We start from the raw sequence: 113976 nt of genomic DNA, 5'->3' as shown, positions 1-113976 counted from the left end.
TCATTGTGATTATGCAGCATACCAAATATCGTCACACATTTCATGATGGAATAACTTTAAATCTAACGCAGTTCTATACCAACTTCGCGTAAATCTGTTTTTCGGTAGCGCGTACCTATACATAGTCAGCTGTAATAACGGAATTATCATGCCAATATGTGACTCCTCAACGTGAAACCTGGTACGTAGTTGCAGGACTTGGTGATTATGTAGCATGTCAAATTCGTCACACATTTGATGATGGAACAACTTTAAAACTAACGCGGCTCTACATCGATTTTTTTGCGTACATCTGTTTTGCGGAGCGTATAGCACGTACACATACATAGTCAACAATAATAATGGAATTGCCATGCTCAGCATAGAATACCAACTCGAAACTTGATACGTAGTTGTAGGACATTATGGCAATGCACTATGCTAAATTTCATCACACATCTAATGATGAAACACCTTTAAAACTAACGCAGTCGAATACCGACTTTTATGCATATCGGTTTTGCATGAACATAGCATATACCTATACATAGTCAATTTTAATAACAGAATTAGCATGCTAAACATTAAATTCTCACTTGAAGGACATAATGACAATACACCATACCAAAATTTGATCACACATTTCATGATGTAACTCCTTTAAAACTAACGCAGTTCTCTACACACTTTTGCGTGAATCTGTTTGTCGCAGCGTAGCACATACCTATACATAGTACGCTTTTAACGGAATTACCATGCTAATATTCAAATCCCGACCCTTAAACTTGGTACGCAGTTTTAGGACATTATGAAAATACACCATACCAAATTTCGTCGGACATTTCATGATGTAACACCTTTAAAACCAACTCAGTTCTATACCGACTTTGACTAAATCTGTTTTTCCGTTGCGCAGCACGTACCTACACATAGTATACACACTCAACTATAATAACGGAATCACCATGTTAATAATCGACCCCCACCTTGAAACTAGGTACGCAGTTGTAAGACATTATGACAATGCACCATGTCAAATTTTGTTACGCATTTCATGATTGAACAACTTTAAAACTAACACAGTTCTATACCGAGATTTGCGTAAATCTGTTTGGCGGGAGCGTAGCACGTACCTGTGCATAGTCAACTTTAATAACGGAATTACAATGCTAAACATTGAATGCGTAACTTGAAAACTGGTTCACGGGTGTAGGACATTATGACAATGGAACATATTAAATTTCATCACACATTTCATGATGGAACATCTTTAATTGAAGCCTACGGAACTCTGCAAATTGTTTCGATTTATTCTGCCCGTTTTAATTTAAGATAAGGAAGCCCATTTTACTCAATGTATCGATGCGTACGTTACTCTACAAATTTTTCTGATTAATTCTCCCTATGTTAATTTATCATAAGAAAGATGATTTGACTCCTAAAGTACGAAATACTTGCTCGCTTGAGCTAAGCCGCAGCGCTTGGAGTGGAATTTTACGAAGTATGTGGACGCATTTCAAAGGAGCATACTTTACGCTCTAATTCGATTCCCACACATTCCATATAATTACTAACTGAACCATTGAGTACCAGCCTTGAAATTTTGCGTAGTACTAGCTGGCATGTATACAATTTCATGGCACCCGACAGTACGACGGAGACTATCAAAATATCGAAAGAAGTTCTCTATTCTTTTCTGAAATAATCAAGGTTTCATCAGGACTTCCCTTCATATAAACTCCAGCAGAATCATTAATAACCCCTCAAGTTTACTCAATTTACTCCAATTTGATACTCGAGTACTAAATCCCTATTTTCCGCAAGTATGATAGTGGCTATCGCACGATACTCAACGATTCGTAATTTTGCTGGAATACAAGTACAATTAGGGATTTAAAAGTAACTAATATAGGTGGTTATGTTTGTAGGTTATTTACACGTATAGTGATCGGTTTTTCAGGACAAACTACCTACTTTTAGGACTTCATATTTTAAAGTAGTTTGAGGTTACGTTTGTATCACCTTGACAAGTGCTATGATTATGCTGCATACCAAATTTCATCACACATTTCATGATGGAACAACTTTAAAACTAACGCAGTTCTATAGCAACTTTTGCCTAAATCTGTTTTCGGTAGCGTGTACATATACATAGTCAGATTTAATAACAGAATTATCATGCTAATATGTGACTCCTCACCTTGAAACTTGGTACGTAGTTGTAGGACATTGTGATTATGCAGCATACCAAATTTCCTCACGCATTTCATAATGGAACAACTTTAAAACTAATGCGGTTCTACATCGACTTTTTGCGTACATCTGTTTTGCGTGGGGGCGTATAGCACGTACCTATACATAGTCAACTTTAACAACGGAATTACCATGCTTAACATTGAATCCCAACTCGAAACTTGATACGTAGTTGTAGGACATTATGGCAATGCACCATGCTAAATTTCATCACACATCTAATGATGGAACACCTTTAAAACTAACGCAGTCGAATACCGACTTTTACGCATATCTGTTTTGCGTGAACATAGCATATACCTATACATAGTCAATTTTAATAGCAGAATTACCGTGTTAAACATAGAATTCCCACCTTGAAAGTTGGTACGCGGTTATAGGAGATTATAACAATGCACCATACCAAATCCCATCACACATTTCATGATGGAACAACTTTAAAACTAACGCGACTCTATACATCGACTTTTTGCGTACATCTGTTTTGTGGGAGCGTATAGCACGTAGCCTACCCATACATAACCAACTTTAATAACGGAATTACCATGCTTAACATTGAATCCCAACTCGAAACTTGATACGTAGTTATAGGACATTATGGCAATTCACCATGCTAAATTTCATCACACATCTAATGATGGAACACCTTTGAAACTATCGCAGTCGAATACCAACTTTTACGCATATCTGTTTTTCGTGAACATAGCATATACCCATACATAGTCAATTTTAATAACAGAATTAGCATGCTAAACATTAAATTCTCACCTTGAACGTTGATACGCGGTTGTAGGACATAATAACAATGCACCATACCAAATTTCGTCAGACATTTCATGATGTAACACCTTTAAAACCAACGCAGTTCTATACAGACTTTTGGCTAAATCTGTTTTTCCGTAGCGTAGCACGTACCTATACATAGTCAACTTTAATAACGGATTTAGCATTTTAATAATCGACTCCCCACCTTGAAACTCGGTACGCAGTTGTAAGACATTATGACAATGCACCATGTCAAATTTTGTTACGCATTTCATGATTGAACAACAACTTTAAAACTAACGCAGTTCCATACCGACTTTTGCGAGTGCGTAGCACGTACCTATATGCATACTCAACTTTCATAACGGAATTACCGAGCTAAACATTGAATGCGCAACTTGAAGATTGGTTCACAGGTGTAGGGCAGTATGACAATGGAACACATCAAATTTCATCACACATTTCATGATGGAACACCTTTAAAACTAACGCAGTTCTATACCAACTTCGCGTGAATCTGTTTGCGGGAGCGTAGCACGTACCTATGCGTGATCAACTTTAGTGATGGAATTACATATGTAATTAAGTTTCAACACTTTTACAATGATTCGTCTTGCTTCCTATAACATCCCACTCGAGAAAATGCGTCGTAGAATATAGATGAAACTAGCACCACTCATCAAGACCGCTGAAAACAGTACATTTCAACATTTAGTAGCAGTAAATTTCTAGTAAAGTACAAGACGTGATGATTTCCGAGTGAGTTAAAAAGTAAGTATTGCAGGTATAGTTTACCTGAAAACCGAATACTCTGAAATAGAAGTAGATGCAGTGTAAATAGTTAATCACTTGATTAAGTTTAGTGCAAGCAGATAAAACCTATACTTGAGTAGTACAAAATGCACGAGTACTTCGCTATCGCCTCCCTCCACGTAATAAGTGTCTACGGTTTAAGACTGCTTTTACCGATACTCGTCGGTTTCAGTTTTAGATAGAATTCGGAAACCAAATAATTTCATAAACATAAGCTGATTTAATGAATTTACTCGAATGTACTATGCCGCGCTGATAAGATTAATTACAATATACTTATCATGTTACAGCGATTTTTCTAGCGTAGAAAATCTTTAAAATGTAGTAAGCAGGCCAAATGAAGATATTCGTTGAGCTGAATAAACATAAAAAATACTCTAGACTACTTTATCGGTACTTTACAGTTACAGTTTTAGATAAAATTTGTCCCTTTCACCTATAATTACAACTCCTCGCTATCTAAACATGTTTAGAATATATTATTTGCGAAGATACGAACCCGTGAAGTACTCAAGTTGCTTTTCGTAGGATATAGATGAAACTGACAACACTCACCAAGACCAGTGATCCACTGAAAAAAGTACATTGTAGCAGTAAAGTCCTACTAAAGTACAAGAAGTAATGATTTCCCAGTTAGTTAAAAAGTAAGTATTGAGGTATAGTTTGGTCGAAAAAGCGAAAAACTCTGAAATAGAAGTAGATGCAGTGTAAATAGGTAATCACTTCATTAAGTATAGCGCAAGCAGGCCAAACCTATACTTAAGTACTGCAAATGTACAAGTACTTCGCTATGTTCTCCCTCCACGTAAAAAGTGACTAGGTTTTAGAGTACTTTATCGGTACTCGACAGTTTCAGTGTTAGATAAAATTTGGTAAGACTTTAAATTTTAAAGTAGTTTGAGCTTACGTTTGTATCACCTTGACAAGTAACATTATCAGACATGAAAATGATACTATCACCGAATATAGAAGTTAACACGCGTCAATGTGCTTCGGAATTCACGAGAAATTGCTTACTAAGAGAAGAATATTGTTGTATACACAATAGTGGAGAGAATATTTAAAATGTAGTAAGCAGGCCGATGGGTATTCGTTTAGTTGTATAGGCATAAAAAACATTCCCGCGCGCTCTTAAACAAAACACTTCCTAACCCTACCACCTAATACTAAGACGCGCGCGGGAATGTTTTTTATGCCTATACAACTAAACGAATACCCATCGGCCTGCTTACTACATTTTAAATATTCTCTCCACTATTGTGTATACAACAATATACTTCTCTTAGTAAGCAATTTCTCGTGAATTCCGAAGCACATTGACGCGTGTTAACTTCTATATTCGGTGATAGTATCATTTTCATGTCTGATAATGTTACTTGTCAAGGTGATACAAACGTAAGCTCAAACTACTTTAAAATTTAAAGTCTTACCAAATTTTATCTAACACTGAAACTGTCGAGTACCGATAAAGTACTCTAAAACCTAGTCACTTTTTACGTGGAGGGAGAACATAGCGAAGTACTTGTACATTTGCAGTACTTAAGTATAGGTTTGGCCTGCTTGCGCTATACTTAATGAAGTGATTACCTATTTACACTGCATCTACTTCTATTTCAGAGTTTTTCGCTTTTTCGACCAAACTATACCTCAATACTTACTTTTTAACTAACTGGGAAATCATTACTTCTTGTACTTTAGTAGGACTTTACTGCTACAATGTACTTTTTTCAGTGGATCACTGGTCTTGGTGAGTGTTGTCAGTTTCATCTATATCCTACGAAAAGCAACTTGAGTACTTCACGGGTTCGTATCTTCGCAAATAATATATTCTAAACATGTTTAGATAGCGAGGAGTTGTAATTATAGGTGAAAGGGACAAATTTTATCTAAAACTGTAACTGTAAAGTACCGATAAAGTAGTCTAGAGTATTTTTTATGTTTATTCAGCTCAACGAATATCTTCATTTGGCCTGCTTACTACATTTTAAAGATTTTCTACGCTAGAAAAATCGCTGTAACATGATAAGTATATTGTAATTAATCTTATCAGCGCGGCATAGTACATTCGAGTAAATTCATTAAATTAGCTTATGTTTATGAAATTATTTGGTTTCCGAATTCTATCTAAAACTGAAACCGACGAGTATCGGTAAAAGCAGTCTTAAACCGTAGACACTTATTACGTGGAGGGAGGCGATAGCGAAGTACTCGTGCATTTTGTACTACTCAAGTATAGGTTTTATCTGCTTGCACTAAACTTAATCAAGTGATTAACTATTTACACTGCATCTACTTCTATTTCAGAGTATTCGGTTTTCAGGTAAACTATACCTGCAATACTTACTTTTTAACTCACTCGGAAATCATCACGTCTTGTACTTTACTAGAAATTTACTGCTACTAAATGTTGAAATGTACTGTTTTCAGCGGTCTTGATGAGTGGTGCTAGTTTCATCTATATTCTACGACGCATTTTCTCGAGTGGGATGTTATAGGAAGCAAGACGAATCATTGTAAAAGTGTTGAAACTTAATTACATATGTAATTCCATCACTAAAGTTGATCACGCATAGGTACGTGCTACGCTCCCGCAAACAGATTCACGCGAAGTTGGTATAGAACTGCGTTAGTTTTAAAGGTGTTCCATCATGAAATGTGTGATGAAATTTGATGTGTTCCATTGTCATACTGCCCTACACCTGTGAACCAATCTTCAAGTTGCGCATTCAATGTTTAGCTCGGTAATTCCGTTATGAAAGTTGAGTATGCATATAGGTACGTGCTACGCACTCGCAAAAGTCGGTATGGAACTGCGTTAGTTTTAAAGTTGTTGTTCAATCATGAAATGCGTAACAAAATTTGACATGGTGCATTGTCATAATGTCTTACAACTGCGTACCGAGTTTCAAGGTGGGGAGTCGATTATTAAAATGCTAAATCCGTTATTAAAGTTGACTATGTATAGGTACGTGCTACGCTACGGAAAAACAGATTTAGCCAAAAGTCTGTATAGAACTGCGTTGGTTTTAAAGGTGTTACATCATGAAATGTCTGACGAAATTTGGTATGGTGCATTGTTATTATGTCCTACAACCGCGTATCAACGTTCAAGGTGAGAATTTAATGTTTAGCATGCTAATTCTGTTATTAAAATTGACTATGTATGGGTATATGCTATGTTCACGAAAAACAGATATGCGTAAAAGTTGGTATTCGACTGCGATAGTTTCAAAGGTGTTCCATCATTAGATGTGTGATGAAATTTAGCATGGTGAATTGCCATAATGTCCTATAACTACGTATCAAGTTTCGAGTTGGGATTCAATGTTAAGCATGGTAATTCCGTTATTAAAGTTGGTTATGTATGGGTAGGCTACGTGCTATACGCTCCCACAAAACAGATGTACGCAAAAAGTCGATGTATAGAGTCGCGTTAGTTTTAAAGTTGTTCCATCATGAAATGTGTGATGGGATTTGGTATGGTGCATTGTTATAATCTCCTATAACCGCGTACCAACTTTCAAGGTGGGAATTCTATGTTTAACACGGTAATTCTGCTATTAAAATTGACTATGTATAGGTATATGCTATGTTCACGCAAAACAGATATGCGTAAAAGTCGGTATTCGACTGCGTTAGTTTTAAAGGTGTTCCATCATTAGATGTGTGATGAAATTTAGCATGGTGCATTGCCATAATGTCCTACAACTACGTATCAAGTTTCGAGTTGGGATTCAATGTTAAGCATGGTAATTCCGTTGTTAAAGTTGACTATGTATAGGTACGTGCTATACGCCCCCACGCAAAACAGATGTACGCAAAAAGTCGATGTAGAACCGCATTAGTTTTAAAGTTGTTCCATTATGAAATGCGTGAGGAAATTTGGTATGCTGCATAATCACAATGTCCTACAACTACGTACCAAGTTTCAAGGTGAGGAGTCACATATTAGCATGATAATTCTGTTATTAAATCTGACTATGTATATGTACACGCTACCGAAAACAGATTTAGGTAAAAGTTGCTATAGAACTGCGTTAGTTTTAAAGTTGTTCCATCATGAAATGTGTGATGAAATTTGGTATGCAGCATAATCATAGCACTTGTCAAGGTGATACAAACGTAACCTCAAACTACTTTAAAATATGAAGTCCTAAAAGTAGGTAGTTTGTCCTGAAAAACCGATCACTATACGTGTAAATAACCTACAAACATAACCACCTATATTAGTTACTTTTAAATCCCTAATTGTACTTGTATTCCAGCAAAATTACGAATCGTTGAGTATCGTGCGATAGCCACTATCATACTTGCGGAAAATAGGGATTTAGTACTCGAGTATCAAATTGGAGTAAATTGAGTAAACTTGAGGGGTTATTAATGATTCTGCTGGAGTTTATATGAAGGGAAGTCCTGATGAAACCTTTGATTATTTCAGAAAAGAATAGAGAACTTCTTTCGATATTTTGATAGTCTCCGTCGTACTGTCGGGTGCCATGAAATTGTATACATGCCAGCTAGTACTACGCAAAATTTCAAGGCTGGTACTCAATGGTTCAGTTAGTAATTATATGGAATGTGTGGGAATCGAATTAGAGCGTAAAGTATGCTCCTTTGAAATGCGTCCACATACTTCGTAAAATTCCACTCCAAGCGCTGCGGCTTAGCTCAAGCGAGCAAGTATTTCGTACTTTAGGAGTCAAATCATCTTTCTTATGATAAATTAACATAGGGAGAATTAATCAGAAAAATTTGTAGAGTAACGTACGCATCGATACATTGAGTAAAATGGGCTTCCTTATCTTAAATTAAAACGGGCAGAATAAATCGAAACAATTTGCAGAGTTCCGTAGGCTTCAATTAAAGATGTTCCATCATGAAATGTGTGATGAAATTTAATATGTTCCATTGTCATAATGTCCTACACCCGTGAACCAGTTTTCAAGTTACGCATTCAATGTTTAGCATTGTAATTCCGTTATTAAAGTTGACTATGCACAGGTACGTGCTACGCTCCCGCCAAACAGATTTACGCAAATCTCGGTATAGAACTGTGTTAGTTTTAAAGTTGTTCAATCATGAAATGCGTAACAAAATTTGACATGGTGCATTGTCATAATGTCTTACAACTGCGTACCTAGTTTCAAGGTGGGGGGTCGATTATTAACATGGTGATTCCGTTATTATAGTTGAGTGTGTATACTATGTGTAGGTACGTGCTGCGCAACGGAAAAACAGATTTAGTCAAAAGTCGGTATAGAACTGAGTTGGTTTTAAAGGTGTTACATCATGAAATGTCCGACGAAATTTGGTATGGTGTATTTTCATAATGTCCTAAAACTGCGTACCAAGTTTAAGGGTCGGGATTTGAATATTAGCATGGTAATTCCGTTAAAAGCGTACTATGTATAGGTATGTGCTACGCTGCCGACAAACAGATTCACGCAAAAGTGTGTAGAGAACTGCGTTAGTTTTAAAGGAGTTACATCATGAAATGTGTGATCAAATTTGGTATGGTGTATTGTCATTATGTCCTTCAAGGTGAGAATTTAATGTTTAGCATGCTAATTCTGTTATTAAAATTGACTATGTATAGGTATATGCTATGTTCATGCAAAACCGATATGCATAAAAGTCGGTATTCGACTGCGTTAGTTTTAAAGGTGTTTCATCATTAGATGTGTGATGAAATTTAGCATAGTGCATTGCCATAATGTCCTACAACTACGTATCAAGTTTCGAGTTGGTATTCTATGCTGAGCATGGCAATTCCATTATTATTGTTGACTATGTATGTGTACGTGCTATACGCTCCCGCAAAACAGATGTACGCAAAAAATCGATGTAGAGCCGCGTTAGTTTTAAAGTTGTTCCATCATCAAATGTGTGACGAAATTTGACATGCTACATAATCACCAAGTCCTGCAACTACGTACCAGGTTTCACGTTGAGGAGTCACATATTGGCATGATAATTCCGTTATTACAGCTGACTATGTATAGGTACGCGCTACCGAAAAACAGATTTACGCGAAGTTGGTATAGAACTGCGTTAGATTTAAAGTTATTCCATCATGAAATGTGTGACGATATTTGGTATGCTGCATAATCACAATGTCCTACAACTATCATAAAATGTGTGACGAAATTTAGTATGGTGCATTTTCATATTATCCTACAACTGCGTACCAAGATTCAGGGTGGGAATTTGATTATTAGCATGATAATTCCGTTATTAAAGCTTACTATGTATAGGTACCTGCTACGTTACCGAAAAACAGATTCATGCTAAAGTCTGTAGAAAGCTGCGTTAGTTCCAAAGGTGTTACATCATGAAATGTGTGACGAAATTTGGTATGGTGCATTGTTAATATGGCCTACAACTGCGTACCAACTTTCAAGGTGAGTATTTAATGTTTAGCATGCTAATTCTATTATGAAAATTGACTATGTATATATCGATTCTCTAAACTTGTTTCTTGTGCGATTTATCAGCGGTGTGCAAAGGGTTAGGAACGTTTTTAATATAGTTCCACATTCTAGTTGTTTTGATGTAAGGAGAAATCTTTCGATATCTCACCACTTTTCGTTACTAAAGTAAATTGTGTGCGTGTTAGCTTTGTGAAACGTAAGTCAAATACGTATCTACTATTTTGTGGAAGTAACTAAATTATTGGGATGACATTAATAGGTCTCTCAAGCAGTGACCGTGGTTTTGTTTTTGAAAGATGTCGCGATGTTGGTATAATATTTTCTACAACTCAAACTCGGACGAAATCATGAACGTGCAGGACTTACGATAAACATATATTGCGCACATACAACTTTGTTAAAAGAGTTAAACTTATCAACTCTGAAAGCTAGCGCAATTTGTGGTATTTGTATGTTATCTAATTTTGCGTACTTCGCGCTTACATTATGTTGAAAACATGAGTTACTTAACATCTCGAATCATGAGTATGAATAACTTTTTTGACTCAAATATAACGTATAGGGTTTGGGATTCGAACTCACGTGAACACTTGTTCATTGGAACTTAAGTCCAACACCAAAAGGCTCTACTACACAAAATTTTCGGAGTACCGACTTTTTTGGGTAAATTCTGTTATGCGCTTAGGTACTAACTTTGAAAGCAAGCAAAGTTTTTGGTATTTGATCAACATGGAAATTCGTGCACTTTACGTTTAGGTTATGTTGAAAACATGAGTTACTTAACAACATTTCGACTCATAGGTGTGATAATTTAAAATACAGAGTATTAAAGTCATTAATGCATCGGTCGCACGGCAATAAGTTTTGTCAGCTTATTATATGCTCAGTATATTATATGTCAAGAATTGTAGAGCATTTTTGTGGGTGCTCCAGGGTGCTCTTCATTGAGTGTCCGTGGTGAGCGATAAGTTTAATTCGCAAAATTTGTGTGTTCAAATCAGCCCTGTCGTCAACATAGTGATGTCGCATTAGCCCTAAATACACATGATAGATGCAATTCCGCTCGAATACAAGTACAAGTAGAGATTTCAAAGTAAGTAAGTGGTTATGTTCGTAGACTAACCCCACTTCTACGTAACGATTTTTCGGTAAGTAGTTATGTTTCTAGGCTACTTTTACTTCTATTTAACAGGTTTTCATAGAAATCTGCTTACTTTTACAACTTTATATTTTGTGAAGTAGATAGTAGTTTAAGGTTATGTTTGTCTAACCTTGACGAGTGCTATTGTCACACTCGATCACCATATTTAAATCATGGCTATCTCAATGATGTTGACTAAATTTACGGCTTCAGAACGTGCTAATTAGACCTAATCGTTATAACGCTGGGGTTCGCGTACAGGCATCGAAAGTGTTTGTATAAATAAAGCCCTGCGAATCGCACGCCTACGGCTATAGTTCGTTCGATTATTTTCACCTTGGGATTCGCGTATATGCTACTATAAGCTGTTACGACTTTAGAAAATTCTACAAGACTATTCGGAACGCGCACATGCGAGTGATTTGTTTCCGTACCTCCGAACTGGAGAATCGCTTGCCTGCGTCTAATGAAAATAAGTCGTAAAATGTGGAGGCTGCAGAGACCGTAACTTGTATACATAAAATCAAGTTTAAAAATATTGACGGATGAGTTATCTCTGACCAATAGAGTAATATAACCGCCTATAGTTTAGTGGGGTATTGCTATAATGTATATCCAAACAATCGTTGTAGACTCTCAATGTTACCTAGGTCCTTATCACAAAAAATCATGCATCAGAAGCGTAAGGATTCATATTATCAAGTCGCAGCGCTCAAAATCGCATTTTATATTAAGTAATTAGTGATGATGTGTAGAATTTTGATATTAATAATATTATCCGGAGAATATAGCCTTGCATAGACATCATATTTCTCGCATCTACGTATAATCTGAATAGGAATTTAAATACATAGTCTTAAATACACATAAAGAAAATCTGTCGATTCTAGCTAAGGTATGTTTTGACGCAGCAATCATAAGTCGTAAAATGTGGAAACTGCAGAAACCGTAACTTGTACACATAAAATCAAGTTTAAAACATATGGACGGATGATATTTGTCCTAAATACACATAATACAATATCTGAGAAAAGTATCAAGATGCGGCAATCAATGCAGCGATGATATTGCAATGGATGGATGATGTGGCACTATAGGCGTGGCTGATGATGCGGCAAGGGGGTGTGTTATAGGTGTGACAGGTGAGGTGGCAATGGGCGTCCTGTAGGCGTGCCAATTAAGGCGACGTGGCGTAATTTAATTGGTGTGGCTATATCGATTCAAACCCTACTACTTACATCGCCTAGGTGGGTGTCTGATTCCTAAGACCGCTTCAAGTCGTTTCGAGACTTCCTCTTTTCATCGTATCTGTATGGAACCGATAAATTGCTAATAAACCGAACTAAACTGAATCTATCTAATCTATAGTATTGATATGGAAATGCGATACTAGTCCTCTGTTACTCGAACAGCCGGTTTTAGAAAATATCATGGTATGGCGACCCCCCTCCCCCCTATGGCCCGTAGTTCAGTCTAAGAGCAATACCGAGAAGTTGTATCGGATACGGGGTAAACATTTTGCGCGATTAGTAAACGTCAGAGGTGGTCAGTAACGAAGTACTTCTACTTTTTTGAAGTACTCAAGTAGTTTTCTCTACTTCCGGTACTTACTCAAGTAGATCTGATTTTCTCTACTTCTACTTGGTTATATTTTGTGATCTACTTACTTACTTTTCGCTATATTCAGTTTGTCAAGTAGAAGTAGTTTAATCCCCAATACGAAAGATAGCCTGAGGAATTTCTGGGCTGCTTTCACGCAGTACCAACATTTAATATTCATGAAAGTCAAGTAAAGCCAAGAAATTTTGTTGCGCTTCGCGCACAGTGAAGTAACAAATATGTTTTCACGAAAGTATCAATAAATATGATTTAGGTACCGGATTGCGTGGTTCCGCTAGCACCGCATTGTCGCCCCTATCAAATATTTCATCACAGTAGCCTATATATGACCCAGTATAACGTTTGAAACTACCGTCTAGCAGCCCATGACGTGTCCTGCTAATCTGGAAAATGTGGCTTTTATTTAGCGTTACAGCTGTTTTAGCAGATCACCTTTAAAGCTTTATGGTCAAAAGACATGAAATATATTTTCCGCATTTTAGAAGTGCTATTTGTATTTCACATTTAATTCCGAGTATCATACTTTGAGTTCTAGTTACTTTCAGTTCATTTTTCTGCAGAACATAGGCCTGCATGCTGAAACATAAAAGCAAGAGTAGTAATGCTTCTATCTTCCGAAAATAAAGCTACACTAAATATAGATTTTACGATCCACATTATTTGTTATTAACGCATACTAATTGCGCAAAGTGTTGAAACCGTATCCGATACAACTTCTCCGTATTGCTCTTCGTCTAAACTTGGGGCCTTATAATATGGGGTAGGGCGCCATGACATGATATTCTCTGAAACGGGGTCTTCTCGTAAACAAAGGGTTAGTATCGCATTTTCATATCAATACTATAATTTGCATCCCATCTCCTCGGATGAATCAATACGAATCAAGCTCTCTGTACCTTCCGCATAGCTCAATTTGCAGCTTTTGACAGTCCATGCGAACGAATTATTAAGACTGTTTTCAAAACTACTTACTTACTTGAGTAGATTCAAAGTTAGTCAATTCTACTTCTACTTCAAGTAGTTTTGGATGGCTTATTGAAGAAGTACTTCTACTTGTACTTGATTAGATTTTGTCGTCTCTACTTCTACTTTAGTAGCTTTCTTGACTACTTTGACCACCTCTGGTAAACGTTAATAAAAAATATGGTGGATCGTAAAAATGCCATATTGTGTACCTTTATTTCAGAAAATTAAAGGCATTATTACACTTGCTTTTATACTTCAACAATTGAAAGAGAAATATAAATACTACTTCTAAAAGAGGAAAACGTATTTCATGTCTTTAGTCCAGAAAGTTTCAAATGTGGTATGTTGAAACCGGTGTAAAACTAAAAGTCTAAAGCTAAAAAAAGAGTTCACTCTTCCAGATTAGCAGGCTACACGCCATGGACTGTTCGATTGCGATATGATTAGGGCTGGGCAAAGTCGAGTACCTGAGTGATTCGATTCTGAATCACGGAATATGCTTCGACTCGAGTATTCGATAATCACTCATTACGACGTCACAACAGAATGTAATATGTCAAAGTTTAAATATGTACCTTTTATTTATGCAACCTCAAAGAACATGACGCCTGTTATCCGTCACATTAAAGATACTTTGGTATTTTTGGACCATACCGATTTCATTGCACTTCTTGACAAGTTGTGGGATGATCATGACTTGGGAAATGTGTTATTTCCAGTAGCGTTCGTAGGTTTGTACTATGTCTCGTATTCCGTCGCACGCGGCCAATCAAGGTTTCACAGCTTATTCATCACTGGTAAATAGTATCAAAACCACAATTCCCGTTAGTAATTGACTTTCAGTTGCGAGGAGCGTATACTTTCAGTACTCGAAAAAATCGTCTTTTACTACTCGACTCGAATCAATAAAATTAATTCTCGATTCAGATTCGAGTACTCGAATCATTGAGCGCAGCCTTAGATATGATAAGTAAATGCTAGATTGCGAAACATCAGTTGCAAACGTTATGGTGGGCCAACTGTAATGAAATATTTCATATGGGCGACAATGCGGCGTGAACGGAACCACGCAACCTGCTACCCAAATTATATTCACCAATACTTTCGTGAAATCATATTGGTCACTCCATATCCACTGTGCGCGACAAAAATTCTGGGTTTTACTCAACTTTTGTGAAAACTAAATGTTGATATATTATGTCAAGCAGCCCCGAAACTCCTCAGGTTATCTTCCTGATTGGAGGATTAAACTGCTTCTGTTTGACAAACTGAAAATAGCGAAAAATAAGTAAGCAGATCACAAAATAGTATGAAGTATAAGTAAATTAGATCTACTTGTGTAAGTACTCAAGTAGCGGAAAACTACTTGAGTACTTCAAAAAGTAGAAGTACTTCGTTACTGACCACCTCTGGATTTTATCGACACCGTTTACTTGATGACTTGAAATTGACTCGAATATTTTGCTCCGAGTCACGAGTAAATCCCATTTCTGAAGTGCCGAGTCAAGTCAAGTCATACGAAAAAGTTGACTCAAGTCATCCCAACACTGCAGTTCATACAGACGATTTTCGGAAGATTTCAGAATTCATGGTCCTGATCGAATATTGGGCGGTTTCTTTGCATTTGTAATCAAGTATGCCTACCACACATAAAGAATTGCTGCGATAACATATTATTGTCAATGTCACATACGACCCCTTGAACTGAAACATGTAAAATCTGACACCTTCGACAAAACGTAAAAAAGACTCAGCTTACTGTCTAATATGTATTTGACCATGTCATTCAACTTGCTCAAACGTTAAATGAAATGCATGCATGATTTCATCTGATATCAATGACGAAATAGTGCATAACATGCACGAAAAATCAAAATACCCAAAGTATAAAAAAATTCATTGCACACCTAACAAAATGAGTGAAAAATTAGTCTTCGGTTGCGATACACCCAAGTAATATGCTCATAGCCCAGATTTCTGGTGCTCCCTAATGTTGGATTGGAATGCAGACACTGTGATTGGCCGATCGGTAGATACTTGGCGAGGCGAGTCAAGGAAAATAAACAAGTGCATGGCCAAGACAGTAATACAAAGTAATCCATCATTTAAGGGCTGCAGCACCATACAAAGAGATGACGACTTTGCACCTTATGCAATGATAATGTATATCTAATAAAACAGTCATTTGGCATGATTACACAGGAATACAAAGTGAATTAATACATCAAATGAGTGCCTACTAATATAGTCTACTGTCTAATGATCATAATGATCTTGATAATGAGCATCGAGAAACAAAATCACCAAGCAGTTCAACGTGCTTCATATGAATTTATAAGGGATTTCACACCCAAGTTACCAGATGTTGAAGATATGGTCAAATAAATGAATTGATATTAAAAAAGAAACATACTTGATATGAAAAATAACCAATATTTATATACAAATGACAATGTTGTCCAAGTTAAAATACCCCTCTCAAATAGAGCATAATTGGTGGCCCTAAAATTGTATCTCATCAGAGACGCCACCAAATCTAAGTACATAATAGTAATAAACATAAGCTAACACGGCCATTGGCTGTCCAATTATGAGAGATGTCCAAACCAACATATTCCCATAATGAGGAGAGAACCGCTTCGACATCCAGTCAGTAAGTGCTGCCAATGGGAGTTGACCAACCATCCCCATAAACGCCCACAATTTAAACACATGCAAAGGCACTGACACCAAGTATTCGTGGAAGAATGCAGACAGTAGGAATACGATCAATTGCGCTGTGAATTTCGAATATCCTCTGGTAAGAAGAGGTTTGTACACATGTCTAGTGCAGAATTTGTGAACGGGAATGTTCCAAGCCTTCCAAAAGTAGACGATCGTTTCAGAATTCCACCAATCTCTGTAAAATTCACGATCTGCAAACCGCAGAACCTCAGCTAGAACATTCAGCACCGAATGGAAAAACCAATAAAAGAATATCAACCACATGAAGTGATTCGGTATTGACAACCGAAGTAATCTCTCTAGCATGCGTGTAGCATCCAACTGGTGAATTGGCACTATTGCTTTTTGCAGAGTGGGCACAATCCACTGTTGACAGAGTGCTAGTTCCAGCTGTAGCAGAAACAGCACCTCAATCAATCTTCGGAACAGAAATGACTTCCTTATTCTCTCTGTTCTTGGGTAGTTCAACTCGTAGCACAAAGTAGGTGCAAACATGAAGTAGTATAAATTCTTGACGGTGAGATTGTACGGGTACTTGACCTCTATTTGTTTATTTTTCAGTTTCTCCAAATCGCGACTTGGCAGAGACGAGGTCCTCCTCAATTTTTTATTTTGATTCGAAGTTTTAATGTACTCTTCTCTGTACCAGCTGTTGGTGTGTGCATATGACCAAAGTTTCATGAAAACAATTGCATATGTACCGCATGAGAATAACGATCCAATCGGATCCGGCTCGAGCATTAATACTTGAACAGGTGGAATGAGAACTACTAAAATGATATTGAGTACATGTAGGATTGATCCGTGAGAACTTGAAACTCGTCCACGCGCAATCGCGATTTCAATATAGAAGGCAGCCAAGATGAAGACATTCGAACATAGCATAAGTATGACATTTGGCCACTGGTACGGATTATCCATCACGGTTGATAACCACTGAAACGGGTCGACTAATATCCCATATTTGAGCACATTCTCCAAAAACATTCTCGCGTTGCTGACTGCGAGTAAAATCACGCAGAGATTCAAGAATCCGCGATACGCCACAAATCCGCTTTTTGAGCTGAATAATGAATTTCTAGATTCATGGCATTTCTTTGTCCCATATGAAGGAATTTTTTGCGGTTGACGTGGTGAATCAGGTACATCCTTGGTGGCAAGTTCACCAAATTCACTTTTCGGTTCCGATATACTTTGTGATCTTTTTCCTCTTCTTCTCAAGCTCTTCGACATCTTTCAAGGGTCAGTCATAAACACAAATATAACTGTGAATAAAAAGATAGTAAGCTCAAGCCACGTTACATTATATTCCATCCATTTAGTGGTTGTTGTGATTACTGATTGGCAATAGAGGAGAATATTGTAAACTATATAGTATTACCATCACTACCAACATAGCAATGAAGTCAATAATTAACTTTTTCGTCTAGTTAGAGCATTCACTAGCTAATGGCATACAAGCATTGATTCTATCTCTTATAAAAATGGATTTCACATAAAGCACAATTACCTAACGCTGTCACTACGCGTTGCGATTGCCGAGATGGTCATGTTTGCGCAACGAAGTCATAGGCTACCTTCTATATTCTTCAATGGTTATATGATAAGTCACTTTTAACCACGCACGATGCTGGTTGTAATCGTGCATTCACCTATCATCTGGATAGCACGCATTCCAAACGTGAACTTCTGTCCACAAAATCCACCAATCTAGAGATAGCATATTACGTGAAGCGGCATTTAACTATATAGATAACTAACCTACGTAGGTTAGTTATCTATAATCTAACTGTATCTGTTCGGCGGTTAGCTGCGAACTTTTAGCACTACACACTATTACACAGTGCAGTGACTATTTACACATACAAAACCTTCACATTTGCAACAACTTTGCAGAACAACCTGGCTATGATTACTACGCTAGTTATAGCAACACATAGATACAGTCTTTATTTTACTCTTTTCATTCACTGCAACAGATTATACAGATTACCAACCTACCGCGGTTAGTAATCCATCAGATACAGATTCAGCGCCGTCATCGCGCATCACATAAACTATCAGCAGCCAGCTCGTCTGGAGCCATTTTTAGATTTTACAAGTCCGTTCGACTATTCATTAACTTGCATATGCGGTCCAAAGTCCACATAATCGAAAGCCGCATGACGTGCCGCCCGAAAATGACCATGGGAATTTCGTATAGGAGACCCTGTATCAATTCCGAAACATTTCAATCGCTGGCAACAGTGATGCAGTGGCAGTCCAGGTTTCTGATTGCGTATAGGCCTGTAATTGAAGTAAGATCTATAGGATTATCATACGTCCTCCTTTAGGAGGATTAGTCGTCCTTTTTCAGGTTTTTGAAAATGTACTCCGCGGACGCCTAAATGTCCTCCTTTACAGCTTCTAAAACTAGGATAATGGACAGATTCGACTGGAAATAGGCATAAATGACGCCACATGGCTTAAACGGACGTTCGAGTCGATAGAAAGTGACGGCCTTATTTTTCTTAGTCAGCAGAAATAGCAAAATCAGCTGTTTTCAATCTTGATCAACTAACTTGACTGATTTGATAAAAGTGTCCTTCTTCCCCGATTAAGCGTGCTTGTCGATATTGCCAGTGTCGCGAATTATGTTGTCAATTGGCACATTTGGGTGTCAAACTTTCGCAATGAGAACTTGTTTTCAGCACATTTCAGATGAGTAGCAAATGCTTCTAGGGGTAGCCTACCGTATTTCGGTTCTTCAGAAATAGTATATCTCGCTTCCCATGACATCCCGCCCTATTTCTTGTCGCTTCCTTTTTCTAGACTATCTTCCAGGGTTGTAACCAAGTCACAAGGCTCCGAGTCACAGGTCAATCTCACTTTTATAGTTTTGACTCGAGTCAAGTCGAGTCATTTTCAATTCACTACCGAGTCAAGTCCGAGTCCAAGTCATCGAGCAGAGGTTCGAGTCCGAGTCATGGTATTATGACTCGAGTCCGAGTCCAAGTCATTGTGTTGACGGATCAGTTTCCAGTTGAAATCGTGTTAAACCCACTTTTGTAACCCTGTTTGATGATATCGAATTGCTCGTATTTATATTATACTGATTATCTTCACTTTCAACAGTTTCTGGTCGCATTTTCAAGTAGGCCTACCAGTACCAATAGACGAAATCACAATAGGGTGGTTACTTTACCATTATTCGAAATTACAACGAAATGTCGGTCTTGGCCGTCAGAGTCTCGAGTAATATGGCTTGGTTCGAGTCATGCCCAATGACTCGAGTCCAAGTCGAGTCAATACACAAATTGACTCGAGTCGAGTCGAGTCATTTCCGTAATTTGAGAAAATGACTCGAGTCAAGTCGAGTCATCAGAAAATCGTGACTCTAGTCATGACTCGAGTCATCACAACCCTGCTATCTTCTTTACTTTCATTCAGTGTGCATGCCTCCTCTTTACATCGCCTATAGGCCAAGGTGGGTGTCCGATTCCATGGACAACTCCTAGTCGCTTCGACATCTTCCTTTCTATTAGGGATGGTGTGAACGTGAGGTTCACGCTCGCGTTCTGTGTGTGAACCTCGGAAATTTAGAGGTTCGTGTTCACAACAGAACCTTGGTAGGTTCTGCACTGTGAACCTTTTGGTAAATTGTAATTTTCACTCCATTATAAGATCTTTGGCTCAAATTTATTGCATTTCAACTGCGGGCCACTCCATGCATGGTGCTGGCAGCATAAAAAATCAACGCTTAACGAGCATGCACCATGCACCTCGACAACTTTAAAAGTTTTAGTTTCTTTGTTGCAAAAATTTTCTCGGAATAACCAGCTTTCCGTTTGTGAATATTTAGTGACTATCTGCCGTGAGCTTGACCCGCAATCACACAACATCACGAGCGATATACGTAGTCAGCGAATGATGCTTATTCAACCAATCAATGACATTGATATCGTCTTCTGACGTAAAAAATCGAACGGGCGTACGGGGTCAATCTTGACTTGATAATTATCTTTACTGTATCATTAAAACCAAATCCGTGCGATTAAGGTGCTTGCTACTGCTGCATAACTTGTTGTTGTTTGTGGTATCGGTAGCGAGTATTGAAACCCGTTGCACACTCTGCTCAATATCAATGTAGCAATACTCAGACTCCGAACACATTGTCCGGTCTAGCTAAGACCGTTAAGGCATAAGCATATATTCCTTGGTAAGTCCTCATCGAAATTGTTGGCGAAGCGACGGAATGTATAGATTTTATTATATACTTCATGATTACCGCTGTTGATACATTTAGCGACGTTTAAAACGCCGATATGTACTTCAGCATTAGGGCATTATATGGACCGAGTCTTCACTTGGTATCGTGTACATTAATATAGGCTATCACTTCACTGGAAGATAGGGTTGGAATTAGCATTATGACGTCACGTGACGTCACGAGGTTCACGTTCGTGTTCACACAGAACCTTTCAAAAAGGTTCGCGTTCACACGAACCTGAACCTTTCAGAGGTTCACACCATCCCTACTTTCTATATTCCATTGTATCGCATTTTTTGTGGTGTATTGAACTGATAAAATTGCTAATAAACCAATGATGATGAAAAAGTAGGTAGTTGCCTCTAAGTTCATCCGCGTGCCGCTCCGAAGAAATGTGGACTCGGGCAGCTTGTACTCATCCACCCTACACAGGAAAAATTTGTTTGAATTCCCTCCAGCAGACGCGGGGTAATCTAGGGCCGACTAGTATTTATTCTGTCATTAGCTGGCACCCCTGTGTGGAGTATTTTTCTTAATGTCGAGGGTCAAGCTGGGCTCATCCTCTCCTCCGTCAATGTCCTCACGGCGTCTTTTGCAGAAGTAGGGTAGAGTGGGGTAAAACGCCCAGGCGAGGTAAGTCGCCCACCATCAATATCACAGAACAATGCGAGCATTGAATGCGTCACAGTATCGCAAATATCGCCTAATGGTCAGACGAAACTGTCACTTTGATTTCCACACCAGGATGAAGATTTGTAATGTTTAATGAGATTTTATGACTTTTACACATATTCTTACCAAAAGATAGCCTTGTGCAATCAAGTGAAATGTCATATTTACCGGATGCTACATAGACTTTTCCGGTTCTATTTATGCTTTCACTGCGCGTAGTCCTATTTAAGCCCCAGTCCGAAGGTGAATTTACAGAATAACTACCTGGTAGCTGATTCACAAACAATGGCGACCTTGAGGCTGATAAACGCCTACCCCACCCGTGGGGTAAAACGCCCCACCCCTTAAGTCCAGTAAATAAGGACTGAGTAGTCGTTTATTGGTTCATCAAGGATGCTTTCTCGGAGAACGCCATTCCTATCAAAATTGCTATCCAGCTGTGGAATATAGGCTATCCCTCCGACTAAACAAGATATATATCTCAACAACTTCTGACTTGCTTTTTGACTTTCATAATCAGTTAGCATTTCTGGATGAAATTTGTTTTCAAAAGATCCGGTACGCCATGATGAGGCGGAGGAGCATGAATAGGGATTAAATATTTATCGGTTACTGAGTGGCATGCTATATTTTGTAGGGTATAACGGGGTAAAAGCCATTGGACTTGGACTTTCCATACGATCGTGGTAGAGTGGGGACGATATCTCGCGCGCAAATTCCGAAATTCAACCCATTTCGACCAGTTTGGTGGATATTATGATGTTTCCCGCTTAGGGTAGGCGCGCTGCCCCGCTCTACCCTACCAGCATCCCAAAATGGGTTAATATTTCACTGATAGACGTTGAACAGATATTCATATTGAAATGAACCCGAATATTTTCGGCTGACACTCGTCAAGGGTAATCGTCAGCAACTAGTAGAGAATTGGAAAGAACATTGTACATCAACAATCGTATCACAAAATATGACGTCACCAGCATGAAATTTCGTGAATGAGAGAGCATTCAATGTACTATTTTTTGGTGGTACCCGAACTCCTTTTGTTGACAGAGTTTTGGTCGGTGTATTTTGATAAAAGTCGACTCCAAGGCACACAAATGGAATTGTGAACGGCCTCGCCCAACGATTGGAAATCGGTCGTCTCGATAATTATTCGCACACATCGGATTATCTAACATATGTTTGCCGATGGCAGAATTAATGGTTCTACACTATTACCGAGAAAACCATTACCGAGAATGGACATTACCGAGAATGGACATTACCGAGAATGGTCATTACCGAGAATGGACATTACCGAGAATGGTCATTACCGAGAATGGACATCATCGAGAATGGACATTACCGAGAATGTCCAATGTCAAGAATATGGTTCTACACTATTACCGAGAATGGACATTACCGAGAATGGACATTACCGAGAATGGTCATTACCGAGAATGGACAGCATCGAGAATGGACATTACCGAGAATGGCCAATGTCAAGAATCTAGCTTACTGGGACTGACGCTGCCAATAAATTTATACCCGAGCATCGATAGGCTATCGAATGTGGCAACGCCGTGATGCACACATACGACCTGTTCATATGCATAACATGCCTGCGTTGCAATGCATATGTTGCATTCTCGGTGGTGCCCATTCTCGGTGGTGTCCATTCTCGGTGGTGTTCATTCTCGGTAATGACATTCTCGGTAATGGTTTTCTAGGTGTTGACCGGACACCCAAGAATATAGCTTACTGGGACTGACGCTGCCAAGAAATATATACCTGAGCAATGAGCATCGATATCGAATGTGGCAACGCCGTGATGCACACATACGACCTGTTCATATGCATAACATGCCTGCATTGCATTCTCGGTGATGTCCATTCTCGGTGGTGTCCATTCTCGGTAATGGCATTCTCGGTAATGGTTTTCTCGGTATTGACCGGACACCAGAATTAATGGCCTTTGATCGATCAGCATCAATCTTAAGCGGATGAGTTGAGGGTGAGCTTTTCACTGAGCGTGATGCACGTGTTCTGATGAATCTGGGGACATGATAGACGTGCTAAGGTGTTTCGTTTCATATTTATTGTATGTCATTGTGCATAATAAACTGAGTTTCGCTGTGTGCTGCGTAATTTGTTTCCAAGTGTCATCAGGCGTTGGTGCCCGCAAATTTGAATTGTCCTGCAAAAATGACGGCATCAACGCTTCGCTAAATGGTAGCGAGAAAATATGAGACACCGGAGAATGGCTATCAAAATATATGACTTGAATCGAGTTGTATTGGATGTCGAGGTAAACTGAAAACTGCCATACACCATCCCCTTATCAAATGTGTTATGCCATACTCCTTTACGCTGGAACAATCCCTCCCTCGGGAATCGTAAGGCGTCTGAAGAGACCGTTTCTCAATGAATCAAGTCGATCCAACCAGCCTGCAACACTTCTGGTCATTACACAATCACATAGACTGACCTCCCTATCCCACCCACTTTACAGGAAGCGAATTGCAGTAGCATTCAAGATATTCTTATTAGTCAAGCAGATGACAACCACGTTTAAGAGACAAAGATACTGTGCGAAGAGTAATAGACTAAGTTGTACAAAGGAACAGACTCCAAAACAATATATAGTTAATGAATATTGTGGGGAAGTAGTTTTTGCTGTTAAAGATACCAACACTAATAGGAGTTGGGAAGTATAGTACGACTGTTTGTGGCACATCCTTTTTCAAAGATTTATTACCTCCAAACCAATACCAATTACAACAAATATCCAGTACAGTTAAGTTTTGAGTACTGGGAGGTAATTGAGAGATTGAGTATGAAGCTAGCCACTAATAACATGCCTTAAGGCTTTAATATGACATCACAATTTCTATTTTGTCCCTGGCCAAGGGCCGAACAGAAGGCTAACAGACGGTGTAAATGGACAACATATACTGAACGATAGTGCCTTACAACTATACCAAGTCTTCATTAATCCAACAGTAGATTCCCAGTATAGGTAATGGTGCAAAACACCGCCCCGATCGTCTTGACAAAACTTCCGTAACCGGACTATATACTCAGTCAGCCATCTCAGAACATATATGCATTGTATTAAGTAAACGAAATATGAAACAGACACCCTGATGTCAGGACATGGTAATTTTGTTACAGCTCTTCAAAAACATACAACCGGCGTCACTTGGTAGGCATTCTCGCAAGCTATCGATTTCATTTGTATAATAATTTATCAATATGAAAAGTCATATTTGCTAAAATTCACACTTGGTAAAGAACGCACTTGCCGAAAGCAAAGTTGAAAGCGTCGCGCACATTACAGAACATGGTGATCGTAAATGATGCCAGAAATCCTCCAGCAAAGTCCAATACGAAAATACTGACACTGTTAATATAATCTCCAAAATTCTGAAATGATATACGGTAGGTTGCAACATACCGAAATTCCCATACGACCCAGACAGCAAGTGAGTACGACGACAAAAAACTGGACACACGCATCAGCAATATCAAGACAACTTAAAAACAAGAAGCTCCGAATGAAGTAGCTATTTTTGAACAAGTACCTTAGATCATTGCTGCCAGCAGCACACAGAGAGTGTTACATTCCACTAAAGAAAAAAGACCCTCCGATAGCGACAAGAGAATGCAGCCACGGGCTGTCACGAGTTGGTTTATCAGGGAAGGGCTCACAGCTGAAGGCACTAGTCAGTCGGATATAACGTTTGTATCTTCAGTCTACAGCTCGTTGTTACAGTAATGTCCCTACATTTCTTTGTTTTTTCTCTACCACGGCTCAGTTGATTTGGCAAATGAAAAGCTATACGAGTGTTAGTGCAAAATCAGGTAGTAGTAAGAAACTGGCTAATATAAGGAATTAAGGTTGAGTCGTTCAATTCAACGGGATATTTACCAATATACACACGCAAAATAAACAAACAAAAAAAGTAAAAATAATTTAGAAACGCTATATGATGTTACATAATTTGCAGGCCTTAAAATTCACCACACAGTAGCGAACGTTACATTCTCACCATGCCGTTGATATCGGTTACACGAAAGCTACAGTGACCCCGCTCGTTTCGATGCAAAGTCGCGGATAAGAATACATTTCATTGTTTGCATCGAAGGGAGGGGCCGCCCCAAGCGCTATGCATCGGATATACACTTTGTCAGCAATGTCATGCGTTGAAAGATCCCAATTCAGAATCGTCGTAATAAGGAGGGGGCGGTGTGCTGGCATCAGAACTTTTGTTGGAACCTGAGTAAAGGTAATTTTTCTTGTAGAGACTTTTAGGAGGTACAGAATTTCAATTACAATTGAAAAATATATTCATATCGAAATGAACTCAAAGGACAGCAGGAAATATTCATTTTTTTTCAATAGGAATATGATATTCACGTCAAAAACTGCTCAGCACACTCACCTGTGGATAGCCTAGAATCAGTATACATGGAATCGTACGGCGGTATTGACATAGACACGGATGAGCTAGAGATATACTGATTCGCGGATGCAGATTTTGACGACGATGTGTTCCAGTGACCGTGTCTGTCCGGAGATGTGGTCGTCGACTGCGAGTATACATAAAGCAGTTTACCGACTGTTTTTGTAGTTACATACGCAGAACACGAACACAAGCACTGCCCAAAATTAAAGTCTACCTACGTTACGCAAGGCAAACTTGAAATAATTTGTCACATATGTTGAGCAGTGAGCACCAGCGTGAACCGCTGTCAAAATGGAGTTCACATCACGCAAACTGAGCGTGGCTGGAAATAATTTGCGCAAAGCTTTCGAAAACGCAAATCGGATAGGTACATCACGTGTCAAAAGTCAAAAACTACATGAAGTAGATTTACGGAATGAGATTTACAAGAAATCAAAAAATACAATGTTGTCATTGAAAATCCACCACAGCCGATGACAATTTAGAGAGGAGTAGGGCAAGTTTTTGCAACTTTTTTTACAGCTTCCGGCAGCTTCTTAAATACTCGTAAGATATGTAGAATTCTGTTTCAAGCCCGTTGAAGGAATCTTATAGTGCAACTTTTTTCGATTTTTCATGAAAGTATATTCGATTTTGGTGAAATACACGACCAAATTAGACTGAAACACCGTAAATCAGCACCGAAATAACGCTTTTACGGGTATTTCAGGAGCTGAGCCGGAAAATTGCCCTTTTTTTTAGTCAACCGAGCCAAATGTGGTCAAAATGCAACTTCTGCAACTTTTGTTAAAATTAAAAAAATAAATGTACCTTTCTCAGGTTTTTAGTGCAACAAAAACTTGCCCTAGTGAGAAGTATATCGAAGGTTAGAATATCGAGACAGAGACTCTTGGGAGGTACAGAGCTTTAATATACAATTCAATAATATATTCATGAAAGCGAGCAAAACTACATATCTACAAACAGCTCACCGAGGAAGATGAGGAAGCCGCAGACTGCTGATACGAGTCCGAAATGACCGGGTCGATTTGACGGTGGTTAAACGACGCGGACCTCGCCTGGCCGGACGCACCAGCGGGATAATGGTGAGGCGATCTGCCGAAAAAAGTAACGCAAACGTGAAAATATAACGTGACCGGACCATAAAAACACACGACGAACCCTTCCGCCTGCGGGGCTTGTTGATTGTGGGCGGGCGATTTGTAGAGCGGGCCGGTCCTGGGCTCGCTGACGCCCCTCGTCAACGACGATCCCGGCATAGATTGTCGCGGCTGCTTGTTCTTGGATGAAAAAGAAAAACGGTCATGAATATTGGGCCGTCGCGGCCAGGAAAAGCAGTTGTTTTCAACCCGGGGGTCGTTTGCCTTTTTTCTAGAGGCGCCAAGGTGCCTATCTTCTTTTCTAGTAGACAGAATCCCAAATAGGCTGCAAACGCCTGCAAGTAAGTCTGGGCGAAGGTGCCGAACTTTTCATTCATTAATCAGCTTACCGAAATTAGAGACTTGACTATTTTATACGGCCATTACATGTTTACCAAAGCATGGACTCCACGCCATAATGAATACGGCCTACTTCTAAGCTGAGAATGATAGTTTGTTAAGATATTCTATAGTCTTGCGGCAAGAGTATAAAATAGAAATGGTAAGATACAAAATCGTTCAGGGAAGACACTACAATAATCGACAATCGAGCAGTCAATCCGACCTCATAGATATCACTCTACCTACGTACTCCCTGAGATCATAAAATTAGTTCACAGCTACATGATTGCATTCAAGCGGTAAAACAGAGAAATCGTGAATTGTGGTGTTACGTCGATTGCAAGCCAGGTGCAGGTGAAAAATGGTGCTCAAAATGCGCTGTTACGGTCCAATGTGCGTCTACTACCACGTTATCATGCGTAGTCATGCGCGTGAAGGTCTAGTGATACGAGACAGAATTTATGTGAGGAACATAAAAGAGAAGATGTGCCCGCCTAAACGACAGATGACCAGATGCAAGCTAAATAAGAACACTAAAATTCCACCGGTCCTGATATCGGCGTGGAATCTCTTTCAAAAACACAGAGAGTGTGTCTCAACCGCCGATAGTTGCACTGTGCCAATTCAGCCTCGACACGCCGTCTCCGAATCAATAAAGACTAAAGCTGACTACTTTTCAACCCCGTGTACGGCACTACGCTACACCAAATAAGGATAAGGAATCTGGAAAGGTATCGTGAGTGACATGGCTGTCGAGTGGAGTTTCTGTAAATTTTCGCAGTCGCAAAAATTTCAGGAAAATACATGCTGAATGCAGTAGGAGATTGTTTGACCACTTTGACTGCTTTAACGTCGAACCAAAGTTCTCGAATGTTACGAAAAACATATGAAGAATATCATGTAGTTTCCGCAAGCACAACTTTTTCAAAACTTAGGATAATTAACTCGGTAAGAATAACTAAAAAATGTACTTAACATCTAATTTTATATGTAATTCTGTGAAGAAAATAGTAAAAGTCAATGTGTTTACAGGTTTCGGAGTCAAAGTCAGAGTCAACATATTGAAAATTGTGTAGTTTTAGTAAGAGTCAGTGGTAAAGTGAGCCATCTTCACAGATCTTGTGAGCAATTCGCAATACGTACAAGAGCACACAAAAGAAACCGAGTAACGAGTCTAAAGCTGCCAGATGACATGACACCGAAAACAACAAAAAAAACACGAAAAAGCATTCCGTTTTTCCCCCGATTCAGTGACAGAAACCACCCATCGTGCCAGCGACGTTATCGCAAGTTAACAGGCGACGCAGCAAGTGTCCGAGCAATACCCATACCCATAATTCGACAGGCGTCGCTTCCGTAGAGTCGGGGCCCAGATGGTAAACATGGTTAAAGTTGGACGGGGGCGAGATTAAGTCCTGGGTTCGCGCTGGCGGACTTGAAGGCTATAAACGGATCGCAAGCTTGTGAGCTGACGAGTGACAATTCGAATGCACACTGAGAAAATGTCATCAGACACAGACGGAAACGGAGAGAAAAAATGATACAGATGATGAATGTTCGTAATTAAAATCAGTCGTGGCACGCATACATTCTCGCTGTATGTAACACTGGTCAACATGATTTTTACGGCAATTTGTGTTTGGGTGTGCTATACCTAATCTAGCTTTCAATACAACATCCATTGTAGTAAAATATTTATTCAACTCGAAGAACTTCATGGTATGTAATTCTGATTGTTACGTCATACTTTGCCTTTTTGGTTTTGCTTTTCATTCTGTTTAAATCCCTTTAGTGCGCCGCTAACTCTTGAAAAGAGGCACCCGAAAAGTTTTCGAGTTGATAAATATTTTACTACAACGGATGTTGTATTGAAAGCTATCTTCAAGTTCAGTACCACGAACCAGCTATATACTTAATCTGGGAGTGCTATTTCGTTTCAATGGCATCACGTTTTTGAGATAATAGACATGTTCATTACAGATTTTGTCGGCAACAAAGGGCTTTTACTCGGAGTACTTGCACTACTTACTTTTCAGACTATTCCCACTTAAACTTGAAACAATTTTTCCAGTAAAACTGTCACTTTTTACAATTTTGCCAGGGTGCTACATCAAAAATATCCGCGAATCGAGATGCAGGGTCCACGTCCTGTGACTTACAGTTGGTAGATCTTTAAGTATCTCTAATCCTTCGCCGGGTCCCATGTGGACGACGTGGTTGAAGTTGTGCGGAAGCGATATGAGCTGACTGCGGCGTTCGGGATTTTTTATCAACTCCCTGCAAAGCGAAAAACATGGGGCCGTGGGAGATAGCAGTTGCCGGGCACTAGAAAAGTTACAATAACTATCATTATTATGAAGGCAATGCATGAATATTATATTTACAGATCAAAAAATGAATGTTTCACTGTGAATTGTGATATACGGCGCATTTGACTTTAGAAATGTACTATCGAAAGATCTTGATATCAGTGAGACGGGAGTGAATGGGATGTATAAAGCACAGCATCCTTTCACGTCGGTTTCCTATGTCATTTGCGCCACGAGAATCAATGGGACACGACAAATTAATGTCTCAACCGCCGTAAAACCCAAAGCAACATTGACTTACGATCTCAAAGCGGCTCGATCTTCCGGCGCTATTTTGAAGGCAAAACGCTTTTTCGTCTTGCTCCTCAGGAACTGTCGCTTGCCGATCGCGGCCAACTCGCCCAAATGAAGCTCGTCCTTATCTGAAAAAGCAAAGGCAAATAGTGACACCTGTTGAACATATAGCAAAACATACACAATCACCTTCTTGGATATTTTTCATGTACGCCAGCCGGAATGGCTCGAAAGAGCTGACGAGGTTCAACGCGCCGTCTCTGGACAGCGGGCGCACCTTCTTCAGCGGGATGGTTTGTATCCACTCGCATCTGTGTATGTCGTAGACGTGCACGGCCGTTTCCGCGTACACGATCAAATAAGGGGCGTTGTACGCTGTAAAGAAACGGTGTAAACTTCGGTCGTCGCCTTGATTACAAAAATGATAGGTGGTGTAGGGTTGTTCAAAACTAACTTAAAACACTGCACACAAAATTTGGCTCAACTCCAACTGGTAGGTACGTGAACGCTCAGGAGTTTGAAAATTTTGGAATTTATTATAAAAAAATCCAAATTTTACTGTAAACCCCGTGAAATTTTCGAGTTGTCTACAAATTGACGCAAAACAAATTTGTCGCAATTCCAACCTGAAGTCTAAAAATTCTGGGGCTATCCAGGCTATTTTTGCGAATCCAAAATTTGAGATTGCAATAACTTAGCTTCTACGGGTTGGGAGTGAGCAAAAGTTCTTAAGCATCGTTCTTTTAGACAATTTTTCTTCAAATTAAACTCGAAATTTCCACGAAATAGAGTCAAATTTGGCGTGCAGCATTTTTGTTCAGGCAAACTAACTATTCAATCAGTGAATCTCCACAATCAGGAATCCCAATTAATGCACAGCCAAATATTTCTCGAATAAGAATTCTAGTCTGATTCAACCCATGACCCGACAAGTGACAACGTAGCCTTTAGCTGGACGAGAATTTGCGATATGAGATTTGAGATTCCAAAATCATTGATTTTGGGTTGACGAGTCGCAAGGAACGAATAACACGAAAAAAAGACCCCACGCGTTAGCAACAATAGAACACAGATGACATCCCAAATTCCGCAGCGAAATACAACCAAGGCAAGCTGAATGAATCGAGCAAAAACATCCGATACTAACTGATAGCGTTGGGCGCCGCAGGCCACATCAGTTCCTCCTGCCGCGACCTCTGACCTTGCCAATCCGTGTACACACCGCAGGCTAAAAGCAACGGCACTCAGCAACGCAGGCAAAATAAACGAAAGCGTCAAAGACGTCCTACTTGCGAAGCACAGCAGGTACTCCTTGCTGCTGATGTCGACGGCGCAGAGCGTGTCGACGGGCGGGTTGTGCAGGAACATGAGAGACTTGTCGTCGACGTTCATCAGAGCTGCAAATTTGTGTTTGGAGTTGGCAATTTCAATTCAACTTGACATTATTTATTTTTTCGAGTTGAAAATTCAAATTTTTTGGATCATTTTTTGAGAGCTAGAAATTTAAATTTTTTCCGATGGCTGTAAATTCAAATATTCTTACGAGCTAGAAATTTCAAATTTTTTTTGAGAGCTAGAAATTTAAATTTTTATTTTGTCAGATAGAAAATTCCATTTTTCAATCTTAATTTCAGAAACTCAACTGAAGCAGTTGAAAATTCATTTTGTAAGGAAATTTTGTAAGGAAATTTCAATTTTTGTTTTCGAGAGCAAGAAATTGCAGATTTTTGTTTAGAAGAGATAAAAAATTTCAATCATTTTTTGATAGTCCCAAGTTTCAAATTATTTATGGCAGCTAGAAACTTCTAAATTTTATTCAGAGACCTGGAAATTTCATTTTTTTTTCATCTTGAATTTTGAAACCGAAAATGATTTCACACGTTGGAAAGAGATAGGATATCGTATCAAAGTAGTAATCTACACAGCTATATGATCCCATTTTGAGGCATATTCGCAAGTACCGTCCAAACACACGCCTACTTACGAACGGGACTGTTTTCGCCTTGAATGCTGAACAACGCAAACCCCGACACGTATCCGGCGCACAGACGCTCGTTAAACACGGCCATCCACTGCGCAGGATTAGGCAGCATGATGTCCTTGATCTTTTTGTGTCTCGTTTTTGTAGAATTGAGCTCGTAAACGTGAACATGCCTGAGAAAGCGAACATCAAGTCGAGCTGATTTGGTGATGACCAAAAATAAATGAAAACAGGAAAATTTGAAGATTAAAAAACCGTTGATCAACATGTACCATGTCACATTACAAAATCGTAGGGTGGTTACACCTCCCCCTCATCATTAGTCTCTAGATACCATGCGCAACCAGGATTAGATAACAGCATGAAATAATGCCATCGGACAACACCCCGAGTGCGCCAAACATTTATATTAGCAATAGTTTTTCACAGTTGCTCTTGGTCGGCTGGTTGCTCTCTTTTTTTCATTTGAAGGTTCTCGAATCTGCCATTATAAAGCTGCAACGGGCGATCCTCCGCCGCCAGAAAGGACATCGCTATACCCTCGGAATATTTCATAAGTGTTGTATTGTTATTCGGCTATTTTATAACCGAATTTTTATATGTGATACTGTAATTGTGCGTTGTTCGCAAGTCTATTCATTATTATGTTAAATCTATATTTGGAATTTGGTTACCGCATTCACTGACGTTGGTTGAGATTCAGTCGAAAATCTTCCAGTGGAATAAATCGCGCAATATGGACACACTTTTTGTTGCGATATTCAAGTTCATTACTCCTAAAATACCATATAAAAACAAAGAAGAATCTTCATACTTTTTCATCGCGACACACAGACACGTAGTAGTACCCTGTCTGAGGGTGCCCGAACACAGCGCCGTACACGTCCTGGTGTCGTCGATTTTAATGCCGTTGTCGTCCGGTATGGAGCCGTCCAGGGACCCCCACGTTTGTAGGCGCACCTGCTTGTTTCTGCCGCAGATGATCGCCACGAGGCTGGCCTGAGGCAAGACCTCGACGGCCGTGACCTTCTTGCTGTCCCCGACGCGGACCATTTCTGTGAGACATAGGTGGTCGGCAACTAAGAACTTATACTCATAGTACTTTGGGAGTGCAGTTATCGAGATTTAAGTCAAATATTTGTACAGATCTTATATAAGTAATGTAGTTGTATAGTTCCAGCATCGACCATTCATTAACTCTAGTTTCAAAGCCTCTCGTCTGAATATTTTATGATACTGTTCTTCATTAATTAATCAATCAATCAATCAATCTCGGGTGCGGACTGTCTTGTCCATGAAATAAATTAAAACCAATCAACAAACAAATTAGTGTTTGGAATAATGTGACGCTTCATTCACTACAGCATCAGTATGTTATGTGAGAGAAAGGTGTCAATCTGAAGCTATAAACAAACGGAAGGTTATTTCTATTCGTACGGCAAGACGAAAATTGAACAGAACATCAAAAATTTTGAAAATTAAAATCTCTTGATGACAAAGAAGAAGAAGAAAAGTTGTCATTTGCAGAAACTGAAATTGAAAAGCTTGAAAAATCTTGAAATATGAATTTTCCGGATGATGTATAAAAGCACAGGTCCAAAAATCCAAGTTTACTATTATTGCTCGAGACCAAAATCGAAAGGAAATAATAAATTAAATTACAATTGAAAAAAAGAACTAAAATTTATAAAGCAAACACTCAGAATCTTATCGTCAGTATAAAATCGCAGGCCCGACAAAATTCCAGACTAGAACAGGAAGGAACATGAAAAATATTGAAAAATTACAATTTCCGACTCAAGCATTCAAAATCTCACCATCAGTATGAAGACAAGGGACTAATATCAAAGGGAAGGAACATGGAAAATGTTAAAAAATTAACATCGAAATTTCAAGGTTTCCCATGCAAACACTCTAAGGGTCCAAAACATTTGAGACATGAATTGGAAGGAATTGAAAAATGATCAAATATTATTACTTCCGACGCAAACACTCACACTGTCAGTATAAAAACAAGGGGCCAAAATAATCCGAGACAATACTAGGAAGGATATGAAAGTTATTAAAAAATTGGAATTAAAAAATGTCTCACCGTCAGTACGTAACTCCAAAACATACAGCCCGTCTTCGTTTCCGAGCGCAATCCTGTCCTTATCGACAATGGCCGCGCTCATCGCCGTCTTGATGAGGGGCAGGTTGGAGTCGTAGGCTTCGACGGCGCGGAACACCGACCTGTCCTTGAGATGGTGCTTGCGTAGAATGCGGTGCACCTCGGACAAGGCACCGATCCATTTGGACTTGTCTGTCTCGCTGTCGGCCAGCATCAGGATCTGGCTACGCAAGTTGGGTCGGGCCATGCAAGACGCCACCACCTGCGACGAATGGCCACCGTCAGCCGATTGACATCGAAATAATATTTTAAATTGGGATAGAAGCAGGGTTGTAACAAAGTCACACTGTTCCGAGTCACAAGTCAATCTCACTTTTGTAGTTTTGACTCGAGTCATTTTCAATATAGCACCGAGTCAAGTCCGAGTCCAACTCAGCTAGTAGAGGGTCGAGTCCGAGTCATAGTGTTTTGACTCGAGTCCGAGTCCAAGTCCACATGTTCATATTCAGTTTTCAAACTTTTTTCAACTCTGCTCGAGTGATATAGAATGGCTCGCATTCATAATACCGTAATTTTCCTCAGACCTAATAGTTTCTGGCCCTATTTTCCAAGTATCAGGACTGATAGACGAAATACCAATATGGTGGTGACTTTACTATTCTTCGAAGTTACAATGAAATGTCTGTCTTGTCCGCCCTGGTCTCGAGTCATATGACTTAGTTCGAACCATGCACAATGACTCAAGTACAAATCGAGTCAATACGAAAATTGACTCGAGTCATTTTAAACATTTGAAACAATGACTCGACTAAAACGATAATGCCGAATTTAGATTGGATTTGGACCAAAGGTTCATCAAGAAATCCAGTTTGACCAGTTCGCAAAATTTGTTTTGAAACTATACCGGTCCACGAGCTCAAAAACATCGAGAACCACTGTTCTACACGGTTCACAAAAATGCCGCACTCACGCTAAAAATGCACGGGATGTCCTTCTTGTTGGCGTGAATCACGTCGGCCTCTTGCACGGACTTAACTTCGAACATCTCGTCCCGCATGTCCACCACGTGGCTCACCATAACGCTGGACTGGACGCCGCCCTGCCCAGCTCTTGATTCGCGATTCTCGGCCATTTCGTACAGGAAGAGCTGCCAAAAACGAGAGGCCGAATAAGATTGCCGGGCGCGCGAGTAAAACATCGACCTACCTTGAAATCGCAGACGACGGCGTACTGCCTGATCCAGCCTTTACGAACTCCGTTCGGCTTAGGAATCTGGAGAAGACGATAAAAGTAATGAAAATTCAAAGCAATTAATTAGATATACTTCCAAACAAAGGTGGTCAAAATAGTAAGCGTGGCTAATAAAGTAGAAGTAACACAGTAGATCTCTACTCAATTTCAAGTACAAATAGCCTCCGCTTAAATGCAAGCTGCTGGTCATTTATAGAGATCCGTGGAGGTACAGAACAGCTACAACTGAATAATATACTCATAAGGAAACAGACCCAAACATTATCGACTAACATGGTTTTGTTCAGGGGGTTAATCGTCAGCCAGTAGTAGAGAATTCAAGAGAACTTGTGAACTATTTCGAGGTACTAGTTTTTTGACGATTACGCTTGATCAAAACATAAAGGTTTATTTCAATATATATATATGTTAATCAACTAGTCATTTTAACACGGCAACGCCAGACATACCTTGACGTAGCCTTCGTACGCGGTACCGATACCTCTTTGTGGATCGATTCCTGTCGGCCGTTTGGCTGCAAATAAACAAAAACCACTGAAAAGGCGGAGGCTTCCAAATTGAAAGCAAAAGAACACGTACACTGGTCTTTCGGAATCGGACACACGTCGGGGGCCTTCAAGGCGCACGCCACGTGGCAAGAGAACTCGCAAATCTCGCAAGTCGTACCCTGCCTGGTGAGTCCCACCATCAGTGAGGAGCAGTGGTTGCATTTTGTCGGCTGTGTGAGCAAATGAAACACGGTAACTGTACGAGTCTTTGAGACTTCGACGGTTGGATTACAAACCGTTGTGAAAGACTTGACGATGAACTGGTGAGCCTTGGGCCTGGGCGCGTGTGTGGGGGCCGGTTTGAGGCTCGGAACTCTCTTGCACGACGATGCTCGCGACGACGCTGACGATTTGACTTCCTCGTTACCCTGTAACGAAAAGGGGTCGTTTGCATTTTTTGGGGAGGGGGGAGGGGTCAAGAAGGTGCTGGCCATCTTTTCTTAGTAGGCATAACTAGCTCAGCAAATTTAGAGCTGGGCCGCGGAACATTTACAAATCGGAATTTGAGCCCACCGTAAATACTATTTTATTCGAATCCAAAGTTTTCGACGGCAATAACACCGCTTCCATTGGTTGGAATTGAGTCAAATTTGGTGAACATCGTTGCTATAGACAACCTAACACTTTGACGGGCTGAACAGAGAATTTTGAAATTTTTTTAAATCAATTTTTGTATAATAAATAGAAATTTTCTTCTCCTGTAGCAATACGGCTACTGGTTGGAATTGAAACAAATTTGGTGTGTAGGCTTAAATTAGGTAACCTAACAGTTTTATCAAGTAGCCAGTACAATTTGAGAAAAATGTCATTTTTTAACACCCCCTAATGTATAATTTGACAATATGAATATTGTTTTGTGTGAATAACATATCAATTATAACTAAACTTTCACAAAATCTACAACTTTCGGAATAGCTCCGTGGCCCACTGGTGGAAACCTCTTGGTTAGGGTAGGATAACGGGCCTCAACTGCCCAATTCACTGGTAACCATCTCTAATATCAAACTGACCCACCTTGACACTGGATTCCCGGCTTTGGTTGAAATGATTGTTCTGCGCCGACTCGTCACTAGCCAACGACGAATCAGAAATCATTGAATGGTACCGAGACTGGGCCGCACTCGAGCTACGATTCGACCTTTGATCCCGTTCGAACACGCTCAGGTCGATCTCCAGATTCATTTCGGAGTTTTGCAGGAAGCCGTCGTCGTCTGTGTTCGGGATGGTGGCCGCTGCCCCGTCTTTATTGAGCCACGTCAGGAAGGACAGCTGGGACAGTCTGCGCTCGTCACCTGGGACACAATAAAGCGATGTCACCTGGGCATGATCAGATTTGCAGAAGGCAAGAAACCAAAAACGATATAAACAGCAAAGCGAATTAAAAATTTCATCAGATTTTGTTATGCAGTGTAATTTGATGTGCAAATGAGATTACACCTTCGCTATTTCTTCGAGTTCTTATCGTAGCGTCCGAAAACAAGTAATCTGATCCTTGTATTATCGACATTCACGCATAAGGATGCTGCCTTGGTAATTAGAATTTTTCACTCGGACATGGAATTCTGAATAATTCAGGGCAGGGATATGATACAAAATGAATTCTCGATTTGGATTTTGACTTTCAATTTCATGAACATGGATATGAACTGATAATATTGTGTTGAATCCGTTATCTCTGCCAACAATATTGGTCTGAAATTAACCACTGTTGAGCAGGTATCACACAAACATCCAGTAACCGGAGCTTTTAAATCACTGGGAAATAGGCCAATACGCTTTTGCCATTACAAAACATGATGGCAGCGCGGCAACACATAAATTCAACACCAAGTCGAATAATGCGCAACACATAAATTCAACAGCAAGTCGAATAATGCGCAACACAAAAATTCAACACCAAGTCGAATAATGCGCAACACATAAATTCAATAGCAAGTCGAATAATGCGCAACACATAAATTCAACACCAAGTCGAATAATGCGCATTCCTATCATTTCCTAGATTCAAAGTCTACCGTGAAGCGTGCGAAACGCCGAGATTATACCTTTTTTAGAGGATGAATCCTTCAACTGCGAGCGAAGCCGTTCTTTCTCTTGCTTCAACTCCTGGATTTGTTGATTAGCCTCCTGCAACCGGCTGCAAAAGGAGAAAAACAAGCATTGACAAACGCTGTGCGCCATTCGAAAAATCATCGCTGGCACCCATTCATTCGGATTCAGACACATTTTTACACCAGCAGAGGTCACAAACTTTTTCAGAGTACTACAGTAAGTTCTTTCTAATTGTACTACTTGATCGGATTTTAGACCACTTCCGCATCAGCATCGTTCTTCGAAAAAAGTACTAATTTTTTAAGCGAGGAGTAGTTTGCCATCGTTTTTACGAGTCGACTTATTGCAAAGACCGGGCAAATTAGCCCCAAATCACGGTAATCGCTACTTCCCCTAGTGATCGAGCAGAAATATGGTCTGATGGCGTTACTTATGCTTCTATTATACCGACCACATTGACCTTATCTGTCAGTATGTACATGATGTATATTGGCTTGGCGCACTACATTAAATGGAAAGAAACGGCAATATATTTCTGGCTTTGACGATTCCGAATATCACTCGAGGTCGCTACACTCGGCCAGACAAATATAAAACGCGACTCACTTCTCCGTGACCAGGCTCTGCTCCTTCACGCCCTTCAGCTCCTCGGATATCTTCTGCTTGGCCTGGATCTCGGAATTCAGATTCGACTGCAGTTCCAGAATGGCCTGACGGTCCACTTTCTGCCGCCGCTGCGCCTGCCACTTGTCCATCGTCGTGGTCCGCGCGCTCGTGCTTTTCAGAGTGTCCAGTTCCTCGGTCATTTTGCCCGCGAGCGCTTGCAGATAGCCCCTAGCGTCTTTTTCGTCAGACACCCTGAAACGTGCGGAGTTGAACGTTACTACATTGATGGAAAGTGGGAAATAGTCATTGCCTTGTTTACTCAATTTTTCATGTCGATGACATCATATTTGGTGATACGATTGTTGATATACAAAGTTCTTTTCAATTCTATGCTAATTGCTGAGGATTACCCATTAAGAGCGTCAGCAGAAAATAGATTCATCTCAATATGAATATATAATCAACCTTCAGACTATAAAAATTGATCAAATTTTACGCATGGTTGATTTTTTCTGCGCACCAATCCTTCCTGGAAGGATTATTACCATTCATTCACCATGAACGCGTGACATAGGCATCGGTTTGATAGGATTGAGAAATGAATCGTCAGAATCTGAATGTTTGGATTTGTTCAGTGTCAAGACTATGAAAGTAATATTGACTATGACAAGCTTCTGCGAATGTGGTGCCGAATTACCACGGTGAGTCTACACAGTAAAAACTAACGTCCCAATTCCAATCTGAAGTCGCAGGTCGCAGGGCCCACAGGTCTCTGGCTGGTGACTGCACATTAGCAGCATCCATGTATATACCGTATGGCGAAAATCAGACTCCAATGTCACACAATTGCAAATACTTCTCCAAAATTTAATACAGAAAAGGCCTGGCACATATGCCTGTCATCGATCATTGTAAACCGTGTTTCGAATTTATAACGAGGCTGTAGCAAAACAAAGAAGTTGCAAAGCAAACAAATCAGCAACCACCACCGGTAATAAATCAGCGGGTAGCAATTTTACGAGGTCAAAACAAACGTGGCGCTACTAAATCCGACAAATCGCTCCAAACGGGGAATGGGAAAATCCAATCACAGCAGACAAATCGATACCGAAAATTTGAGTCATATCGAATCGCCTCTTTTCAACATTATTTCGTGGATGGAAATATACAGCGGGATATTAGCCAAGTACTACCACCCGAAGCGGTTATGATTTCACACTACTTCTACTTCAGTTTCCTGCTTTTAAGGCAGAACCAGGCCCAGAATGCTTACTTCTACACTTACTTGCGTATAAATATAAGTCAATACTTATACTCGAGCACCAACCGACACGACTCTGAACTCCTCGTGTTATATGAAAAATAATTCGATTTTGAATATAAAATTTCCCCAACTCACCACTGAATGATTTCAGCAATCTGCGCTTCCCACTGCTGCACTTCCTCCTTGCGTTCCTTCCCGTCGCGTAGCTCCTCTTCCAAGTTCTTCACCGTCTGCTGCGACCGTTCGAGGTCGGAGGTCAGTCTCTCGATGTCGGACTGCATGGTCGCGATGTTCTCGCCGTCCATCTTGATCTGCCGCTCGTACTTCAGTTTGAGGTCCTTCAGGGCGTCTTGCTGTTCCAAGTTGCTGAAACGAGAAGTACATGCATAAACAGATATAACTATTCGTTTGACACAGTAGCGCAAACCCGGTTAACGGTCAACGGTTAGTTGACGGTCAACTAACTAACGGTTTTTTCGAGTAGAGCTAGTTCTAGTTGCAGATTTTGAAAAGCGAGTAGTTCTAGTTCCAGTTCCAGTTGCGGATATTGAAAACTGAGTAGTTCTAGTTCTAGTTCTAGTTGCACATTTAAAAATAAATTAGTTGGCCAACAACTAGAAAACAAATGTCGTGGTTTGGCGTCAATCGTGATACCGGTTTCTGTTGTGTAATGTTTTTGCAACTATTGAGCAGCCAACTCAGAGTCATCGTTACCAACAGTGGCAAAGCCCTCCCATTTCAAACTCGAAATCCCGTCTTTTTGAAATGTTAAAGCTATGTCTGATATTTCCGATAAAATAGAAATTAATGTGTTGCTTCAGAGAATTAACTATAGTTCAGTACGATTCGTAGGCTCTAACGACCTGGTAACGCCAACACACATCTGCAGGCTTTCGGGGAACCCCAATTTACACCGAGTCACGAAAACCAAAATCTACCGAATTACACATCTAACTACACATTTGATACATTACTATGTATTACTTGTGCGTATGGGAACGCCGGTAAAAAAACATTAATATAGTTAGCGGTGTTTTTTTATTGGTTGCAGATTTTTAAAGGTTGTTAGTTCCAGTTTTAGCTGCCTATTTTGAAAAGTGAGGAGTTTTAGCTGCGAGCTTTAAAAAGTGAGTAGTTCGATATAGCCGAAAGAAAATGAAAACTTTAATAAAACTTGATTTTCCCAACCTGTGAACAATGGACAAGCTATTAAGCTAGCCTGATTCCACAGCGATGTCATTTTGACCCACTTCATAGACCCAGGCGAAATCATCAAAAAACGTTGATTACGAAATGGATCAATAAAACAATCCACCGCCTCACCTCTCGCGACGCGCCTTCTCGACCTTATCTTTCGAGATCATAATCTCCCGATTGAGAGCCACGCGCTGACTCTCGCCCTCTCGGACCTGGTCCTTGAGCTGCTTCAGCTCGGACGCAAAGTTCGATTCCTTACGGCTGACTTCCTCGCGGTGCGCTACATCGGACCGCTCGATCTCCTGCTTCAGCCTTGAAATGGTCTCCTCCAGCTGTCGAACTTGCTCGCCTTGGCTGGATGACGGCGTATCGGCTGGCAAAAGAATTGCGAAAAGATTTAGAAAACTCAGGGTCAACAGGACTGATGCACTTATCCGTATTCTCATGGCTGCCAGCGAATTTGGCACGCTGAATTTGGCACTCGGCGGCCCCTAATCCTAACCTAACCCCACGCTAACCCTAGCCAAACCAACTCCTAAACCTAGGCTGACCCTAACCCGAACACATTACTACATACACGATTCAGGCTCATATTCAGTGGAGCATTAATTTTATAATTCATTTATACAATATCGATGCAATATCTTCAAGTTATTATTTCAACAATAACCATCCAGACACCCTGATAACACTGGATCTTGTACGATTATACAGTGAGGTTGATAGAAATACAAATGGAAAACATACAGATGGAAAATGATTATTATTCCAGTTTTCGAGTCGATCTCTTTCATTCTGTATCCACTCTAATAAAATATCAACCTGAGTTGGCCGATATTTTTCATTTTATTTGTTGATATTTTACATTTTTTACGTTATTTTTATTTCATTTCTACGGAGGCGGATATCAACCGGGCCCCAGTCGGGAACCCCGCACTCACCGCTAGAAATCTTCTGCTTGTGTCTGATCTCGTCGATTTCATCTTCCAACTGCCTCGCGTTCAATTCGCTCAATTCCTTCAACTTAGTCTGCTTGGTCACTTCGGCGATTTTGTCTTCCAGTGACTCTTCCGCCTGACAGAACAATGTTAACAATAACCGACATGCCTGTGACGTCACATTTCGTGATACGATTGCTGTTGCTGATATACAATATTCTTTCCAATCCTACAATAGTTTATTTCAATTTATGTTATTCAACTGTAAGAGGTTCCGTAGCACTACAAATAACAGACGAGCATTCCAAATGCACCCTCCCACACACAGGCACCAATGCAAAAAATGGTGGCGTGCATTCATCATGACCAGAGTCAATCAGTAACAAAGTACTGCTACCTATTACCACTTGAGCTACTAATGTTTATAGAACACTTTCCCTTACACTTGAACGTTTTTTCAACCACCTCTGATCACAACACGCACACCCCTAAAACTATTTCTCCGCTACGCCGCACAACAGCCGACAGAAAAACAAGGCCCGGCTCACTCACCGCTTTCCTGCCCTTGTCCGCCTTCCTGGCGTCCTGCCGCAGCTGGTCCACCTTGGCGTTGACCACGTCCAGTTCCTCGTCGCGTTCGCGGACCTGCCTCGAAAGTTTCTTCTTCTGCGACCGAATCTCCGCCAACCTGCCAAGGCGCAGAGGCAGTCAGTAAGTGCTTCTACTTTTCCCGAGTACCCCGATATGCTCTGTCTACTTGAGCTAGTTCATGGTTACAACTTTGGATTCCTTACTCTTCTACTGAACAGCTTCCATTTTTTAGGCAAAACCGGCCCAATATTAGTACTCAAGTAGAAAATTGTGACGGTACTCTTCCTTCTACAGCACAATTTTAATTAAATAGTATATTCATATTGAAATGAACCCGAATATTTTCGGCTGACACTCGTCAGGGGTAATCGTCAGCAACTAGTAGAGAATTGGAAAGAACATTGTATATCAACAATCGTATCACAAAATATGACGTCACCAGCATGAAATTTCGAATGAGAGAGCGTTCAATGTACTATTTTTAGGTGATACACGAACTCCTTTTGTTGACAGAGTTTTGGTTGGTGTATTTTGATAAAAGTTGATTCCAAGGCACACAAATGGAATTGTGAACGGCCTCGACCTACGATTCGAAATCGGTCGTCTCGATAATTATTCGCACAAATCGGATTATCCAACAGATGTTTGCCGATGGCAGAATTAATTGCCTTTGATCGATCAGCATCAATCTTAAGTGGATGAGTTAAGGGTGAGCTTTTCACATCGCGTGACGCACGTGTTCTGATAAATCTGGGGACATGTTGGTTTATGCGGTCCTGCAGACGTCTTGACGTTCTTCCCACAATTTTAGATTTTAGGCAGAACTAAGCATAGGGTACTGAATTTTCACTCACTTGGAAGTCGCTACTTGTACTTGTAATCGGGCTAAGATTTTGAAAATATTTCTACATTTACTTTGGTTTTCAGTTTTTTAGGCACAAAAACGCGATCACCACTTGTAGTCGAGTAGAATTTATGTTATTTTTCGGCAAAATCAGGCTTAGATTACTCCCGTTACAACTACTCTGAACTTGTACAAATTCATAACTCTACAAATTTAAGACATTACTTCTACCGTTATTCGACTAATAACAATGACCACTTCAACCACCTTCCCACCTACTCATGTCATCAACGACAGAGAGGGTGCTACCCAGGGTTGTAACCAAGTCACAAGGTTCTGAGTCACAAGTCAATCTCTTTTTCAGAGTTTTGACTCGAGTCAGGTCGAGTTATTTTCAATTCACAACCGAGTCAAGTCATGATTCGAGTCATTACAAGCCTGGTGCCCCCGCACTCACCTTTCGTTGACGTCCGACAATTCCCGTATGGCCAGTTTCCGCTGTTCGTGTGTGTCTTTCAACTGCTTGGCCTGCTCTTTGGCGCGTTCCTTCACCTCGACTGCCTCGCGGTGCACGTCGTCTCGTTCTTGCTTCAGATGTTTCTGCTGCCGTTCCAGGCCCTTGATCTTTTGCCGGGCGTCTGCATTTGAAAACGTGACGGCGTTATTGACGTGAACTTACGAGGTTACAGAATCAATGAGGCTGTGTTATAGTTAGCTGCCCAAGACTTGCACTGGAGATCCAAATTATGTATGTCGAAACAGCAACTTAAACTACTGTGCAACTAGGGCTAGGCTAAACCGAGTACAACAAGTGATTCGATTGCAAACGGAGTATCAAGGCTTCAAGCTGAGTAATCTACTCTCACTCAAGTACAAGTTGAAGTAGCATCCTAAATCTCTTTGCAAGCGCAAGTATATCCGAGCATTGTAGGTGAAATAGCAAGAATTATATACATGAAAATTACATTTTCAGTGAAATGTAAGTGGCTCGTGGTGGAAACAAATATTGTCAAAACTACAATTCCAAACCATACGCCATGTTCCTTAATTGACAGTAACACAGATACAAATTTAACATAATATGTAATTGTCAGGACGCAATACAGCAACATCCAGTTATTGATGTATCTCATATCCTCGACACATTACAAAGACCGCAAAAGGCCAAGGAAAATAAAATGTCATTTCCTCATCGACAGGATTGTATATTGCCACTGAAACAATAAGCTACTGTTGCAACCATCCCAATGCGGAAAAACGATATCAAATCGCAACAGAAACCAGCCGTACATGTAATGACACGCCGCGATGATCGTAGATGTCAAAATGTCCTAGTTACAATTCAAAAGCACAGACGGAATCAATGCCAGTTCAAGTCACATTGAATAGCAAGTCGCGCTAATATTGTGATAATGTCACAGTTTTTCCATACATACATATATTTTCAATAGATGCTAACAGCGGACCGATATTTCATACTTAAACATCACTTGGCTTGTAGGCTACAATGTAGGCGTGTATGCGCTAGCGTACTGAGTACATAAGTCTTTGTGAAGGGCACACACCTGCTGTGAAGTATCTTTGATTTCTACAGTGATACAAAAATGAAATATACACAGAAAGTAGAGGAACACGTTTATACTTCACTAATGATTTGACAATCCATTGGTTGGCCATATGGCACATAGAGTAGTTTTTGTTGCTACTCAAGTGGAAGTAGAAGTAACGCAATACATTTCTCTTCAATCTCAAATGCAGTAATACTTCAAGTGGAAGACTAAAATCACGTTTTGAAAAGAACTTAAGTACGCAGTTTCAAAATATAGATTTAGTCCGAACGAGGCAAACTTTTAGTAGCCGTGGGTAAGCAGTTACTTTTAAAATCGCAGGATGCGTCTTCGCGACTATCACAAAATGACTAATGCCATACAAATTCATGCGGTTCACACCCAGATTTTTGATTTTGATCAAAACATGCCAACCAAGCCTGGTGCCTATTGAAGGAGTTTGTGCACCATCTAAAAAACAGTGCATTGAACTTAAGCGATCTCTCCGTCCCGATTATTCGAAATTTCATGCCAGTGACATCATATTTTGCGATACGATTGTTGATATGCAATGAACTTTCCAATTATCTACTAGTTGCTGAAGATTACCCCTGACGAGTGTCAGCCGAAAATATTCGGGTTCATTTCAATATGAATATACCATGTGATTGTATATTGAAGTTCTGTACCTCCAAGAAGCTACCCTGACAATTATGAAGGAAACATATCCCCAAAAAATTTTCTACTTTGCAAAATCCAAGTCAAATTAAACATGTACTTCGTCACCAACCCCCTCTGATATTGCATTGCCAGATTTTCTCAGATATCAGTGAAATTTCAAATACCTTCAAGGTCGCGTCTCAAAACGTCGGCCGCTTGAAGCTCCTGATCGGCGACGTTCAATTTTTTGTGCAACAAACCGATGTCGTCTTTCAACTTTTTAACTTCGTCTTCTTTACTGCTTTGTGTCAGTTGTTCCGTTTCTGTTTTAGACCCCGGGCCGACGCCATTTTTTACCGAATCTGTAAAAACGGGCGGAAAATTTACCGACATAATTCGCCTAGAGCAAGGGTTCGTAAACTTTTTTAGTGTGGACCCCTATACTCGCATAAAATTTAACTACCCGAAGAGCTACTTAATGACTAGAGAAGAAAAAGGTCAACACCTCGTCACGATCGATCAAGTGGGATTTAACGAGGACAAATCGTTCAGGAATAGAACATCAGATATTTTGTCTGATGTTAAATATATAAAAGACAACATAGTTTCAAGTCAGGGTTGCCAGTCTTGGATGAAAATATAAGACCAGCCAAACATACTGCGAAAATAGCAAATTGATGGGAAAAAAGGTCAACAAGCTTCAACCCAGCAGTCACAACCGATGGATATCAGATCATAAGTCAGTAAAAAGTTGCATTTTATTTTTCACAAAAATTGCGCTAAAAATTTGCATTTATGGACAGTTCCTTGAGATTATGAGATACTCTAATCATTCCATATCCAAGGCACCGTAGCAAAACTAAGTGCTGGCGACTTCATCGAAATCAATAGCCAGAAAAAATTGACCCAGTGAAAATATAATTTTCGGCGGTCCAAGCCTGATTGCACGTCAATTCAGAAAGGACCTGAAATTCAGACGACAGAGAAATAATGAAACGATCTATTCACATACCGTACCAAATGTTTCCAGGAAAAAGTTGCTTGCATTAAAAATCGAAAAAAACTTGAAAAAAGTTTCATGAAAAATGGAAAAAAGTTGCGATATAAGATTCCTCGTAACGCTTAAAACACCATACTACCTAAAACTTGAGTACTTAGGAAGCTGTCGGAAGCTGTAAAAAAAGTTGCAAAAACTTGCCATAGACATCACCCTTCAAAATAACCACAAAACTTAGAACTAAGGACGGTGCGACAGCAACCCCGTTAATCGTTGCGGAATATAGAGCAAAAAAGGGGGGTGGGGGACATACTTAATTGTCGTTCAAGCTGCGATTTCTCCTGTTCCAGCATGTGCACTTTTCGTTCCAGAGATCGCAAGGACTGGACGTTTCGCTTGGGCGAGTCCAGAGCGTCGCCGGCCGCCCCCGCGTCAATTTCGACTCGCGACGTATTCAAATTGCATCCGACATCGGAAAGAATGCTGACAAAAAACGATTGCGTCACTTGCTAATTCACAGCTCAATGTGAGCATATTGACAGAGGATGTAAAAGACATCATTGCTTTGCTTCAAGTCTTGTGCATCAGTACCGATACTTGAAAAATAGGTGCGGAAACCCTATTTTATGTGTTTGAACAAACATGTCAAGAGTGAAAAAATGAGTGTATTATGTGAGGCATTTGACATCACCCAAGAGAAGAGAGTTGAACCATGACGTCTTTAACTCAATAATGAACAGGGAACTCTGACTTGAACTATAGATTACTATCCTACGGATAGATACGCAACTCCACGTGGTTACGCTTGGGCCAACAGTATCTCTTCTTGCCGAGTAATTTAAAAGTAGCGTAATTGGAAGCACTATAGCTGGCGACCGTCTGGTCTTGTTCAAAAAATAGTGCGGCACTGATTTCGAGATACAAATTAAAATCTTGTCAGGACAATGAAACCACCCCGAAAAATTACCTCAAAGTCTGAAAATCCGCATTGTTCAAACAATGGCACCGCGGCACTACCATGAGCATACCAATGACTAATTTCGTCGAGTGATTGCTCGTAACAATGCTGATTTTCAGACTTTGAGAGCCGTTTTGAGGTGGTTTCATTGTCGCGATACGAATTCAATTCGTATTGCCGGAATCAATTTGACGCTAGCTTTCGATTGAGACCAGTTTCAGTAAATTCCAGCCCCCGGGTGGCAAGCTGCAGCACTACCAATTATGCTGCCTTCAGATTGCCCAGCAATACGGGAGACTGCTCGCCCGAGCGTAACGACTAAAACAACCCAGGTTGAGAACCATTACTGTAGTTCAAGGTCTTATTAAATACACAAATCAATTTTAGAGTGTTTTGAAACGTTTGCAAAATCACAATCTAGAACATTGGTTTAGCTTTGCTCTACAAATGTCAAAATGAAAATCCACGCTCACCAATCCGACGTGTAAGTAAACCCGATGAAAGGCAGGTGGTGCCCGGAAAACGCAGACAGCGCCGAGTTGGGCGGGCCGGGCTCGCTTGCGCCAGACGCGGGCTTCTCGTCCATGTCGTCCACATCGAAATTGGACGTGTCGGTAGGCGAAGAGTAGGCCGGGATGTAGGGCGGCTTCATCGATCTGATATTGTCCCAGTCTATGTCGGCGAAGAACGGGTGCCCCCTGAAGTCGTCGACCCCGTTACGTCCGTATCGGCCCCCAGCGTGAATGACAAGCCTGCAAAGAATCGGCGGATTATTCCTAGGCCTACACAACAATTCAAGTGACGAAAATATATGCCTTGACGTCAGCAAAAGGATTTAGTTTCCATATTGCTAAGACCGGGAGGAAAGCTGATGGTCGGACAACCCAAGTTCAGTAGAAATTTTCAAGTTCAAACAAACCGTCGCTGTGGCTTGTAGCTTGTGTCTATTTTTCACATCTCTAATATCAAGTTTATCTAAAATTTTCACTTTCTTTCGGTCACATCATGGCCGTGATTGTGTTTGAAACAATGTGAAAAACATAACCATGGCCAAGAATATCGCCAAAAGAGTGAAAATTTAACAAAAACTTGACTTTATTAAAATACGATTCCACAGCTACGATATACGCCGTCACGTCAACCAAAATTACACTTTCAATATTTGAAGAGCTTCTTGGAAGCACTGAACTTCAATATACAATTGAATATTCATATTGAAATGAACCCGAATATTTTCCGCTGACACTCGTCAGGGGTAATCGTCAGCAACTAGCAGACGATCGGAAAGGATGCCTGACATCAACAAAAATTATAAATTCAATACTCCAAAGGCCCGGCGCAATTCTGAATGCGACAATGGTCGGGCACAGGGATTTCTGTCTTGAAAGTAGCGAGCGACCTTCGCAATGGTCACAAAGTGCTACGAGATACGCATGGTCCGTAACTTACGAAATTATTTTGTATGACGTGTAACTTGTATCACTGTAATACATATTTGAACATTAAAAGTCATTATAACCGCCTTGACATCATAATAGGTGGCACTCGAATACTCGACTCGAAGGTTATTAGACTCGGAATCGAATAACCCACATACTAAATTTTTCGGAGCCTTAATTATGATTGAGCGTCCGAAAATCCATCACAATTTTCGAGCGACGAAATCATCGCCAACACAGAAAAATTCTGGGAATTTTAAAAGCCGGGGATTAATGACGCCTTGCTCTCAGATGTGGTCAAGATTCAACATGTCAAATCGCACTCGAAAGAAATTCAACATAGCAAACCGATACGGACCCTTTCATTAAGTTTTTCGCGTGTTCAGACACTTCGTTGTATGGTGCAGACGGAAATCGAAATTTTTCCTGAAAAAACGTACAGAACCGTCATTAAACCCAAAAAGAATGCAGACACGATAATGCATTAACATAAACATCAATCAATTGCGTAATCAATAGTCTACGCAATCGATCCGGATTAAACGATAAGTACTATTCATCCCTCAGGCAATTGCAGATAAATTGTACACGGATGTGACGAAACATACACAAAAAATGGCGTCGCAAAAGGAAATGCTTACCCGATGCGTCATGATTTTTCCATACGTTTCGACGAGTGACTCGGCATAAAATGGCGTCTCGCCGTACAGCATTTCGTACATGCAAATTCCGAGCGACCACCAATCGCACTCCGGACCGTAGCGGCCCTTCCCGTCCTCCATGGCTTGCAGGATTTCGGGAGAGATGTAGTCTGGCGTGCCCACCGCGACGTTCGAGAGAACCTGGGACGGCGCAGATCGTTTTGACACGGCGTTGGTAGGGTTAGGTTAAAAGTAAGTGATTTATATACTAACAAAGCTTGATGGATTCCTGTTTTGTGTCTATTCGTATTCATATTGATCACTATTCAATAGACTCGCTGACCTAGTAGAGCAGAGATACTCAATAGGCGGACCGTAAACCGAAAGCGGACCTTCCAAATGTTGGAGCCAGACCTAATCTGTTTTAGTATCCATAAGGAAAATATCCGATAATTTTGGATCAAAGCAGGGTTGTAACCAAGTCACAAGGTTGCGAGTCATAAGTCAATCTCACTTTCATAGTTTTGACTCGAGTCATTTTCAATTCACCAACCGAGTTAAGTCCTATCCAGTGAGTACAGAGGGTCGAGTCCAAGTCATTGTGCTCACTGCTTGCTGTTCAGTCCTGAGTTCAATTCGGTTCAAACCACTTTTTTCAACTCTGCTCGAGTGATATAGAATGGCTCGCATTCATAATATCGTAATCTTCCTCAATCCTAACAGTTTCTGGCCCTATTTCCAAGTATCAGGACTGATAGACGAATTACCAATCGTGTGGTGACTTTACTATTCTTCGAAGTTACAATGAAATGGTTGTCTTGGCCGTCCTAGTCTCGAGTCATATGACTTGGTTAGAGTCATGCAAAATGACTCGAGTACAAGCCTAGTAAATACAGAAACTGACTCGAGTCGAGTCATTTTACGCATTTGAAAATATGACTCGAGTTATCAAAAAATCGCGACTCGACTCGGACTCGAGTCGTTACAACTCTGGATCTAAGAAACTTCTGAATATGGACCTTTGCTAAATTTAGTTAAGTGAAAGTGAGTATCCCAGTAGTAAAGTGACGGTTACTGAACTAATGTGTGTTGAAGTATAACCATGCCAACGTCATGACCTAAAACAATGGTTCTTAACCTGGGTTCGCTGAGCCAGTCTCAGGGGTTCGGCAGAGATCAAGACACATAACCGTCTCATACAGAAGACACACTGATTAGCAGCAAATATTCATTATAATCTTTTTGTTTTGTGAGAAAATCATGCTTTGATAGTTTTGTTCTTTTAACACTGTTGTTGTTAGCAATGTAGTACATTTTTGTGTTTGCGACAGGCGAAAATTTAGGGTTTGCCAAAGACTTGCAGGCTGGCGTAAGGGTTCAGAACCACTAATCTATAGGCCTAAGCTATCGTACTTTCCAGCTGGATTTAGGATATGTCTCGATGTGCACGCCGTCCTTACCACGTACTACATTGTTAAGAATTCAGTTGAAAAACTGGGTGTGGCCGTATGTAGGTTGGTAAATAAGGTAGTAAATGGAGTCCTCTTTATACATACGGGAACGCGAGTGCATACTCGATACTGGTAAAGGTTGTCATCTTAAGATTTATCTGGCGTTATGTTTGTACTGTCATTCAAATATAGACTACATCCAAAATCACATTCGCAACGTAGGCATGCAATACCTTTGTCCTTAACTCGGCTAAATTGTCAACGCGTCAAATTAGTTCTGGAGTCTAAGAGGTCACTTTGAATACGAATGCGAGCCGTTGCATCGTGAAAGAGACATTCATCAGAACTAGAACCTAACCGTCATAATCTTGATTGTAATATTTGCAAACATGAAATGTCAGTTACTTATAGATTTCCAGGCAGTAGGCCTAGAAAAATGCATCATTAGTGTAATTGTAAATACATTTGGCCATGACATACACAAGACATGACGACACTTGAGAAATAACTTCACAGTCAACTTTGTGATTAAAAAACTACATATTTGCATCCCAGCAGTTTTCAGTAGGTAGACCTAATTAAAAGATTGCATTGTTCGCCGATAATTACATTCGCGATTCACCCTTTTGGATCATTCCGTAGCCAATCTAACGATTTCTCTTGGGAATATGTGTAGAGAAAACGCAACTTCATGCTAGACGCGAAACATTCTCGCTGTTCTCAGGGGGGACGGCCAACAGGTACGTAGCCAAACTAGCAGTACAGTGCGTGGTATGACTAACAGTAGATTGAATATGCCGACACCTGTCAATACACACTACTCGATTAACAAACTGATGGGAAAATCTGCCCAGCCCGTTAGCTGATGACATTCTTAGCGCCGTTAAAACGTCCCGTTATGTACCGCAACACATTACACTGTGGTTTCAACTACTTGACGGTTTCAACAAGGACCAATACAATACGGAATAAACCTTCTCCCGCATCAACATTCCATCGAGAAAATTGCAATCTGCAAAGCCTCCGACAAGTTCGAACCGTTTGAGAAAATTATATATTCTCGCCTAGATAATGAAAGCTTGTGCAGCGGGATAATTGGAATCGCTAACCATCACGAAATTCTTCATTAAAAGCTCTCGGACGAGGAATGTAGTTTTATTATGAACATTGCGGGGAGAATAGTGAATACACAATTCGCTAAACATTTTACACTGCCTTCATAATAAATTCAATAGTATATTCATATTCATACACCCGAAAGGATGACACTCATCAGGGCTAACCGTCAACAACTAGCAGAGAATTGGAAAGAACATTGTATATCAACAATCGTATCACAAAATATGACGTCACCCGGCATGAAATTAGACATCATTTGACGTTATTTCCAATTCTCTACTAGTTGCTGACGAGTACCTCTGACGAGTGTCAGCCGAAAATATTCAGGTTCATTTCAATAAGAATATGAATATTTTATTCGATTGTATATTGAAGTCCTGCACCTCCAAGAAGCTCTTGATAATAAATTATGCGGATACGAAATTCTGTTCAAGCAATATCTTCATAAGTTTAACATTCAATCAAAATTACATAAGATTATTTAATTCAAGGATGTCTATGACTATGAGTCAATGGATATTAAGCAAAGAAATCTAAACATGAACGAATCACCTTTGCATAAAACATTAATGTCGCATAAGCCTAGACCCACGCACAAATACAAAAGTGAAACTACACCCAAATATTGATATGACAACGCGCCGAGCCATAGTTTGTGGTGTTGAATCAACTTGAAAGCCATTTATTATACTTATACACACAAACTGCCAGGTTCGCTAAGCCTGTCGTATTCCACAATCACATAATTTGTGGTTCAATTTAAGTTCTATAATGAACCAGAATGCTTCACTTGCCAATGTTACTAGTGTCACAAATGCTTATGACTTTACTATTCCAAACCAGCGTGAAAATTTGCATACAGTCAAACGGATAGGATATTGTATTCTGAGTAATATACACAGCGTGTCTTCTTACCATTCCGTCAGGCAGCACCCTCAGGCACGATCCGAAGTCCGCCAGGCGAATATGACCAGTGACGTCGAGCAGTACGTTATCGGGCTTAATATCTCTGCAGACGCAAAATAACAGACGGATTAAGATCCCACTACTTTACGAGCGATTGTCACAATGCGCCATATTGTTCCGCTGAACTTTGGCACTAAACGCGGGACAATTGTCGAAACAGAAATAAGGCTAGGCAAACAAATCTAATGGGCAAATCACAATCGAATGTATCACAAGAAATTTTACTTTACGAGATCATAAAACCGTTTCAGGTTTCACACAGATAAAATAGACTTGAATGATTCAATATAACTGTTCTAGACCTGCTGATTCCACTACGGTATGTTTACAGTGCTGCTTTTACTAGGGATGGTGTGAACGTGAGGTTCACGTTCGCGTTATGTGTGTGAACCTCAGAAATTTAGAGGTGCACGCTCACAAACGAACGTTGGTAGGTTCTGGAGTGTCAACCTTTTACATATATTAAAATTTTCACTTTATTATAACATCTTCGGACGAAATATATTGCATTTCTACTGCGGGCCACTCCACGCATGGCGCGGGCAGCATGAACAAAATAAACACTAAACGAGCATGCACTTTGACAATCTCAAATATTTTACTTGCTTTGTTACAAGAGTTTGCTCGAAATATGCAGCTTTCCGTTTGTGAATATTAAGTGACTCTCTGCTGTGAGCTTGACCCGCAATCACACATTATCATGAGCGAAATACACTACATGTAGACAGCGAATGATGCTTATTCAACCAATCAATGGAATTGACATCGTTGTCTGATTTTGAAAATCTAGCAGGCATACGGGGCCAGGGTCAATATTGACGTCATATGCTTATTGTATCATAAAAAACAAAACCGTGCAATTGGGGAGTTGCCTACTGCTGTATACCTTGTTAATGAGGTAATATCGGTAGCAAACCGTTTTACACTCTGCTCAATATCAATGTTGCAATACTCAGCAGACGCCAAATGCATTGTCCGGTCTGGCCTAGACCGTTGAGGCGCAAGCTTATATCCTCTAGCAAGTCCTTGTCGAAATTGTTGGCAAAGCGACGGACGATATTGATTTTATGGGATTATTATATCATTGACAGTTGATACATTTGGCGACGTTTAAAATGTCAATGTTGTGGCATTATGTGGCCCGAATCATCGCTAGGCATCGTGCACATTAATATAGGCTATCATTAACTGAAACGGAGGGTTGGAATTCGCAATATGACATCCCGTGACGTCATGAGGTTCACGTTCGCGTTCACACAGAACCTTTCAAAAAGGTTTGCGTTCACACGAACCTGAACCTTTCAGAGGTTCACACCGTCCCAAGCTTTTACATTTGGGAGCCTGCAACATCATTTCCTCATCTAGGTTTATGTTATTTACCTTGGATATTTCACTTGAACGTGCTACTAGTCACTTTAGAATACAGAATAGGTGACTTTTATTGCATCTCAATTAGCACATGAAATTGATAATGCAATGATTGTAGGTAAGCCCAATTTTCAGATTTGAAAACGAAAGTGGGATTGGTAAAACCCACCGAAAATGGGCTGATATCAAACATTCACTTAACATTCACAATGGTATTTTTGCTTCAGTGCATATGATCACTAGCCGACTAGCTCCGATTACGTGCGTCATTTAATATCTAATACGGCTTCAAAACATGACAAAACAAAGGCCTCTTCTATTGTATGGTAATTGGTGGCAACCTTGCACAAGTATCAGCAGTGCTGGCGGGCGAGTGCTGGCTTTAGTTAACAAAATCCAATAGTATATTACAGTGCTTTGCAACCGGTGCGTAACGCAAGTCTGAAAGTTTCGAAACGTTCCACAAGTACTGCAACCAATCTAATCAATCCAACACATTGCCATCGGTAAATAACACATCCTTCAAAGGTCACACACAACTACACCGACGAGCGGCATGGCACACAGCATTTTGACAGGACGGAGCACGCAGAGCGGTATGCAATATAATGCATTGATCGTCATGGCAACCACACACCAATGCCACCGTCGCCGATCCGCGACACGTGGACAAGATTACGCAGTAAATCGAGAGTGACGAAATGTCAACTTTTCACACTTGTTTCATTGTGAAATCTATTTATAGCAGATTACACAATCAACGCGATGAGGCGTCTTAATCAGAGATGGTGAGAGACGTAATCCTCAAATCAAAGACGGCACAGATTAGGTGAACCTTCACTGAGACACCATATCTCGTATCTCGACCCTAGGATGGCAAAATTGGTACAGATTGTTGGCACTAGAAATCGATTCCTAGCGCAGTAATCGTCCATTACATTTTGCTATCCTACTAGTGATAAATACCCCATGTCCCTGACAGTGACATATGTCAGTAGCCAGAATACAATGATCGGCGAGTGAAGTGGACAGCAGCGCATATAATTGATCAAGTTTGAATAAATAAACGGTGGAAATTCCGCGCGATTTTGCCACCATCATATCAATTACAGATGTCAACAAGAAGGTATCTTTATGGGAACGCCGGCTAAGAGCGGAAATCAAAATACTAACCGAACAAAAAAGAGAGAACACAAGCTAGCTGCTACAGGTTACCCACTGTTCACCAAAATACTCATGTAAATTAATAAACGAAGTGTCAACAGAAGTAGCATGGAATATTATTTCCTGAAATTTGTCACAAGAAATTTGGTGAAAAGAAAAGTCATGTAACGTCCAAGTGGATATTGGAACATTAGCGAACGTGGGACAAAGAAATATACAGAAAAGAACAAAATTAGCCAGAATATTTTCAGCTGACACTCGTCAGGGGTAACCGTCAGCAACTGGCAGAGAATTGGAAAGAACATTCTACATTAACAACAACAATCGTTCTTTCCAATTCTCTACTAGTTGCTGACTATTACCCCTGACGAGTGTCAGCCGAAAATATTCGGGTTCATTTCAATATGAATGTACTATTCGATTGTATGTTGACGTTCTGTACCTCCAAAAAGCTCTTTAAAATAACAAAACTATAGAAAACTACCATTCCTGCAAGTTATATGCGTTTCATTTGGTGCAATATTGTCTCAATCCACAGTATTTTCATGTTAATGAATAAGATGCTTCACCATTCCTATTATTTTGTCTGAATTGGAACGAATGTGTGATACAGCGGTATGTGTGCAACTGTACATTAGGGTTGTCCAGAATTTGGAAAATCTTACAAATCCTCCGTTGTAATGTCTTATTCTATAGATTATTGATAAAAAACGACAGTGAGCCTGAAAGAAGCTCGCAGGAAGGCCGTTAAGATTTCGTGCGAAGCGTTTGAAAGTAGCAGCCGAAGAATGGGCGTGCCATCGACCATAGAACGGCGAGAAGACTAGCAATCACGAAACCACGGCTCTTGATTGGCTAATCAGCTATGCTTCAATGACCACGGCAGCAGCAGCTTGCTGTGTAGGTGATCAAGGAGTCTGCTACCGGCGGCAGTTCTGAAAGCGCATTTAATGTAGGTTGACAGATAATGATTTAGGATTGATTCAGGGTATGTTGAGGTACGAAATACATGATGAAGAAACAACAGCTGCTTCACAAAAACGTCTAAAGCCTGACCGCTTTATTGTGAAGGGAACCGCCGTAGCCTATATGCCTTGTTTTCAACGAGAGAAAGCATAGGCGCTTATGCAAGTAGAGACGGATTCCTAGTTTCAGAAAGAATATATCATTATTGAATACAAATTTAAACTTAACAATCACACTATAATTTGTGTGATCTTATTGGGCTCAGGTTGTGGTACATAGTTGAAGTTTTGAAAGCTCTAAGGATCGGCAGAATCAGCGGGTTATGCTTGGCACTTGTCAGATGCTCGCATCAAAATGTATTCACTTGCAAGTGTTGTCAAAGTACTTGATGATGACGCAGAAAAGAGGTGTAAAAGTAAGCACATACTATTAATCGGTAGGAACAGACAATGCTGCATAATGCATAGCATCCAACATAGTTTGTACATCATATCAAGCATAGTCTGTGCTTGCATTTAAACCTCGTTTCTGCGGCATCATTAGGGATGTTGCAAACACTTACAAGTGAATTCAATTTGCTGTTAACATCTGATAAGTGCCAAGCCTGATCGTCTGATTCAGCCGATCCCTAGAGCAGTCAAAACTTCAATTATGTACTACAACCTGAGCCCAATAAGATTACACAAATTATAGTGTCATTGTTAAGCTTTATCTTTGTATTCAATAATGATATAGCCTTTCTGAAACTAGGAATCCGTCGCTATTTGCATAAGCGCCTATGATTTCCGTCGTTAAAAACAAGGCAAATAGGCTACGGCGGTTTTCTTCACAATAAAGCGGTCATGCTTTAGACGTTTTTGTGAAGCAGCTGTTGTTTCTTCATCATGTATTTCGTACCGCAACATATCCTGAATCAATCCTAAATCATTATCTGTCAACCTACATACAATGCGCATTCAGAATCCCCGCCGGTAGCAGACTCCTTGATCACCTACACAGCAAGCTGCTGCTGTCGTGGTCATTGAAGCATAGCCGATTAGCCAATCAAGAGCCGTGGTTTCGTGATTGCTTGTCTTCTCGCCGTTCTATGGTCGGTGGCACGCCCATTCTTCGGCAGCTACTTTCAAACGCTTTGCACGAAATCTTAACGGCCTTCTTGTGAGCTTATTTCAGGCTCAGTGTCGTTTTTTATCAATAATCTATAGAATAAGACATTACAACGGAGGATTCGTAAGATTTTCCAAATTATGGACAACCCTACTGTACATGTAGACGTGATACATGCTTTCACAAATACAACACGTTAAATAAACTCTCGGGTAAAACATACCTGTGTACATATTTGAGTTTGTGTATAGAATCGATTGCAACGACCATTTCCGCAATGTAAAATCTCGCCATATCCTCTGGAAGACCGTCCTCGAACTTGCTCAAGAGCGTCAGCAGATCGCCACCCACATAGTAATCCATGACAAAATACTGTTGAAATGACGAGGTGGTGATAAAATGCACATAGCTACTGATACACTGCTACTTCTCATGAATGATGTATTTCAAAAATTGTAGAGTTATAATTCCAATGACATTAAAATGAAGCGTCCAACGTTGTAGAATGCATCGGAATAGAAACACTTTGATCTCGGAATGTGAGAAAACAAAGCCCAATTTCATTGCATGATATTTGAGAAAACTTGGTCAACATATGCTGTAGAGTTGATAGTGCCTATTCCATTCGTGCGTTCATCAATGTCACTTTACATAACATTGTTAATTATACACCACTACTCGTTTGTCATAATGTCACTGTCATATTGATGAATGGATGTACAAACAAGTAAAAAATGAAATGGAAATTATCACACTAGGTGGGCTGCTTAGTGTACTACGTACCATGATTAGCGGGAATACACTAACGCCAAATTTTGATCTTTTCTTGAAAACGTCGTGAAGATGATTATGGACTTATTCCAGCGTAGGGCTAGACACTGCATCATATGTAACAACACAACACATTATTTAAGATCAGACATTGCAACTCACAGAATTATATCAAGGTTATACGGCTGTAACATCCCTTAGCGATAAAATATCAATCACTCTATTGCTCGAGAACAATAAATCAAATTGTACCTTCACATAATTTTCACTACCAACAGAGATTCTAATAAAAAAGGGTGGCGTCTAATAATGCCGAATTTGCGCGAGTAGGACCTACAGACTACAGAGCATCGCAAATGCGACACTGATAACTGGAGAGCGATCGTGGATGTATCTACGGTAGGACTTAATGCAGGGCCGGCCAACCCGTGGCCCGCGGGCCACATGTGGCCCGCGAGAAGGTTTTGAGTGGCCCGCGAGGTCATTTCCGAAATTTCTAATATCATGAAAAATGGATTGCACAGATTGTGAACTTGCACGGCTAACCAAAAATTTGTTTAGTCTGGCCGCAACACTTGAGATGTGATGACTAAAATATCAGTTCCGACGCATTGACAGATCCATCAGCCATTCACATATTGTTATATCTTCGTACACTACAATAAAGCAGAATAATTTGCGGTAGATTTATCAAAGGTAAAAGTTTTCTACAAGATTGGCGCAACATGTTGTCACTCGATTTCTTGTTTTCATTATTGTTGCCCTTTTGTGAAAATGGAAGAACACCTAATGTATCAGATTGAATCTAACTATATTCGCGATTACGAGACAAAGTGTCGTTCAACATATGCGACATTGCGTTTGCGCTCGCAGTAAGACCATCGACTATGAAACCTAGGCACGAAATGATTGACGCATGTTGGTCGCATCTTTCGATATCGATATGTCCAAGCGCCAAATAGCCCAGTCCTCGAAAAATTGGCCCAGCGATATACAGCAGGCCCACAATATATTCAAATGACAATATTATTGACCTATGAACTTCAAAAAATTTTCGCGCTTCGCGCGGCTGGTGGCCCGCGCAATAATTCGTCAATCGAATGTGGCCCGTTGGCTGAAAAGGTTGGCCAGCCCTGACTTAATGCATAGCCTTCAAATCAATGTCACCTCCAAATGCAGAACGAGTCTATTCAATCAATAGTACCTAGTTGGATTGAATTTCTTCATCCAATATCATTCCTAAAGCAACTCCAGGTTAGTGATTTAGCTCAACACCCAGAATTGCCCCTTTGAAGCACGTTTTGAAAATTACAGAGCCTAAATTTTGCAGGCTACCGACCGAATCCTTAAAAAACGTCAAACACCACCAAAATGTCATCCGCCACCGGAAAAATGCCATCAGCCAACAGAAAAAACAGGCCATCAATCACATAGAAAAATGCCACTCATTTTCACACGGTTGAGAAATCCAGCTTTGGAACAAAGATCGGATGAAGGTGAAGAAAAATATTATTCTCAATTATCAGAGGATCGCAACCGTATGCCTTGTTAGCATTTGCAGTACAAGCTATCTAGAAGCTACTGTTATCATTTGGTCCTCTTTTCGAACTACAGCACTTGGATTTTAGATGAAAGATATCGGCGGGCATAGCATCACTGAAGGAAATTGCTTGACCCCACAGGCTTGAATTGAGTCAACAAAATAGACGACTGATGTCATTTCCTTAAAATGCTTCATAAATATGTTTGAACGGATAACACTGTACGCTCAAACCTACTGATATCAACAAGTAATGGATTGGCTTTCCCATCTTAAAGTAATTTTCAACTTGTGTCAAGAACAATGAAAAATGTTCACAGCATTACTCGGGCATTGTTAAGTCGATACAGAGATGTATCTGACAGACAGTCCAAGTCTATCGTGTAAAAGGTGTCGTGGTGTGCATAACTTGTTTCGAGTAAATTTATCTAAATTCTGATGACATTATTTCTGGTTATATCTACACAATCGAAAACATGTACCGAATTATAGGCCAATTGCATCCCATAGGCTAGTTACTAGTTAGTATTCTTCTGCAAAAACCTTATGTCAGTTAGTCAGTATATTACTAAAACATTACACAAATGGAAGCAAAGTGACAAGACAACGACTTTGTGGAGTACAAAGCGGCTTCTCCTCCATTCAAGGCAGGATAAATACATAATTTTGCACTATACACAGGCTTCAACCAGTATCCAAGGTCAATTTTGCGATATCTGCAGACACTCAGAAAATGTATGAAGAAAGCATACATCAAAATACAGAATGGGCAGATCTGATTATGACGCAAGAGGCTGTATGTTTTGGCCAAGTGTTGAAAAACAATAGGCAAAGGTGACTACTCACCAAGTTGCTGTCGTCTTGAAAGGCATAATGGAGCTTTGTGATCCAATTAGTGTCACCATGAACTAAAACGTCCCTTTCTTCTTTGAAGCAAGCGGTTCCTGCACGCTTTAGCATTTCCCATTTGTTCAATATTTTCATCGCGTAAACGTCATCCGTATGCCGCATTTTCACTACAGCCACCTGGTGAGATTACGAAACAGCGTTGACAATGTGAAAAAATACTGTCCTCTGTCGATATCATCCTGTGCTTAATGATCAGACACCATCAAGTCCAAGCATGTTAATGTTATGGTGTTTCCCAAGGTTTATAAAGGGAATTCACAAAAATTTACAACAATCATGACCTAGCCAGTGCAATACAATGTACCACTGGCCATCTGTTCAAGACCGTTCAAGATAGAGAACCCACCGACCCATTGAAACCAAGGGTACCGCACAAGTTTCTTAATCCAGCCACGAAGAGAATGGCTTGTTTGGTGCTACAGGAAGTGTGCTGAGTGTAATACTGTAATAAGCATCAGCGCATCACATAACATGCATAAGTGTATACGAATCCAGTACAGAATGATAGTAATATTTCAAGCACTTTCCTAGTACATATAGAGAAGGGCAATCTACCCAACTGATCATTTGAGTCAGAATAACGCATGATAAATAGGGTTGAGCTTCGACGGAAAAGACGCTATAATTTGATGCATAGATTTTATCAACAATCATGTCCAGATCAGAGCAATGAGCATAATTGTTTACCAACAAAAATACTAAACCCAGCGACTCCAGTCACTCGATAGGCTATAAAGTACGCGGATCCAAAAAGATTCAGACATCAAAAATTTTACGCTAGATCGAAAAAACGAATCAGCCAATACAGAAAAACATCCAATTTATGGCACAGACTCAAAATTGTCATTTGGAACACCGCACTCCATGAAAACCACGGAGAACCACCGAAATGAATTATTACACCAGGGAAGTCCCAATGACACACACACAGTGCCTTGAAATTATATATTCTTGCCCCGATTGAGTTAAAATATTATTGAATATCAGATACGATTCAAACAGCAATGTTTGTCATCAATACAGGAGTAAGTTTGCATAATTTGGCTCTGATGCCCAATAATCATTTTGTACGGAATTATCAGATTCATTAACAATAAACCAGAGCCTAGTGGCAACAAGCAAATAGAGAAGAAGAAATGTGAAATCAACACAGATACATAATACTGGCCCACACATGCATTCGTTGGTGGTAGGAATTGATGAACCCACACAACATCACGATTACCAGGTTGAATCATTGTAAAAGAAAGTTACCTCTCCGAAAGCTCCTCGGCCAATTACTTTTAAAAAATCAAAGTCTTCTTTGTGCAACCTCATTTCCTTTATTCTCGTTGTGAATGGTTTTGCTTCAAGGAAACGTTACAATACGTTAGTTACAAAGCTCCCACTATTGTTACCAATAGCATACTTATGGATATTTAATGATGGTAGATAAGTGTACCTCTCGAAGTTTCTAAATAATCTTTGTGTACACTGCATATTTATATACAATCACAGGTCAGGCAGAGCTTTACAATAGCAACAATATACCTTTGCTAAACAAAATACTACACTATCAACAGCAAGGGAACAAGGGATTGGTATGTCTGGCCTTCCACTGTGATGGTAGTGGGAAATATCACGTTGCCTGTAACCCCACAGACGTTGATCAACAAAATGATTTTGTTGGACAGTCATGGTTTCTTTTTCAAGAAAAATCTTGTCTATCAACAGTTACATCTGAATTTGGACTATTTCTAGTTCATGAAACGGTTATTTTGAACATCAAATTCAAACTTAAATCAGTTCTAATACTATGCGCAATTGTCTGCATCTGCCGAGTGGTCAATAGCACAGATCGAGCTCAAAATCACACCGAACATGCCTCATGAATCTAGTTAAGGCTACTAGAGGCTCAACTATGCCTGAAAATGGAAGCAGTCAGTTTTCTCAACATAACATAAAGTACCGTATGACACTGTACTCAACATAGAACAATCAAAACAACCTTCGAGTAGGCAGAATGATGTAAAGAAGGGTTTACAGCCCACAAGTGGAATATTTAGTCAATGACAACTCTCAACAAATGCCAAGATCACAAGAATGCAACAAGAGCCAAATTTTTAACAATGGCTAGTGCATGTCTATAGTAACAGGGGACAAATATAGCTTAGTAAGTGACAAATAATATACAACATACCCCATTCCATAAAGTCTTTCACACTTTTTTCCCTTCTAAGCGTCGAGTTTCCACACTCATCATATAGAACAATGAGAATATCAAGCAGGGTTTCAACACTCATCCATTCCGGACTCCACGGGCCATTTGTAATAAATCTGCAAGAAAAATCACAAGGTGTTATGCTCATACTTGTTGTTATTGGGAACCTGGGAAAAGTCTTTGAGTCACTCGATATTGTATTAGGCATTATTGTTTCATCGAGCATTCTGTTATGGCAAAGTTGTAGCACATTAAAGTTTCATCATGCTAGATACGCGATTGATCAGTTCACAATGAAATGAGGATTAACATCTTTCGTTATGTCATGAGCAAGGAACAAAAATATTGTCAAAGGTCATATCATTCCAGCTGTGAAATGATGACATCATCAATATCGTCAAAGAATGATTATATTGAGGAAAAGCATTCATATTTATATACAAAATTATTAATTGTTTAAATCAAATTATGTTGCAAAAGGCGCATTACGAAAAAATGATAAATTGGCCAGATACTTGACCAAATGAGTCCATACTTTTCTAACATCTTCAGTCTGGAGTTTGCAGGGTCATCAGACGAGCTCGACTGGTTGGCGTCTTCATTTTTATCGGCTCTTTTTCTGGCCAAGCTCATGATTTTTTGCCGAGGAGTCCACTGCTAAAATATTGATGTTGGAGAGATCAAAATTGCACTGAACATCAACATCAACATAAATATATATCTTCACACAATGGAAACAGTGTGGCCTATGAACATTTTTTAACAAATACGGAAAATCAAAGTTTTTGTACAGTTTTCATTTTCTTTCAACCATATCTTGGCCATGGTCTTGTTCGTCTCCGAAACAGACTAACATTCACCAAGGTCAAGCTGTGCGGTATAGGCTATGAACAGCACACTATGGATTCTATATCTGCATCTGGATTTAACGAAGTGGTTCTCGACATTTTTAGCTGCATGCCTCCATTGGCATAATGTTCAACCCTCAATTCCCCCACACGAGCATAGATAACAACCAAGTCATATTGAGGAACTTAAAGTAGTGAACGTTACAATGGATAACGAAAGTGTGTAGAATGTGTTTGCTCAATAAAGTCGGGGACAATCCAAAGCAGGTAGTCAGTTTGTACAATGTACAACCAACTATAAAATGCACTATTTCTACTATTTGCAACATACGATACCATGCATATTTTCAATCTGTGTGGAAAAAAAAATCACAACAAAAGTATACTGGTAGGATGGATATTTCGATTTCATTGCGACTTTTCTTGTTACAAATTCTTGTTGAGAATAAGTACACAATGGATCTGCTAAGAACATTTTACAAAAACAAACAAGCATTTGCAGAAGTTACAAAAGAGCGATAAGTGTAAATTAGGTAAAACGGATCGAAGCGTAACCTACTGTTGAATTATAAGAAGCGAAATTTATTAACCTAGCGAATGAGTTTTTGGGATTAGAATTCGTAGTTCAAAAATCTGGGATTCAATTCAAACAATATTCAATTTTCTTAATATTCCCACCCTGAAGTCACAAAATTCTCCCTCTGGGGATAATTACTCCCCAGTTGGGAACCACTGGTACCGTATCCATAATGGGTGGTATATATATAGGCTATATATACTATGAACGTACCGACATCGCATCATCTCAGGGAAAATGAATTGCCAATCAGGGAAAATGAATTGCCAATCAGGGAAAATGAATTGCCAAGTCGAAAGTATTAAAATTTTAGCAAGCGATATAACATTATAGCATATTCAATGATTTGTTTGTCTGTAATATTGATGAATCACCATCTTCAGTTTCTAGTCTAACCACTGTCAAACAATATCAGTCAATTAAAATAGTAAACTTACCTATGTTTCGAACAGTTTATAGACAGTATGTCCCCTTCGGACTGTAATTCCACAAATGTCAACTCCGATTAATATCAATATTCATATTTACAAAAACATGGAGATTTGGGACCTCTGCAGGGATAATATAATCTGCTGCAAACAAACAAGGTGTATGTATGGTGTTTCAGACATGTATGCATGGTATCATCAAAGCTTCAAGCTGAGTGACGATGTATAATGAATACATTAAGATTATTCACACTTTATATTATATTATACTGTGCAAAATTTCTTAATTTATATTTGATTCGAAATGAGTAGCAAGGTTGGAACACTCAGCAAGCAGTTGCTTGATGGAAACTGGGCCCGGCGGAGTACTACAGTTTGAGAAGAGTGATAACCAAGGATTTATTCTATAACGGCCAAGGAAAACAAAAATATAAGCTCAAGATACTTGCTTAAGATGGTTATACCAATAGACGTCCAAGTAACTTGAAATGCTGTTATCTGCGTTAACCATATCTGGCATTACTATATGTAACACCAGTGTTATTCCACTAGAGTAGCAGCATTCAAAATTGGAGAGTTCATTTTCAGCACAAATTCCAAGACTCTCGACATTCTCATGCACATAGGCTACTGTACATAATCTTTCTTTAAAAAACAAGACAGCGTATTGGCAGATTCAAAATCAGTATTTCATGGGTTCGAACCCTATCTGGGTCACGTTTACTCGATAACGATTCTTTCGCATGTTAACTAATAATTATCAAGGCATCACAATGATACAGATAAAATAAACCGTATCTTTCCTTTCTCTGTCAATTTTTTCAATTCATAATCCACTACTGGATTCGAGCTCCCTTCGTTATGACACAATTTTTATGCTATCTGCAATATGCTCAAGCACAGTGTTGATGGCTTGACGCACTAGGCACTACGCAAACACTCAGTAACTCAAGCCGACATGCAGCTTTCAAATTCGTTCTACACATAGTCTGGCCCTATTTTCTTCATGTTACTCGAAAAGTCGCTATAAATCGTTTCCGGATAATCGACGGAGCAGTGAAAATCAGTAGCAACAATTCAACAATAATTGTTGGCAAGGGCCAAGGGTGAATTATTTTAAAATGAGAAACACACACCGTAAATATGCATAAAAGCGCCCAGAGTCAAAAATAATGACGTAAAATCCGCAAAAATAACTATTGCAATATATTATTTCATGTTATCTGACCTAAATAACCTTCACTGTATAGGTATATTCCTTTCCAATCCAACCTGGATCTTATGGTACCGTTTCACCAGAAAACATCAAAGCGCCTGAAGCTGAACAGCAACGCCTGTCAGATCAGCTGGGGTATGGCGCCTGTTAGTGATGACATTACTCTCAAGCGTAACTTGGCATTGTGGGAAATCATTTGGTATCCTAAAGATACATCTTTAATTTATCAGGAACTTATTCAAGGCTGTATAATAGCATGCTGTACGCATATTCTCCGTTTATATCTTAATTATCCAGCAGCACCTGCTCAATATATAGCAACACTGTTTGTAGCATGAAAATAACTTGCGTGGTTGTTGTATTCACTGAGCTATATAAACCCAGCATTTTATTCACGAACTCTCGGTGGCAACATTAACATGATAATGCATGGCCCATGTTTTAGTAAGCCATGGGTAATGTAACATATCTGCAGTGGTGGAGAGAGGGAGAGAAAGAGAGAGAGGGGAGCGAGAGAGACATAGAGAGGAGAGAGAGTGCTGATCTCACCGAGATGCTTTGACGACGGAGATCGCGATGACCCCTTTTTTTGTAAGGTTACCGAGTCTGCACCAATAACATTCTTTTCTCCTCCATGCTACCCCGGAATTGTGAGGTACCTGGCGCGGAAACCGCAAACCGCAAATGCTACCGCTACGCTATCTCGTTGCATTCTGGTTGGATTAAACCACCTCGAAAACATACATGGAAATGCGCCCAGTAGCCATTTCCTATTTCTCATAAAGTCGAATCCTGGTCAATTTAAGTCATGTTATAGAAACGACAACGAGTCAAGCCAAGTCATTCCAGAAATGTGACTCGAGTTTGCATGGTCTATATTGGAACAGTCTAGCTAGACCGAAGAATGTAGAAGTCCTTCTACATTCTTAGGTCCAGACCAACCATGCAGCATGCTCTGCTCCCGTTGTGACAGGAGCTAATGATTTGATTTGAATAAAACAAGCGGGCGAAACTAAACAAAAGACTGACAACGACAATTTTACCGATGGACTGATTCTAGGTATAGATAGATCGCATCATATTTACCCATATATTTGTACGACTTATAATATAATTTAACAGTAATAGTAGGCTACGTCGCTGTGGAATCAAGGTAGCTTATGTATTTTTTTCACATCTTGAGAAATTAACTTTATGTGACGTATTCATTCTCTCAAGGCGATATCTTGGCCTGGTTATAACAAGCAGTGGCGTAGTAGCATATTATAGCCTATTATGCTGGCGCTCGTTTAAATAGTATCATGTTCAAGCAGCCTTTTCAATAAAAATAATTGCATATAATTGGCAGCGTCTACGAAGTTCTGTATTGCTTTAGAACAGGGGTGTCAAACATACGGCCCGCCAGTTGATTTCATCCGGCCAGAGAAGCCATTCTGAGTAGAGTGGAAAAAGCATGAATTATCCAGCACATTTCTAACGAGTATAGGAAATACTTCCTTCAAACAATCACCCAAGGCAGCAAATGTCGAGCATGTTGATAGGCAACTTATGACCATCCGACAATGGCGTATTGTAGTTTCACTCTACTCATACGATCAGAAACAAGCGACATTGACACCCCATTCCGAGCAGGCGAAAGTTGCGCAATGAATCTCTTGTTTTGTGGAAGAAATTACCGAAGAGTAGTTATTAGCAGAGGCGAAAACGCTAGTGCAAAACCGTTATATGCAGGTTAAATGATGAATATTTTAGTTACACAGAGATATATTTCAAATATTCGTGATCGCATTGTTGTACCATTTCTGACTGAAAAGTTTCCGGCCTTCAGAGACACCCGCCCGATTACGTGATATCCTGATGAACCAAATCCCACGTTTACGGTTATTATCTCTTGTATTCTTCACGACTAAAATAGAGGGAGCATTGAAATATGCCCCACCAATCAAGGATAATCCGAGAATTATCATCGAAAAACTCAAATACCTCCGCTTCTACTAGTTGGAATTGATTCATATCTGTTTTGCATCGTCTTTGAAGACAGCTCAACAATTTCATGGGGGTTACAGAAAATTTGAAATTTTTTTATTTAATTTTACCTAATAAATTAAAAATTTTAATTGGATCTGCGGAGCCTTATACTTGTTAGAATTGAACCAAATTTGATGTGCAGCGTTTTTCAAGGTAACCTGACAATTTATTCACTGGCATCACTGGCTGGCATCATAGTGTCCTATATGGTGTCGACACAAGCAAATCTCACGGCTCAGTGAAATTGATTCACGTCACAATTTCCATTTGGCTACAGGCAATTTGACGGTCATTTTTGACCGGCTTGCCGAGCATTAAATTTGATGAACCGGGTATATCAATCGAAAGCTGACGCTGTACTGCTTGTGAAAATATAAAATTTATTCCGCTCATGGCCCTGAAACCCCCACAAGCAGCCCCAAATTATTCATTGTTGAGGAGATTGGCAGTGTGACGCAACAATGCTGTCTGCCGAAATGAGAGAGTACCTCAAGAGCACATCTTACCAGCCTTTCCTTGACTTGTAAGGTTAGAACTGAGTCCACAGAATGTATTAGTGCCCTACCAATTTTCGCGCATTATCCTTCAACTTATAGAGATATTTAGGCTACGTATAAATACTCTACATTGGATATGTCAGATTATTATGATATCGATTGCCTTAGCCCGCTATTTGCGTAAGGCTCCAGAGACACGTCGTGCTGTTGATAGGCCTACTTTCTGTAGGCTCTTCGCTAAAAGCGTGCACACCTTACCAGCCTTTCATTGACTTGTAAGGTTAGAACTGGGTCCACAGAATGTATTAGGGCCCTACCAATTTTCGCGCATTATCCTTCAACTTATAGAGATATTTAGGCTACGTCTAAATACTCTACATTAGATATGTCAGATTATTACGATATCGATTGCCTTAGCCCGCTTGTCGCGTAAGGCTCCAGAGACACGTCGTGCTGTTGATAGGCCTACTTTCTATAGGCGCTTCGCTAAAAGCGAGCACACATTACCAGCCTTTCCTTGACTTGTAAGGGTAGAACTGGGTCCACAGAATGTATTAGGGTCCTACCAATTTTAGCGCATTATCCTTCAACTTACGGAGATATTTAGGCTATACGTCTAAGTAGTTTACATTGCATATGCCAGATTATTATGATATCGATTGGCTTAGTCCAGTGGTTCCCAACCTTTTTCGACTCATCGCCCCCTTTTCAAGCTCAACGCCGATCATCGCCCCCCAAATTTTGTGAAGCGTAAAATCGGTATACAAACTGTAATCCCCGGCGGGTTGACTAAAAAAAAAAAAAAAAAAGGTCAACTTTGCCGTTTGATGTCGAATTTTACACTTTTGCAACTGAATTTTCGTGGGATGACTAAAAAAAAAGGTCATTACTCCGACTTGACTCCAATATCGCCGTTTTAACGCGTCATCGCCTCCCTATCGCCCCCTTCGCTATTTTCGCCCCCCCGTCGCCCCCTTTGTCCATTTTCGCCCCCCTATCGCCCCCTTCGTCATTTTCGCCCCCCTGGACCGCCAAATCGCCCCCTGGGGGGCGATATCGCCCACGTTGGGAACCACTGGCTTAGTCCGCTTGTTGTGTAGGACTCCAGAGACGCGTCGCGCTGTTGATACTATCTATAGTCGCATTGGTCAAGTGTGAGCAGTGAGCAGTGAGCACACATTACCAGCCTTTCCTTGACCTGTAACGGTAGGACTTGGTCCGCCAATGCAGCAGGAAAAATGTTGATTAAAAGTTTACAGCAGGGGTGTCGAAATAAAATAGGATCGCGGTCCGGATTCAATCCATTATTAGATAGTGTAGCCGCCGTACGGCCCTAAGGTGTCGCTGTGGCTCCTTCACACTCCCGCCCAGCAAGGAAGTGGACTCAGTGTCATTGTTACCTCACAGCGGTAACTAGGTCTGACGTATCGTGGTGCAATTCACTGTTTAGTGCAAAGTGCACGTGCGTTAGTGGTTGGATCGTTTTGGCATTAGTTCAGTTATTAGAATAGGAATAGTTAGGTTTATTGCATCGCTAGAATAGGGCTGGTTTAGGTCAATTCATTCATTGTCTCACTGTTTTGGTATCTTGTTACAGTCAAAGTAAATCTATAAATATAATAAACTAAAAAACCCGGAAGACACATTGTCAAGTAAGATCCTTTGTGTTTGATTAGCTTAGGACGTATTTGCCAATGCTTATTGTATTTCATTTTTAATAGAAAACACGCACCAACAAAGCGAGTCTTTTTCTCTGTGCCGAAAGGGAATATAAGCAGCCAGATATTTCAATCCATCCTGTGGCGCGATCTGCGGGTTGCGGCTACAGATAGCTTGCGGGCCGGGCCAGTCAAAATATTCCAAAATGTTACCACCAAATCCTTACCTTCGTTTTTCACTGGAATGCTCTATTACCAAGCCTAGGCCTACATAGCGCTTGTCAGGAATATAGGAATTTTAACCGAACGGTGACGTTCACGTTGGAATTTGGTTTATCATTATTCAATCACCATTCGAATTTCTCCGAATGCCAGAGACCTTTTGGGCACACTTATAATAAATAAATAAAGAGTTGGTCACCGTAAATACTATTTCATTGATAATCCAAGAATTCCAAATGGATCCACTACAAAAATCATATACTGCGCCTTAAAATAGGCAGTTTATTTCATGTCTTGATGCCTGTGGCAGCTCAACACGGTGGAAACATTTTGACCGCGTTCAGCGCACGTAACTTATGTAGGTGGTACGCCAGCACTGCATAAAACCTCGAAATAGTACGTGGGTGGGAAAAGGTTGCGAACCACTGCTAACCACTGTAAAATATCAAACGCTGTTGCGATCAAAGTGGTTTCACTGCTTCGGAACAGCCCCTTACATCTGTCATTTTCCACGGCTAATTCCGATTCCCGTATGGATCGTAACAAATTAGCTCGTGATTAGTCATCTCTCCGTGCTGTGTACACTACAATGCTGTGTGAATCCTCGTTTTGCCTCCCCTGGCTGCCAGCCTCCCCTGGTGCAGAGCCAAAACCGTCAAGTGGCTGTTACGCCACTGGTTATAACTTTGAAACAATATGACAAACACAAACAATCGAACATGGTATGAAAATTATACAAAAACTCGATTTTCTATTAATTTGAAAAATGGATCCCCAAATTTGAAGAAATGTAAGTAAGCTACTTTTATTACACCATGACGATTAATGCGTTATTATTATACGCGGTACGAGATGGCCTATAGAACATTTAAAATTGTATGAATGTCGTCAGAGGGCGTGAATGTATTTAAAAACAAAAATGGTAGAGAAAGAGAGAGTAATTATGTATCGTTGCATTATTCTTACAAATGAACCCTTTAACTCTAAATATTCATATTTGGAAGAGAGTATATTTCATCCGTTTCCTATTCCCTAATAGCAGGCCTGGCCTACATCATTTGCTGTTTTTTCGTAGTGTAGGCCTACCTAGCTACTTCCAGTTATATAGGCTACTTAGCAGGGGAGTTAGTGTTGACATTTCAAAGCTTTCAGCTTCAGAAGAAATCAGAAAGTGCATGCGTTCTTTTTTTTTTGTAATCAGAGTGTGGCGACTACGATGGTCATTTACACCAGGCCGATATTCCTGATCTCCTGACTAGTAGCACGACCCATTGCACGACTTGTGTAAGACACGCCGCTTAACATGGTAATGGAGAGTTGAGGATGCATGCCTTATACAACATGCCATATATGTGGCGTGGGAGTGGTGAAGTCATTGCACACCACGCTGATCTTACGGCGTCTTTGCAGATCAAGCCCAAAGAAAACCCAGGTCGAGGACGAAGAAAAACGGCAAGGAAAAGCGTTGAAAGAATGACGATTGAAAGATCGAAGACTGTCACATCGGGCATTAGGCGTTAGGCCTTGGCAGTAGGCAGTAGTAGAAATCTGAAAAAAGGACACTTTTTAAAAATTTTCAGACTTGCAATACTGGAGTAAAATCGTGAACGGTAAATTTTTTCCGACTATGAGGTCGGTTGACTAAATAAAAAAAGGTCATCTTTCCAGCTCAAATCCCGAATTATAGGCTTTCTATGATATTTCCGTAGGTTGGCAAAAAAAAAGGTCATTTTTCTGGCCCAAGTCCCGAAAAACCCGTCGTTCCGTTGCTTTGCCGCTGATTTCCTACATTTCAGTCCAATTTCCACGTACATTTAACCAAATTCTCAAAAAAGAGGACGAATCCTCTTAAAAGAGGACATATGGTAACCCTAGTGTTAAATAGACAGTAAGTTACTTGGCCATTATTCGACATCCTCCAATGTGCTCATTACATCGTGTCTTGTGTATCGCATTTTATAATGTGTGTCTTGGGCGGTTATAAAAGGTAAAAACCGGGCACATCCGCGCCGTCGTTTGTATCTGTACGACGGCTTCACAAATACTCGTACCATCTGAGGGGTATGTGTTGCTTCAATTGTTGCATATAATCAGGAAATCATTTCCCTGGTAAGGTAAGGTGATATAGATAATTTTCGTACCACAGACGGATCCCCTAGCGGCGTAGCGGTTCGGAATGCAGACTTGGTCGTTTCGACACCCTTCTATCTGTTCATTAGATCGTATTGTATCTTGTGTGTCATATGGGCGGATGAAAATAATAAGACCCTTTATTACTATGATTATAATTAGTACTTACCCGTGTACACAGCAGACATGGGGTGATTACTTCGTGAATGTAATCGATTGCGATTACGATTACTTCTGAATGACGCGATTACGATTACGATTACGATTACAGCAAAATCAGCAAGTAGTCGATTACGATTACGATTACATTGGAAAAGTAATCACGATTACTCACGATTACAGTTATTTTGCATCTTAAAAGTTATATTGGAAGACAATATATGGATTGCGCTGAAAGGCCTAATGAGATAACAATTACCTTTCTTTAAAGAATGATGCGACATTTGTTTGTTACGTCATAAAGTACCCATTGCCCATTTTATTGAGGACGATTTATCGCACCCAGCGATTTGCCTTCTTGCTAGGTCCACAACTGCCGCACCCAAAATTTCCTAATATGGTGGGGAGCGAGCTCGAAGGGCTCAAAAGTATTTCGTAAACCAACACAAATAATGAACTATTTTCGAGAGATTTCATGAGCTTGAAAATTGTCTACGAGCATCGCGATTCAAATGTCTCTATATAGCTTGATTTTGAAATACATACGTCTCCTTTTCAAGAAAAAAAGCATGCATAATTTATAGTAACAGGCATTTAGGTGTCAGTCAATACCGCGCCACGACACACCAAAAGACATGCAGTTTCGGCCAACATGCGAATCCGCGAAGTGTGCTACTAATGAAAGACATTGGCTGAAACTTGAGGTATAGGCTACTATGTGTCCATTGTCAATAGCCGCGCTGGGTGGGCGTGACTAATAGTCCGGTCCTTCCAATTTGAGCCCACAATGCAAATACCACCCTAGCACCCACAGAGCATTAAATACATGGCAATTTGTGTGTGCGTCTCATGCAAGTATTTCTTTTAGTCGGCTACGTTTGGGCCACTACAATATCTTTTTATTATATAACAGACCGGAGGTCACGAATTAACAACATGCCCTAATGTAATTATTACAATATACCAGATGTGATAATTATGAATTACGTGCCCCCAGCTCTTCAAGTAAATCTGACCATGGGGGGCGGAGAGAGGATTAAAAATGAATAGTAATATAATGCAATTACCAATATTATTGACGAAATTAAATCTTCAACTTGAAAATTTACTACCCAATGGGCGCCCAAGACCAACGTTTAGAGTGGGGGACGATTTGCTGTTTTGGCCCTGATTCTAGCTACAAGCCACGCTAACACTGTGTACAAGCGGATGGCTATGGCGGCAGGTCCAAATGTTGAGTTGTGAAATAACGATTGGCGCCCGTTTCAAGTAGAATCATATGAGAATAAGAGAAAGTAAACACAAAATTCTGCCTCCAACTTAATACAGATAATGTAATGCAAGCGGCCATCACGAGAAACGACTCGCTTATCAGCAGCTGTTGATTTTTAATGCTTCCTCGTGGAAATCGTAATGTTTTATTTTACTTGTAGGCCTACGAAATTTCAAACCTTTGTCCGGTGTACGTTCGTACTACATCGGCCTACTGCTCGCCAAGCAGCTACGGCCAAACTGCCTTTAACTAAGCGTAACCAAACATCAATACAAAAGTTACTATTTTAAACTAGGCAGAGTGGTGATTAATTATCCTACTGCGAGGTAGTGGCGTCTGGAATGTATTGAGAACCTGATATACAGCATGGGGAGTGCTCTTGCAATCACACTAATGTACATCGAATATCTATTCACTATGTGTGGATGGAATATATTGATAACCTGATATAGGGGAGATGTGGTACCGATGGATCACTGGGACCGAAAATACTTTGAAAATTCTCCATGATAATTCCATGATTACACTCTGTGAACTTGTCTACAATTGCATGCTGGCAAAATCTTTCCTCACATACAAAAAAATTCGACGTGCGCGAGCTATGGGGTCTCTCACAAATGATTTTTGTTTTGGGGGGTGTAAACTAAATTTAGATCGACATATACATTTTTCTTTGTAACCTTCAACACGAACAAACCAGCAATCATTTTTATTGTGAAGTGTAGGGCTTAAATCAGGCTATATAATAGCACCTATTATTTTTTTCAGTACTTTCCTTGAGTGGACTTTTTTCGATTCATGTATAAAATTCGTAGGGTGGGGACCGATGATACAATAGCCAAATCAAGCAAAATAATCAAGCATACTAATCATGAAACAAATGAAACATGCCTACGTACAGAAAATCTTTATGTAATAATTGCATATGATGTTGTATCGCTATAACGAGGTATTTGGAAGTCACACTGTCGATTTTCGGGCAATATGTATGTACCCTCAAATTTATAAGTCTGAGCCTAAATCGAAACGTGATTTTATGACAACATTTGAGTTAATATTTATTCTATTTTTTGACAGTTGCGACCTAACATTCTTCTTTGGCTTGCTGTAGCTTAGATTATAATACTGAGCAAGAAAAGTAGTCACATTTGAGTTTTTTAGGGTATATGTGTCATAGGTCCCGGGGTCGTGTGCCATTGGACCCACCGGGTGGGGACCGATGACACGTTCGAGCAACAAATTTTGAACGTCCATAAATATTTTTTGAAAAGACGGATATTCATGTATATGTGCGCGATAGGTAGAGCTTGTATCAAAGTGCTGAGCCAGCAAAAGATTTGCTGTTTTCGGCTGAACATTTCGGGGCCAGTGATCATTTTCCAATTTTTGATCCATCGGTACCACATCTCCCCTACAGCACGGTGAGTGTTCTTACAATCACACTAATGTACATCGAATATCTATTCACTATGTGTGGATAGCTGGATACTTCTTACTTACGTAATGACGAGCAAAGCTAATATAGGCCACTTCTCACGTAATAAGGAGCAGTGGCATTTGAAAATCTGACGTTTGTGCTATCACTAACTGGTATAATCCTTGTTGACGAATGTTCACTATTGTTCAGTTTATGTCATTGTCCTGTACAAAAAAGTAATCGTTCAAACACAAAGTAATCGATTAAATATGGGAAGTAGTCGATTACGATTACGATTACTTCCGATTTTTTTCGAATGTAATCGATTGCGATTACGATTACTTGAAAATGCTGTAATCGTCGTAATCGATTACGATTACTAATCGCGATTACCCCATGTCTGGTACACAGGGTACTTACCCGTGTACACAGGGTGAAGTCTGCACTGTGCTCTATCTCTGAGCACTGGCGTAGCCAGGGGGGCGAAAGGGGCGGTCGCCCCCCCCCCCAAATTTGTTGAAAACTTCAGTAAAATCAATAGATATTAGAGCATTTTGGGGCAAATGTATGCAACCTAAAATTTTTCTTCGCGCTTAGCGCGATTTAGTGACCGTTCATGTCTTGATTTTGTTATCAGTATCACGAAAAAAATTTATTCCGCAAATACCCATTATTGAATTTAGCTGCATTCTCAATTATGAGAATACAACAGTACCAGTAGATACACTAGAGTAGCCCGAGGTCGTTGGGTTGATTGAGTCTGTAGGAGTGTCAGTTCAGTATGGGGGATGGGGACTGTTAGCTCCGGCAACTTGAATTCCGGGACACACGAAGATATATAAAGTATGCTACATGCTACTCCGCAAAGTGCGCTCCCAAAATGATTGACCACCATAAAACCGACCCATGTATTCCGAAGCCTTCGATATAGATTTTCGGGTGCTTAAATGGCTGGCGCCGAATGATCCTGTCCCTGCAATCAGACGCCTCCAACATAAACGCAACTGGCACAGGAAAATATCACCACTTCCCGTTAAAAATTGCTAATTTGAAATTGAACGAGTCTGATCAAAGGTGTTTTTTAATTTGGTCTGGTATGTATCAGCGATTTCAATCTTTAAAGTAGCGTCAATCTCTACCAGAGGTTACGAACAAACCGTGCTTCAACGAAGTAATAAGAATGGACACCACTTGCTCATATAGACGTACCAATATTATTGATCAAATTCTTTCATTTATTCAAAAAAAATTCCGCTCCGCGCGACTAGGGCCGAAATTCACACTGACTGTTCATCACTTTATGTCAGCGATTTGGGCTCATCCATGCAACGACCGCCTAATAAGCTAGCTGTAGTTGGCAACTGGAAGCTTCCATAGGGTATGTGTGTGTGTGCGTCTAAGAATCGTATGTATAAAGGGTAGTGATGAAATTGCCTATGGCAGGATGTACGGTTCTGCGAGATGTTCCCACGGGAGAGCTCCCCTAAAGTCATAATCCCCCACCCCAAACAAAATAAAAATAAATTGTTTTTCTGGCTACGACTAGGGTTCTGGTTTAAATCAGGTTTTTTTCGTTGATTTTTGATTTTAATTTCACCATCTTGATTTTAATGATTTTTTTCAAATTTTCTGACGAGATGCGTGAATGTGGTTTATTATCGGACAATCATGTGCGTTTTGTATAAACCGGACGTAGTATTTCGTCACCGGCACCGTTATGGTTCAGCTATTTGACAGACAGGCGGGAAAAGAGCGGTTATCAATCAATATGTTAGTTTTATTGCTGTGGATTCTTAGTTGTCTACGACATGCTGCTGCTATTTCCGTGGCACTCGTGCGATACCGAAAAGGAAGCGCAATCCGGAGTCTCTATCGAAAGATTCCCTCATCTCTGATGCCTAAGCGTTGCAAAAATCAGTTTGTAGTAATTGCGGGCTGGAGCGATGGGCCAACTGGCTGTGGGATGTGAACACACTACACAAGTGAGATACTATAGAAATTAAACATGGAACGGCAACGACCGATTTTGCAGCTTCGTTCCGCTTCGCTGAGGCTGGAGTGGAGAATTGTTTTGCGTAAGCGACTGTAGGATTTCTGGCAATCCAAAAGCTATCTTCCCGAGCGCAGAAATTATTGAATCTGGTCTTGATCGAAAGCTACTGTTGCACCGATTACGAAAATGCAAATTTAAATATTGATCAGGCACTGATCCACCTCGAATCTGTCCTCCAAGTCTGAAATATCGGCATTGTTCAGAACACTCGGGTAACCGCAACACAATGGCCATAACAATGACCCGTTGCAACTCTCCGATTGTTCGAACAATGCCGATATTTCAGATTGGAGGACGGATTCTAGGTGGATCAGTACCTGATCGTTATTTTAATTTACATTTTCGGAATCGGTGCAACAGTAGCTTTCGATCAAGACCAGATTCAATAATTTTTGCGCTCGGGAAGATAGCTTTTGGATTGCCAGAAATCCTACAGTCGCTTACGCAAAACAATTCTCCACTCCAGTCTCGGCGAAGCGGAACGAAGCTGCAAAATCGGTCGTTGCCGTTCCATGTTTAATTTCTATAGAGATACCATGTCAATATGTGTGATTCATATTTATGTAGCTGCTTTAATACTGGTTGTGGATTGAAATAGAAACGAACCTGTGTGTACTGTAAACAGGAACGCATACCGTAAAACACCATGTCCCTAGATTTATCAGAACACGCGCATGACGTTCGGTGAAAATCTCACCCTTGACTCATCCCCTCAAGCTCGATGCTGAGCAATCAAAGGCCATAACTTTTGCCATTGGCAAACATCTATTGGGCAATCCCGCTTGTATATGTTAACCAAAAATATGGTAGCTCGTAAGATTGCCATTTACGTTTAATTTTTACTTAAGTACAAGTTGCGATTTTTGATATGTGTCAAAACTACTTCAAGTAGAAGTAGATAATGATGGCCGAAAAAGTACTCAAGTACGTATAGTTTTTGGCAAGGGATCACATACCTTTAACAGTGTGGTGAATCTTCGCAACGCAAAATGACAAATGACACTAAAAAGAGAGGTGTAATTTTCGGAAATATATTCAGTCACCGTGATGCAAATCGTCTTTCGCCTATGACTAGGGATGGTGTGAACCTCTGAAAGGTTCAGGTTCGTGTGAACGTGAACCTTTTTGAAAGGTTCTGTGTGAACACGAACGTGAACCTCATGACGTCACGTGACGTCATATTGGTAATTTCAACCCCATATTTCAATTAGGGGATTGCCTATATTAATCTACTGTACACGATACCGAGCGACAACTCGGGGCCACATAATAGCTCAGTACTTAAGTACATATTGACGTTTGAAACGCCGCCAAATGTATCAACTGGGGCAATCAAATGATATAATAATCCCATAAAATCAGTATCTTGCGTCGCTTTGCCAACAATTTCGACCTGATCGGACAATGTGTTCGGCGTCTGAGTATTGCCACATGGATATTGAGCAGAGTGTAAAATGGGTTTTTATACTTGCTACCGATTAACAAGTTATACAGCAGTATAGCCAACACCCCAGTCGCACGGATTTGGTTTTTATGATACAGTATACATATGTGGTCAAGATTGACCCCGTACGCCTGCTAGATTTTTACATCAGAAGACGATATCATTCTCATTGATTGGTTGAATAAGGATCATTTGCTGACAAAATACAGTGTATTTCGCTCTTTATGTCATGTGATTGCGGGTCAAGCTCACAGCACAGAGACACTAAATATGCACAAACGGAATGCTGGATATTTCGAGCAAACTTTTGTAACAATACAAGTAAATTTTTGAGATTGTCAGGGGCATGCTCGTTTAGTGTTGAACGTTTATGCTGCCAGCTCCATGCATAGAGTGGCCCGCAGTTGAAAGTCAATGAATTTGAACCAAAGATGTTATAATGAAGTGAAAATTGCAATATATGAAAAAGGTTCACAGTGCAGAACCTACCAAGGTTCTGTTGTGAACGCGATCCTCAAATTTTCCGAGGTTCACACACAGAACGCGAACGTGAACCTCACGTTCACACCATCCCTACCTATGACCATTTCACTCAAAGTGATAGAAAGATATCACAAAACTACTTTTTCCTTTACAAAGTCCAAAGTTTGAAAATTCAGTAGTTCAGTAGTCAGTATAGTAGTGGGGACGCTATATGTCTGTTACCCGGGATCGATTCCGCGTCGGAGGTTTATCTGGGCTCCTCTTCCCCGGCGTCACTGTTCTTCCGGCGACAAAAAAGTTTAAGAGACCGCATCTGGTCGTTCGGCATCTTCCTATCTGTTCATTACATATCGCATTGTAAATTATGTGTGTCTTGATCAGATGAAAATATAGTGTAACGACTATTGATGTAGTCATAAGACATAGCCACATGAGTATGTAGTGAAAGCAGGCGAAACCTGCTTGAGTACTCCAAAAAGTAAAAGTCCTTCGTCACTGACCGCTGAACAGTATAATATGCGCTATCAGCGATATTATTGATGGCGTAAATCGACAAAATGGGCTGGTGTCACAGCGGAAGTCAGCCCGCCAAAACGATAGAACGGCAAACATAAAATGAACACACGGGTTATGATGTCAACATCCCTAGCAACTCGTACTTGTAGCGATCACTGAATACATAAAGGAAATGAGTGAAACACAGCCGCCTTTTATCGGCTTATGCAATCGGCGATTATTTTGCACAGCAATTATCGCGTATAGCAACCAGATTCGAAGCAATGGGGCAACGGACGAGACCTAAATTGACCCTCGTCATGCCGGTATAGAAACTGCAACGTTTTTGCAATGTATAGGTGCGTGGACTATACGTAACTATTAGTTGCGTGTTTCATCGCAGACCCAAAATACTGACGATGTTGACAGAAACTTTACTGTAGCGTTGTGTAGGATTTTCGATACCAACAGTTGAAACTTACCAGTGACCACAGACCGAACTTTCGTATATCTATAGACAATTAGACATATAGGCTACATCAAAATTTCACTTCATTGAGATTTCGGATTTGTCAGATTTGCTGACATCAATCCAAATAGCTTCCACCTCATTTTTGATTCTTCGGTATAAGGATGAATTTATGTACAAATACGGACAGTCGTGTGCACGATGGACAGTAGGACACACACGAATTCAAATTATCTTCAGTATCCGATTTCAAATCATAATTCTATATTTGTTTCTTGTCATAATTATTTTATATATTTCACGTCAAAATCCTCACTATGAACAAGTTTCTTTATCATGATTCGGAAATTTCGAAACGATTTGTATGACCGGAAGTGAAGCTTTGGTAATGGAGGAGGAGTCGGTATTACCGCGTCTGGTTATGAGTCATCCGACAGTTAACAGGTATTGTGTTGATACTGTACTTCTTTGATATGAATATGTGACTACTGTAGTAACGTGACTGACGGTCTGTCTAATATACGAGACGTGAGTTCTCAAGCAGCCATGTATTCAGTGACGACCAAGCACCGAAGCACCTGCGATGTCGTCACACCCTAGTGGCGCCATAGAGCTACCACTACATCTCCCTTCTCGGGACAAGCACAAATGCTTATAAGCAGCACAAACATATACAACGCAAGCACAGAATGAAGACAATAAACAATCCGAATTGAGGCAGTTAGCGGTACAAAGCAATTGGCAGGCAAGAGGTGAATGAAGAACACAACATATTTACACACACTACTCCTATAACTACATCAGTACTCCTCGATGTATCTGCGAGGTGCGGTTCTGTTCCGATCCGACCGTCGGACTATCGCCGCCTCATGATGGTCATCACGATCGACACTAGTAGCGCTCGAACTGCTATCTCCTCCCTGATCGGGAAATTTGAAGAATTCAGCTGCCTCACTGGCGGTAATGTCGACGCCTTCTTGCGGGGCATTCTCCGTCTGGTATCTCCGCACCATTCGGCGATTTCTTCTGAAGGTGCCACGCCCAGTTCTGATAACCAAGGATCTGGGTTGAGTGTCAGTGTCAAGTTTTTCCACAACACCTTGCGATTTGCAGTCCGGAATCCAGACGCGATCTCCCACCTTGAACTCATCTCCAGGTACTACTCTGTGTCTTTTGTTGTAATCACGAGTAACTCTGCGTCGGTAATCTGCTTCAGCTTTCTTCACGGCGGTTCGGTCGACAGACTTGGGCAGAAGATCGTCTGGATGACACGGTACTCTTGTTCTTAGTTTGCGGCCCATGCTCAATTCTGCCGGCGAGTAGCCGATAGCCAATGGCGTGTTGCGGTATGTGAGTTGCGCCAGATATTCATCGTCACATTTTCGCAGAAGGTTTTTGATGGTCTGAACGGCACGCTCAGCCTCCGAGTTCCCCTGTGGATATCTAGGTGAGGACATGATATGTTCAATTTTCCAGCTTTCGCAAAATGACGCAAAGTCGCGGGAAGAGAACATAGGTGCTCCATCGGTGACCAAAGTCTCGCAGATGCCATGCCTACTGAAAATCTTCTTGAATTTCAGAATCGTCTCTGCTGCGTTCACTGTTTTGGAGACTATGCAAATCTCAATGTCCCTGGAGTAGTAGTCAACGGCTAGCAGGTACATGGAATTCTGGTCTTGAAAGAAGTCGGCACCAACACGGGACCAGGGTCTCTCTGGGAAGGATGCTGACAGCATCGGTTCAACCTTTTCTCGCTGATGCTCCGTGCACTTTTCGCAATTTCAGACGGTTTCTTCAATGTCCTTAGAAATTCCAGGCCACCAGCATGACTGTGATGCATTGAGTCGGGATTTTGTCACCCCTTGGTGAGCATCATGAAGGTATCTTAAAACGTCTTGTCTCAGCGTACAGGGGATCACCAAGCGATTCCCTTTAAGCAGGAGTCCTTCATAAGTAGATAAACAGGCTCTATCGTTCCAGTATGGCCTAAGTGGGCCATGCAGCGTCTCTTTGCATTTCAGCCACCCTGAGGATACATATTGCATCACTGTGCGCAATACGTCATCTTTCTGGAGCTCTGAGCGAATTTCATCCAACCGTTTACAAGACGCAGGAAGGCTGGATGTGACGGCATTGACATAGGCTTCTGTCTCATTATGAAGGCCATCAACGTCCTCGAAAGTTGGCAACGGACAACGAGACAATGCGTCAGCGGTATATAGCAGTTTCCCCGGAACATGAGATATGGTGAAGTTGAACTTCATCAGCCGCATTCGAAATCGTTGCACTCTGAGCGGAAGCTCATCAAGAGTCTTTGTTGACAAAAGTGGAACTAATGGTTGGTGATCAGTCTCCACGCGAAGTTGATGCAAGCCGATCAGGAGTTCCTTCCATCTCTCCATAGACCACGTTATAGCAAGGGTCTCCTTCTCGATTTGAGCGTATCGTCTCTCTGTCTCAGTCAGCGATCTGCTAGCATAAGCGACAGGCCGTAGAGAGTTGTCTACTTGACGTTGCATCAGCACAGCTCCAAGTCCATAACTGCTGGAGTCGGCAGAGATAACAGTTTCCTTATCCGGGCTGTACATAGCAAGAGTCACATCCGAGGACAGCTCCGCCTTAACCTGGTCGAAGGCCAGCTGCTGTTCAGCACCCCAGAGCCACGAAGTGTTTTTCTTCAGTAGATCCCTCAGAGGCTTTGTAAGCTCAGCCAGGTTGGGTGAGAATTTCATGAGTTGATTGGTCATTCCCAGAAACCTTCTCAGTTCCGGGACGTCTGAGGGAGCGGAGAACTTGGCAATCGCCTCAACCTTTTTAGGATCCTTGCCGATGCCATCTTTACCAACAACATGTCCAAGGTATTCCAGTTTAGTCGCTGAAAAGACACATTTGTCTTTATTCAATGTAATTCCCTCATCTCGGAGTCTATCCAGTACAAGTCCGAGGGTGGTATTGTAATCCTGTGGTGAGCTAGCAATTATGATGTCATCCATGTGACATATCACATTGGGGATGCCAGCAAGCACCTGATTCATTTTCCGTTGGTATAGACTTCGGGTGCGCTGGCGATACCGTATGGAAGCCTCTTGAATCTGAACCTCCCATCAGGGGTGATGAATGTAGTTAACTTACGACACTCCGGTTCAAGTGGCGCCATAGAGCTACCACTACAACTACCATTTGTGCAATATTTTCTCGGGCGATTTTTTTATACAACACCACTTCACTTTTTTATTATTTTATTTTCAGCAATAACGTCACGAATCATTAAGTGTGACCTCACAATGGAGTGACATTGACGATTTCGAGGGTTCCAGCAACTACATATCGTATATGTCAACTATATTCGGTGCAAAACGTCCGTATACGCCGATATAAGAGACTATATAGGCTCACACTACATGTTTTTTGAAAATATTTACACAATTATGGCATAATTATACAACGTTTGAAAAAAATAACTTTTTTTTTGTAAGTCATTTTTTTAAATCACCGTTTAAAACATGTGTTGAACGAAGTGTTTCAAAACATCATTTTTAAAAAATGCAACTCAAGCTTCAAGTCGGCAGATACGGAATCACAATAAAGAAAATCGGCCTGCTGTAAATGCAAATTGTAGTCGAAAAATGTCATGAATACCACAAAACAAAAACATGCGGCAAACGACTTTGGCAATGACGTAAATCCCGGCTATAGCCTACATCAGACTACGCGTAAACCAACGTATAGACGTGTCATGGCCAAACGTAGACGTGTCATGGCCAAACGTCTGAGCAGAGAACTACAGCATGAGTCAATGACATGGGACAGCGTCATCACAATTACGTTGATTGTTTCTCACGACTAGTCAATTTGTTTGACAGCAGTTGGTTGACTTTACACGACTTGCACGCAAATTCAATATTAGTGTTGTTCTTTGTGATGACACCACATCGTCAATCGGAGTATCAGCTGATTTCGTGGTTTTAGCCGTCTTATGACTTAATACTTCTGTTGAACAACGGCGACAAGCTGTCGCCCCCAATACCCCCGTGCTCATCATCACGTATAGTCCCGCCGTTTTGATGCTTCCAATGCCACGATTATTTTTACGACGTGCTTATACTCTCACGACAACTTAATTCTTACGGGTGTATCGGTGAGGGCGTTTATGACATTAAAAAATTTTCCTAAACATTTTATTCTCGACAAAATTAGCCGACGTTGGACTATATCCATGGTTGGAAATGACGTCGAAATATCTTCGTCCTCGATAGAGATATAGACTTTGAGTAACTCTGTATTTGAGAAGTCAGCAAAGGCTACTCAGAGACAAGGGCATAGCCAGAAAAAATATTTGGGGGGGGGCGAAAAATTCGATGACGTAAATGCCCCCCCCCCTTAAAGATAAGGAAAAAAATAGGTAAAATCGATGGACTTGGGCGCTTATTGGATGATTACCACAACATCTGGCGCGATCGTTATATATATTCCACAGACGGATGATAACATAACGATGGAAAACCAGGACGACAACACTTTCGCAACTTTTTTTCTGGTTAATGAATGAAATTGGTTCATTATATTGGTCTTTGCATATTGTAAATGTTTTCATTATCAGATTTGCCGGCAGGGCTGATAGAAGTGGTGTCATCAAACATTCAGGGGACAATTAATTATACATATTGAGCTATATGTTCATACCACACGGCAAGACTAGTTAGAGTTTCTAGGGCAGGGTGGCCAAAGGGCCACATGAGACTTACGAACCATTGCGCGGGCCACTTGAATGTTGATGACCGTTTTTAGTCTTCCGATAGGAGCGTACCGGATAATAGGTAACGTTGAAAACAATACTTATATTGATACGCATCAAAATCAATAACAATTATGACATGAAGACTTATTGGTGTGGATCCCCAACCTAGCCGCGCGAAATATTGTACATTATATAGTCATTAGTCATATACGACGATCTGCGAAAAATGTGGCTGGCCCCTGGCTACGCCAATGCGTCGGAACTCAGAACTGATATTTTAGTCGGCAAAATCCCAAATTTCGCGGTCAGGCTAATCAATTTTTAGTTATTCGGTTTTGGTAATTTATACTAGTAATTTCGAGAATTAACCCGCGGGCCTCTCTAAACCTTCTCGCGGGCCACGGGTTGGCCGCCCCTGTTCTAGAGGGTGGACGCCGGACGGGACAGTTGTCACTTATTGCTGTTACTTCATGACTTGCGTAGAAAGCTGTCACCACTCAAGAGATCGAGCACACGCAAGGTCGTAGCTAGGGTTCCAGTTTAAATCATTTTGCCTCTGATTAAAATCGATTTTAATCGAATAATTAATTCAAATCATGATTTTTTTGATTTTTTTACTCACAATAACAACAAAAACACGAATAAAAGAAAATGCGATGAATGACGACACTGTCAATCAAGGTGATGAAGGACAAAGCTTAAACTTTCATAATGTGGGGTTGTGAATCATCACCCACATAGCTGAAAACGTTTAACCTATGTGGTAATGATGGGTCGTTACAATCATTACTGATCTGTTCTAGTAGCAAGGAACATGTTGATTTGTCTCGGGACCATCCATTATAGTTGCATCTTCATCTTGATTGATGGATTGGTCTCTGCCACGCCAGCAAACTGTTGATTTTCCTGAACTCTTTATCTGCTTTGTTAGTACCATAGTCCATGAAGTGATCTTTCACTCGCAGCATCACTTCAAGATTTGCCTGTGGCAGGCAATCACGACTCTTGTTTGCAGTTGCGGCTGCACATGACTGATGCCCCTCACTAGATGCAGCATGTGCAACGGACGAAAGGCGAGTCTTGAAAGCTTTGGAGAACACCGGCATGATCCATCCAGAATGATGCTGGCTGATGAATTAGATATGGTACCGAGATACTCGATTCTGCATCGAAAATTTCTAAAAATCAAGGGAAGATAAGGGACATTCAGTGTGTGTGGAGAATACACAATTATACTCACGGACTTTACAATGATAATCAATCCAATTCATTGTTCGATTATAGGTTATCAGCAGACTAATCATTGCATTTTGGTTCCATCTTTGAAAATAATCATTTTGCCAGGTCTCGAACAACTCTTGCAATTAATGTCCATTGTCCAAGTCACAGCCTCAAACTCGAGGATCTAGAATCCATGAAACTAAATGATGGTCCCCGACATGAGTTAATGCTCTTATAGCTGCATCTTTGACAACATCAGACTTTATCGTCCGCACAAAGAGCAATAGTCATTTTAATCTCGAGCTTGAGCCACATCCAGCTTGATAAGAGAAGGGCAGCAGAGGTATTGTCCAGAGATGGCTGCAAAAATGCAAGATTTTTAATTCAGACATGCGATTAGTCAAAAAAAGCTTTGTAACCACTGGTCTAAATCTTTTCTTTCTATATGTTTTGATGTCGCTATCATTACTTACAGTTATTCTATGTAATTGGAGCTTGCTTGTTCTGATCACAGCATGCATGTTTGAGTCAAAAACCAAGTGCCGTATTGTATCTCTTTTTCTTAAGTAGAAATTTACAGCGTTGCTTCTGCTTTTATATACTTGAGTATACCGACGCTGACAACTTTGACCCCATTCTGATACTGTTACAGCACAATTGTGGGATAGTGTACAATGTACATTGTACATGTATTGTACATATAGTTAAGTACTAGCGATTACCGGTTTCTTCATTTTTTTTCTCATTCATCAAGAAATTCCAATAGCAAAGTCCATGTGCATTTTTTATGTTTGGCCCACACGCCAGCCTTGCTGAGGCTCATAACGTGTTGACTTTTCTCGATGCAGTCAGACGATCGTTAATTGTAAATTAGTCAGCAGTCATGGTCATTGCATGGGCTGGGCATTATAAGTCAATCATCATTGATAGATCACAATCAGAATAGAAAAGTTGAGAAAACAAAACGAAAGCACTTTGTGAAACAGGAAGCGCAGTAATTAGATGTAGAAGGAAACGTTTGTTTTCCATAAATAGAATGGAAATTTAGTAATCGTATATATTGCGGACTGAACCATAAATTTGCAATCTTACGCATTGATAACATGGGTGTCGGGTACCTTGGTTACATACGATGACTGCGACATCAATGGCTTCTGGTCGGGGTCTGCGAAGTTAAGTGGCGAAGGTTTATACTATAGTATGGGCTTGTCGTTGCCGACTTTACTGCGAAAGCACTATTACAAAAACTCTGATCGATGAAAGTGTGTCGGGCTTCAACTTCGGCATCAAAGACACGGCTTTACTAGAGGATAACGCGAGGAAGTGGCAGTGGCCAATGGGTGAGAGAGCTCAAAAATAAAGGTCGTCCAAAAGTTTACAAAGTCAAACCTTATGAACATTACTATGATTCATTGCCGTGGCGCAAATGACCTAAATGCATCAAGCGCCACTGTACATGTGCGCATAAACAAAGCTCCGATAGTTGGCCATGACTATTGACTATAGTGACATCATAGTCACACAGTCAATTGCATGGGCATTGTTTCGTTGCGCAGGGATTGTCTGGCTGGTAATTGAACTACAGAGCCTTGCCATCTGTGACTGTGTTGCAACTTCATTCTGATATATTGCCATTATTTCATACGTGTGCACTGTGCAGTGTGCGCCATAGTGGTGTCAAACATACGGCCCGACAGATGATTTCATCCGGCCCACGAAGCAATTCTGAGTAGATTGAAAAATGCGTGTATTATCCAGCACATTTCTAACAAATGATGAGATTTGTAGTAAGAACAAGGGCCCAAAACGGATTATCTTGATGTTCTTTTGTTTCCTGTTTTCTTTTGCCCTTTTATTTAATTATTTAATTGAAAGTCGATATATATATAATATATATATATATATATATCGCAGTGTTGGGATGACTCGAGTCATGACTTGACTCGAGTCAGACTCGAGTCAACTTTTTCGAATGACTTGACTTGACTCGAGTCACTTTGCAAAAATGACTTGACTTGACTTGACTCGGCGCTTCAAAAATGTGGATTGACTCGTGACTCGGAGCAAAATTTACGAGTCAATTTCAAGTCATTTCACGGTGTCGACTAAATCATTGTGCATGTTCGGATTATTCACGATACGCCGTTGTAACTTGTGAGAGCAACCAGTCATTCACTGATTGTACGTTTCTCTGATCCTAAATTATTACATCACAAATACACTGACCGCATACGAAATGATCACAGCTTGCGTTGTCGTAGTAGCAGATTAATTTAATAGCAACGTATCGCTGTTTATTGGACGGTTCTGTCCTTACATTGCACGGCGCTCACCTTTACCAACCCTCTTGTATGATTTAAATCTAACAAATATATTTTATGCATTTTTATCCTCACATATGTGTATAGATGGCTAGTGTATTTATTGTACAATATCAATTTCTTTCCTCTTCTCGAGGCTTTGTATTCGATCCTCTATTTTAACTGATAATTAGAGAATGTATAGCATGTAGCTCAGAGCTGTCAAACTCAACTGACGTCGCGGATCGAATTCAAATATACAGATCACTTGCGGGCCGCACCAGTCAAATGACTCCAAAATATTACTAACTTTTAACAGACTTAACTCAATATATGCAGTTTTTCACATTCCCGGAATTGGGTGTTAATGTCAACGATTTTCTCCTGACGATAACTACAATCACAACTCCGCTGCCGGGTTCTTATAATGTGGCCTATGGACATACTCGAAATTTGCTATCTTGAAGGAATATTTATTAGTAGTATTTCTTACTACAAATTCGAGAAATGCGTCGGATAAAATCACGCAATTTTCAACATATACTCAGAATTTCTTCGCGGGCCGAATGAAGTCATTTGGCGGGTCGTATGTTTGACACCCCAGATGTAGCTATACAGTTACTTACGTGTTTTATTAGCAGTTCTACGTGTACGTGAGCGATACAACGCATTTTTGCATGTATATTTACCTTCGTTAATTCGTTATTTGATTCAGGATAAATGACCAATTGATCTCTTTAACAGAGCTAGTAAAATATAATGAATTTAAATGATCACTCATACTTCGAAAATTTAATTTGACTTGAATTGTGACTTGACTCGTGACTTGACTTGACTTGACTTGACTTGACTCGAGTCACCTCCAAAAAACGAGTGACTTGACTTGACTCGAGTCACCTTTGAAAATCGATTGACTTGACTTGACTCGAGTCAAAATGTGCAATGACTCGAGATGACTCGTGACTCGAAGGTAGTGACTTGATCCCAACACTGATATATCGTAAGAAAAGCTTCCATTATATAGCCCTTCAAGACAGCACACGTCTAGTATGTTTGTAGGGCGCATTATAAATACCCGATTGCGGTGTTGATGTGGTTTCTAGTCACCATTAGGAGCAGGTCGCTGACATTGACACCCAATTATGAGAAGGCATGAAATTGCGAATTCATTTCACCGACCAAAAACTAGTTATTCACAGAAGCGAAAACGCCAATGCGAAGCCCTCATATACAGGTTATGGGAAATATAACAGATGTTTCCAGCCTCGAGAGAAACGCGAATCCCGACATAATAATATGAAGCAAATTCCCACGCCCGCGTTTACAGTTAAATCTTTTGCATTCTTCACAAAGCATATACGTAGGGTTGGTGCCCAATATACCATTAAAACAAAGGGAGCATATAAATATGTCAACTTATATCATCGTTAGAGCCATTGTTTTATCGGTTTATAAATGTATTCAGCCGCCCCAAGTATCGTTTCCAATTCCACTGTTTGCGAATAAACGTGCAGCTAGAATAGAACCCCTTATCATCATCATCATTGGTTTATTAGCAATTTTATCAGTTCAATACACCACAAAAATGCGATACAATGAAAAGACAGGAAGATGTCGAAGCGACAAGGAGTAGTCTATGGAATCTGACACCCACCTTGGCCTAGGCGATGTAAAGAGGAGGCATGCACACTGAATGAAAGTAAAGAAGATAGTATAGAAGAAGAATGCGACAAGAAATAGGGCGGCATGTCATGGGAAGCGAGATCGATAGGTCAGTCGTGGTCCGGTAATCTTGAGGATGGACTGTATTTATTTAGTAGTAATTGCTTGTATTTCGACTTGAATGTGGACATGCTCGTCGACTGTCGTCTGTCGGATGGCCGGCGGGATACTGTTCCACACATCAGGTCCGGCATATTTGATGGAGCGATGATCTTTTCGGTCGATCATATGATATTTGGACGACGTGGACGCGCGTGTGTTGTACTTGTGCGCTTTTGATTCAGAGGTAAAGAAGTCATTGAAATATTCGGGGCAACGACCGCAGTGAAACTGATACATAAACTTGGCGATTTCTAGTTTCCGCATATCTTCTATGTTTAGGACGCCGAATCTCTTCAGCAGCGACTTATTGGATGGGCAGCCAGGCCCCTTTGGGGCCCTAGCTATGATTCGGAGCACTTTATGCTGTAGTTTCTGCAGTGGCTTGAGTGCAGTTTTACTGGCAGCCCCCCAACAGAGGATGCCATAATGTAACTTGGATTGGATTAAGGATTTAAAGAGTATCAGAAGAACCCATGCTGGCATGAAGCGCCCAAGGCTGTAGAACAGGCCGCACTTCGGTGATAATTTAGTTTCTAGGGATTGAATATGACTCTTCCAGGACATGTTCGAGTCCAGTAAAACTCCGAGATATTTGGCATTATCTGTGTTGGAAACGGGCTGACCAGCTATATTAACGGTTAGGTTATTTTTTGAATTAACTGTCAGCAATTGCGATTTCGAGGCGTTTATGCAAAGGTTGTTCTGGGCCGTCCACTCATGGACTTTGATCCGTAATATATTGTAATCTACTATTGAGTATATAGGCTGGTTAATGAAGCATTCAAATCAAAAACAAGAGCGTGCAATTTGAGTTGTTTTGGGATTTAGGAATTTTGGTACGGCCCGCGCGCGATCTGAAGTGTTGAGTCCGGCGCGCGACGTTAATTAAGTTTGACACCCCTGCTGACCACTGTAGTGTACAGTACAATGTCAATGACCGTAGCGCAAAAGGCCGTCAGGCGATAAAGCAATATATTTCTGTTTAATAAACAACAATAAAACCAACAACAACTACAGAGGGATATGGTGATAACATCCAGACCGGAAGTCCGGAAACACTCCGACAGAAGCTTTCGATTAGGATGATGTTCAATCAATTCTGCGATCGGTTCGCCGGCTACCGTATGCCAGTCGGCAATACTGCACTATATGCACGGGTACACACCATCTCACCATCAGTTATCAAGTCACTTTCCATCTTTCAGTTGCTTCTACGCAGAGTATCACGCGTTTCCGTTGCTATATAACTATTAGTGACTATCGTTGTATGGTTCATTAGTTTCACCATTGCTTATATACTTCGGTGCACTTGAGTATACGCTGAGCAGTGGGCACGGTGATTGTTTAATTGCTTATATTCGATTCTGATATTTGATCGATATTTCATATGACCTCCTTTCGTGCTATGTGTGCAATGTGCTTTTCATTTACCGTGGTGCAAAAGGCCACAATACGACAAGCACCAAATATTTTTCGCTAAATGAATAAAGAACAATAACGAGATGATTGTTCCAGACAGTAACATAGGAAAAGTCCCTATTGTAGTTCTGTACCATCAACCTAAGAATATAATTCCGTACCAAAATAGGACATGTCTGTTTCAGCATTTTATTACTTCCAATTGGAGTCAATTTATCGTCACCATCGTCATCATCTAAATGATCGTCCCTATTATGACTTTGAGAAATTTCAAATTCAATGTACCTTCAGCGTATAATACGCGAACACCTGTTTTTTTTATCATGTCGGCGCATAATATGAACACTGAACAGTGAGAGATTGGTGAGTCTCCGATCTTGGATAAATACAGAGAGCACAAGCCGTTACGTAGGGGTGACAACTTCTTTGGCTTGCGTCCCAGATATGGATAGATCAAGGAGGGTCGCATCGCCGTCAGCATACTGTTTTAACAATGACGCGACACGACTGATCGATCCATCGTGGCGCGGCGAACGCAGATTACGTGACTATGCCCGAGTAAGAAACTGAAAACTGGTCGTGGAGAGCACAAAACCGCACCACATGTCCGATCTGGATAGTATGCAAAACACAGCACTATAGTTATACTCCTTACGATAATCTCTTTTCAGTCATTACTAGCATAAATTTCGTTTCCTTTTTCATTCCAAAAGCAAACAAAAGAGCAACATGATGGTGACATTGAATGCAATCCATATCTTAGTTATTGTTTCGGAACAGCGTATATACTATATAGAGGCCATGCTGTAATAAGCATCGAAATTCCTAAAAGGGGGTTGTAACTGATGCATAACGTATACGCAGAGGTGGTCAAAGTAGTTAAGAAAGCTACTCAAGTAGAAGTAGAAGTAGCGACGACAAAATCTACTCAAGTACGAGTAGAAGTACTTCTTTCATAAGCAACCGAAACTACTTGAAGTAAAAGTAGAATTGACTGACTTTAAATCTACTCAAGTAAGTAAGTAGTGAAAACGACCGTAATTCGTTCGAATCGAATGTCAAAAGCTGGAAATGGAGCTATGCGAAAGGTGCAGAGAGTGTGATTCATATTGATGCATCCCAGGAGATGTCATTTTTTGCCAGAATAAGCAGTCGTTCACATCATGGGATGTAAATGATAGTATTAATATGGAAATGCGATGCTAATTCTTTGTTTACCCGATCACCGCGTTTTAGAGAATATCGTGGCATGGCCCCCTCCCCCATATTATAAGGCCCCTAGTTCAGTCGAAGAGCAATACGGAGAAGTTGTGTCGGATACGGCTTTAACACTTTGCGCGATTAGTATACTTTAATTAAAAATATGGCAGATCGTAAAAATGCCATAAAGTGTATAGCTAAATTTTCGGAAAATTTTAGACATTACTACACTTGCTTGTATACTTCAACATGTATGTTTTCCAGACAATAGAACTGAAACTATAATTAGAACTCAACGGATAATACTCGTAATTGAAAGAAAAATACAAAACTACTTCTAAAAAGGCGGAAAATATATTTCATGTTTTTTGTCCAGAAAGTTTCAACGGTGGTCTACTAAAATAAGTCTAACGTTTAAAAAAGTCAAAGTCCACTTTTCCAAATTAGGACACGTCATGGGCTGCTAGGTATAATAGGTAATTGTTAGATTTCGAAACGGCAGTTTCAAACGTTATGGGGGCCATACTTACTGTGATGAAATATTTGATAGGCGACAATGCGATGTGAACGGAACCACGCAACCCGGTATCTAAATTATATTCAGCGATACTTTCGTTAAAACATATTTGTCACTCCATAGCTACTGTGCGCGAAGCGCAACGAAAATTCTGGCTATTACATATCTTTTATGAAAACTAAATGTTGGTACTACGTGAAAACAGCCCCAAAATTCCTTAGGCTATCGTTCTTATTGGGGGGTTAAACTACTTCTACCTGACAAATTGAAAATAGCGAAAACTAAGTAAGTAGTTCACAAAATATTACGAAGTAGAAGTAGCGAAAAATATATATCCTTGAGTAAGTACCAGAAGTAGAGGAAATCTACCTGAGTACTTCGCAAAAGTAGAAGTACTTCGTTATTGACCACCTCTGCGTATACGATCCCTCACTGTATAGCTTATATCACTGTCAAAGGTGAGCAGTTCCTATCAATCACATATTATTTGCGCCCTCAATCTCTCGCGTATTGCTGTCGATTAACTGCAAGTATACCACCCAAAAGCATGACCTTCAGTTGCTGTTTTAGTCACCACTGTCTTTTCCGGGAAAGAATTCAACTAAACACCAGCAATTCCCTTAAATGTATTAATTGGCCCCTCCTTTACTGAAGGTGACACATTATCGGGGGGTATAACGTAGTGGTGAGCGTCGGTTCAAGTCCCGTCGTCGAAGGTTATTCTGGGCTCCTCGTCCCCCGTGTCGCTGTCCTTACGGCGGCAAAATAAAGCATCATAAAAGACCCGTTGGAGCAGGATATAGCGTCTAAAAGGACCGACGAAGAAAGATTAACATCGAAGAAGACTGTGACATCGGGCACTAGGCCGTGGTGGATGCCTGATTAAGAGACCGCAACTGGTCGTTTCAGCATCCCCCTATCTGTTCATTACATCACATTGTGTCTTGTATATCGCATTGCACATTGTTTGTACATTGTGTGAGAAGATGAAAATATAATCTGAAGATTGTCCTGCATATAGGCCTACAGCGCCCGTTCACCAATCCTGCGACTGGTTGTATAAAAGCCCTCTGTTTTGGTTCAGGATGGTAGATGTAGGTACTGTACAGCTGATAAAACGAAAGCGGCCGTATAGAAGTGACAGATGTTGTTAAAGGATTTTACTATATAGGCTTCCATTCTGCTTATGTAAAATTATCGGGTTAGTGAATTTGGGACAACAATTGGATTCTTCCGACAGCATATAAAAGGCATGAATATTATTTTATTGGGGATGAATGAATAAGACCACGTAAGATACTTCTGACGTAGCCAAAGTCGACCGAGTCATACAAGGATAGTTTCGTTGCATTGTTTTGGCAGGTATGAGTAATCCTAATTTCTATCAGGTATACACATAAATGTAGTGCAGGCTCGACGCAACCCGCATTTTCGCGCAGTCCCTCGCCTGCCTAGACAACCCTACGAGCTTGACCAAATTGCAAAGTAATGTCGCCAAATATTAGCCGACTTGGGGTTGAACAGAGAACGCATACGAGGGATGCAGTGCAGACATTCTGAACGTCAGAGGCTAAGCACCATTTAATTATACGTTTAGTTTAGAAGTTTTGAAACGTATCAACGCACATTGAGATTTTGTAGCAATTATCGAAGTGATAAATTTAGAATAATATAGACTGATGTCAGTTTATCTCATCTATCAATCGTGGAAATTATTATTGTGCTTTTTGATTTCCGCAGATCGGGTAAAATAGAGATATTAATTCATCTATAAGCGAAGTCGGCGTAGTGTTATAGCCTATACACAATGGGTTATAACGAAACCATTACAGGGCTAGCGCCTACTGAGAGCGACGACGCAGCAGGATCTCCAGCTACGTACGGACAACAGGTAAATAGATAATAAGATTGGCATGTCAGATGTCAAGTGAACCAATGAAATCCTATTTGCTACGACGAACAACTCGGAAATGCACAGATATATGTCGTAACCATTTCTCGTAAACCATCATGAATGAATAAAAGAACACGGATTGTCGACGTTTACAGTCTGATTCATGACCAGCGTTTTACTGCGTACTGAAGCAAAAATTAGCCTGGAAATTCTTGGCAAATTTCAATGTCACAGTATCGCAGAAGTTTAGCAATTTTCAAAAAGTATTGAATTTGAAATGAAACTGTTTCTATAATAGCCACAACAGCGGTATGTAGTAGTAGGTAGTAGAAGTAGGTTACTAATATGAATGACAATCTCATGTTAGACCAGTGGTGTTCAATCATTTCTCGTCGTGGCCCTCTTTCCGGCTTGAAAATGTTCTGTGACCCACTTCTTGGAGTCTAAACCTGCTCAAAATATGGCAGAAATTATGAAATTATGTGATAGGCCCAAGCTATCATGCTTCTAATAATTGCCAGTAAATCTGGACGAGGGTAAATTGGAACAGAATGTTATGTCGACGTGACTATGGTTTCCTGGGTTTGCTAAATACACGACAATCAGTTATTACAATGTGTAGTTTACTGATGTAGTAGCAAAAGCACACGAACCGTTCTTCGTAGCATTCTCGTGCGTGCCAGCAATCTGAATGCGTGATTTCCGTCGCGTAACACCTATATTTCTCGCATAGCCTACATCATGACCATTGACGATCCGCCGTTCTAAGCAAGCAAAACAGTCTAATCACACGTCCACAATAATTTCGAATAATGATTTCAGGGCTGGAGATTTCGGGATCACCTCGACAGCATATTTTCGTTGGAAGTTGATAATTATAACCAATTATTTTATTATTAATCATGATCATAAATTTCAAATTATGGTTGGTTTTATGCAGAGGTGGTCACTGGTTAGTAACGAAGTACTTCTACTTTTTTTGAAGTACTAAAGTAGTTTTCCGCTATTTGGGTACTTACTCAAGTAGATCCAATTTCCCGCTACTTCTACTTCGTAATATTTTGTGATCTATTTACTAACTTTTCGCTATTTTCAGTTTGTCAAGTAGAAGTAGTTTAATCCTCAATCAAAAAGATAGCCTGAGGACTTTCGGGGCTGTTTTCACGGAGTATCAACATTTAATTTTCATAAAAGTTGGTAAAGACCAGAATTTTCGTCACGCTTCGAACGTATCGGTGAATATAATTTAGGTAGCGGGCAATGTTCCCTCTAATTTTTCACGAGTCTGCGCGCACTCACTAACTCACTGCGAGCTCCCTTGGACAACAGTAAGTTTCGACTAAAAAGGAAGGTCATCACTTCGGCATCCTTGTGCGCGGCACACGTTTTTCTGTGCGCGGCTACTTTAAAAGCAGTGCGCGGTCGCGCACGCGCGCAGCTTAGAGGGAATAGTGGCAGCGGGTTGCGTGGTTCCGTTCACACCGTATTGTCGCCCATATGAGATATTTCATCACTGTAAATATGGCCCATCAAAAAGTTTGAAACTACCATTTCGCAATCTAGCACTTACCTAGCATATTGTAATCTAGCAGCCACTAGCGTGTCCTAATCTGGAAAAGTGGACTCTTACTTTATTTTAGCTTCGCACCGGTTGTAGCAGACTACTGTTGAAACTTTCTGGACGTAAGACATGAAATATATTTTCCGTCTTTTGGAAGTAGTATTTTAATTTTTCTTTCAATTCCCAGTATCATACTTTTAGTTCTAATTAGTTTCAGTTCTCTTGTCTGGAGAACATACATGCTGAAGTATAAAAGCAAGAGTAGTAATGCCTCTATTTCCGAAAATAAAGCTACACTATGGCATTTTTATGATCAGCCATATTTTTTATTAACGTTTACTATAATCGCGCAAAGTGTTAACACCATATCCGACACCACGTCTCCGTGTTGCTCTTCGACCAAACTACGGGCCTTATAATATGGGGGAGGGCGCCATACCATGATATTTTATAAATTGAGTAGACAGAGGATCAGTATCGCATTCCCGCATATCAATGCTATCATTTTCATCCCATGATGCGGACGAATGCTTATGATGTCGAAAATTTATACCTCCTGCATCAATATGAATCAAGCTCTGCACCTTTCACATAGCTCAATTTGCTGCTTTTGACAGTCTATGCGAATAAATTACGATCGTTTTCACAACTACTTACGTACATGAGTAGATTTAAAGTCAGTCAATTCTACTTTTACTTCAAGCAGTTTTAGACTGCTTTTAAAAGGACTACTTCTACTTGAGTGGCTTTCTTGGCTACTTTGACCACCTCTGGTTTAATGTTGCAATAATATATCTATATGACATACTGAAGTACGGCATAGACTTCAGTCCGAGTTTACCTGACATCCTTTTGGACAGCATATGATATGACCCTGGGAATACTTCGACACCCCATCATCAACTTCCAGTTATTATGTAATCGAACTTACTCTCGTTGCTGTTCCCGTGGGTTCCAGCAGGCTTGGAGTGGCGGGGGCCTTTTATAATGCTATAGTCTAACTACTAGCACACATACTACGATTAACGCGTAGAAGGTTCAGCATGTAGATTCAGTTGTGACAAAGGGAGGACGTTCATGACGTAGTAAAAGATGTAAAAAGCCTGGCAATAAAGAAACCTATTTTTTGTTAAATCCACAACATTGAACCATTTCCTGGTGCAGTATGTGACGCTTAATCCCTTACCACTGGGGAAATCCTGGTATATCGCAATCCTATCGAACTATATACGATGTATGATGCCCAAGCGATGCATATAATCGTCATATTTATATACCAGAATCGAGAAGAATGTGTTATGTTCATCTTCAAACGCCACCGACACTTGACATGTAATAACTTATACTTTCAGGTGGGCATGACAGTGATCATAGTTGTTTTTGGGATTTGGAGCACTGCAGGAAACCTGCTCACAATCCTGGCGATTACAACAAAAAGGTTCATGCGTACAAAAACCAATATCTTCTTATTAAGCCTGGCAATTTCTGATCTACTATCTGGATTAATTGCCTCGCCCCTCTGGTTATATAGGAGGTGAGAGCTTTGTCTTATGAAGCCGGAGATTATATACATTTAAAATCTGATGAGTTGAAAGATATATTATAGCCTACGACGTCGACTAATTCTAGCGTACCAAAATCAATAATTTCGTTTTCAATATTTGTGTCTACTCCGATAGAACATGGGGATTTAATCCATGGGAACTTGGACAAGTAGCATGCAAATTATATTGGTTTATGGACGAATCCACTTCATACTGCACTGCAATGCATATTGCATCATTCGCAATATGGAGGTACATTCTCGTACGTTGGCCTCATCGCATGGGCTCAACCAAGATGAGGTATGTTATCATTTCCTACAAATATATGAGGCAACATCTTATCAGCTTTTCTTGCCGATTAATTTTGCAGGTCTATCATCATTTGGGTTGTTTCAATTTGGGTATTAAGCGTTATATTTGGGGGCTTCGTGTACAGTTCGTTTTACGAAGCGATTCCAAAGCCTCAAGACGGCGGAGTTTACTCTTTTTGGCCGATGTGTTCAATAAATTTCTTGAATAACGGGTGAGTCGCTGCCCCGAGGCCTTTTATTGGAATGAACGGTAGATATCCTACTGAAGTGTCCATCCTATAAATAATAACATCGGATGTTAGCGACTTCACAACCAAAATTCATGGAAATGGACAATTTAAGAAAACAATACACGTAACTGGCATAACAAGCCTACATGGTAATTCGGCCTATATAAATAAATACGTTGAATTCGATACAAGCAATAACACCTTTCGCTAAACAGTACACGCACTACGCAGTCATGGCCCTATTACCCGGAATTCACAATTCAGTCGTAAGGGCGTGTGTTGTGTATGTATGTACCGTACAATGTCTGCACACTGTCTATAGCAGTGGTCGGGAACCTATGGCTCGCGAGCCATATATGGCTCTTTTCGAATTTTTTTGATTTTGGGCTTAATTTGTCAAAACTGCAGCAACTTGTTATTAAATCTTCAGCACCACCAGTATAATTATTCTTGTGGTAGTATAAACATGTCTTTAAAAGGTTTATACAGTTGCGTATTCAGGGTTTGGGGCTCGGACCCCCTTTTCAGAATCCTCAAATTTAAGCTGCTGTATTGTCGGCGACCACTATCACTCGGATTTCGATATACCCGCCACGAAATCATGGATTGCACGATACGATGATTGATCAAATAAACTATAGGAGATATGGCGGCGCCTGTATCACAATGCAGTTTTCAAATAGGCCTACACATTTTCTTCCTGATCTACGGCGAGAAATGAACTGTCGTGGTTGGAAGTGACATTCACAATTACAAATTCAAATTACAAACAACGCCATAGCGATCCACGTTAGTGATTGATAACGTAGCTTTGTAGTCGCTGTTAAAATATAGGCGTGTGGCGCAACGTTATGTTACCGCCGAATACTTTAAGAATTGAGAAATCGAATCGGAATCAGTGCGACAATTACATTCGATTAATATCAGTTATTATAAATTCTAAGATATATACGACGAATTGCGCTATCGCAGGTAAGGCATGGCCCAGTCGTGCCTCACATATGCCTTACTCTCCTTTCGCGCTTTATTTTCGAACAATTTGGTAGTAAAAATGTTTAAAATCTAGTAGACAGGTGAGGCGCTGCCTAACTTGTCTCCTCTGACCCCACGTCACTGACACATCACACATTATAGTGCGTATATGTATTCTGCCCTATAGTGACCATGTTTGGCTCCACCTACGTATTATGTCATCATGGGTCCTCGCATCAAGACGAACCTACGATCTCGTATAACTGAAGAAAGTCTTAAATTTGTATGAACAACAATTATCTAACAGACTACAAAGCCATCAGGAAAAACATGCAACATGCAACACCAAATTATGCATTAACTGTAAATAGCGTGTATATTCATACTTTTACAACAGTAAACAACAACAGTAAAAGTATATTCATATATATTCATACTTTTATTGTTGTCTATACGTCTGTTGGAATTCTAAATGTTAATTGTCTTGAGCTTCGAAAAATATCACGGGCCACTCAGTGCAATACGATTAAAAATATATAACTTGCAAAAGATCTAGGCTATGTAACTCAAGTTTGGTACACTCATTACTCAAATAAGACGATCAGCATGATTAGTACGAGTTTTTACCGAGGAAATAGTTGCAAACGACGAATCCCATGTAGTGATTTCGAATTTGTGCTACCATGGCGTCACGATTTTTCAATTCTGACGTAATAGTTGATTTACATGTATGGCTCTTTGGGAGTTAAAATGGAAAATATAGGGTCAATATGGCTCTTCGGACGAAAAAGGTTCCCGACCACCGGTCTATAGTCTATAAGATATTCAGGCGTCGACTCTCAAGAGAAGACTATATTAGCCTCATTATGTTCATATCTTTCACAGCATAAGTAAATATCGAGTTTACTACACTGTATCAGCAAGTATTTTCCTTCTTACACCGATGTTCATCCTCATCGTGGTGTCAGTGCTGATAGCGAGGGAGCTTCATTCTTCTAAAACTTATAAAAGCGAGTTGCGCAAGATCAAAGGTGAGTCAAACCTTCGCGAAATCGAACGATAGTTACGAACTGCCTTCGTCAAACAAAACTGCAACGTACGGACGGGGGCTTGCAGCAGGGCTGGTGAGTCGCAGTCATAGTGGCAGTGGGGACAATTTTGGCCACTTAGAAGTTCACTCAGAGTGGCACTTTTCAAGTTGTTTGAGTTGGGACTCGGAGTATAAGTCGTGAAATTCGATATGAAGCTGCCGATAGAGGAAGAGTATGGAGTAGTCGTTTTTGATCAGAGGGAGTTGTCATCAAGTGTCGGAGTCTGTATACCATAGTGCTACCATACGTCCTCCCTCGGAGTTCGTATAATCTATTCCTTTCATGCAATAGTCCCGAGAATAGAAATTGGAGTCGTAAATTAAAATTGGCAGAGTCGTAATATAATATTGCAAGTAGTCGAGATCTGGAATCCTAAACGAGAGTCGGGAGTGGAGTCGCATAGCCCTGACTTTATCAATAAGACATTTTCAATAAAATGGGTATTTTCCTGGTGTCTCAACTATCGAAAACATTCGATAGTCTCAATTGTCCATATGCGGGCAACTATGCATGCGAATTTGCCATCCATCAATCTCGGCAAGTTTGCCAATATAGTTATATAGAAATTGGGGTAGCATATATGTTAAAATGTCTGACTCGATACGTCCCATGGTTACAGTCACAAACTGAGTTGCATCCTCAATGGATATTCAAAAATTTTCTATACTTTCGCCGGTAAATTAGACCAGCAAAAATTCAACTTCAACCTTTGTTCTCGCATGCAGAGAGAAGAGCGGTGGTGCAATTGACGATGATAGCCTCTTCATTCATGATCGGTTATCTACCTATGACCACATATTTGATGTGGACCGTGCGAGTTTCCGGCAAGGACAAACTGTAAGTTCGCGCTCCGAGTGAAGGAGTGAAGGAAACACAACTATATTCTTTGCAATTGCAGCGTAGATTACTGGCTTGGAGTTTCAGCATACTTTGCCTTACGTTTATCAGAGTGCATGAATCCAATCGCATACAACGTGTCTTCGGAAAAAATGAGGAAATCGTCAAAACAAATTTTGATGAAATTATGGTAAGTTGGAGTGAAACGCGGATTATAATCGTAGATTTAAATCCGGTGACGACTGACGAGTGTAGTAACGCGACTGATAGCGATTTTCAACGTTTATTGCTAATGGCCCACTAAATTAGTAGAAACATGGCGTCGTTTTTATACAGTCTACTTGACCATAGGAATACATTGTAGTGTCAACTAGGCTTACGTAAATGCAGCGTCCTCCGTTGTTGCGCCGTATCCATGGCCATTGTCTCTCGACCAATCAGCGTAAAGTTAGGTTTACGGCCGTATATGACAAAGAAGACTGCGAAATTTCGTCACCGCCTTATTATTACCACTTGGAGTGGAATGCTTTTTCTAGGACAGTGGTTCTCAACCTTTTTGGCTTCGCGGACCCCTTTTCACCGTGACGGACCTTCGCGTACCCCCTAAAGTTTTAGTTCAAATTTGGCACAATTATGGTGCGACCGTCATCTGTCTTGTGCAAATATGAACTGTAGGCTTGTGATAAACAGCAACTAAATGATTTTTCTTGAAAATAACACCATACTATTTATGTAGAAATTGGGTAGACTTTTATTATTTTTTTTAGCTAATTTTGCAGCGATATTTCTTGAAGTAAGTGGTGATATGAACGAGTGTCGAGAATCCCTTTCCACAAAGATGGATGGAGGCTAATGTAGTATTAACGAGCAACGCTTCAAACGACACTTTTGGTATGCTCGCAACATTTATGGCACCATGATGAAGAAACATATTTTTAAAGAACATATCACGTCCAGCTTACTCATTTTAATCTAGCATATCATCTTGAAGTTATTCTGGAATAGTGGTTATGTTAGCAATATTATTATTATTACAACACACGACGTTGGTACTTATAGCCTATTTTAGGGCTTTGTGCTCCACGACAGGATATATTTCACGCAGTTCGATGTATTTTTTCATGGTCAAATTCACTTGCACTCTCAAAGTCTATTTATCTTCCAGGTTTTCATCGGTTCTTTTGCCGTAAAATTTCAGCTCGACCCACTGTCATTTCTGGGCTTTTTAAGTCACTGCAAGTGATTATGTATATCACAGGATAAATGGATTTCGTGGCGAGGTTTCAATCTATTTTTTGGAAAAAAAAATAGGAAAAGTACTTCAGGAGTTTTTATTTCATACTACTGTTCCCTAATTTGATGACACCGACAACTTTAAATCAAAAATAATTCTCAAACATTTACGAAGTCAACCTGGTTGACATTACTATCTCCCTATAGTTTTATTTTTTTCCACAAAGCCCAACAAAACGTCTCTAAACAGCAATATGTTTGTATCAGCAGGTTATTGGCGATTTGGCAATAAAAATGAATGTTCATAGTGAGATATTTCATGTCAGAAGATTAAATAATCTCATTACTCGCATCATCAGAATATTCTGATGATGCGAGTAATGAGGTTTTACCAGTTGTGGAGGAAAACTGCCTTATGCTTTCACTAATTTAAAAACAAAGTAAAAATTAGGTTATCAATCATTTTGTAAATTTAGAGGTCTCACGGACCCCCTGAAATTGCTTCGCGGACCCCCGGTTGAGAACCACTGTTCTAGGACATTGCATTGCAAATGAGGAATGATCTTACAAATAAGCTCTGTATCTCGGCCCTGACCATGCAAGGTCCGTACGGGCCTACGTGGCCCACTACTAGGTCACGCCTCATTGGTTGAAAACCCCTGGTCTAATACGAGGCGTGTAAGTCCTCAGTGGCGACTCATCATCCAGCTCACGCGATATCCGCACGCGCTGGTAGTGATATATACAATAAGAAAGATACAGACAGGCGCAGAATTTGCGAAACTGGTTCAACTGTCTAGTGTCTATATATGTTCTGAGGTTGGTACCGGGGGTGGGCCGATTTTCCAACGCTAAATCCAAACTCTTGGAACCTGAACCCGTCTACGGCGGAACGCAGTTTTGTGTATTACGCCATTATACCGACCTTGATAGATGACGCAATCCTTCGCTAACGCGACTTCTCGAATCAACTGCGGCGCGCAGTGTAACCCACATACAACTAGGGCTGGGCAAAACCGAGTACCTGAGTGATTCGATTCTGAATCACGTAAAATGCTTTGAGTCGAGTATCACTCATTATGACGTCACAACAGAATATACTATGTCAACGTTCAAATATGCACCTTTTATGCCACCACGAAGAACATAATGCCTGTTATCCGGCACATTGAAGTTATTTTGGTAATTTTTCGACCATACCGATTTCATTGTACTTCTTGACAATAATGTGGGATGATCATGACTTCGGAAATGTGTTATTTCCAGTAATATTCGTAGCTTTATGTCTCTTATGCTGCGACACGGCCAATCAAGGTTTCAATGCTTCATCAGTGGAAAATAGTATCAAAACTCTAATTCTCGTTAGTAAATTAACTTTCAGTTGCGAGGAGCGTATAATTTCAGTACTCATTGTGCCCAGCCCTACAAACAACACATAGCGAACGACTCGTAATGACACTATTGGTGACGTAACAACATCATATGATTACGTGACTTCCCAAGAAAATCCCCTTAAGGCGGGTTAGACGAAATGCTTCGGCAACCACTAATTCTTATTTCTTTCGTCACAGCTGGTGCTTCCGACCGGAAGGTGAGGTCGTAACGAAAACTCCGACGCACATCTCACACTCGAGTCGAAATGATACTGGAGCTCCTAGTAACGCCAGCAAGGTGTAACGGGTCCCTGCCGGCAACGTATCTCACTGCCCGTTCTCACGCCGATAAAACGATGCATTCAAGGCAACTCCATACAATGGCTACGAGCTTCCAATGGGTAGCTAGCCGGGCGTGTATTCAGCACTACGTGATGCGTATTCTGTACACGGGTAGTCTTCGAAACAGGACATTCTGCGATAGTCAAGCCGGAATATTTCACTACACACACGCCAATCTCCTATCGACCGAGTACTTTATTACATACCTTGTGACTTTTCATTTCGTACCTAAGCACCAATACATATTTCTCATACACGGAATTCCACGCTAGGTAATGAGGGACACGAGACAAGGTTTTAACTAGAGGATTTAGAATCCAAATCTACGGCGGAAACACTTCTTTGCACACCGACAATTGCCAGACCCACAATAGGGCTCTTCAAAAAATGACTTTTTTCTCAAATCGCACTGGCTACTTGATAAAATTGTTAGATTACAGAATTGAAGCCTACACACCAAATTTGGTTCAATTCCAACCAGTAGCCGCATTGCTACGGGAGAAGAAAGTTTCTATTTATTATATAAAAATAAATAACAAAAAATTTGAAAATTATCTGTCCACCCCATGATAGTGTTAGGTTGTCTATAGAAACGATGTTCACCAAATTTGGTTCAATTCCAAGCAGTAGAAGCGGAGTTATTGCCGTCGAAACATTTGGATTTGAATAAAATAGTATTTACGGTGGGCACCACTATAATAAATAATTGGTCACCGTAAATACTATTTTACTCATAATCCAAATTTTCCGACGGCAATAACTCCGCTACCGCTGGTTGGAATTGAACCAAATTTAGTGAGCATCGTTTCTATAGACAATCTAACACTTTCATGGGGTGAACAAAAAATTTTCAAATTTATTGTTATTTATTTTTATATAATAAATAGAAACTTTCTTCTCTTGTAGCAATGCGGCTACTGGTTGGAATTGAACCAAATTTGGTGTGTAGGCTTAAATTAGGTAACCTAACAATTTTATCAAGTAGCCAGTGCGATTTGAGAAAAGAAGTCATTTTTGAAGAGCCCTAACCCACATATTCCACCAAATACTATCAGGGGCAGAGAAATAGCATCAAAGCCATATACGAAGTACATACAATGTGCAAATACAAGAGACCATGGGAACTATCAAGTACAACATCAGCAGATAACCTTACGCCGTCGTATTCCAGTCGCACGAAGTACCACCGCTAAAGGCTTCGACGTGAGATAATGCAGCATAAGATTGCTAAGAGAAACTATTTGATTCAAGATTGCAAGGTTCACAAAAATATACTTTGCACAAACAGGTACGCTCAATCGCATATTGAAGTTACAGTGGTAGGGGCAATTCAGGTACTCTGTTTAGCGGCCACCTCGCCGACAATAGCGTTCGCTACATCCATCGTTTGATCGTCTACCAAAACAATGTCCCACGCATCCATAAACTGGTCTAGAAGCTCATCAAATTTTGCGTTCAAGAACCCGATTTTTAAGCAAGCGCTCAGGTTTTGCACGCCATCCGCCATCGAAGTGTCGCCGAGCATGTCTCCCATCAAGATAACATTATGACGCTGGGTCAGCAGTTCAAAGTAATCGTCCCCGTCCAACGCAGACTCGTTTTTGTTAAAAGTGTGGATCAAACGTCCCTTAAATCCTGTCAACTCGCCTTGATCGTCGAACTCCATAAAATTCGATATGATTTGCATGTTCGGATGAAAATTTGACTTTTGCTTCAAGGCCTCCTGTAACACGTCACCCACGCCGGCAGAGAATATTAACAAAGGTATATTGTTCTCGTACAGAACCTCGATCAGTTCATTACACCCGTCCCTCAACCTGATTCCGGATTGTGAAACGCCTTCCTGCAAATGTTTCCTGTTGATTTTGGTTTTTGCAATAATATCGTGTGCGGTCGTCCACCATTCTATCATATAAGGGACTTTTTCTTCGTTGGTCAAGTTATGGTCGATTTCGATAGCGTAATACTTGTCTTTCAAGTCTTTCAATTGCTTCTTGATGTCGTCGCTTATCATGTTGTTAGTTTCGAGTATGCTGTGCGTCGAGGGGCATCGTTTGTTGAGATGTTTATACTTGCTGATGGTCATATCGAAATCGCTGATCACTTGCAGATGGTTGGTTCCGTCGGCTATCAATTTTTGTAATTTCCTCTCGACGGCATCAGGGCATTTCATGTGCACGTGTGCTTGCTTCAGGATCTCCGAAAGCTTATTGGAGTACATGATTAACGTATACCAAAATGAGCTGTAAAATTCTGAAACGCCACGATATGATTTGTTATCGCAAGAATGAAGGTACATCAAGTAAAAGACAAGACATTCAAGTACTGGACAACACGGTGTTACAGCAATCTAAAGTTACCGTAGCAGAATGCATTCACTATACCACAACCATACTGTTTTGCACTTACTGGTGAAGTAAAGTGATCAATAAGATTCGTGAAGGCAGCTAGTACACAGCAAAAGAAATGAAAAAGGCTTACCATTTCCTCAAATGATTGATTTGTGGTTTCAAATGACTTGCATTGCAGACACCAAATAGCATGAAATAATGATATATTTGATAAATCCTATACTAGCTGACATAGTATCGGCGCATAACAGACGGCCAATAGTAGCATGCACTGTTGTTTTGAATTCATATCACTTTGAGTTGATTGGAATGGATCTTCTTCATTAAATGAGAAAATAAATTTGCCTTGAGCATGATCAAAATGAAACGCTTCTCAATATCAAGATAGCAAATCCATGGTCTTCGATTGCAGAAACATAGACATCTTTCGACCAATTTAAAGGACCTGAAACGATTCTTCTTGCTTCCAGAAGGTATAAAGTGAAATGAGGCAGTGATGCCATTATTTTATAACTGATGTGCAGCAAGATTTATCAACAGATCAAATAATGAGATTTAAATCATTAAGTGATTTTGGACAGACCTATGAAAGAACTCCTTCATTTCTTACGACAATTAATATTTAGCCATATTTTTATCAATCCGATCAGCCCATGCCATCAATCCTCCTCTAATATCTTGGAAAAGAACATTTTCCTTGTCAAAAAGGTTTTTAAATATCCTCACTGCAATCTGCGAATCATTGCCCATTCGACAAACAACAAAAACATTACACGGTGTATCGAGGCCCGCATTTTTCAAGTTCTTATCGATAGCATCCTTCAATATCGTGATTTCTTTAAACTTTTCAAAAACCTGACTCGGTTCAATTTGCGTTCTAGCACTGGCAGCTCGTAATCGATTGATCGGAATGTTCAAACAGTTAGGTAATGCACAAATATCGAGCTCAACAGGATTTCTAACGTCCACTAAGATATGTTTTTTGGATCGCGCTGTGCACTCTTGATACTCATCGACCGATATACGTTCGTCTTTATCGAGAATGCTAAGAATTTGGCACTTATCGCCAGCATCCATTCCGCAAAACTCGACATAGTCTGGAAGATTACTTAAGCTGACCGTAGGATTTTGACCGCAAGAGACACAAGAAGATTGCCTGGGGCGTAATTTAACAGTCCTACTTACCCCTCTCAACCCACCGAAAATGTACAATTTCTGGCTGTACGAGGGCTCATTCCCAGTTAGTATTTTCAATGATTCTAACGCCTGCATGCAACCTATTATTCCAGGCACCACACCAATCACGCCTCCATCAGAGCAATTTGTCACTGATTCCGGTGGTGGTGGAACTGGGTATAAACAACGGTAACAAGGCCCAGTTACGCCATCCTTCGACGTATAGCAATATATCGTGAGTTGTCCCTCCCACCTCAAAGCACTACCCGATACTAGAGGTTTATCAGTGAGAACACAAACATCGCTGATAAGATATCGCGATGCTACGTTATCAGTAGCATCGATGATAAGGTCATAGTCTTGAAAAACATCTGGCGCATTGTCTCTAGTCAGTTGAGAACATATCGGGATGATGTTGCAGCTGGAATTAAGCTGGCGTAAATTTTGGGCGGCCGACTCCGCTTTGAAAATACCCGCGGACACACCCAATTCAGTGTGTAGAACTTGACGATGAAGATTACTTTTTTCGACGACATCATAATCCAATATTCCGAGAGTACCAATTCCAGCTGCCACAAGATACTGTGCGCACGGACAGCCTAATCCCCCAGCTCCGATAATCAAAGCCTTGGAAGATTGCAGTTTAGCTTGTCCTGGCATTCCGATTTCGGGCATGATCAACTGCCTGCTGTATCTTTCGACACATTCATTGGAGACACGTGCTTCCATAATTAGATACAATATTACATAGGACCTTCATGAAAACATACACGATCACAAATTATACAGATCTAATCAGCATACAATTACAGAGAGGAATCAGTTCTGTCAAGCTAACAGAGATAAGAGTAACAAGGTTTATAGTCTATCTTTTCCAATAGGTGCAAAAAAGATATAGCTAATCTAGCGACATGAGGTGCAATTTGTGCATTTGAAGTAGGCTACTTACATAAAATAGAGAAACTGATATATAAATGCAAATAGGCATGTTGTTAGGAAATCATACTTTTCAATTTCTAGGTATCAGTGCCAGCACATGGACATTTTGGAGGTGTAAAACAGCAACCTTTCACCAGAACATTGCAAAAATTATATAGTTTTATGCAAGATTTACATTATTATAAATCAGAATTGTTGAGGCGGTTATTTCAATAGCAACTAGACTACACGATTTCATGTTATGGTCATACATAAGATCTGAATAACCGTTGTTTGAATTTATGATACAGTCAATATAACTTGCAATATAAACAAACAAGCTTACAAATAGACTCCAGTATTTCCCCTTGATGAAAGCGCAAAATGATGAAGTCAATAACGTTGACTCAGGTTGAAGACAGAAATTATTGTGCTTATTTCGACTATAGTTAAGTAACAATCATCCAATCCAAAACTACCTATTATAGGTTAGCGAAGGCCCGAAGGGGAGAGCTTTGGTCATGCATTTAGATTCACACCATGGCATAAATGTGCAACTGTGTGCGCTAAAACTGAATACATAGCACTGTCATCTCTAATAGTATTCCCTAAATATATCCATTTGCGAGAGTATAAATGAACTTGCCTGAACCCAGAATTCTCAAAGCATTACAATTGATAATCGAATAAATGTTTAGAAAAGTCCGGAAATCAGTCGTCGTCATCATCTTCCGGCACAAAAATGTCATAGTCTTCCAGAAAGCTGGCGCCGTGCATGGATATCATCCCACCGATATAGATGAACGGAGCCGAAACCAACAGAAGTTTCGTGATACCGAGAAATTCTCGTTTGGGCATAGGAGGGATAGCTCCCGAAGAACTGACCTTGGAGCGGAATTGCGGAGCTTCGGTCCGCCTCAAAAACGTCCTCAGGTGGCCGCTAATCTGTATTCTGCGCATTAAGGAAGTCATTGTACAATACAGCGTAATTAGGTCTTGGTTTTTGATCAGCTATATCCGGATCCCAGAATATGCGAGGCAACAGCCGGCTGCTTGTCTAGTAACGTAGTTTGTTAGATGGTGATGCTCTACTGCCGGTTAGCGGATTTCAATTAGAGTCATAAATGTGCAGTCAGCCGTATCGCTATCGCGGTCAGAAAAGAAGTCAGACAGACAGACAGACGGACAGAAATATATTTCCAAATGCAAGAAATTCTGGGCAGAGTAGTACAAGTTTGGTTTATTAGCAATTTTTATCAGTTCAATTATAAAGGATGTAGCTACATCCTCTATAGTTCAATACACCACAAAAAATTGAGAAACAATGAAAAGATAGGAATGTGTCGAAACGAATTGGAGTATAGTCTTTGAAATCAGACACCGACCTTGGCCTAGGGCCCTAGGCGATGTAAAGAGGAGGCGTGCACCCACACTGAATGAAAAGTAGGAAAATATCATATAGAAAAGCAATTCCTTTGCGTAGAGACTACTTTGCGTAGGGCAAATATTTTTCCAATAGTCTGCCTCCTGTGTTTGATGACTTTTTCATACCTGCTAAACATGTCCATTCCCATTACACGAGATCCTCGTCTAAAGGAAACATCTACCTACCCCCACCCAATAGCAACCTAACTAAGAGATCTATCGACTACTCGGGACCTATCATCTGGAATGCATTACCACCACATATCCATGAATTGCCCTATAATAGATTCAAAAAAGCCCTACTTGATCATCTCTTGTCGTTACACTAACAATGTTGCCCTACCTCGCCCAGACATTGCTTCATTGATCATTTGCCACCATTGTTTAATTTTTTTTCTATTTTCCTTTAACTAAACATTTCTTTACAGCCAGACTGTTCAGAGTCAAGTGTACCTGTTTGATGCTGGTGTGATCAGACTAGATGACCTTCACGGTCTTATCGATCATTCCTATCTAATACCGAATACTGTGCACGCATATTTTCTGTACCACCATCACTGCCGTTTGTTATGTATTTTGGTTCGATGAAAATAAAGACTCTCTCTCTCTCTCTCTCTCGCAGCGGACTTGAAAAATGAGATATAGACAAATTAGAGTGAAACGCCGGTAATACAATTCTAATCTAATTTATTAAATGTTTCTATGTTCCAATTGTAACTGTAATCGAATTCCTGGTTTACCGGAGATTGTTACAGGAAAACTATATAGTGCGAAACACACCAAGCTTGGTTCATACTGTGCAGCAGTGATTCCCAAACTGTGTGCCGCGAGTGATTCTCCGGGGTGTCGCGAATCTTTTTGGAATTTGGAGACGAGCCGTATTAATATTTGAAATAATAAGACACGCTGACCAGCGCATGCTACTTATAAGAGCCGCAACTGCTTCAATCGCAGATAAATGCTAACGTGACCACTGACCATGTGACCATAACTATGAAACCAATCATGACATTGCCGTTGAGTAGTATAATTGACAAGCTATATAATTGGGATGATTTGTCTCGAAGAAAGTCTGTGATTCGTTTCGCGATCCAAATGAATCGCCAACTCAAAAACAAGAATTCCTCGCGCAAATCACGAGTACATAGCATGGACTTCAAGTTACACTGTATCATATTACCAGGATTCGCTGTTGCCAATTTTAGATGGGCATATAGTTAATCCAGAGCAATGAATCAAACATTAATCTTTTGCGGAAGATCCTGAAGAGCTGAACAACTCATTGCTTTAAGAAACGGTCAATTTTTAAGTTTTCCACAAAAGATGAGTTTTGGCTATCCGTCCAAATGCCATTCCATGATAGGTGAAAAAACATTTAAAAATGGTCATGGTTGTATACAAACATATCATTTCTGCTTTGACTGAAATTAAAAGTTGTAAACGAGAGAGACTATATGAATTTACGACGAAGTGCCACCCTGTGTGTCACCTGTCCTTTTGTATTAACCGACAGTCGTCGAGCATGTCCGCATTCAAGTCGAAATACAAGCAATTTGTCCTAAATGAATACTAGTCAGCCTTCAGCACTACCGGACCACGACCTAACATATCGATCTCGCCTTCCGCCACAACGCCACATGACTTTGTCGCTTGCCTTTTATATCCTCTGCTTTACTTTTCATTCAGTGTATGGCCTACATGCCTTTTCTCTACTTCGCCTATGCCAAGGTGGGTGTCTGAGAGAGAGAGAGAGAGAGTCTTTATTTTCATCAAACCAGAATACAAAACAAACGGCAGTGATGGTGGTACAGAAAATATGCGTGCACAGTATTCGGTATTAGATAGGAATGATCGATAAGACCCTGAAGGTCATCTAGTCTGATCACACCAGCATCACACAGGTATACACTTGACTCTGAACAGTCTGGCTGTAAAGAAATGTTTAGTTAAGAAAGGAAAATAGAAAAAAAATCAAACAATAGTAGCAAATGATCAATGAAGCAATGTCTGGGCGAGGTAGGGCAACAGTGTTAGTGTAACGACAAGAGGTGATCAAGTAGGGCTTTTTTGAATCTATTATAAGGCAATTCACGGATATGTGGTGGTAATGCATTCCAGATGATAGGTCCCGAGTAGTCGATAGATCTCTTAGTTAGGTTGCTATTGGGTGGGGGTAAGTAGATGTTTCCTTTAGACGAGGATCTCGTGTAATGGTCTCAAAGACTACTGCAAGTCGTTTCGACACCTTCCTATCTTTCATTGTATCGCAGTCGTGTGATGTAGTGAAATGATGAAATTGCTAGCAATATATTGAATTGAATGTAGGTATATTTATCGATGATGAAACTCCGTTTTACTTTTAGTCGTATGTAGGCCCTATGTCCGTACTCCGTATAACGAAGCACATATATAGGTTATGCATCCTATCATGAGCACGTTAAAGTATTTTTGAAACAACTTTGATGTAGTGTAATAGCCTACGTGTGCCGCGAGCAATTTATAAATTTTCATGTGTGTGCCACTAGCCGAAAAAGTTTGGGAACCACCGGTATATACAGTTAAGTGTATCCTACTTTACTGTACAGTATCTCTATACAGATATTTGCCATTCTCGTGCTTTTGAGAATGAACACTTATTTGATATGAAATTGATATTTTTGTTGTATTTCTTCCTTATTCGGACTCTAATTCAGATTCGTGTTTTTTCGAATTCAGTAGGCTACTTCTAATTCTAATCTAATTTGTCACAAACTTCTAAGTGGCTATAATTCT

General features: G+C 40.3%; 5 protein-coding genes and 1 long non-coding RNA gene across 8 annotated transcripts; 1 reads left to right on the top strand and 5 right to left on the bottom strand.

Annotated features, from left to right (window-relative positions):
- Window positions 1-15723: 15723 nt before the first annotated feature.
- Window positions 15724-18796, bottom strand: LOC145450558 (diacylglycerol O-acyltransferase 1-like). Its single transcript, XM_080329077.1, has one exon. It carries the CDS (start codon window positions 17923-17925, stop codon window positions 16471-16473), a length of 1455 nt encoding a protein of 484 aa, XP_080185203.1. The 5' UTR covers window positions 17926-18796; the 3' UTR covers window positions 15724-16470.
- A 5322-nt stretch (window positions 18797-24118) lies between these two features.
- Window positions 24119-65362, bottom strand: LOC145451026 (serine/threonine-protein kinase MRCK alpha-like). Of its 3 annotated transcripts, none has more exons than XM_080329512.1 (38): window positions 65193-65362; window positions 63866-63984; window positions 63310-63446; window positions 62385-62476; window positions 61068-61247; window positions 58134-58282; window positions 53255-53348; window positions 49770-49970; window positions 49487-49554; window positions 48163-48441; window positions 47045-47214; window positions 45920-46096; window positions 43985-44165; window positions 42645-42780; window positions 42096-42228; window positions 41281-41527; window positions 40093-40323; window positions 38694-38945; window positions 38081-38172; window positions 37050-37327; window positions 36272-36403; window positions 36067-36205; window positions 35937-36001; window positions 35443-35508; window positions 35207-35383; window positions 34219-34498; window positions 32941-33181; window positions 32130-32299; window positions 31435-31542; window positions 31293-31373; window positions 30335-30520; window positions 30153-30273; window positions 29702-29819; window positions 28874-28984; window positions 27223-27341; window positions 27033-27156; window positions 26038-26185; window positions 24119-25871 (listed from the first exon to the last, which is right to left on the bottom strand). In XM_080329512.1, the coding sequence occupies exons 2-38, from the start codon at window positions 63961-63963 to the stop codon at window positions 25792-25794; spliced, it is 5661 nt and encodes a 1886-aa protein (XP_080185638.1). In that variant the 5' UTR covers window positions 63964-63984; window positions 65193-65362; the 3' UTR covers window positions 24119-25791. The 3 variants fall into 3 exon arrangements, with proteins under 3 accessions (XP_080185638.1, XP_080185637.1, XP_080185639.1); XM_080329511.1 differs by having other exon boundaries at window positions 63866-63987; window positions 65193-65361; XM_080329513.1 differs by lacking the exon at window positions 28874-28984 and having other exon boundaries at window positions 63866-63987; window positions 65193-65361.
- A 20700-nt stretch (window positions 65363-86062) lies between these two features.
- Window positions 86063-87247, bottom strand: LOC145450854 (uncharacterized). Its single transcript, XR_013918609.1, has 2 exons — window positions 86706-87247; window positions 86063-86628 (listed from the first exon to the last, which is right to left on the bottom strand). It is a non-coding gene; the product is annotated as an uncharacterized LOC145450854 (long non-coding RNA).
- An 8421-nt stretch (window positions 87248-95668) lies between these two features.
- Window positions 95669-105595, top strand: LOC145449961 (growth hormone secretagogue receptor type 1-like). Its single transcript, XM_080328401.1, has 8 exons — window positions 95669-95837; window positions 98754-98935; window positions 99081-99245; window positions 99316-99468; window positions 101344-101489; window positions 102275-102386; window positions 102448-102576; window positions 105191-105595. Exons 1-8 carry the CDS (start codon window positions 95754-95756, stop codon window positions 105294-105296), a joined length of 1077 nt encoding a protein of 358 aa, XP_080184527.1. The 5' UTR covers window positions 95669-95753; the 3' UTR covers window positions 105297-105595.
- Window positions 105512-108091, bottom strand: LOC145449962 (7-methylguanosine phosphate-specific 5'-nucleotidase A-like). Its single transcript, XM_080328402.1, has 2 exons — window positions 106377-108091; window positions 105512-105712 (listed from the first exon to the last, which is right to left on the bottom strand). Exon 1 carries the CDS (start codon window positions 107631-107633, stop codon window positions 106665-106667), a length of 969 nt encoding a protein of 322 aa, XP_080184528.1. The 5' UTR covers window positions 107634-108091; the 3' UTR covers window positions 105512-105712; window positions 106377-106664.
- Window positions 107586-110495, bottom strand: LOC145449960 (adenylyltransferase and sulfurtransferase MOCS3-like). The gene has a single exon (XM_080328400.1). It carries the CDS (start codon window positions 109588-109590, stop codon window positions 108301-108303), a length of 1290 nt encoding a protein of 429 aa, XP_080184526.1. The 5' UTR covers window positions 109591-110495; the 3' UTR covers window positions 107586-108300.
- Between the last annotated feature and the right edge of the window lie 3481 nt (window positions 110496-113976).

This window comes from Botryllus schlosseri, chromosome 11 (genome assembly GCF_051294905.1).
Source record: "Botryllus schlosseri isolate E-star chromosome 11, Bs_hap1, whole genome shotgun sequence".
Lineage (NCBI taxonomy): Eukaryota > Metazoa > Chordata > Ascidiacea > Stolidobranchia > Styelidae > Botryllus > Botryllus schlosseri.
The sequence above is the reverse complement of the archived record's forward strand: the minus strand, read 5'-3'. Positions and strand labels throughout refer to the sequence as shown.

What these genes read in the sequence shown, in the direction of transcription:
- LOC145449962 (XM_080328402.1), bottom strand. Translation starts at nt 107,633, where the DNA reads ATGTACCTTCATTCTTGCGATAACAAATCATATCGTGGCGTTTCAGAA.
- LOC145449961 (XM_080328401.1), top strand. Translation starts at nt 95,754, where the DNA reads ATGGGTTATAACGAAACCATTACAGGGCTAGCGCCTACTGAGAGCGAC. An exon ending in CCCCTCTGGTTATATAGGAG is followed by an intron (nt 98,936 to 99,080) that starts GTGAGAGCTTTG and finishes CTACTCCGATAG; the next exon opens with AACATGGGGATTTAATCCAT. An exon ending in CAAATTTTGATGAAATTATG is followed by an intron (nt 102,577 to 105,190) that starts GTAAGTTGGAGT and finishes CTTTCGTCACAG; the next exon opens with CTGGTGCTTCCGACCGGAAG.
- LOC145450558 (XM_080329077.1), bottom strand. Translation starts at nt 17,925, where the DNA reads ATGTCGAAGAGCTTGAGAAGAAGAGGAAAAAGATCACAAAGTATATCG.
- LOC145451026 (XM_080329512.1), bottom strand. Translation starts at nt 63,963, where the DNA reads ATGAGCTTGGCCAGAAAAAGAGCCGATAAAAATGAAGACGCCAACCAG. An exon ending in TTCAAGACGACAGCAACTTG is followed by an intron (nt 58,283 to 61,067) that starts GTGAGTAGTCAC and finishes TCATTTCAACAG; the next exon opens with TATTTTGTCATGGATTACTA. An exon ending in TACTTAAAGATCTACCAACT is followed by an intron (nt 28,985 to 29,701) that starts GTAAGTCACAGG and finishes ATCCGTTTATAG; the next exon opens with CCTTCAAGTCCGCCAGCGCG.
- LOC145449960 (XM_080328400.1), bottom strand. Translation starts at nt 109,590, where the DNA reads ATGGAAGCACGTGTCTCCAATGAATGTGTCGAAAGATACAGCAGGCAG.